At 43.6% G+C, this 144,179-nt stretch overlaps 3 protein-coding genes across 6 annotated transcripts; 2 read left to right on the top strand and 1 right to left on the bottom strand.

Moving 5' to 3' along the window:
- Positions 1–9,524: 9,524 nt before the first annotated feature.
- Positions 9,525–42,234, top strand: lypd6 (LY6/PLAUR domain containing 6; the record flags this gene model as incomplete). The annotated part of the gene is made up of 5 exons (XM_080019529.1): positions 9,525–9,663; positions 34,855–35,031; positions 38,961–39,059; positions 39,736–39,866; positions 42,067–42,234. Coding segments are annotated over exons 2-5 (516 nt in total), but the record flags the coding sequence as incomplete, so codon positions are not given.
- Positions 42,011–63,892, bottom strand: mmadhcb (metabolism of cobalamin associated Db). 4 transcript variants are annotated; one of them, XM_080019270.1, is made up of 8 exons: positions 63,662–63,849; positions 63,125–63,171; positions 62,771–62,915; positions 61,816–62,033; positions 58,359–58,467; positions 57,841–57,971; positions 56,925–57,011; positions 42,011–42,242 (listed from the first exon to the last, which is right to left on the bottom strand). In XM_080019270.1, exons 1-8 carry the CDS (start codon positions 63,750–63,752, stop codon positions 42,237–42,239), a joined length of 834 nt encoding a protein of 277 aa, XP_079875396.1. In that variant the 5' UTR covers positions 63,753–63,849; the 3' UTR covers positions 42,011–42,236. The 4 variants fall into 4 exon arrangements, with proteins under 4 accessions (XP_079875396.1, XP_079875395.1, XP_079875393.1 ...); XM_080019269.1 differs by lacking the exons at positions 42,011–42,242; positions 63,662–63,849 and adding exons at positions 55,681–56,465; positions 63,858–63,892; XM_080019267.1 differs by lacking the exon at positions 42,011–42,242 and adding an exon at positions 55,681–56,465.
- Positions 63,893–99,139: 35,247 nt separating this feature from the next.
- LOC307244467 (rho-related GTP-binding protein RhoE-like) lies at positions 99,140–108,527 on the top strand. The gene is made up of 5 exons (XM_080019640.1): positions 99,140–99,596; positions 99,958–100,045; positions 105,133–105,242; positions 105,782–105,907; positions 106,540–108,527. The coding sequence occupies exons 1-5, from the start codon at positions 99,492–99,494 to the stop codon at positions 106,780–106,782; spliced, it is 672 nt and encodes a 223-aa protein (XP_079875766.1). The 5' UTR covers positions 99,140–99,491; the 3' UTR covers positions 106,783–108,527.
- The last annotated feature ends 35,652 nt before the right edge of the window (positions 108,528–144,179 follow it).

The raw sequence follows: 144,179 nt of genomic DNA on the forward strand, positions 1-144,179 counted from the left end.
TAGACAGATAGATAGATAGATAGATAGATAGATAGATAGATAGACAGATAGACAGATAGATAGACAGATAGATAGATAGATAGATAGATAGATAGATAGATAGACAGATAGACAGATAGATAGACAGATAGATAGATAGATAGATAGATAGATAGATAGATAGATAGATAGATAGACAGATAGACAGATAGATAGACAGATAGATAGATAGATAGATAGATAGATAGATAGATAGATAGACAGATAGACAGATAGATAGATAGATAGATAGATAGATAGATAGATAGATAGATAGATAGACAGATAGACAGATAGATAGATAGATAGATAGATAGATAGATAGATAGATAGATAGATAGATAGATAGATAGACAGATAGATAGATAGACAGATAGATAGATAGATAGATAGACAGATAGATAGATAGATAGATAGATAGATAGATAGATAGATAGATAGATAAACTTTAAATTGAACAACAAGTAATGGTAATGAATGCTTCCATAAAGTGTGATTGTTTTTGATACTTATAAAAAGCAAAAGAAAACAATCTTCTTGTTCAGGACTATTCATCGGACACTTGTTTTTTGTTTGAGGTTGAAACAAAAATTGCTGAAAAAGTGAAGACAGACACCCAACCTTAGCGAACGTTAACTGACTGAGATTACAAAAACATTAAAAAAAAAAACAGGACACGTGAACTCAACTCATATTCCGTCTGAAGCGCCGTAGGCACCACATCCCACCTCCAACACCACCGGTCTCGTCTGTCAGCACTTCAGAGGCCGAGAGCGTTGGGCTAAATGCAGCCCTCTGTATCTGAGACACTGAAAGATATACATTTGTTACGTGTTGCTTCGCTCGCTTTCATCTGTCCATCATTTCAAAAGCGAAAAAATTTGGAATTCAGTGCGGCTGACACGAAATGGAGCGAGGCGTGTCTCATTGATTAAAACAAAAGGGCAATCCAATCTGGTAACTCTTAAAAAAAACAGCCTCAGAAAGCCAGGAGGACATGAAGGGTGCGTTTGGAGAGGTTCTTTCATGTCTTGATGAGCTCCCCAGACTTCTGCCACACTTCTGGAGAAGGGACGACATCAAAAGCAACGGAGGCCAAACGGATCCCATCCAGTCTGTGGAGTGGTAGGAGCCACCTGTCCGGTGAACGGGATCAGAGCTGGGGGTCGTGCCCAACCCCTTTGGTCTTCATGGTGGGGGGGGGCGACAGCTCTGTGGCCCAAGCTGGAACCGTCAAAGACCTGTTGGGGGTCACAGCAGGAGAGAAAGTCGGACAAACGAGGGGAAAAGCAACCGAATGGGCATTTTGTCTTGTTGTTTGAGGTGAAGCCCGCTAAATTACGAATGCAAAAGGGTAAAGGTTAGGGTTAGGTAAAAAAAAAAAAATAAATCTCTTCTCTTTGTTGTCACAAGCTCCGGTATTTACCATTGCTTTATGCAATCACACATGCGTATTGCCAGACCGACTGAGAAAGGGACAAGACAGAAGGGTGGAAGGATTCAGTCTGGGTGAAAATAATCCTGCTGGAGGGTGCGCTTTGTCCATCAGCGACCGTGCTCCTCGCCCTATCATTTGGGTTTCATTCATTTCGTTCATGATACGGGGGGGGGGGGGGGGGGCTTCCTCAGCACCATCTGCATGGCGGCCTCGAGGAACGGTTTCGCAACCCCTCTCCGCGTCCTTCAACACTCCCGCTCTCCCATTATTCATTAATCGATTTGTCTGTGGAGATGAAGAAAGCCTTCCCTCTTCTGCTCCGTCCAGAGCTCAGCATCAGAAGTTGAAGGAGGAGAAAAGGCTCTTTGAAGTCGCGGCCTCTCCTCGACTTTTTTTACACCGCCGTGTCCACCACTCCAGAAAATCCGTTAGTGTTTCATTCGTCCACGCCAGCTGCTACGGTAGCTAATTTCCTTGGCCAATGGACCAAATTTGTGGAGGCGAAGAAGCTATAAAGTCCCATCAGGACTTCCCCCCCGCTACCCATCCATGCCGACCGCCGACCCAGAGGAGAGGGCCCTTCCCTCGGAAGCGCCTCAGAGAACATGACCCCTCTCTGCTGGATCTCTCGCCGGATCTCCTTCCATCCCGGGCCTGTGATGAAAGGAGGCACCCGATGACGGATCCAGACAGCATGTTCTCACACCTGGCTGGGGGAGGACAGCGGGCCAGAACTGTAAAACCTGATCAAACATGCCAGGCCCCATGGGAACGACTGATCTCTGGCACCAACGGACCGTCGGACGACGTGATAGCCGAATGCTCCCAAAACAACATTTTTTCATACGAGCATGTGTTCTGGTGGAGTCATGTGTTCCAGTGGATTGCTTGTATGCACTTAAATCAATTTTAATAAGTACAGTGCAGTACTACTACTTGGTATACTGTATATATGCATGCAAACTTGCACTATTCCCTATTTTTGTCAGAATGTGAATTGTGGAGGTTTATTGTTTATTAAAACATTTCTTTGGTTTATTGTAAATTGCCAGATTGTTTTTGTTTATTGTTCATTTTAGAATTATTAATTATACTACTCTTAAAACTTAAACTATTAATTCTTCAAACGTATTAAAAAGTATTTTCCCACATTATTAAGAAAATAATTAAAATAGCTAGAGCTCAAAAAAAAGTTGGAAAATATGAGTTCAGGACCAAATTCCCACATCTATGAGCCCATTATCCATCCAATGGGATTTCTAGGATAAACGACTGAAGCACATTGAGAATGTGCATATAAAATAAAATGTACTGAGATTTCTGCGTGAATGTTGTAATATTACAACAGACCACCAAGAGTAAATATGTTTTTCGAGAGAGACCTGATGGAAAAAAGAAAACGATGGACATACGTTTGGATAATGGAGCACCATGTCTGCTCTCTCTCAGGCAGCACTTCCTCAGGTGGAGGAGGAGGACGAGCTTAAGTGTCCCCCAGCGCTGTGGAGAATAATGGCTGAAACCACCTACACGGAGGACTTCCAGAGAATGCATCATAGATCCTGTCTTTAGGTGGAGGTCCGGAGATCTTGAGGAGCGTTGATGTCCTGAATGGGCCTCTGTCTGCGGCTGGGTCCACCTCACTGTCCCCTTTGTCTCCCGTGATGGACAGGCTGGAGGCTGATAAAGCCAAATCGCCATGGTAACCGAGAGTATGCGGCGGCTGGGCTCCCTCCAGGAGTCTTCTTCTCCGGCTATATTACTTTACCGTATGCACTCACACACAAAAAAAGAATAAATGAATGCGTCCCTTGTGACCCGACGGAGCGGAGGAAGAAGAAGATGCGTGGACGGAGTGATGCTCTTATCAGCCCTGATAGAAAGACAAAATGAGAAGAAACCTCAAAGTGTCTACAGATACTCTATGTTCATGGATCACGACCTTCTCTGAATCTGCTGGTTTTACACGCAGGTCACTGATCCCACAACGAGGACGAGCCAAAGTGTAAAACAAAACACACACTCAAAAAATTATTTGAGTACTGCATTTTTGGCCTTTTCTCCCAAACAACTATTCAGTGGTGGGAGAAGTACTCAGATCTTTCACTTCTGTAAAATGTACAAACCTGGCAAAAAATGCAAAGTGAAAGCATCGTATTGCAATGTCTACCCAAGTTGTTGCGCATACTTAAAAGTACTTAAAGTATTGAGAAAAAAAGTACTTGTCGTATCCAGTGCCCTCATATAACTGAGCCTATAATACGGCATTAAGTGCCTACTGTACCTGTTTTCTGTCGATGAGTGCTCATGCATATCCTGATTACAATCTACAAAAATATTAGGGCAGTCAAACGATGAAAATAATGAATTGCGATGTATCGCATCAATTTGTGGAGTTAACCCGGATTAATCTCAATTTTTGAAATTTGCTCAAATCTGACCCGAAAGACAAATAAATCTATTTAAAAAGCAGTGCAGTGGGTTATAGCCAAACTATTATTTGATAATTGAAAATAGAAAGACAAAATATTGATTAAAAGTATTTTTACTATTACAAATAAAAGTACTTGCCAGTACAGAGCCTGTAATACAGATGAGTCCTTGTGTAGATCCCGATGACAATTTACAAAATAAATTGTATAGGTGGTGTCACATTAATATAGAAATATATACAAATCTAAAATGAAATCCAGATTTTAAAAAACTCATGCAATAGAGTAAGCAATATAGATATTTACATTGAAATGCAATGGAGTAAAAGTCAAAAGTCTCCTAAACTGAATATACTTAAGTAAGTACAGATAGTTAGAAATAGAAAAATGTACTTAAGTACATAACTGAGTACTTGCATTTTTTTACTTTCTACCTCTACAGCAATCATATCCAATAAAAAATAAATCATAAATTATTTACAGGTATTTTGATGCAATTGACACATTTAGCAGTTCACAGCCTCTCCAAAAACAAATCCCTCACTCTTTACCCCCCCCCCCTTCTCTTTCTCTCTTTTTTTATCTTCCAAAGTGAAGTAATCCTTATCTCGGGGGCCAGGCCCTTGTAACATCCTCTGCTCCACGATTAAATGCTACCAGATCCCCCCATTGCCGGCCAGTTTGTAATTATGGGAAATGGCTGCTTTTAGATCCCAGCTTCAACTGGAATCTTCTCAGGCTTTAAATCTGGACAGGGATCCAGTGATCTGCCTAACTACTGGTAGATTCTGTTTATATATACAGTATGTCTATATATACATATACTGTACATATTTGAAATGTATCCAGTTTTTCTCCCAGTGTTATGAAACAGGAGGATTTATTTTTCCAGGAGGGTAGTGAGGTGCTTTTAAGTCAGGAATGCTTTGGGGATGTTATTAAAACTTATGGACTCCCTCACATGATTAAGGAATGCTATTTCTCTTTTCTTTTCTCCGCTGAGGCAGAGGCTTTAGTTCGATGTTAAAAGTCTAATGTATACATGTATACATGTTCCATGTATATATATATATATATATATAAATTCCATCCAAACTACAACCTTGCGACCTGGTACCGCTGGTTCGGGCCCCCTAATCTACACAATTTAACATGCAGTAGCTCACATGCTAAATAGTGAGCCCAATGTGGGCAAGTGACTGTTAGTCTACAGTTAGTACAAGTTACAGTATTGTGGCAGTACTAATAAAAAGTGTCATACAGTAATAACAGTAGTGAAACGGTGGCATGCAGTAAAAAGAGTAGTGAAAACGTGGCATACAGCAATAATAGTAGTGAAAAAGAGGCATACAGCAATAATAGTAGTGAAAAACTGGCATACAGTAATAACAGCGCATCAAAATGTGGCATACAGTAATAACAGTAGTGGAAAAGTGACATACAGCAGTAACAGTAGTGAAAAAAGTTATATACAACTATAATAGTCGTGAAAGAACGTGCCATATAGTATCAACAATAATGAAAAAGTGCCATACAGAAATAACAGCCGTGAAAGAAAGTTCCATACAGTTATTACAGTAGTGGAAAAAGTTGCATACAGTAATAACAGTAGTGGAAAAAGTTGCATACAGTAATAACAGTAGTGAAAAAAAAGTGCCATACTGTACAATAATAACAGTAGTGAACAAGTGACATACAGTAATAACAGTAGTGAAAAAAGTGCCATACTGTACAATAATAACAGTAGTGAACAAGTGACATACAGTAATAACAGTAGTGAAAGGGTGGAATACAATAATAACAGTAATGTAAAAAGTGGCATACTTACTGTTTGTGACATAATAACAGCACTTAAAAGTGGTACAGTGATAGAGTTAATAGAGAAATAATGCAATGAGAGTAATAATGTGTGACGTGTACAATACAATTTCATGCCCATATATCAATCTTTATTAATCCAATTAAATTCAATTTAACTCAACTTATCTTTTTTGGTGTTCCAGCCCTGATGCCCCCCATGCCTGAATGTTTGGGGGTGTCACTTTGAATTTAATCTATTACAGTGGTACCTCGACTGCATCTACTTACGACTAATCCAAGATACGAGTAGCGATAGTCACAAAAATCTGTATCGACTTGCGACCGACTGCTCCAAGATACGAGCGTGGAAATGTGCAGTTGGCCGCGTTGGCGGCCAGTCAGCAGTCAGTCAGCAGTCAGTCAGCAGTCAGTCAGCAGCCAGTCAGCAGTCAGTCAGCAGTCAGTCAGCAGTCAGTCAGCAGCCAGTCAGCAGTCAGTCAGCAGTCAGTCAGCAGTCAGTTAGCAGTCAGTCAGCAGCCAGTCAGCAGTCAGTCAGCAGTCAGTCAGTGGGCGACCTACATCGTGTGTGCACGTAGTTCGTGGCTTATCTATATTTTTTTCATTTTTACTGTGTTTGTGCTGTGTATTTTGTTTATTTTCACCCTTCATGATGAGTCCTAAGAAGAAGGATGATGGAAAAAGAAAAAGGCAATGATTCCCATTGAAACTAAGAAGGAAATCATAGAAAAATATGAGCGTGGTGTATATGGGAAAGATTGCTTCGACATGCGACTGTTTTAACATACGACCGTTCTTATAGAACGCATTACAGTCGTAAGTCGAGGTACCACTGTACTGTAAATAGTGGAGGTTTAAATCATGCAAATCGACAATGAATAGAAAAAAGAAGCCTCAGTATATATAAAAAAACATGCATTATTAAAGTAACATGTGCATTTCTAATACTTTCCCTCTTCCTCCAGCATTGTTCTGCAGTTCTTTATGCTGCAGACTAGGTTGGATGTAGATAGATACAATCCCTAAAATCCTCCCCTGCTCTTATAGGCTTGATGCAGCCATCTATCTATCAGCGCTCCCACAAAATAGCACGTTTCCTGAATGAAACACTACATCCCCTGCACACAAATCAAAGTGGAGAACTCAGACGTGGGAGCATTCTTCCCTGAAGTGCATATGAGGCTCAGTGTTTTATGTGGCCCTGATTTATTTATTCATCCTCCCTTTAATACCACTAAAGGATGCTGTTTAAACACAAATTAACAGCCATGAAGTCATTCCTGCACTATGTCAACGGTGCTAAGTGACCCTTTGATCCTCCTTTTTTAAGCCCTGCTAATTCTATTCTATTCTATTGCACTCTACTATACTACTATTCTAGTCTATTTAATAGCTGTTCAATTCTATTATTTTATTGTCTATTTTGTTATGATGTTTTCTATTCCAGTCTATTCTATTCGATTACTATCCTATTATATTTTATAGCTATTCTATTTAAATCTATTCTATATTATAATTCTATTCTATTCTATTCTATTCTTCTTTTTTTTTTAACCGTGCTGTCAGCATGCTGGGCATCCAACACAGATTATTTGTTTGTTTATTTGTTACTTTTTTTTCATTCTTTAATAATCAAGAGCTGCTGCAATAACTCTGTCCTGTGGACGACCTGTGGGATGACAAGAACACAGTTTTTGTCACACTGAACAGCCACCAATCCTCCTCTTTGGAGAACTATTTGACCATGTTTGGGTCTATAAACAACTGATCACTACTTAAAGAGGGGGAGAATCACCACGGGTGAGACAAATAAACATAGAACCAAACAACATTTACATTTACATTTACATTTAGTCATTTAGCAGACGCTTTTATTAACATCAACAACAACAACATGTACATGGAAATACATAAACATCAGATGACAACATGTATTGAAAAAACAGAGTTAATTAAGTCCAGGAAAACTGGAACAGCAATTGGGCACGTGGCCTCTTCCTGTCATAGTTATGGCAGTAAATGAGGGAGGAAAGGAGAGGAATGTAACCAGGAGGGTGCTGGAGTTTGTTCAGCGCAGGTGCTGGTGGTCTGTGTGTTCCTGTGATGAGACTGCCTGTGTGTGTGTGTGTGTGTGTGTGTGTGTGTGTGTGTGTGTGTGTGTGTGTGTGTGTGTGTGTGTGTGTGTGTGTGTGTGTGTGTGTGTGTGTGTGTCCACTGGTGAGTGTACGGGACTTGTCCCAATTGCTTCTGGAGTATAAGGTCGGTATAATATTGTAGCACCTCCAAGCAGCGGAAAAAGCCCGTAGCTACCCCTGAGTCCTGCAGCCGTACAGACACCCCACAGCTACAGGAAAGCCCCGAGCACCCTGCGCTGCACTCACAGGAGAGCCCCCAGCCCCCAGAGAAGCCGGAAACTCGCGGAGCAACACCCACGCCCGGCCCAGAGGAGCTGAACCCAGTTGAAGAGAGCGCGAGGAGACCCTGCACCCCTGATGCGCACAAATACTGTACAACCCACCGCCATGTGTAGGCACAAGAGCCAGGCATGGACAGTAGGCCCAGAGCCAGGTCCCGTGCCGACAGATCGGCACCCCGCCCGAACAGCCCGCATGGGGTACCCCCACGTCAAACCCGCGGCCCACACAAGGGCGAGGCCCACCCCGCCACAGCCGACTGGACGCCCTATCCAGTTGAGAGCCCTGAGCGCCAACCACGTAGCCGAGTGTGCTCCGGATGTCGGATGGATGTCGACTTTTTCATTCCATTAATTTCCTATTCCATTCTATTCTATTAAATGAAAACATTCTATATATTTTTATTATTTTCTATTCTATTCTATTCTATTCTATTCTATTCTATTCTATCCCATTATATTCTATTAAATGAATACATTCTATATATTGTATTAATTGTATTCTACTCTATTCTGTTAAGCAACAAACCAATACACAAGCTGCAAAGGGTAAACACTGAATACACACTCAAACAATACACAACACAAGTTTTGAATGAACAGTGCTGTTACCAGCTGGGGGCGTAAGACCAGAGCTCCAAAGTGATAATGTTCTCCAAATATATAGACGATTTAAATACAAAAATATAGTATATAATATCAGTAATAACATTATAATATAATGTAATATAATAGACATAATAAAACGTTATTATATAATAGAAAAACGAATAATATAATATAAAATAAAATGAAATATAAAAAGATATATAAGATCTATATACAGTTTATAGAAAATAAAAACACACATAATAAAAATATTTGATAAAACATAATACAATATCAGTCACAATATGATGAAATGAATGTAATTTAATAGATATAATAGCATAATAAAATGTAATATATAAAAGAAAAAAGTATATACAACAGAAAATGAAAGAACAATATAGAAAATATAATATGATATAATACAATATCAGTAATAAAATTATATATATAATGGACATAATAATATAATAAAAAGTAATCATATAATAGGACATTTAGGGGAATACATAGATATCAATAAATAAAAAATATAATTATTAAATAAAATAATATCAAAGCGTTTTACTTACTGGGTATTAATCCGTGTTTGCACAACAAACGACACCCCCATGGCAGGGGTCCCAGCCCCGCAGCTCCCCCCACGCACCGAGGTGTTCCGCGCACCGCAGCCTATGGGGACCGCCCCGGCGCGCCGTGCACACGCCCACCGCCCCCTCTGATAGGACCCGAGCCGCGATTCATCCTCCAGCCGTCAACTCCCGAATCCATTTCCAAGACGCTCCAAAGAGTGTTACAACCACAACACCGACGGGTCCGTAACGCCACCCACCTCCGAAACAACACAGCCCCACGGACTCAGGATCCGACGCGTGTTTTCCCACCAGTGGACTTATTCCCACAGTTTGGAGCCCTGGAAGTGTCAGAGCTGAAGGAATTCACAGCCGCCCTCCCAAGTAAGTGCGTTTAATTCAGTACAGACACAGGATCAATAGGCGACCGAACGGGTGATTGTGCGGTGGTGAACATGCAAAAAAAAAATTGTATTATTTGCAAAGGTTATGGGTTTGATATTTCATTTGATCACAGGGGAGCGTCCTGGAAAAATAAAAGAAGCGATCCGCAATTGAATACTGTGTGGCGCGCACCTTTCCCCCCCTCTGGATTTTTCGAAAACGCTGCTGTTGATGACCCACTTTGACCCCTCATACCCCCCGTGACATAATTATTATTCCGCAAAATAACATTTCAGATTTGCAGAAAAATAATTGCGGATTCTGCCCAGGATTTTCTCTTCTTTTTTTTTTTTAAGGTTATAAAGCAGCCAAATATTTCGATTTTAATTGAACGCATCTTTAATCGTTTGCCATCAATAAATCAGAGCACCCAGACAAAGGGGACTTTTTCTGTCACTGGAATTGGATCATACTTTGCCAAATATCTTCACTCCCCCCCCCCCCCATTTGCCCATGTAGAGGTTGTTCTTTTTTTATATCATTATATATTGCCCAAAAATGTGCTGGAATCCAGGAGAGCCGGCAAGTGTTGGTGTACATTTGGATCCCACCCCATGTCAAAGCCTCTGCTGGCTGCTAAGTACACCCCTCACTATGCCATGCATGCAGGTTCAATTTCACACATTTGGACAGTGTTCCAGGGCCCTGAGCTCCAGTGGAAGGAGAACATTGTCTGGTGGCTCCGGGTATGACCGTGAGGAGCAGGTGCATCATTCGTTCCCCAAAACACATGTTTGATTTTATGCATGAAAACAAGATGTTTTTTTCGGGGATGGGTGCAGCCATAACTAGCACCCCCCCCCCCCCCCCCCCCCCCCCCCCCCCCACCACCACCACCACTACCATCGGGCGGGCTTTGTTTAGGGGTGGCACGCCATCGCTATGTGGATTTTAGTACATTTGATTTTGGGAGTGTTTTTTATTTGTCAGGAGATTGGTGAGTCACGCCACGTGTGCTGGGCTTGTGCCTTGGAAGCCCTCTTGTCGCTTAAGACCTTTTGGTGCCCATTCATGACCAGAACCCATGGTACCAGATGATGTGGTGCCCTGAGCCCTGATGGGGAGACCAGTGGGTATCTCCAACCGATTTGGAGACAAAACCCAGGAACAGTAGGACACAGCATGCTGATGGCTTTCAGGGAGTGTGTGTGTGTGTGTGTGTGTGTGTGTGTGTGTGTGTGTGTGTGTGTGTGTGTGTGTGTGTGTGTGTGTGTGTGTGTGTGTGTGTGTGTGTGTGTGTGTGCGCGTGCGGTTTTGGGGTGTGTGCGCGATAAGATGAAGACACAGATGGAGTAAGGATGCGAAGGAGGCCTCACAGTACCACGGCAGGAAAACAATCCCCGCGGCAGCTGACCTCACTTCTGAACCGCCCTGCATTCATCTGAATGGATGAATGAGTGGCTTTAATTTGCTGTGAAGCCCATCTGTAGTCTGGCTAATATTGATAATCAGATAGCGAGCTGGCCATTGTGTGTGCCCCCCACCCCCCAGCCCCATCAGCATAACAATGCTGGATGAAAAATGATTGCGTGGAGATTATGAAAAAGAAGAATGGAGTTTGTTTCTTCTGGACCACGAACTATGCCGATGTCTGTGGGCAGGGCTCGGCTCGGCTGTTGCCCACACGTGTCAGAAAACACGCAAGGGGAACTGGTTCTCCTGCATGGAGATCATGGGGTCGGCGGAGTGGGGCGGGGTCATAGGGAGGAGTGTAGATTGGCCATTTTGCTCCCAATTCTTCCCCAGGCATAGAGTGGGGAGAGCTGGGGTGTGCCCATCGGATTGTGAATTGATTTTGCAAAATACTTTCCAAAATGCTCTCCGTTGTGGGAAATAATTTCATTATGAATGCAATGTCAATAAAAATCATTACATGAGTATAACCTCTAAGTAAGAATTTAGCCATTTGTTTTTATCATGTTTGGTATAATCCAAGACATAATGGTATCATAGAAAATAATAAATTAGAATAGAAAAGTTTAAGCCATGGGAAAATGCTGGGTGTGAAAACATAATGATAACCAGGAAAGGTGGTTAAGGAGGGGTGGACAAGACGTTTTGCTCAGAAAAGAAACACTATTGTATTTTAAGAAATGGAAGAAACAAGATGAAAAGATAAGAACAGCACTTGGTTAGAAGTCAGTGGTCTAAAGAAAACATGTGGAGTAATGGTTATGTTATCATAGGGTGGAGCAGTAGCTTAAGCTCCACCACAGGAGGAGTTAGAATTAAGCATAAAAGAGTGTTCTCGCTGATTCTGTTGCTCAATGGACCAGCTCGGTTTATGTGTATTCTGATTATTATTACACTAAACCTATATCATATTGAACTCTACTCGACTTGCTTGAATTATTTAATTGAAGTTGATTAAGCAGTGTGCCGGGGAACTGGACAACATCTGACCCAGGTGAAGTTTTTCAGCCACATTAAATTGGCGAGCCAGCCAGGAGAGGCTCGAGGGTCTGGGGCTTGGACGAAATGGCTGTAGCTCAAGGCAACGCTGGCCTCAAAACAAAGTTAAGCAGAGGCTTTTCTTCTCTGCAATTTCTGCAAATGCTTTCCTCAAGGTTTGAAGTTGCCAAATGACAGTCTCGGCACACTCTCTCTAGCAGATGTGTTTTGGTACTGTGGAGAAGACACGCACGTCCAGGACACACTGGAACCCGATTGTTTAGGAATATGTGATATTGTTATCGCTTGTCTGCTAGTTATAAATTATGATCACGAGTAGTTTGATGGTGATTGTACTCCCTGAGCAGGTTGTTAGGTCAAAAAGAGCGACTTGGGAAAAGGATCCCAATGCAAACATAACAAAAGCACTAAATAAATTAAGAGACTTGAGGGAGCAACATGTAAGGAACACGCAGGGAGAAACAGAACAGCCATCATGGTGGGATTGGCTACTTTCCATGACATGGAAGGCAGCGTTGATCAGGGTAGGGACAATCATAGGAGTGGTCTTTGTGCTGTTAATGCTTATGACATGTGTAATCCCAATGGTCCATGTCAATGATCAGACAAATGGTAGCTACCCTAGCATGACAGCAAGGCTGCCCCCTGAAAGTCGACGAGTCAAACCATCAGTCCGAAACCCTTCAGTTGACTGAGATTCTTCAAGTCAAGCAGTGTTTTTTTTTAAATTTAATTTTTGGTCAGTCTGTGTGCATTACAATTACAGGATAAAACTGGTAGAAACTTGCAAAATGCACAGGGATACGATTTCAATGAGGAATTATAAATCAGAGGAATCATAAATCCATTTTTATATGTGTGAATCGTCCGCACCCGGACATGGACGTGAACGCGGCTCTTCCGTGCGCCCCGCTGGCGGACAGCCGTGCCCCGTTCCTCCGAATAAAACAACTGAATGAAAACAGTGTGTTTTAAGTTGTTTTATTTGAAGGAACAAGGACGGGGCACGGAGGGACGGGGCAAGAGTGGGGTGGGGAGTAGGGATGGGTATCGTTTAGATTTTAACGGTACTACTACTGTTACCGATAATGCTTATCAATCAGGTACTTTAATGGTTAGCTTATCGGTTATTTTCGCGCAATCCGCGCCCTTGTCTCCTCCTGCGAGTGTGAGAGCCAGGCAGAGGGAGCCAGCCCCGCCCCTCTCACTCATATCTCCATATCTCCGGAGATCTCTTTCAAATATTGGCAGGGGTTTTAGAAGAGACTGAGCCTCGGCCTCCATTCTCCAAGTTGGTGAAGGATCACCCATCTTTGCTTTCGAAAGAGTTCGAGCGTTACTTCCCAAAAACAAAAGACCCGCGAACTGGGAAGGAATGGATTCGCGATCCATTTGTGAACGCAGCAGGTGAATCGAGCATGCCCGTGCTGGAAGAAGATCAACTGCTAGAGATCGCAAATGATGGCGGATTTAAAAGTATGTTTGAGACAATAACTCTGTCGACATTCTGGATCAAAATCAAAGCAGAATATCCTGAGATCGCCACAAAGGCACTGAAAACCCTGCTTCCATTTGCAACATCATATCTTTGTGAAGCAGGGTTTTCTGCAGTGACGGCAACCAAAACTAAACTACGGAGCAAACTGGACATTTGGAACACACTTCAGGTGTCATTGTCTCCCGTTACCCCGAGATGGGACTGTCTCGTTGCAGAGAAACAAGCCCAGAGCTCCCACTGATTCAGCGTTATGGAGAGTTGTAAATTGTTTGGACTTTATATTATACGATTTGCTTTAGATGATCCCGGTGACATCGATTTGTTCTTGAGAATTTTTGACCTGGTAGTTTAACGATCAATCACATTTTGTTTAAAATGTTTCACATTTTATGCCTGGAAGAGGTGTGTTTTTCCTCTTTTGGACGAGCGGAAGCTGGAGTCTGATGTGTGTTTTCCAAGACTTGAAATGAATAACAAGACTAAACTTGAATGTTTAATGTTTTTTTGATCGCAATAAATTATTATTGTTATACAGACAATACGTATCTTGTTGTTTTTAATGCCGTTTGGCGTATATTTCTGTCACACCTTGATAGCCGGTCCGCGAAAATATTGTCTGACGTAGTACCGGTCCGTGGCGTAAAAAAGGTTGGGGACCGCTGGGCAATGACGTAATATGGACAAGTGCACCAATAACTCTGCAAGACAAGGTGGAACGCTTCCCATTTTGGGAAGCATAAGAAGAGCATGTGCCACAACGAAAAGGATGTCCAACAATGAACTACCCTGTCACTCGGTCCAGCACTGCAGTTGCCTGGTATTCTGAGGACCAGTAGGTGACAGGATGTATATAAATATATCTATGTGCATGTACATATACATATACACGGCCACGGCCACTATGGACATCAGGAACTGACCCCTTCCTGAACACAGACACATACTGTATATTAATTCCTTCACATAGTATACAAATTCTCACTCTGCGGTGGAGGTTATTGGTACGAGAGCTGAACACGCAGCAACTCAGGTTCTCCTCTGTCTAGGGGCTGAGATACACACGCCTCATTCACCGACACCATATTCACACATCATCACATTCACTCACATACAATCCCCACGCACACTAATATTACTATGACCAATACACTCTTAAATTGACGTGTTATTTGTGTAATCACTACGTTAATAATCAAAAAGAACCGAAGCTGGATCCATTATATGCTATATATATATATATATATATATATATATATATATATATATATATATATATATATATATGTATAAAATGTGATGTCATGTATTTGCTTTCTCAAAGATTATGTGAGCACAAAAACAGAATTCAGCAATAATAAAAACTTTGAGATATTCGATTCTATATGTGTCAGTTTCGCCTGCCATGCGCCACCCAAGTGGCGTATTCAGGGACCGAGACACAGACGAAGGGATAGAAAACACACAAGTTTATTGTGCGGAGGGGGTTTAATAGAACAAGCTAATGGACACGTCATGACAGGGGCTCCTCTCCTGAGTGTGTGTGGGGATGGGGGTTTTACCTGTTGCTCATTTGACCAACCAACAAGGAACAGGTATACAGCCACTCTGTTCCTGGGTCCCCAATTACCTAGAACCAGATCAGGTGTGGCTGCTCAAACCACACCGTCCCCACGCCACAGTATACTAAGTCTAGAGAGATTTACACTCAACAAGCTAAGGGGTTTGCTCTCAAGACTTAGTAAGGGAGTGAGGTACAACTTAGCTTTTATTAACTCTCACACCCATATTCAGATATCACGAAGGTGCCGGGGAGAAGAGGTTTACCAGGTTGTACACCCATGATGATGGACCTCACTCTGGATGAAAGCCATCATTTTTCTGGTCGGACAGGTCATCTAATGACTTGGGACATGTTGCCCATAAGTGTGACTGACTCCACCATCACACAGGGAGAAGGTGTGTCTTTAAGTGTGACTTTTAAGTCACAAAGCGGGGAAATAATTTCATTATGAATGCAATGTCAATAAAAATTCTTACATGAGTGTAAGAGTTATTTAAGGTTTTTATTTTGTATCATGTTTGGTATAATCTAAGACATAATGGTATCACAGAAAATAATATGATAGAATAGTTTAAGCCAATGGGAGAATGCTGGGTGTGAAAACATAATGATAACCAGGAAAGGTGGTTAAGGAGGGGCGGACAAGATGTTAAGAAAGGAAACACCATTGTACTTTAAGAAATGGAAGCAAACACGATGAGGAGATAACAACAGCACTTGGTCAGAAAACAGTGGTGTATAGAAAACATGTTGAGTAATGGTTCTGTAATCATAGGGTGGAGCAGTAGCTTAAACTCCACCATAGAATGAGTGAGAATAAAGCATAAAAGAGTGTTCCCTCTCATTCTGTTTCGGTTGCTCCATGGGCCAGCTCGGTTTATGTGTATTATGATTATTATTTCAGAAAACCTATATCATACTAAACTCTACTCGACTTGTTTGAATTACTTCATTGAAGTTAAACAAGCAGTGTGGCGGAGAACTGATCAACATCAGGCCCAGGCAAAGGTTTTCACCCTACCCGCAGCGTGATGGAAGGCGTGAAGTAGCCGCGGCGGAAGTGAGGAATGGCCTGTCGCCCGCACTCTGTTGGCGCTCATTAGCCAGAGACATTTCCCCAAGACGTTGGCTCTCTTGATGGAAAGTGGGTCCCGGCAGCTGTGGCTGGGCGATGCGGTGCTTTGCTGTTAAAAAAACGCACCCGCAGCACAAAGTCACACCTGCAGCTCTGCAAATCCAAAAAGTGACATGTGAGAGGTTAGAGGGAGAAAGGCATAGGGGCCATTATCCCCCCCTCTCCCAGTCGCTGTAGTTCGACAGGAGGGGTGGTAACACGCTGGGTGTGGGGTTTCAGATGCGATGCCTCTGATGTCGCGGCACCTGTCCGTCGATGCCTCCCTGCTTTAGTTTGACAGATGGACTGTGAGGACGGACACGCCTGTCCTCACACCGTACATTTGACAAATGAGTCCCAAAGCATGGGCCCCCCTGGGTTTGGAGCTGGATACGAGTCAGACAGGGGGACTCGGCTTGCTGTTACCGCTAAACTTCTCGTCGTCAAATCCTCGGACTTATCTGAAGAACATACTGTAAGAACATATGTTTGACTAATCTGGAAAAGTATAATTGGCGGGGAAGAAAGAGCAAGCTATAGAGTAGTGATAGTGCAGATTGTTGTTTTAATCCCTATCTCTTCCTGACACACACACAGAAGGAAGCAAACACATTTTGGCACAGACACATACACACCCACGCTGACTGGTCCGGGGACATGAAGGTGTGTGTTCTCGTGCACATAGACATGTGTGTGTGTGGATGCACGCAAGTACACACACACACACACACACACACACACACACACACACACACACGCAAACACACTCAGAAAAGCACACACGTCCCCTGTGTAAATGTCTGTCCTCTTGGTTTCTGGACAAGATACTGCAAAGCAGACCAGGTCTCGCGGTCTGCTATCGGTGCCACAGATAAAAGGGCTTTTTCCAAAAAGAGCAAAATGAACCGTTTCTTGGACGTTCCTGAGTTTCCACCCATCGGTTCAAGTTCTCCTCGTACTTGACAGGATTTTTTTTTCCTCACCAAGGTTTAATGTGGGTCATCTGTGTGTCTGGCCTCCCAAACCCCTTTCTGTTGCTCTTTAAGGTCTAAGTCAAAAAACCCCCATGTTTTTTTTTTTGTTTTTTTTATAGGGAGCCTTGGAAGCCCCCACAGCTGCCCCCTCCCAGGGCCGTGCTCACAAATCACTGTCGCGCCCTTGTCATCGCCGCCCTGTTAAAGTGGAACCGTGGCACTGCCGAGGGTCGGCGTTGGTGGGCGAGTGAGCTGGGGTGACTTCAAAACCGGCCCTGACCGGTTTTCTAAAACCCTGGGTCTGAGGAACCCGTTCTGTAGAGCCTGAAGAGTAGGGTGGAACAAAAAAAGAAAATCCTGTTTATATGAGTATACTGTATTAAATTTGGGGGGTATTTTGAAAAAGATATTTTATGCTGTTTTTCATTGTAAGCGCTGTCCCTTAATAAGATTGATATGATTGATCGCTAGATAGATAGATAGATTGATTGATAGATAGATAGATAGATAGATAGATAGATAGATGAGAACCTAAACCTAAGCATTATTTAAAAAAATGCCAATATAGGATCATCTGAAAAATAACAACAATATAGAAAATATGAAGATTCACAATAAATGAACAAGAATAAAAAATAAAATATAGCAATAAACCAGAAAAAAAAGAACATAAAAAACAATAATGGCTAATAATTGCAGTCATTTACATAGCATCAGGCAAACATACTGATATTCTGATATGGCCTAAAATATCACAAAGTATCAGATCTGAAATATGAGGAGGGAGTTGGTCTCGTACATATTACTTTAACACGTAGTTCAATGAAGGTGATGAACTCCAGTCAGATTTTTGTTTCAGCAGGAGATTTTGAATTCATGGGGAGGAGGCAACGTCATCGACATACTGTACATCGATATCATGTCATCTTCCCTGGGATTATGCTGATAATAAATTCCTCCATGTGGACTGTATTGGGTACGGAGAAGACTGAGCAAAAAAAATTGCACAGTATAATGACAAAAGCAGACAAAAACAAAAAGAAAAAGAAGTATCCTATTTATTGCATATTGAGTCCTGCAACGGAGACTTGCTCGAGAAATGGACCGAGGAGAACCTTGTCAATGGGATCAGGGCCACAGGCTGACACTGCTGCAGTATCTGTGCCATAGTTGTTTTAACCCCCCTGCCTCACCCCCTCACCCCCTCACCCCCAGGGGACTGTGTGTGTCACATCAGCCATAAATGAACCTAATCATAACGATGGAGATGTGGCCCTTAGAATGTGATGGAACATGGGGGCACATTCATGGCAACGGGTTAAATGGATAGTGCAGTAGTGTGTGTGTGTGTGTGTGTGTGTGTGTGTGTGTGTGTGTGTGTGTGTGTGTGTGTGTGTGTGTGTGTGTGTCTGCGCGTGTGTGTCTGTGTGTCTGCGCGTGCGTGCTCCATCACTCTATCCGCCCCCGGGGCTGACATACTTCTAATGCCTCCTATGTGAATTATTCAGTAAAGTTTGTGCAAGCTTAGACGCATGGGTGACTTCCAGCAGGGCCCTTTGCGTGCGGTCACTGCACCGATGGTTCCACCGCTGAGCTGTGGAAATCTGAAAGATCTGCTCGCCCACCATAACGAAAAGGCAGCATTTGAATGGGCGGTGGGGGTGGGAGTGGCGCTGGTTTTCGAGGAATGTGTTTTTGAGGAAATGAGTTGGGCTGAAACCATCTATGCCGCATTAGTTGTGATGGACTGTATAAGCTCCACCTCTGATGTTCATCCCGCTTATTTACTGAACGCTTGTATACTCCATGTGCATCACTGCATCTCCCTCGCATCCCGGTGTGAGCCTTCTGTCACCTCGCTGCGCCCCGGCGAGTCGGTGCTAAATGGATAATTTGCATAATCTGCAGAACCAGCAAAAATGGCATATTCCAAATATTCAACTGATTTAAATGTTTCTCATTCATGTTGATGTTAGATCATGGTTTCATTTTTTTTTCGTGATGGGAGTTCATTTGTGATTCTAGCCTAATCCATCTCTGCACCCCCCTGTTTTGCACATGCATGTGTTGTGTTCGTGACCTACAAATATAGATCAAAGCCAAAATATTTCTTTTTTTTTTTTGTAAATAAAATAAAAGGACAAAAGTAATACTTTTGGGACTCCTTTGAACGGAATTTTTCTTTTCTATTTTTTGGGGGGGTACATTTATATTCAGTATTTAAATAAAGTATATCTATTCAAAAATTCCAAAATATGAGTGATATAAGATAAAGGTCTGTAGACTACTAAAAGCAATCACTACTACCGCAACTACTTAGGTACAGAAACTAACAAGCTGTGGAAGAATCCATTTCGTTTCACTGCAAGGGATGAGGGGGGTCCATTTGTATTTTATTTGTTTAAATAGGATTCAAAACTCAAGAGGTTTATTTGTCACATACATATACTGCATACATTCATACATATATGCAGTGAAATGTCTTCGCAACGCACCCGGAGATAATGCACAATAGTTACTAAACCGAACATAATAGATAACCTTATTACTACCTAACTAAACTAACTGAAACTAACTGATTCCCAAAAGGTAATGCAGTTAGTGAATAGAATAATATAAATAATATAAAATAAAATAAAGGGATGGGCATTTTCACTCTTTTGATGACCGAGAAGAATTTCAGTCGATAAGTCGACTAGCCGTGACGACTAGCCGGTCACCCCCCCCCATACATACTGTATACATAGACCATTAACTGCACGTAACTACTAGGGATGCACTGGTACATGGAATGTTATCGAACCGTTCGGTTCGGTAAGCCCCCTGTGGTTCAATACGCACACGTGAACCACGATAATATTACGATAATAATCAATCAGCAACACCTCACCTTATGTCGTCGCTGCGCCGTAGCAGACGGGCAGATGTTGTTAATAATCCATGCAGTGAGTGATTTCCACCACGTTCCGCCGTGCTTGTTTTCACTCGCTTCTGTTCTTTGTTTGTACTTTGCCCCTCAGTTAAATACTTCCGAAGTTGCAAATGACTCAGCGTCACAGTAGTGGAACAAAACGAGCTCTCTACTTTTTCTCGATAAAATAACGCCGCACTTCGCTCCGTCTCTCCGCCGTCATTCCCTCATACAAGCACCTTCTTCTGTGTGCTACACTTATTAGAGTCAGGGCGGAAAAAGTTGTGTTAAAAAAAACCCCAAAAAACCCCATCAATAATTGACGGAAAAAATCAATCGTCAATGTTGCTGCCCGAGTCGACTAATCCATTAGTCGACTAATCATGTCTATCTATATTACACAATACAATAATCCCTTCTTATAAGATGAAGGGTTTTTGTATTTATTTTGCATCATTTAAAGGGCGCGCTACTTCATTTATTTTAGTCCGCTGTTTAATAATATTTTAAGTGAAATCATTTTGTTTTATGTGTTTGGCTCAGCCCTCTTGTTTCAAATTTTTAGTTTGGATTCACCCCAATATATGTTCCTTCCTGTGTCATCTGGGCAGAGTGTGCTTGGTGTATTCGGTTGTTGTTATTTTAAACCCTGTTTAAGTTCTGTTGACCCCATTTTATGAGTTATTTCGCAAATGTTGCCCCCGCACAAATACTTTTTCAACCCATCCTAATTTGTACACATTTTGCGTTAAAATCAATAAAATCTTTGCACATTTCACCGGCCATTTCTATGTCGTATGGCCTGGCAACATGCACGGTAACACAGGCGGTACCACCCTGTTACGAGCAAGCCACCGCGGCAACACCTGCACCCGATGAATCACAGTATGTTCCAGCGATCACTCTTGCGTTGAAGAAGAATTTGGGTGCGCCGGGTAACACGGTAGTGTTAGTATGCAGCCGAGGCCCTCGCCTCGTTGGCCCTCTTAGCGCACGAGGGCGCGGAGCTCCCGCTACAAGCCTCTCCTGGTTCTTCCCGTTTGATCCCCTTTGAAGTGCGGCACTTCTACTCCTCGTCTCCGATTGGATCGGCTCGCTATGAATAATTCATGTCCCGTAGTAGCAGAAGCAGTAGCAACGAGGCGGTTTCCTATTGGGCGAGGAGGACGTTCAATTTTCCCCAATTAAAAGAGGTTATCGTTCATTTCCTCCCATCACATTAATACAGTCCTAAAACTGGATTTAAGGCTATATTAACCCAAGTCTTAACTGTTGTGCCCTCAACTTTCATGTAATTGCATAATTTCATATATTTTCTTTGTTTAATTGAACTGCCCTAAAGCTCTGCGTTTCCTGCAAATCGATCTGCCCATTTTTGCTCCAGCTTTACACGTCCATAGTCTTCAAATTGATGCAGACCCTGACTTTGAAGCTCAGACTTTTTACGGGGGTTGAATGCTTTAAGCTTCGTAAAGCGCGTCTAATTTTATTTTTTTTCGTGGACTTGGGTTTTGAGAAGAAAGAAAAAAATTGATCCTCAAACCTCTCGAATTCCTGAAGGGAAATGAGCTCTGGGAGGTTAAGCCCCTTAAAACACTGCGAAGAAAGGTCTGCTGTAACTACAGAGGTTTTTTTTTTTTTGGGGGGGTTTTTTTTGAAAGACCGCACGGAGACAACCTGTTTTTGTGTGGCCAAATCAGAGATAAAGAAACCTCATACGTGACGGGGAAAATGGGCGACAAAGGAGGCCATACAGGGTCAGATTAGCATCAAATAACCAATCACGGATCCACCGGCATCAGAAATAAACAAGATCAGAGACAAGCCAGCCGGGGAAAAACTCCTCCTCGACCTCGTTCTTTCAAATCTGCACTTGTACCTCTTGGTAAGACCCGCTAAGACCCTTTGAAGGAAAGGAAAACCCCAAATTTGGCATGAGGCATCGCTTGTCACAATAGCCTTTTGCATCTCAAAACAAACTGCCTGAATCGCTATTTCCTCTTGGACAAACTAACAGCACCTCGGACATAAATAACGCCGGGTTTTGGCAAAGACTCTCACTTGTCAGAGCCCCGTGGCCTGATATAGTTTTTGGCCGAAGACAGATGGTTCTGTCGCTGCGTTAGTTTATACAAACTGTCTTCTCTGCATAATGTATTCTCCTGTGTTGCAGCGAGCCGAAGATGGACTCCCATAACGGGCTTCCCCTCCGTCATCTCAATGCTCTCTGCGTCAACTGTGGATATCTTCGTATTCACCCGGTCAAACCCAATTAAGCCCCTTTCTAAATCACCCGTCTGTGGCCTGTGCGCTGGGGCCGTCGCGAGGGGTCGAGGGGAAGGATTGGGTCACCTTCAAAGGGCGTAGACAAGAGGGAAGGTTTCTGGACCCTCCGGATTCCTCTTGAGCCTTTTTTTTTTTTTCCTGGGGTGTGTAAGGGTCCTGGCCACGGCTGCACCACGATCGTTCTACCCACCCACCCCTATAGCCGCTGTGAACCCCCCGCAGCTGTCACTAGGACGCCTTATCCCCTCTCTGATCTCCTCATAGCACAGCCCGCCCCCACCCTCACCCCGACGAGGCCCTCCGTCGGGAACCTCACACGTACCCAGACGACCCCTCCGAGGGGGTTTCGCCGTGCGCCCGTGTTTTCTCAGGCAGGGTTTTCGCGAGCCCCGAGTTTTCCGAGGCCCGTCGGCCAAAAAAGCGGCGTACCTCACCGCGGGGCGTGGCGGCGGGCCACGCGGAGCGTCCGTATGGCGCTGTGGAGAATTAGGAATGAACTGAAGGGGAGAAGGATTTGAGGACGGGAGGGTGAAAACGGAGCGTAGAGGGATCGGTTCAATTCAGATGTTGAGTGTGCGGACAGGAGGGGACGATGGTGAGGTTCGCGCACTGCCATCCGCTTGACAGCGAAGAGTGGATGTTAAATGTTAAATGTCAAATGCGTGTCGAATAAATCCTCATAAGGATATTCTCTGCTATTTCGGCTGACCATAGCTCTCAAATATAAGGGTTTGTACCATGCCTCAAAGCTTGTCTTTGAAATCTCATCCGATTAAATTCAAATGTGATTCTTGGCACACGTAGAGGTTATTAACCTCACCCCGTACTGTATGTCTATTGTGGCAACCCATCATTCAACGAAACATTAAATACAGTCTGTCTGATTTGTCAGGTACGTAAGTGATCAAAAAAACATAAAACTCAAAAAAAATCACAATCCACAGAGAAATTTGGACAAAAATCACCCCCGTCATTAAAGTGTTTAATATCCTCAGAATGTGTTTGATGATGTTGTGACATCAAATGGGATGGGAGGGGTTGAACGTTATTCATAGATGCACGGCGGACATGTTTTAGCTGGATAATTGTCTGGAATGGTAACTCCCACCGTAATTGTGTTAAAACAATTTGTGGGACAAATACATTTCCATTTTGCGGCACATTTTATCACAACACATTATTCTCATGTTGCCACCCACATTTCCGCGAAATCCCAGCCGTCTGCGACGTTTGTAGCTGTATCCCGGTCATTTATCATCGTCTCCTTGTACTGTGCGCTTTCGTTTTGGTTGTAGGCTTTTCTTGGTATTTTGAGCCAAATTGGAGCTAATGGCTCTCAGTCCTTAAACATTCCAGTGTCTGCTTTAGATTCCCGCGGCCGACACCTTGATCAGGATCGTTCCTATGTTTTGGCGTCTGCTCCCCGGTCCGTCCCATGTGTGCCGGGATCTATACAGTTAATCCATCAGATCTTCCCGTACGCCAAGCGGTTGAGACAAGGCTTAAAACAGATTATACAGCTGGTTTAAGGACCCGCTTCAAAAGAGGAACAAAAAATGTCTGGATTATTGAGCGTGAGCATGTAGGTTTTCAATCAGCCCCTCTTGGCCTCCGATACAGATCCTGACTGCCCCCCCCCCCCTCCCCTTGGCTGGAAAACCAAAGCAGACTACCGGCGGCTGACGTTTTTCCGAACCTGCATTTCGCGCGGCGGGAGGAGGAGGGGATGCTTGGTGAAAGTTGCAAGTTCCATTGTCCCACGCCGTTCCGCCGCTTTTCAGGCTCAATGAAGAGGCTGGAGTTTCTTGGCCGCGGTTGTCAAACCTGCGTAATCAACTTTAGTTTGTTCTTTTTTTCTCCGGAATCCCCGCCAACCCCCCCCCCCCCCCCCCCCAGAGAAGATGCTAATTGGATTTGTTCGGGGCCAATAGGTCCCCGTACTGTATGGATTTGGGGAGCTTTTCCTTTTTCCGGGCCGGGTGAGTTGGCCAAGTAATCTCACCGGAGAGGAAAAGCATATTACAGTTATTACAGTCCTTGTTTAAGGAGGGGATTCGCTCGGCCAGATTAACCCCGAGCCGCCCCGAAACGAGACCCTGGCTGTGAAACGACTGGGGGAGAGGCCCGCGGCGAGCAGGGCGAGAGGGGAATCGGGCGCCGTCCCGGTCCCTACGTCATCGCCTCCAACCGCCATCCCCACTCCCCGTCTCCCGTCCACCGCCTTGCCGCCCAACCTGGTCAGACCAGTTCCTGTATTTACAAGACAGGTGATTTACACCCACCCACAAGAAGGGGGGGGGGGCTTCTTCAAGTGGGAGGAACCATTATTCGCGGGTTACTGCGCAGCCCGGAATATCACCTTACCGGGCCCGCGGATCCGTTTTCCCCAGCTGGCGACCTTCCGTAGAGAGGAACTCCCCAGGCTTTTTGACTCCAGCTCCAACGTACAGTATACGCTCAGGACCCGTCTCGTCTCAGGTTTTGTTTATTCGATTGGGAATCTAGCGTCGTCTTCACTTCCATTGCATGTTTGTTCTTCATAAGTTCATTTTTCTCAAATACAGTATGTTTTTCGAGTGTAACCAAGTCGCCCTTAATCTTATCTTGCAAAACTCAAGACCAATTCAGGCTGTGGTGGGGCTATTTGTGTAAGTGGTCAACGATGGCTGTACTGTAAATTGGTAGTTATTCGTCCCCAGGAGGGTAAAGTGAAGGGAAGGGAACAATACTAATGAGTTCCCCGAGTGTGAGAGTCAATGGAGTGCTCTCAGATGGAGGCGGTTTGGAAGATGAATGGCTCTCATTTTAGAACCACCTCCACTTTCCTTTACTGACGCAGTGTCACCGTTCACCTGGGGCCAATGGGAAGTACTTTTCTTCATTACTACCCACAACATGACACCACTCTCTCCACACACACACACACACACACACACACACACACATACACACACACACACACACACACACACACACACACACAAACACGCACACACGCACATACGCACACACACAGACATGTTGTAATTTAGACTAAACACTCCCAGATGCCTTCCGTTTCCTGGACGCTTCCATTTACTCTCAAGTAAACCTTGTAAAACAGTAGAAGAGAACACTGCTTCATTTGTCGACATATAAATAAAAATAGATAGATAGATAGATAGATCCATACTGTAGATACTTTATTTATCCCTGGAGGGAAATGGCACTGTCACAGCAGTTCACACTAAAACAATAAGCAATTAAAATGTGAATATAATGGCAATATGCAATAAACCATAACAAAAAAGATAAGAAAATAGGTTAAATCAAAAGTCAATACACCATAAACCTAGCAATTAATTTAGAGATGGAATAGAACAATTTGGCAATATACAATAAACCTAAAACAATGAAATGTACATTAAAATGTAGCTACAGCAGCAATATGCAGGGTCCACGGTAGTCGGCCCTCAAAGTTAAATCTTCAATGGACGAGTGTGCTTTGGTGTGTTGTGACTGCAGGAGTCCATTCATTCCAGCCTGGTTACGGTGTAATTCTATGATCGGGCGGTGTTGACGGCTGTGGGTGCGTCTCCTACATCCCAACTAACGGCAGTTCTCATTCTGAAGTAGGGCTGCATTATTACGGCTAAAATGATAATCACAATTATTTTAGTCAATTTTGTGATCATGATTATTTATCACGATTACTCATCTATTTTGGGGTAAATTATTTTTGGCACCTTGTAAATCAAAAGAAAACTGCCTTCCCAATAATATTGTGTTTTATGAACCTATTCTTGTTCTTCTTAAGGATAAATATAAATTACATCCAAACATACTGACATTTGTGGGTTCGTTGGATCCATGACGTTCATCAAAGTCCTACCCTCTCAAGAATACTCTCTTGTTGACCAATCACTACACTATCAATGCAAATTGATTGAAATGCTATCATGTGACCTGCGCGAGCCGTCATATGCGCGCGCATTGCGCCGATGATAAAAAAGAAAATACAGTTTTTCACTAAATGATTCCACAACTTTGGACCAATCTGGATCAAACTTGGACGACAGCATGTCAGGACCGCCCCGAATACACATTTTATTCATCCTATCTGAGAGTGCGGCGGATCCATGTGATCCAAAAATTACTGACGTCAGTGTTTCATTAACAAAAACAATAGGGCTCCGGCCTAAGGTTTGCTAGGGCTGGACCCCTAACCAACCTCAGTATCAACAATTCACATTCAATAGGAAATTGTGCATATACAGTATATATACATTTGCAAATATATATTATATATGTATAAAATCTGTACAGACACAGTGTGTACCAGGTCTAAAACAAAATAAATGGTAACAGCAATATAATATGTAGAGTATTGCAAAATGTTTTTAAAGTCCCTGTAGGGTGATTTCAGTGATTTGTTTCTAAACTCATTATACATGTTAGAAAGTAATTGCTGAAAACATGTGAAAAGACTGTGAATGATGTAGTACTGAATTGTGGAGTTACACCATTAAACTGTTTATCACCTGTTTTTTAGGGTGCGGATCTTTTGTGCATTTGGATTTGTATATGTATGTTTTGTTTTAGTGGTATTTGACACTTGAGAGAGGCTGCACCTCTCCCACGTTTGGCCGTGGTTTCAGCGTCTTCAGCGGACATGCCCCCAGCGTCTCAGAATGGAGAGAACTGCCTCTTTTTTTTTCTCTACAATTTTGAAACATAATTATATATACTTGACGATTTCTTTTTATCATTCTAATTCGGCTGGGTGGTTAAAAACACAATTTCCTGTGGTGTGAAAAACTCTGAACACATTTATTGTTGCTTTATAGGGGCTTTCACATCCCTATGTCTGACTCAGGGCAAACTATTATCAAATAAATTATTCATTGAATATAGATATACAGTAGATAAGTAGAGCAATGAGAAAGTTAAATATGATCTCCCAGGGGGGCTTAAGGTCCTTGTCCCTGATTAAATACATTTGTCTACTCCTTCTAATTTGACGCCAGCAGTCCCTTAAACCCCATCAGGATACTGGACAAAACAGGTCACCCCCAAAGCTACTGAAAGTCGATGAATGATGAGGATTTGATGACGGCAAATCCTCATGCAGCAGTTCAGGTTGTAGGCATGGCAGCGCTTGATGTGCAGTGGATTGGGGAATATATCCAAAACAGCTTCTAAGTCATGGATGAAGTGTATTCTCCAATGTATGACGGGGGGAAAACAAAAGCTTTATCCTGCGTTGCCTGGTGTTTGTTGTTTTGGTGTTATTCCTCTAATTGTTGCTGAGTTACCTTCCTTCTCAACTTCTAGGCTTGTTTTGCTTTGCTTAGGTGAGATGATTTTGGTCACATGCTCTTGATAGTTTACTTTTTAACATTAACCAAAGTAAAGGATGCGAGTAAATCAACAAAGGGGAAACTTTCCACTTTCCACAAATGATCTGTTCAAATGTGGCTACTCCTAGAATACTTAAAGTTCCTCATCAGCTTTTTCCCCGTGTCTTCCAATGGGGGGAAAACCGATTTCTCTTTGAATGAAGCTGCCTGCAGGGTCGTGCTGTTCGGCCTCGGCGCAGTAACACTCCTCACTCAGTTGGATGTTTGATAATGTACTTTATTTCATGTAGGTTTGTTTCTTTAATGTAATATTGCTACTTTTCTTTTTGTTGCATCGGGGTTTCTGCACATACAAGCGAGAGCTGATATCCATGACAACAAATCACTAACATTCCTTGGCCAACCAGAGGTCAATGCTACATCTATCCATTGGGCTCCCAGCCCAAAGGTTAAACCTGTAAGTTCTGCAAAATAAAAAACCCAATTACATCACTGTCAGAATTTATAGACATCCCAGAGATATCAATGTATACAAGCTTCCCGAATTATTATTACTGGTAACAATAACTATAAGCATCGTCTGATGGTAGGGTGATTTTTTTTTCTTGCAAAAAACCTGCAGGTGTAATGTAGCTGACCTTCTTGTTTGGACGTCATTTATATACAGGTACTCCTCACTTAATGACCGAGTTCCGTTCCTACAACCAGGTCGTTGAGCAAATTGGTCGATAAGAGAGGACCCGTATTATTTCACGGTAAAGGGGCGTGGCCATTGCAAATGCAAGTGTAGTGAATACTGACAGACTGGGGAATGAGACTGAGACTGAGAACGGTGAAGAGATGAGATGCTTGACGCCAAGACGCCACCAACACGACCAACTGGTCAGAGAGCTGGTTGTAAGTCCGAACGGTCGTTAAACAGGTAGGTCTTTAGGTGAGGAGTATCTGTATAGCGTTAAGAAGACTGAATTCATGTGAACAAAGTCCTTTAATTCAAAGATTTGTAAATTTAAGTATTAGTATTTATAGGTTTGTAAAATGCACTATTATTGTGAAGGCAGTTTTCTGTTGATTTACAAAGTGCAATAAAACAATTCTGTTCCCCCAAATGGCTGAATAATCGTGATGAATTATCGTGATCACAATATTGAGTAAAATATTTGTGATTATCATTTTAGTCATAATCATGCAGCCCAACTTCAGAATGATAACCGCCATTAGTTTGGACGTAGGAGACCGACCCACAGCCGCCAACACCGCCCGATCATAGAATTACACTGTAACCAGGGAAGAACAAACGAACTCCTGCAGCACACACTGGAACAAAGAGCCAAAGCACACTCATCCATTGAACTTTAACGAAGGACAGACTACCCTGGACCCTTCGTATTGCTGCCTGCAGATATATTTATCCATTGTTATTGTTAAAGATAAGATATCATGCCAGGGCTGTCATGATAATAAAAATGTAGTTGGCAGATTAATATCATACAAATCATTTTGATTCAGAATTAAATAAAAAAATTAAATTATTTGATGCCATTTTCATAGTACAATCTTATGATCGTCTAATACCCATTTATTGGGATTGGATCATAAAAATCAAATCAAATCAGTTAATTTCCCCCAACCCCACTGATGAAATCAAATTCACATTTAACTTGTAGCAACATTTCTAACATTCAGTTAGCATTCTGTTGTTCTGGAAACGTAGAATAGCAGTATCTGACGATGATGATCAGGCCCTTATGTAATAATTGAGACAGGTCTATGGAAGAAGATGTTGTAGATTCGCTGCATATATGTATGGAAGTATGTATATGTATGTGACGAATAAACCTCTTGAATATTGATTAGAGTTGTTCATTTCAAGTACAGCTCAGGATGACTTTAGCTCTTTTCCGTTTCTTAAGGTAAAGTGAGCAAAGCGGAGCGGCTTCTTATCGTCGGGTTGAGTAAAACCCTCTCTGGACTTTCGGACACCTGCAGCGTTGTAACCAAACCCCCGTGTCTACATCAATGGGATGACTGTTTGCGTCTTCCAATTTTCTGGTCTTAAAAAAAAAAATAAAAAAAAAATAGCCATTCTTTTACCATTCTCCTGATTAAAGAAAAGAGGCGGTGGCAAAGGTTACACGGCTATCTGCGACTTATCAGTTTCTCATGACTTATTTAGTGAGTTTGGCTTTTGTACAGTGAAGCGTGCAGAATTTGGAGGGGGGCTCAACTAATCGGGTGAATCTAGCTCAGGGGTATAATGCTTGTTTTCTGCACTGTCCACAATCCAAGTCAACCTTTAATTAAAGGACATGTAGATAAGCGATGGGGGGCGGAGAGAGGTTTTGGCGGATTTCAGCCTGGCATTGTATACAAACTAGTGATGAATAAGTTTGTCTCTTTTTGGAGATGCGGCTCTCCGCGAGTGACTCTGTAAAAAGATTCCAGTCATTGCGACGGCTCCCGGCTCTTTCTGAGAGTGCCAGTCCCAGTGAGCCTGTGCCTGGCTGCGGTAACCCAGTCGCGAAAGAACGACTATTGCGGCGGATTGCCTCGAAACTCCGGATTTGGTCACTTTGAACGAATGGCTTGCGAGCTTTGCATCATGAACACGAAGACTGCATCTATTTACATGATTTCATATCTGCAGGCACTCGGATGCACGGCCCTCAGATGAAAGCTGCTTGTTATTTAAGGCCTATTATCATACTGTAGCACAACAAGAAATTCAAAGAAAAGAATAATCACTTTGCAGCACATTAATTCCACAAAAGTCCCCACAGAGTACGAAGTTGTAATAAATTATTCCATACATCTCACTTTTCTGCAAGCTTTCGTTTTATTTAGACCTGAGGCAAACGGTGAAAGGCAAGAAGAAATGGGTCAGGAATCCTCCCCCTGGTTGATACGTACACCTCTTAGGCTCTGAATGCATCTCAGACCTTTAGTAGTGATAAGGATCTCGCTGACGAAACCCAATGCAGTGCTGCGTGGCTGCGGAGTGGCCCCAGTGCATTGTGCAGCGGGTCAAAAGGTAGCGTGTTACAAGAGGCCCGTGACTCGGCAGCCCCGCTGATATGTCGTTTCTTATGGTCGGATGTAGGTGTCGCCTTTCCTTTACATTGTGCTCCTCGACCAAGAAGATGCAGAACACGGCAGAATTCCTCCCCCGGGGGGCTCAATGCAGTCCTATCTGATTTTATCTCTAATTAATATCAATATTTACCTCCCTCTCCCTTTAGGAATAACGTCACTGTAATTCTTATATGTTTGTTGTTGGGCCAAGTACATTTTCATATACAAGGAATTTGTCTTGGCAAAGATTGGTGCATTGATGTACAAACAATTGGCATAAAACAAGCTTAACAGTCTGGAAAAAAAACATACATAATAAATACCCAAAAATAGCAAAAAATACAAAGAAAATAGCCCAAAAAAAATGATATAGCCAAATAAACAAAGAACAGAACAGAACATACAAATGCAATGCTATACACAGGATAAGGTTAACAGGCAGTATGGGGCTAAGTGGCAGTATGGTTGCTAGTATGGTTGTGGGTCTAAAATATAAATATTACAGTCCAACGATGCCAGATTTTCGGTTCTGGTGACTTTTCCCGATTTTGGAGAGTCCTAGCCCACCGATTACCGATATATTGACAGATATTTTGTCAAAAAGTGCAAAATTTGCATTTTGTTAAAGTTTCTAAATTTGAGAACATTTAACTTATAAGCATACAAAAAAATAAACACACAAAAAACTTTGATAGATTAAAAAAAATTTAAAAGATTATATTAAATATATTTTATTTTCCAGTGAACGCATCATCACTTCCGAAATGAATTTAGTTTTCTGAGTTTCCCATGAATGCAGCATCGATTCCTGCTTGGAAAGCACTGTCTAACAACAAACATGTATGGATTTATAATGCCTAGTCAGACTTCTGACTTCTTATTTTGGTGAGTATCTTAAAAGTAGTGTAAAATAGACAAGTACAGGATAAATAATCAATGTTTTTTTTATACATATTTAAAAATCAGGACACATCGGCTGCATAACTACCGATCCCATTTTGTTAAAAATGTCAAATAATGGCCAATATATCAGCCAAAGCGATATATATCGGTCGGGCTCTAATAAATATAGATTGATACACTGTATGTGAAGAATACATATCCATACAATAATACGGGCATGGAAAACAGTGCATAACTAGGTATAAATTATATCTAAACTATTACAATGTCCTCAATGTTATTAATATTATAACAATATTACAATATATTGCACAGTTATTGTAGAGGCTGTTTGAGTGAGTGTGTGTGTGTGTGTGTGTGTGTGTGTGTGTGTGTGTGTGTGTGTGTGTGTGTGTGTGTGTGCGTGTGTGTGTGTGTGTGTGTGTGTGTGTGTGTGTGTGTGTGTGTGTGTGTGTGTGTGAGTGTGTGTGTTTGTGTGTTTGTGTGTTTGTGTGTGTCTGTTGGGGTGTTGTTCCGTGTCCAGAAACCCATTCATTCTTGAACCGTGACGAAAGTGTAGAAGTGTAGTCATCATGTTGAGGTGAAAGACGTAACCTAAAGTGATCGACTTCCACTCTTCTTTTTCCGCTCGGTAGCAGCGGTTTAGAGCCAAAGGAGCGAGAGCGTGAACGTGATATAAAGGATTTCCCTTTGAGGTTTAATAAAGTTTTTTCTTTAATCTTATCTTATCTTATATCTAACCCCTGTTAGGTTGAAAATCAGAAAGCACCTCGGCCGTGAAGATAATTTGTTTAGACCTCTCACTGGTTTTGGCCCTTATTGCCTTGTAAGCCCTTGTTGCCTCAGGGTTTGTAAACAGCATTAATCCACTTAGGGGTTTGATTTTTTTTGTGTGGCAGTACTGTTTGCAGGCAATGGAAGGATAACAAGAAGTGAGAGTCTTAATTGTTCCGATTCCTTTGTGAATTAATGGGATTTACAGTAATTCTCGTCAACCGCACAGGGAGGGAGATTCTAATTGTCCTTAACATCACTACTGGCTGCCCAAAGATCTTGCACTGCAGTGTTTCCCACAGGGTCTGAAATATACTTGGGGCTGCGACACAACATAATTTCCTGCTGTCTCACGACCCGATACAAACTTTCTAACCGGAGAGCCGTGTCCGCGTCTTCTAACGTAATACCAGAGAACCAGTCCACTAGTTAATCGATCACAGACAGCGTCATTCTCTCGGACGGATAAAAAATTAAAAATAAAAATTGCTAGAATGGGTCGCCAAATATACTTTGGCGGCCATTAATATACCTGGGCGTCCGCCCCAAGTAAAGTCTACTATGTGTGGGGACACACTGCAGTCTATGAATCCCAACTTTTGGTTCTCTGAAATTCAATAGCTAATCCTAAAATTACCCGGTAAACCGCAAGGGCAAACGCGCCTGTAATCCCAATAACTATCTGTTTGATTCTAATACGCGGGTGTCAGGTTCTGCCGGCAAGAAACTGAACTAAGTGTGAACCTCAGTGGAATGTTGAGGCTCCGCGGATCTCCGTGCGAGCCTCTTTTCCCCGCCGGTGCAGATTTCGGCGCGGGACCTCGCCGCATCTCGCTGTGTTGGAGCACAGGGCGACAATAGCTCGAGTCAAGTGCGGGTGACAAATGGGGCGAACGGCGCTCATTTTTCTCAAAATTGTCAAAGTTGTCCCTTGTCCTTGAGACAGGCCCTTCTGTGTACCCTTGTCAGAGCCCGCTGACGAAACGGACCAATGTTCTCATCAGGTTTGGCGGGGGGGGGGGGAGCACAATTAAACCCTCGGCCCTGACCGGCTTACCCGCGGGGTGATGGACGAGACTCGTCTCAGTCAGCGTTCCCGATCCCAGTTTCTGGCCCCTCCGGGATAGAGGCCCCAGTCTTTACAGCGGACCGTGCCAGGGCGGCTATAGCAGCTTGAAAAGGGGGGCTGTCACTCCATTCTCCTGTTTTCTGGTGTGAAACAAGCGTAGAGAACTCGGCCTTTGACAAGTCGAGAAGTCGAAATGTTCTTAGGATACCTGCGCTGAACAGCGAGATTGATCTTGGAAATTGTGGGAAATCTCTCAAGTTGTCTCATCCGGATTCAGCGGCCGGCGTGTTTTGTCCAGAAGTTGCACAAGTTTACTCGATCTTCTCAGGGTCATTTCATGGGAGAGGTTTGGTCGGGCCTCTAACCCTTTTGCTTCTGTAAATCTTATGCCTATGACATCAGGTTTCTATGAAAGAACAGAGCTCCACTCAAGCAAGCCAAAGGTCATATACCTCATGTTAATACCAGTATTCAAACCGTCCTGTTTTTGTTAGAGCCTCGCTAAGGTATTTCTGGCTTTGTTGTGTGGCATTTGGTCCCTTGGTGACGCATCCTTCCACTTCCGTGCACGTCGCACGTCAGCGGGTGAAGGACCAGGATTTGATTTTGCCGGCGCCTTCGTCAGTGATGCTTGTCCTGTGTCATTGCACGGGGAGAGAGCTGGGGTGGGGGGGGGAGGAAAGGTCGAGTGACGCATTGCCGTCCGGGTGACGCAACTCCAGCGATACGAAATTGATATAATTTGGGGGAGCGCTCGACCTTGGGGATAATTGTGAAACCGATGAACGGAGCTCCATTCCTATTTCTTGAGTGACTGCCATTTGGGAGGTTTCCAAACGTTGGCCCTCGACAAAGACACAGAACTGGAACCGGAAAAACACCCCTAGTCGCCGTCCTAATGGAATTGGGCACCTGGAGCCTTGCTCTGTGAATCATTGGATTATGGGATATTTGAAAGGGTTTCCCTTGTGAATGGGATTTTATCAAAATAGTTGTAAAAATAAGGAAAAATTATAAGAACAACAGGGAATTAGAATTGGAATACAATGCATTGAGTTTGAGCTAACATGACCATCCACATTCATCTCAGTCATACACACGTTTGTGTCGTACTTTTTCAATGAAATTTGCCGCATTTGTCCTGTTTTCCGCCTGCCCTTAAACACTCTGTCTTTTTCTTTTTTTCTATCTGTCCCCTTCCTCTCTTGCACTCAACAGGCATTTAGTTGTGCCCGGCTCATCAGAAACCTGCATGTGTGAAAAGACACAAGCCAGCAATGGAACCCTGGCCGGCCGTGGCCTGGGTCCTACTGCTGACCGCCATCTCTGATCTGTGGAGGACCAGCCAATCGAGGGACTTCACCGAACAAGACATCATCTACCTCTATCCCTCCAGTGAGTGTTGGGCATAACCTCTGGCAAAGAGGAATCAAACTCATAAAACGACGCTAACACCAATGCCTTTTTCTGCAGACCGTCCTTTAACGACACCCTTATCCAAAAGAAAGTCATCGCTTGAAGGAGTTCTGGAAAGATCAACAAGACACGAACTTGAGGGTGTTAACACATTGGGAAATTATTTGGACAATTCCCCCCTGCCACAGATGAGAACAGACTGTAAAATAAATCACTGTTTGTGGGTCAATTTCGGTCTCCTCATCTACATAGCTTCCTGCCTCCGGGTGCTAAACTAAAAGCCCATGGTTAAAGAAATTCCAAAAAAGGGAAAAAGTAACACCCCTACATCAAATAACTTTGGTGAATTCAATGAATCATACAAGAAGGGCCCTGCAGATCAACTTAAATGCTTCATGGAATTAGGAACACAACACAACTTTAAGCATCGGTCACAATGGAGACGTGCCAGAAACGCAGTCCGTGTTGAGTTTTGCGGTAGACGTCTACTTTGAAGAAGCACGGTTCTTGCTAAATGATTAGGCTTAGCTTTGCTTGCTCACAATCAACATGCGTCCGCCCTCCTGAAAGTCTACGATGAAAGCTCCGTGGTCACACTGCCTCAGTCAGCTGGAGTTGTTAATCCTGGTGTCTGGTCACTGGGAAGGCGTAAAAGCAAAGCCAGACTAGATTCCTTCCAGCCCATCAGACCCTTGTTGAAAACCGCCATTAGACAGACGCTATTATTACAGGACACCGGTAATGAGCCCCATTGAAAAGTCGACCGATCTCTGTCGTCTGTCTCTGTTTCTCACACGCTCTCACATGCTTGTGACGCCATCGCATAGCGCCCTACTACAGCGTTAATAACTCGGACGACGGACACTACATTTCTGACCAATCAGAAGGGCCGGGGGAGGTCCCGCTGAACGGCCAGACAGAGCCACAGCTGGTGCAGCGACTGTCCTATCCTCTCTATTTCACCCCATCGCACAGACACACACACACACACACACACACACACACACACTCTGTTCCCTGAAGCGTGAGTCTTTGAAGTGGTGGTATGTGGTCATGTGAATTCATGCCCAGCGAGTCATTACGGTTAACCTCACCCATGTTCTTTTGCCTTCTGCTGCCTTTTGTCTCGTATACACATCAGCTTAATCCTGAAGTATTTAAAGTCCGAGTCAAAAAAGATTCCATTACAACAAGTTAAACGTCCATAGCAATTCACTTGCTTCGAGGCCTTTCCTTCCCATTTCATCAATGAACAGTGGCCGATTGTCCTTCTCCCTGGATTTCCTCACAAGCGAAAGTAGTAGCGCGATGATCGTCAAACCCCAGCTGAGGGCTAATTGATTGTTGTCCCTTGGCTGTCCCTTCTGACTCGGACGGAATGTTCCAGCAGGCGACCGCCGCTAATTGGGACCACAGAATCCATTAGATCATGTTCCAGGGGAATGGCAGGTTTCCATGCAATTGTGTCTCTTTCACCTAATCCGGTTCTCTCAGTCAGCACGAAACTTCCCGTTTTTGTTTTTTCATAGTTTATTGCTTTGCGGCTGACTTGTTTGGTACGTTTCCTATCATTTTGGTTGTTTTTGTTGTGTCAACTTTGCTGCTACAGTAAGTAGACACTATAGGTCCCCATAAACCAACTGTACACTGAGCCCAGAGGAAGACTAAATATCTCATTTGGTTCCTGGGATGAAATATTTGGAGGAGCTCCACTTTGACTAAGAGATAGAACTTCTGCAAAGTTATAGACAAAATAATGTCATCTTACTGTTTCTCTGTGAAGGTGTTTATAAGGTATTATATTGTTGTCCCATGCCTATGCCTGAAATAAAGGTCAAATAAAATAAATAAAAGTACCACAAATAATAACCTAGTGTGGCGGGCCACGGGGTGTGGTCAAGCCACCGCTGCAGACAGGCGGTGCAGGCTCCCCATAGCTGCTGGGGATCAACGGAGGGGCTCCGCTGATTGGTCCGATACTAGACCAGGGAGTAATTTAGGTTCTGTTTTTCCCCACGGCAGAGGAGGTGCATGGTTTGGAGACACACAATCAGCGCAGCAGACCGTCCAAGATACGGCGGCAGCGCGCACAAGCACAGACGCTCCGGACTCTCCCCCTGTTTGCCAGCGAGCTTTTGATTTTGCCTTTGGCCCACGAGCAACCTTTTTGTTTGAACAATAATAAACACACGCCAACCAGCGCTGTTTTGCCTTCGCCTGCTTCCCCTCGCTCATTCCCTGACCCTGGGCCAGAACACACCTCTACACCTAGTATTCCAAAGTATATATTAAAATAAGGCCTCAAATGCCTGAAAATTCAATAAAAAAGACTTACACTGTATGTTGTTTGTGCATCGACAAACGTCAGTTCACTGTTATTCCTGAAAAGCTCTTGACGGAGATACAAGTGGCGTGTAAACCCTTCCAGATGAAGTGACCGAAAACGACACGGCTCTGACCGGGAAGCGCGCATGTACAGTCAGAGGTCCGACACAGTGTCCTCCGTGGAGCCGTCAGAAAATCACTTAAGATCTTTCATCAAACATGGGCGGAATTCTCGGTGTCGGGTTTGGCTCGCCAGGGTCCCCTAGGACGGATCCATAGCGGCCCGGGGGCCCCTTCTCGTCCCATCAGGAATGCATGACTTATTAGCGTTTGCACATACCATGTGTTTGCCTGTATGTCAGCTTTGTTTGTGTTCACCTCAGAAGGCTTGTCCAGGTTTGCTTAGTTTGTGCGTTGGTGTTTTTCTGAGTCTGTGTTTGTTGCCTTTAGGGTTGTCAGCATGCTCCTACATAGACACCTTCCAGGCTTCCCACCCCGGTTTGGCCACGTGGGGGTTTTTCATTTGCCTACGGTGTCATTCATTCGTGAACTTTTGTACGAACTGTAGTGTTTGTGTAGCGAGCTGCTAGCCAGGAAATCCTGGGAGGTTGAATGGAAGGGGTCGGTCTCTGGGCAAGGCCAGATCACGCTGATCAGCAGGCTTTGTGGCGCTGAATGAAGTTTGCTCCCAACCCACGGCCCCGCAGCTGTCACAAAGAGTAGGCTGTGTGGAGGAGGGGGCCAATCAGATTAATGCAGTGGTGCAAAATTGGAAAGGCTAACACCGTCGAACCCGTTTGATCGCGACAGATGGCCGCCTGGGACATTTTCCGTCGTCTCCGGGGACCCCACGCAAGGGAGAAGGCCGGGGTGCAACCGCAGTTGGCAGCTGAATTAGCAAGAGGTTATAAATGACAAAGCGTGGCCGTCCATAATAATGGGAATGTATGTACGACAACTGTACAAAGATGGCCTTTCCCATTTGCAGACATTGACTTCAAAGCCGCCTGCTACTCGCATGGTCAGCCGTTACAGGCATAAAGCTTTACTCACAAGAAACCTTATTTAGAAGTGTATAAGGGCGAACAAAACAGTAAAGCAGTCGACACCTTCTCCAGTTCTAACTGCCTGCAAAGAGAATGCCAGGACAATGCCTTTGGTCCTCGGGGTGGACCCGAGGACCAATTTTTTCATTTTTTCATTTTGAAGTTCAATCTCATTTTAAGGAGACTGATGTAGACTATGGGAGCTTTTCCGAGAGAGGAAGAACATTACTCATACTCCTGAGATCGGAACCAGCAATTTACCAAGTAGTCACCAGACCACCTTTACCTTTTTCGGCCCCCACTTTCTCCACAGGCTTTGGTATATTAGTTGTACTACACCTAAAATAAGTCAATAAGCTGTATATACCATTCACTTTGTGAGGCCTGCTACTTTGCAATCACTTTGTGAAAGAGGTTTGAATCGATCGATAATCCAGATTTAATTTCATGCAGATTGTAAATTGTTTTCGCCAACATTCCGTGCACAATATTAATTTGGTTTGTGGTATTTATATATTTTTATTTTTTTTCCGCTAGCCACTCCATTTCCAGGGGGATTTAAGTGTTTCACCTGCGAAGACGCGTCAGACAACTACCAGTGCAACCGCTGGGCGCCGGACCTGTACTGCCCACGAGGTAAAGCTTAAGAGAAATCCGTCCCAGACTCTACAGTATATCATTTGAAATTAAGCCATAAGCCTTCATTTATTGTATTCCCTATTTTTCCACTTCCTCACCTCCTAAAATGTAATTTCAAGGTTTTCAGAATCTGACTCTTGTAAATGAACTCACTGTTTGTTCTTCAGAGGCCCCGTTTACCTGCGGATTATTGTACATATTTCACCCGCCGCGGACATGTTTAACCCATAAATAGTTCTATCTGATAAAGAAGCGAGCTCTCCTTGACCACTAACGGGGTCGATTTATAGTTTTTTCAAGTATTTCTTGGCCCGGCTTGTAAAAAGCGAAAACATTCTTAGTTTGGGAAGAAACACTCCCATAGATCAAGATCGACAGCTCTGACGGAAAACCCCGCGGTATACGCTGTGTAAGGCGGTGCGCTTTGCATTTCCCCCGGGTTTCAGCGGGTTTCGCGGCATGACAAAACTGACACTCAAGGTCAGGAACCAGCAATGTGCTTTGGATTTTAGAAAGGGTAACAGCTCAGTTCCCCGCAGGTCCTCCGGAGTTGAAGTTAAGCTTTTACTAGCGTTCGCGAGGGAACGACATTCTATCATCAGCCGATCGTGACAGCCGCTGTAGTTGTTTGTGAATATTTGAACGTCTGGATATCCACCCCTTTTCCCCGCAGAGGCCCGATTCTGCTACACCCAACACAAGATGGACATGGAGGGGGCCAGCGTCACGGTCACAAAGCGTTGCGTCGCCCTGGAGGACTGTCTGTACACTGGCTGCACGGGGACGGATCATGAAGGAAACAAGGTGAGGGCGGATGTCTGAGGGGGGGGGGTGGGCACCGTCGCTGAAAAGACCAGCACTGGCCCAGAGGTTGGAGGTTTAAACATGACTTATTCCAGTGGTCATTCAAGACCAAGTCGTCCAAATAAGCGTTCTGACATGTTTATGCTCCACCCATGTGCTTAGCCAGCTGACTTGAAATATTACAGTTCCACGTTTGGTTTGTGCTCATTGGCACAGGGGGGGGGGGTTATTGGGCACATTTTTGACCCTGGAAGATCTTGCTCCTTCCTGGGTTGTAAAAAACGTCTTTTTCAAATTTGTCAAGACCCTTATTTTGCCTTGCAATGGCTGTGTTGTTTTACTGGCCCATAAATAATGTGGTTTTCTTAGTGATGGGTATTCCATGCGATATGGCTCAGTGGCGTCCTCGTCTTGAGATAATTTACGACATTTACTAGACTTCTAAGTAGCATCTGGCAAATAAAAGAACAAAAGATGTTTGTGTTAGGTCGCCCGTCAGGCCTCTGGACGTAGGTCGAGCTGTTTCTCGCCTCTCGGCTTTTAGATCATATATTTTTTTTTTTGAAAGACAAACAACACTCCAGGGAAAGCCTTGAGGTGACCGTGCCGAATTACAGCCGTGGCCTAAATTCACTTGGAGTTCAACTGATGCTTGGGAATTTCCGTCCAGTTTGATTCCGCTTGGAGAAAGTTGGAACAGAAAATTGCGTAGTTTCTCCAAAAAAGACGACGCAAAACTGGGGCCAAAAGGAAGGCAGGTGTCTAACTGCAACTACCTAAATGGGAGGTTTCTAAAGACAACAAAGGGGGGGAGCTTGGTGTAATCGAAAAGAGGATTTCTAAGTATTAGTACCTGTTAGTATTAGTATATTCTTTAAATTTCACAAAAAAATGAAGCCTCCTGGTCGCGTAGGACAACATCAAGATGAGTTGTTCCGCCAGAAATCCACCGACAATTGGTCCCTTAAATAAAATAAATACATTTACAGGTGGCGGGGAACCTTACCAGCATGCTCGTACAAAATCAAAGCCAAGCACGGCTACGGCTTAGCAGCGGAGAGCTAGAAAACATGTTTTAAGGTGGAAAATCCACCGGGGTCTCAGTCAGCACCACTTAAACGGGCTGTTAAGGTAATCCTGAGATCATCCAAAGTGCTCGCTGCAGATAAGATGAATGCTGGGGTCTCTCTCTCTCTCTCTCTCTCTCTAATCCCCTCTGAGAGATGCGTGTGTCTTCACTTTGGGGAGGAAATTGGGAATGTGGAACACAGAAAAAGGGGGCGGCCTGAGAGGCAGCTATTCAGAGGGCCCCGAAGACACAAAATTGTCTCACGAAAACAGCGAAGAAACGCAAAGAAACGCCTTTGTTCGCGGCCTCGGAACTTGGCGTCCTTCTACATGTTGGACTTGGCGTCTGCGTGTTTTTCCACACATTGTTACACAAAGATTTTCCCACGACATGTTTACTTATCGTTGGGCAGGATCTCACATACCATATGGCACAGTCCATTTCCAGTGGAGATTCTTATTTTATTTCATTATATTTTACCTATGATCTATCTGCACATTACTACACCTTCCAAAAATAAATAACTACACGGATTATTAGCTTTTTTTTTTTTTTTTCTTTTGGTTTATTTTTTATTGGGGTCCAGCCCAAACAGCGGGAGTGTTGTGTATTAGTACGTTAGTTATCGTTTATTTCCATTTTTTGGCTTGTTTTCACATTGGTGCAATTGCTACGACTAACCTGGCTGGCAGCTACTGTATATTTACTTTTATTATTGTTATATTTAATAGTAGTAGTAATAGTATAATTACATATATATATATATATACACAAGCAAAGCCCAATGCATTTACAGAGTAGAATACTAAAATAATTAAAAGAATGAAAGAAATTAAAAACAGGGTGAGAATAAGCTTTTCTCAGCGAATTATTTCCTTATTTCATTGGATTGGATTTTACTCAGGTCACCCCATGGCACCAAAAACGCACAAAATAAAATCAAATAATCCTGCGTGACTAACTATTCTTACCTGCATTGTCGTTCTTCCTAATTACTGTTCCTTTCTCATCCACTTCCTAGAATCATCCAGACACACACACACAGACATCCACCATGTGTATCGTACACTGTTGGTTTATTTATTTTTTTCCTTCATTTTTCCCCCTTTCTCGTTCCCCCCCTCCGTCCAGGTCTGCACGGCGTGCTGCGAGGGCAACATCTGCAACCTGCCGCTGCCCTGGAACGAGACGGAGGCGGTGTTCGCCACCACCTCGCCCCTCAGTGGCTCCGTGGGCACCTCCGAGAACCCCGCCGTGATGACGACCCTCAGCCTCCTCATCCTCACCATCCTCATCCCGGGCTACGCCTAAGAACAAAGGAGAGGAAAGAAAGGGGGGGAAGCAGAAGTCTGAGTTTCCACAAAAAAAAAAAAAAAAAGGGATTTGGGGGAAATAGGACGATCCCTTTTTTTAAAGGAGGCTAATGGAGGGAAGGAGCACTTAGCACACAAAATAAAAACCCCACTGGAAGGATGGCCGCTGATCTCGATCTTGAAGGATAAAAAAGAAAAACATTGTAAAACACGACTGTGTAGTTTTACTTCTCTCCCTGTGGGGTTTAAAGAGAAATTTGTCAGTTTTCGAAAAGAAAAGAAGTGACGAGCGTCGCCCCCTACAGGCCAGCGTAGGGACCTGTGCCGGTTTTCGGTTTTAAATGTTTCCGAGTTGAGGTTAAACGACTTGAGTTGTTACGATATTTCCATATCCCTGTGCTTGTTTCAACACGTGTACTGTAAATATGCATAGTATTTATTTTTATATCAGCCATTTTTTTTGATAGAAGTGTGTGTGTGTGTGTGTGTGTGTGTGTGTGCGTGCGTGCGTGCGTGCGTGCGTGCGTGCGTGCGTGCGTGCGTGTGTGTGTGTGCACGTGTGCGTGCGTGCATGTGTGAGAACGTGTGAAACGTTCATTTTCGTTTACAGCATGTACCTGTATGTTTGAAAAGAAAGGTAAAAAGTTGCGGAAGGGATTTCAAGTAGCAAGGTCGTACCCATTTTTCCCAGATAGATAACTAAATTAAACAAATTAAACTAACAATGAACAATGAAATTGCTTATCACTGACTTTGCAATTTTTAAATTTCATTAAAAAATTAATAAAAATGTAATATATACACTGCGATGATCGACAGTTACGTATAATTTATTCTGATTTATCTTGTTATTTAGCGATTAACCCCTAGCAGCGAAGATCAATCTAGTCGTAGAGACGTCGAATCTGTACTTTTCCACTTTTGAGTGGAAGTGGAGGTCTGTCTTGCGTGGAAAAGGTGTTAAAACCACTGAGCTTTTTTTGTTAAAAAAGAAATAAAATTCCACGGAAGAAAAATATACTTATGAGTTTCCATACCATGAGTACCACCCCACCCTAAATCTGGGGGGGGGGTCCTTAGTGTTGTTTTTTGCGATGATTTATGGATTTGTAATTCATATGAAAAACCCAGCGTTTTCCTGCTCCGGTGCTGGGGCTTCTGGGTCGTATTTGTCTTTCGACGTTTTTTATTTTCTTTTTTTTTTTTCCCTCGTCCGTCAGTCATTCTTTTTGGCAGCAAAAAGCGCCGTGTCGGCAAAACTCAGTGTTATTGTTCTCAGTGCTTCACAACACACCTTTAGTCCCTCTCTCGCTCTCTTTCTCACAGTTTTCCCCCCTCTCTCTCGTGTCTGTGCCATATCGCTTTTTTCTGGATACTTTTTTATAAATATTTTTCAGACAGTGTACAAAGATGTCTCTTTCTCTCTCTTTTCTTATTGTTCAAGGGCTTTTTTTAATTCAGGAAATAAATACATCTAAAATCAAAAAATAAATCAACTTTTTCAGACTTTTTCTACTATAAACCCGCCCGAGAGCGAAAACATCCTTTTTTCCCACACGTGGCCTGAAACTTTTTATGTCGCATGGAATTTTTTTAAACTGAAAAACACTTTTTTTCCAGACAGTTGCATGCCAGTTTTTTGTTTTTTTTTGTGCCAAGTTGTGTACGTGTAGATTTTTTTTCTTTTGGTCGATATCTGCCACTTCTATGTATATATTTGTGAAAATAGATGTGAAAATACGTTGAACCCGCCTATTAAAAAAAAAAAAGGCCTACACGTTTGTGTTTATGTTATTTTATTACTTAAAATGGAGAGGGAAATATAACAAGTAGGTGTAGCTGAGTTATTTATGTCATTATTATCATCATTATCTGTTTGTTTACCAGTTGGGGGGGGGTTTCTTTTTTTTTTCCAGGGTCTGTGGAATTTCCAGGTACCCAGCAGTGGCAATAAATCTGCCATTTTGAACCAGCTGACCTTTGGGTATTAGATGTAAAAAACAAAAAAAGGAGAAAATGTGTGTGTGTATATGTATGTGTATATATATATATATATATATATATATATATATATATATATATATATATATATATATATATTCTGTTTACATAACCTAATGAATCAATATATGGAAGTATAGCCCATACTGTATATTTTGCAATAGATTCCAATATGTCATGTCATACAAGAATAAACTACAAAATAAAATGAAAATACTTCACCAATCACCTATTTAGCTTTTATTCAGATATATATTTGAATAAATGACCCATTTATATATATATATATATATATATACAGTATATCATCTTTTTAAAACATATAGAGATGACAATAATGTGTCATCACTTGATATCAATGCTAAATATAGTGGTGGTTGGTAGATTGTTTCACCATTGAAAATGCGTGAATTTAAATGAGAGAGCCGCTAAATCAGTGAGAAGAAGACGATGGGACAAGAAAAGGAATCGTTTCAGAGAAGCTGGAACCCGGCAGACCTCTGTGGTGGGGATGGGTTAGGACCCCGCCTTCCATTGCAGCCGTCACAGGTTCAAGTGATCAAGATCAAGGTTCAAGATTTTTTTCCATCCAAGCTGCCATTATTCAGTAAATCAGACGACCAGAGGGAACAACACCACTCGGTAAGACTCTGGCGGAAAGAGATAAGTCGCTGTCGGTGGTCTAGCGGGTTCGACGCCGAGAGAGCTTTTTGAAAGGCAGCACCTCAAAGGTTTGTTTAAAAGTGCCCGGAGACCAGGGCTGAGTTTGAAGGAGGCCTTGGAGGCGTGATGGTTCAGGCGCTGCCGTCACAGGTTCAACTCTTGATTCTTCAGAACGGAGGTTGAATCAGATGATTGAAGATGACCACACTCAGTGAGACTCACTGGCTTAAAGAAATAATCTTCGGATGCTGAGGACTTCAGGTTAAAAAAAAAAAGAAATCCACACAAATCTGCGCGCAAGGCTCCAGGAAATTGCCTGACGTTGCCATATGGAAAGACCGCCGGTGGGTGCGATGTGGAAACCCGACTCCAGCCGATGTGTGTCCAGGGGTCAGGGGTTAACACCGACCCCCTTTGTTCATTCTGTGTCGCATATGGACACCATGGCCAAAACCCAAGTTTGGCCCCGCGTTTCGATTTCACGATAGGCACCGGTGTCGGCTGTGGCGTTGGGGCTTAATCTGGAAATAACCCCGATGTGTAGAGGAGAGAAGAAAGAAGCAGCCCCCTCACCTTCTCTGTTTACCTTCTCGTCTTTCCAGGAGAGCCCAAGCGCCTGCGGCTTTCTCAGGCTTTCGACCCCCGAAGTGTCATTTCTAATCCGTTTTCCAAGGGAGGGGATTAGCGTCCCTCAAAAACCCTAGGACTTTGATGGTGTTTGTCCAAAGTTGTCCTCTTGCTGCTCCGTGAGCGGCCCAGAGCCACATGCCGCCTGCAATGGGACTTTTGTGGACTTTTGTCGATGACTTTTTACTCCTGCTTTAGACTTTTCAAATTGAATGGGGGAGGGGAGGGGGTAAAGGTGCTCGTGTACAATATGACAATAACCGCGCTCTAGAACAGTGCTTCCCAACATGTTTTCTTCCCCGGCACACTTTTTACGCAGAAATAACCCCACTCCACTACGCCACCATCCTGTTAACCACTGAAAACATCAGAAACATGGGCAACCGTGCTTATAATAATTATAGCCTACTCATAGCGAGACTGAAAACATCACGTCAAAAGAGTGAATCTTCGACTCACAAATCGAAAACGATTACTGAGGACTAAATTAAAGTCCAAGTCTAAAAAAAGGCATATTGAATGTGGTTTACTCTTTGCATTCCACCAAAATACATCATACATTTTTGACTCTTAAGACTCTGGCTCTCTGTTCGGGAAGTTCTTCAGACCTTCCCCCCCAAATGGACAAAGAGTCGGAAAATGGAACGACTTGTTTGACTGAGTGACTTGTCAAGAACCGAATCACAAAAAAAAGAGTGAAACCCTTCATCAACAGTCCTCACTCTCAGAGGGACACTTGTTGGGTGGGAGCTGGTATTCTGTCTGGAACTGATGAATTAGATGAATTAGTGTAGCCTTGCAATTTGGATCTTGCACCACAAGAGCTCATTTCCATTCTTCATTTTTCTTTTAAATGGAATTACACCCCGACCACAACCCATTCCAGTGAAATAATACCTCTGTGACTTTCACAGAGGTATTATTTTCTACGGACGAGCGTCCTATCAAGGGCCATAGCACGATACAGGTCTTTTTTTACTGTAATCCAGGGTTCAAAATAATGACTTCTATTGTAGGGGTGCACGGTGGTATATCCTGTTCGGTGCGGCCATGCTGCGATTTTAATTACACTGGCCGCAGACAGCGAGCGTGGCAATGGAAGCAACGGAGATCCCCGCCCCCTTCCCACACACACACCGCTGCCACCCCTTCTCTCTCTCTCTCTCTCTCATGGCTTAACCAGAAGAATTTCAATACAACACAATTTCCTTTGGCCATTTGAAACAGTGATACAATTAAGCCATGGCACCTGGAGAGCCCGCCGCAAGGATAAAGCGGAGAGCACCAACCATGACAGAGGTTTATGGTTCAGCGGTGATTCATGGGGGAAGCTGACAGGAAAGTGTGGCGGGAGGGGCGGGTTGAGGTGGGGTGCAGGGAAGGTAGAGGGGAAGCTGGGTATTGGTGTAACACACACACACACACACACACACCCACCCACCCACCCACCCACACAGACACACACACACACACACAGACAGCGCGGGCACCCTGTTGACTGGTTGAGTCAGCTGACTTCCCCCAACCCCACCTCCGCTATCTCTGAGGAATGTCAGAGGAAAGGGATTAGTGAAGGATCAGGGGCTCCGGCCAGGTGAGATTACATGGACCGGTGAGTGTGTGAGCTGATATGAACAAATCTAACATGCATATGCGTACGGGTGTGTGTGTTGGTGTGTGTTTGGGCCTGAATGCACCTATTGAATTCAGGCTGCATTTCATATGCTCATCTAACTATAATGGAAGGAATCTCTGTATGTATGTATGTATGTATGTATGTATGTATGTATGTATGTATGTACAGTATGTCCTTCGATTATCTCGACAACAATATTGCTGGGGACCTAAAAAACGTGCAGTGTCGAATGTGGTGCAATCTCGACACACGTAATATTAATAAACTTTCAATAAATAGCGAACAGCGAGTTTATCCAAAAGTGCAACTTGGGTGGGTTTTTTTTTTCCAGTGATAAGAGTGTATTTCCCCGGTGTTTTCCACCGCGACTTTCACGAAGAGGCATGTTTTGAACGGGCACTACACTAGTTCACTGAAAATGGCCAAAAGGTCCTTTCAGCGTTGTTAACTCACAACCCCTTCACTCGTTTCTAAAATTGGTGTTGTTGGTATAAAACTTAAACCCGCATCCTAACAAGTTTAGGATACATGCAACAGCAAGCCCCTCAGAGAAGAGCTCAGTCGTTCCCCCCCTAATACCGCCCTGAGCAGGAATTGTTTACATGCTTACATGCTTCAGTAGCTACTGGTCCCAACCTTGTTTAAGGGGAGCCGCTCTTTGACCCTCTGTAGACAAGATCTGCATGCACCTCCATCAAAGGTCAAGGGTCCTCAAGGGCCAATCAGGGTCACAAGAGGATAATGTCTTGAGAGAGTCTTCAATGCACGGGCTACACAGCGGTAGAACAATGCATTTTGGTACCGAGCCCTCACAACCGATTTTGCCAAGAATAGCTTTGGAATACGGGCCAGAAGTTCACGCTTTTCACCTTCGAGGAAAAGCTACAAGCCTGGCGGTACCTAACACGGCTGGCTAAGTGACCTCAAATCTAAAAATGGCCCATCCATCAGCGACATGGCGAGGGACAGTAGAGGACAATTAACGCTGATGTTGGAGACGGATGCCGTGAGACCATGTGGCCCTTTCACAGAGGGGGTCAAGTCCATCTATAAATGAAGCTGGCATTGTGGGAACGGGGCTCAAGGAGGCTGGGGGTAGGCTCGGCCTGGGCACTACAGAGGAAACACGGCGAATGGCGGTGATCTAAGTGTGAAGGTTTCCCAGCGATAGTAAGGAAATGAGCTGTGGCGTTCTAGAAATATTTATGGAAGCCGTCTCTGTGTTGTGAACTGATTCAGGAAGTGAAACCTCTTTAGGGAGCCAATATTAGAGCAATAGTGACAGATAAACTACGTTCTCTTGGTGCTTCACAGTGGATGACTAATGCTTACAGCAGCACATCCTTTGTCACTGCAGAAGGCGGTGAGTGTTAAATTGGCAAACAAAAGTGGAAGAAAGTGTTGGGCTCCTCTGGTCATTTAAAGGTGGTGACCAAATTGCTCCAAATTTTCATTCAGAATGTAACATTGGGGTCAATTCTGGCTCGAGAAATAGGCCGAAAGCATCACCAAGTTCTCAAAGTGGACACAGGATGAATCAAGTGGACATCTTATAAAATATATCTTATTTTATTGGGTCTGAGCGCACCGTTTTTTTGGTTAAAATGATTTCAACACACAAGCTGGGAGTTCCAGCTCGGGGTTGCCACGTTGCCACGACGTCAGTGCCGTTATCCTGGTGAACTCGGATTCAGCTCTGAAATTCCAACTTAAATGGCAACTTAATCCCACCCTCCCACCAACACATATTTTTTCCACTTTAAGCACCGAGCATCACACATCACGACGGCAAACGTGCTCCCAAATACATTTTAAATAAACGTATATGTGGACATCGATGGTTTGCAGACTGATCAGTAGTTTTTCCATTGTAAAGTGCCGTGAAAAAGTATTTGCCCCATTCCTATAGGCTATTTACCCTCGTCCCCTTCCTCTATTGGATTCAAGTCCTGACTGGAACCCAAAAGAGATGCTGTGGCAGGACCTGAAACTAGCGGTTCATGATGGAAAACCTACTGATTTGTCTGAATTAAAGCGGTTCTGCAATTGGGAAATTGGGCTTGGTTTGGTTGCAGTTATTGCCGCTTAAGATGGTGCAACCAGTTATTAAGTTTAAGGAGGGAATTACTTTTTCACATTGGCAATATGGGCTTCATAAGTTTTTTCATTAGAATAATAAAGAATTGTGTTTATTCAGGTTCCCTTAGTCTAATATTACAATTTGTTCAATGATCTGAAACCGTTCAGTGTGGCATATACAGTATGCAATGACAGAGGTAATCAGGAAGGGGGAAAATACTTTTTCACGGCACTGTAGCCAATATGTACTAAATATTTATTGTGAATTTACCGCTGCCCATCCAGCTATACCCTGACGTTATGAACAGTCTGGTCTCTTCAGTGACTTGCTTCCCCTGGACCGGTCCGCCGGTCGCCTTTAGCCCCTTCTGGCCGCGGCGCAGGTTGTGTGGCTCATTACAAATCCCGGGGCTAATCTGGGTCTTAATTGAATGAAATTCCTGGTGTGAAGGGCTAATAGGATTACCAGACGCAGGGATGATGAATGAACGGGGCGCCCGGCGCAGTCGACCCCCGGGATTACAGCGGCCACATTGTGTCTGAAGTTTAAAGGGGGAGTAACGTGGACTTGGATGAAAAAAACAAACTCCAAAGCTGCTGTTTGTTTAATGTACTGGCTTCAATGGAACAGACATATTATACAGATGTTTATTTTGCTTTTGCATTGACGGAAATGAGTTCAAGGTCGTTTTAATACGAGCCATAGGGTGTTTATTATTTTTCTGTGTGGGCCTATTCCATTCTTACATTTTAATATTTTCAATATTTCAAACAACTGGTGTGGAAGTCCTGAAGTGTGGAAGTGCATGCAGCAGAAATAGCTGAACAGTATTCGGTACAAAACCCCCCATCCATTTGCACAAACCACAGTCCACTATTAAAAGTTAGTCATTTTGTGGAATTTCTTCAATTCAGTTTTGTTGACGGGCCCTGTCATTTTATCGCAGTGCCTTTACAAATGATTCATGCTTGTTTAAACGCACCTTCACATTGCGGCGCACGGTGTTTCATTTTTAGGTTGTGGACAACCTAAAAATGACGGGTGGTTGCGGTGTTGTCTACATTTATGGGAAAAAAAAAAATCATTCAGGTTTGTCCTAATAACTATTTACACCTTTTCACATACATGAGGAATTTGACTCTGGTGTTTAGTTACTCTCAGTATGTACAGAATGTACTGTAAAAAAAATTATAGAAGTAAAAAAAAATAAAGGCAATAAAAATGTAAAACATATTTACATAAAACACAAGGTATGAGTTGAATAAACAGTATTTACAATGTTTGCAACAATGGACCCTCGTTGCAGTCGTCCCGCAGTAGTAGGCTCTAAATGCTTGACAAAACAAAATTGACAAAAATTGTTTTAGGTTTCGACTATGTCCATGGGGGTATATTTTCTATATTTTTGTCTCTTAGAAAATGGGAAATCCGTGAAGGTATCAATGACTTTTGAATGCATGCATTTCGCTATTCAGCTCATTTTCCTGTGATAAATACATTTTTTGGGGGGGATCCTTGACAGGAATATCCTCAGGAGTCAAATGCGTTAATTATTCATCCTTTAATGCAAATTAACAACTCTGACCCAGATATCGACCCTGATCAAAAATTGATGACCCCTTTTGCAGAACTAGTACTACACTACTACCCCTCACTGAATGTACAACAGTGTGTGTGTGTGTGTGTGTGTGTGTGCGCGTGCGTGCGTGCATGCATGCGTGTGTGTGTGTTACCAGGGGTTGCCAGTTCAGGTCATATCAGCAGAACCAGACCCAGTTCCCCCTTCCTCTCTCTCCTTTCCCATGTTTCCAAGATAGTGACTCCCTGAGTTAGAGCGGAGGAAATGATAACAATCCCACCCTCATCGGCCGCTCCCCTCCTCCAATTCATCTCCTTGACAGGAAGCGTCGACCAAAACACCGGCGATAATGTCCACCCGCCCTCCGACTGTACCTTCCACGCGGTGATTTGCTGGCGATAGAGGGGGTTAGGTCAACACAGGGGGGACAATAGTAGTGAGGCGTAAGGAAAACATCAAAAGACTCGTCATTATTCTGCTAAAGAGCTTCAAAAAGGAATGCACAGGCAAAGGAAGGAAGACCTGGCGCTGGATTGACGTTCCAGAAGGGCGACCCCTCTCAAAGGCCGACAATATCTGTGAAAACCAGGAATAAACGAAACTTTTTTTTAAACTTTATAGAAATTATTCAGATGAACCAGGTTCTTGAGCAGAGATCACCATGTCCTACTACAACGTGGTACAGCAGTACTGCTCCGGAAGGACACTTTAAATGTACTTGGATTTTTATGTCAACATACCTTGAACATGGCATTATGAAACATGCATCACCCATTTTTTTGTTTGCCTCATTGACTCATACGTTATGTACAGTGAGTGCAGTCGTACGTGATGTTAGAAAATATTGGCGTTTCAATGTGAGTCCACCTAACCCTAACGCGACAGGAATATTCAATCTAAATCCAAAATTAGGCTACACAAATATAACATATATCAAAAAGATAAATATAATTCACTTTATTTATGAGTGATTGTATTTATTTTCTAAATGTATAAATAGTAGGAAATACTGTATATAATAAACAGACAAAACAAATATCACATTTTGCTTAGGGACAATTCCTCCAAGAATCCCTAGATGCTCAAGGATCCCTGTTTGGGAAACCCTGTAATAGCGTTCAGAAAATGTGAACTCACCAAAAATCTCAAGTCATCAATCTCAAAATCTCAATTGTTCAAACTTTCCATTTTATTTTCAAAAGATTTAGGGGATAGGGGGGCGGGGGTCTTTAACATGCAAATATACTATGACGTCACATAAAAAACAAACACACGTGTTGGGGGCTATAGTGACAGAGCCTGCAGGTAGACGATAGCTGTGAAAATAAATAGAAAATAAATATTCCAAGAAAAAAATGTGGTTGCAAATTTTTTGAAACATATTGCAGTTTTGTTGAAATCGCAGATTGAGATATTTAACTTTCAACAAATAAAATAAAATACACAAAACCTTATTCTCCACAAGGATACAAAACTTTATTTAAAACTTGTGATACTATGGTAAAGAGGTCTACCCTATATCACTCATATTGAATGGACAACAAAAATATATAAAACTTTACTGTAAATCATATTTAAAAAAAAAAAAGAGGAAAATTAATAAATAAAGAAAAATGCTTAAGAATTATTTCTGGGGGATGTCAAATCAATAAATATAATTAAATTCGATCATGCCACAACATTCATTATGCAGACACTACAGAGACATGGGGCGTCAGCTCATTGCTGTTTACCTCACATGGCACACTCTGTCAAAGCTGCCGTTGAGCGACATAACATCCACAGTAACAATACTAATAATACTAATACTACTACTACTACTAATAATAATAATAATAATAAATAATAATAATAATAATAATAATAATAATAATAAATAATAATAATAATAATAATAATATTATTAATAATAATAATAATAATAATAATAAAAGTGTGAGCCGTTTTAATGTTTTATCATTGGCCATCTGTTGAGTTCAGCGAGCGCTGCATATTTTCTTAAACCAATTCCTTTCTTTTCGTTTTCTATATTCAAGCACATTCAGAACATCTATATTTGAGGACAGTTGACTATTTATCCCTTTTTCCTTGTTCTGGGTGTATTGGTGGCTCCAACAGGGAATGCGACGCTGACGTCCCGTCGCCGGAGCAAGGCGCCGTCAGTGCGGGATCTCTGGCTGAACGTCGCTCCGCATTTCAGAATCAAAACACGGTCTGGAAGTCTCGTTAGCTGAATAACTGAAACGTCCACCCTTCTTTTTTCTCCCGTCCTTTCTCCATTTTGATGTATTTCAGCTATTTCTCTACGCAACTGAATGGAAGTGATCCTCCAAAAATGGAGCCCAGAGTCCATAGTAACCCATAGCAACCGTCAAACTTAGCGTTCCCTATCCTAACGCATCATTGGTATATTGACATATTATGACGTACCAATCAATACAAATAAATCCATCCATCCCATTTGGGAATCTTTATTCATCACAAGGAATTTCTCCTGGGGCAGGTGCCATTGTAGATAGACATTTAAATACTCGAACAAGAATAAAATAAAATGAATTTAAAATATATATTTGTGATAAAACAACCATCCAATATTAATATCATGATTATCTTAAATATGTTTGAGCATAACATTTAAATTTGGAATGAAGACATTTATTTTGGGTTCAAAGGCCGACCCTCAAAACTAAAACTTTCACATTTCATGGAATTTCATAAGATGTGCTGCATTTTAAATTTCCCACATCGGTGTCACTTAGACAGCAGAGACGGTGAAGGTTGTATTCATACATTAACTTCCAAATGAACAACTCCAAATATAAAAGAACCGATCGTTCTCGAGAGACTACACAGATGTTTTCCAGTGACTGTACTGTATGAACGCAACAGGGGCAACAACGGAAAAATCCGGGACGAGGCCAATTAGAGCCAATCTGTGGCCGCGTCAATCAGCGGTGGCCATCGCGTGACCTTGGATACCCGTTGGTGGGAGGGGGGTCGGCCATGATCCCTCCAACACGCCAGCCTCTCCCAGTTCCAGACAGACCGTGCGACGGCAGGCTGTTGTCTGGAGGCCACTGTCACACGCACGCACCCCATTTCATACGACCCCCACCCCCCCGCGCGTCCTCCCGTGCACCCCCAATCTGTGGGGTCAAAATGGTATGGCCACAACCCTCCATCCCGGGTCCCCACACATGCCACCAGATCGCGTGCCCCACACCACCGGGAGGAATTTCCCCAGCCGTCGGGGGGAGTCCGGCAGACGCCGTGACTGTTCCCTGACCCCCTTCCTGTGCTACGCCGAGCTCCATGGCATTCTTCACATTTTAGCTTTTGGGCTCCACTTGTTGCCACCAGGACTCATACGGGGCCCAAAGGGGGACGCTTGTTGATTCATTTTACCATATCTTCAAACTTTGCTCAGAATTAAAAATCAACTGTGAATGACTCAACCAGCCCTAATCAACTGGTTGAAGACCCGTCACAACCGCTGGACCCAGTTCTTCCTGGACCTCATTGTCCTTCAGCCCTACACTAATTAGGGGGTCAGGAGCCGTGGGCCAACAGAGTTGGGAACCCGCTGTGAAGCAGGATGTTTCTTCCTTCTAGAGCACCACTTGTTATAGCAAGGCCCTCAAGGTCCTTGGAGCGCCGATGGTCGAATTATTTGTGTGTTTGTTTTAAAGGACGGCGTACATCCTGTTCCTGGTTAACGACCGAATATATATAGAGACGCGGTGCTTTAAAATTCTTTCCGGGAAGACACTTCAGCCGCAATGCCGCGTTAAGTGCCGTCTTTATGCTCGGGCTGAGTGGATCCGGACAAGGGCATCCCCGCTCCGTTTACCTGATTCCAAGGACAGTTCAAGCTTATGAAATTCGAGTCTTGAACGTGCAAACCCAAGGACTACACACATGAAGTACATACAGTATATGAAATGCTTGTCTTTAATAAATGTAATTGATTTGACAATCCATAATATCTATAGATATATCTTTATATATACACACACACACACCTTTAACTATTTATATCTCTCACCCAGCTTAGTATAGCAGTGATAATAGGCATCACTATGTCACTGGTTTATCAAGTGGACTGGCTGTACTATAGAATGGGACACGCAGCCACATTATCTTTTCATGTTTCGGGGCGAGGGGCCATCAACAATCTGTAGCCGCGATTAATTATGGATCGTTTGACAAAGCAGCCTTAACGACATTATGCAGCAAATAGCCAAGGCGTCAGTCTGACGAAGACAGTCATTAGATTCCATCTGCTGCTAATGCATGCTAATAGAACCCTCGAGACCCCCGCCCCCACCGCCCCAGGGAACAATGTTGGACGGAGTCGAAGGATGGGGATGGCAGATAAGAGGGGACATTGACACAAAACAGTGTTTGTGCTCAACAATAGCCTGAACAACACTTTTCTTTCCCAAAACCTATTGTAATTACTTATTTGCGTTTTTCGTCCTATTCCAGCAATGATTGGTATTCCATTTGAACCTTGACTTGACGGGTGAGAAAAAACAAATTAAAGAGTTTTCGGCGACATTACACCCTAAAGCAGAGGTTCCAAACCAGCGGCATCTCCGCTCCGCTGCTCCGACTGCAGTGGACAGCTCCGCAGTGCAATTCTTTTCCTCCAAACAAAGCAAATAAAAACAGTGTATTTATATTGTAGATCTATTTAATTTACTCCGTTCTAAATTGAATTAAATAAAAACAACCCGGTGCAAAACGTAGAGACTCAGTCTTTCTCTTAGCCCCCCACCCCCCTGGGACCCCCTGCCTTAAAGAATACTCATTCTCCTCAGAAGAAACCAACACTGCACCAGTACACGGTGATCCATGACGCCTTTATTGCGTTTCCCCTCAGGGAGGGAAAAAAGGTAGTTGCAAGAATAGTCATATTTTCAAAATAAACTATGTACATCCTTTTGTTTGATACACGACCCGTCCCGCCCCCAAGACACAACTGGTGATTACCGTCGGACAAGTTGCACAGTAAAATGACTAAAACTAGATGCTGCCTATTGTTGGCTGGGTGTGTGAAGGCAACGTAGAAAGGAAGGTAGAGCCGTGTCTTCAAATCAACACTGATAGCAGACCAAGTCACACGGAAGAGCTTTCACAAGTTGTGGTCAGTTCTGTAAATAAATATCAAATCAATATTTAACTGCTGAATCTGCATTTTAACGAGGGAAGCGGATTCAGGCAGTCATTGTTCAAACACATATTTTGAATTTGGGATTTTTGAGATTGGGTTTTTGAATTTCATAAGTGTTAATAGTAGGTCATACTTCAATATATATTCAAGGTCAAGTTCAAGAGATTATTTGTCATATTTACCGAGGTCCCTAAATCATTTTGGAACAGACAATAAATAACGTTGTCCACGTGGAACTAGTTAAAAAAAAAAAAACTGTCTCAGTCGCCCTGCAGCCGCTTCATGATGGGGCTGCTGGGCGGAGCGTTGGTGAACACCGATCCCACGAAGACGTGCGAGCCCCACAGCGCGTGGCGGATCACCTTGCAGCAGCCCAGGTCCTCGATCTGGAAGCCCAGGTGGCGGTACCGCTCGTCCGTCTCGAACAGCGCGTTGTTGGTGTACGAGCCGAAGAACTGGAGGTGGGGTTGGTAATTAATTGGGATTTGGGTGCCGCATATACATCCATGAAAGACTTCCAACGTCATCCAGTGACCTCACCAGAGAAGGATTAAAAATAATAATAATAAAAAGCTGAGGAACAACAAGCTTGTTTTTCCAAAAGCAATGTTCTTAATGTGGCCAAAACCGTCTTATTTTGTTGAGGGGGCAAGGGGTTCCAAGTGCAGAAAGAGGGCAGCGGTCTCTATTCTCTATTAAATTAGATAAGGATCTTCACAGGAGAGGAGAGATAAGACTGTGGTGACTTTATCAAAGACCTTTAATAAGACCCCTGGCGCTATGGGAAATCTAGGACGTCTTCCATGCTTAACAACTGTGTTGAATGGACATTGTGTCTGATGGAATGTCATAGGACAACTCAGTAAATAACTTATTCTACTATGTCGGCTCTCTGTCAAGAACTGGCGTCTTACCGCGAGGCCCGACGAGGGGTCGATGAAGTCCGCCCAGAAGCCTTGGGTCCTCAGGGCGTAACAGATCTCTTTGGCGCCGGCGATGAACTACACCAACAGAGGAAAGAGCCAAATTAACCTGCCGCACATGCCGACTTTGTGTTGGCGCCTTTCAATTTGTGTCGGCGCAAAATAGATTATAAAGCGATTACTCCGTGAAGACCGTGCCCCAGAACGGAGGCGCGGTTTGATGTAAACGAGCGGAGTCAGTTATTCTGGGTTCGTTATTCACCAGAGGGTGAGTAACGGACTGCATCGCACCCAGGCACGCACAAGACGCTCGCACACCAACTCCGCGGCACCCGGTGTAACAAGGCGTACAAGCGTTTAATTGACCAACTGAAAGAAAGGCGGGTGGGTCAGAAAATAAAAGGGCAAACAAAAAAAACAAAGTGTTGCAGATGACATTTTAACACTTGGTGTTGCATTTTCCAGAATTTTACTATATTTGAGAAAGGTCACTCAGGCTTAAAAGGGACAATGTTCTCAATGATGTGAAGTTGGAGAAATGTGAACAAATAGTGGCGCTGCAAGGTCCAAAAATTCTAATTTGTGACTCCACTAACGTACAATCGGCGTGACGCTGGTTTGATATTGTCGTGTCACCGTGATCATCTATTCTCAAGTTTTTAATTTAGTTGTATAATAACCTGTGAACAAAATGATTTAGCATTTTGTTTTCTTACCAAACATTTACACATAAAACACTAAGATAATAAATTGTAATTCAACTTTCAAGTAGGTTGGCAAGGGCTTTGCAAAGGCATATAGAGATTAAAACAATGAAACCAGAACCAGGAAAAAACATTTTTCAAATATATAAGACTGGTGACTTGATCAACAATCCTAAATAGGAACCTTTATAAAACCAACTTGCCTTGTTTAGCGCCTGCTCCCGCTCTTCATCCATCTCCTCGCACCACGACGTCATGTCATTTTGGGTCTTTTGCGTCACCGTGACAACCATCATACCACTTAGCGGCGCTTCAGGAAACATCGACTGGAAGTCTGTCGGTTTATAAGCACAGGGAAGAGATATCAAACTGTTTTTTAAGACCGCTGAGAAGTATCCTTTAAAGCCATTTGGGCTGATCAGAGAGGGGGCACTTTGTTGTGTTTGGGCTCCCTCTAGTGGACATCAGGTGGAAATATGATGACAGGAAGATACTTCAGTAAATAAATATGAATTCAATGTTTGTCACTGTACCTTAAAAAAGGTAATTAATGTACCATCTATTAAAATATCAGTGAAAAAATAAATTATAAGGGAGGGAAATCAATTGCAATCTCCTGTTGTCCATCAGATAAAATCTACAAGGCTAGAGTTGAGCATGTATTATTCCTCATTTTGTAGTTGCAACACTGGTATTTCTCAGAACAGGGTGGTGGCGGTACCTTTCCTCAGCAGCTCGGGGCAGGACTGTATGGCACACTCCACGCCAGAGTTATCGAAGTACTGCTCGGCACTGTTCACCAACTGCGGCACGGCAGAGCTCTCGTTCCCCTGATCAAACACAAGCACAGAGGAAAAACTAAATGGAGACAGTCTTCCCACAGTCAATACCAAGCCTCTGGCCAAGCCGGCTGAATAAATAGCAATTTAAAAAATCCACTTAATCAGCCAAAAACATCCCTTTATTGACTACTTGTTATTCATCGGGCATCAAAACATAGTTATCCTTTATTTTCCGATCAGACTTTGCAGGAAGGTAACTTCTACCTACAATGCCTTAAACTTCATGCAAAGTGAATTACAGTAGTGCCAAACCGCATGTTAATTAAAAAATGTTTACTATAATCAGGGTTCTGGAATTACAAAATTAAACTCACAGACTTTTATGCACTGTAAGCACTCATTTTCAAGGACTTCATGCGAAAAAAATATATAATCAATTTTTAATGTCTCCTTATTAATCAAAATATAATCTCAACAATATCAGAATCAGAATAGTCTTTATTGCCGAGTAAGTTTACACATACAAGGAATTTGACTTGGTGTTTCGGTGCATACAGGAAACAAATGTAAAATAGAATAATAGGAAAACAATCTGTAAATTTATAAGAATATGTAAAATAAGGCTCTTTTCTTTTTTAATAAAGAGCTGTACAGTTTGTGCAGGAATGTGCAAATGTTCAGCATATGAGGTATACCAGTATGTGCAATATGCACGGATAACAGTCCAGAAGAATGACGAGTGCGTTAATGTAACGCATTAGCATATCAATTCAATTCAAGGCGTACGGCTCTGTGTAGTGACTATGGGGGAGGGGGAGAGGGTCAGTTTCAGTGGGAGTCCCAGGCCTTGTTGGACCGCAGCCTCCTGCCAGAGGGGAGCGTTTCAAACAGTTTGTGTCCAAGGTGGGAGGGGTCAGCCACAATTGTACCTGCACACCTCAGGGTCCTGGAGGCGTACAGGTCCTGGAGAGTTGGCAGATTGCAGCCTTCTCACCTTCTCAGCAGAGCGAATGACACGCTGCAGTCTGTCCTTGGTGGTTGCAGCAGTGTACCAGATGGTGATGGAGGAGGTGAGAATGGACTCAATGATGGAGGTCTAGGAGCGCACCATCATCGTCCTGGGCAGGTTGAACTTCCTCAGCTGCCGCGGGAAGTACATCCTCTGCTGGGCTGTCTTGATGATGTTCAGCTCCCACTTGAGGTCATGGGAGATGATGGTTCCCAGAAAGCGGGAGGACTCCACAGAGACGACTGGAAGTCCACAACCATCTCCACTGTCTTCACAGCATTGAGCTCCAGGTTGTTCTGGCTACACCAGGCCACCAGATGGTCAAGCTCCCACCTGTAGGCGGACTCATCCCCACCAGAGTTGAGCCCAATGAGGGTGGTGTCGTCCGCAAATTTCAGGAGCTTGACAGACTGGTGGCTGGAGGTGCAGCTGTTGGTGGACAGGGAGAAGAGCAGAGGAGAAAGAATGCAGCCTTGAGGGGAACCGGTGCTGATGGTCCGGGAGTCAGAGAAGTGTTTTCCCAGCTTCACGTGCTTCCTGTCAGACACGAAGTCTGTGATCCACCTGCAGGTGGAGTAAGGCAGGCTCAGCTGGGAGAGCTTGTCTTGCAGAAGAGCCGGGATGATTGTGTTGAAAGCAGAGCTGAAAACCACAAACAGGATCGTGGCATAGGTTCCTGAAGAGTCCAGGTGCTGGAGGATGAAGTGGGGGGCCGAGTTTACTGCATCGTCTACAGACCTGTTGGCTCTGTAGGTGAACTGCAGGGGGTCCAGGAGAGGGTCTGTGATGGATTTGAGGTGGGACAGCACAAGGCTCTCAAAAAACTTCATCACCACAGAGGTCAGGGTGACGGGTCTGTAATAATTTAGTCCATGGCTTTTTTTGGACTGGGGTGATGGTGGAGGACATGAAGAAGGCTGGTACATGGCATGTCTCCAGTGAGGTATTGAAAATGTCAAAACGACGCCCACCAACACACCAAGGCAACATCTTGGATTTCACACACACACACACACACACACACGCTTGTTAGCACAAATAGCTAATCAGCCAATCACATGCCAGCAACTCATTGCATTAAGGCATGTAGACGTGGTGAGGATGACTTGCTGAAGTTCAAACCGAGCCTCAAAATGGGGAAGAAAGGGGATTTAAGTGACTTTGACCATGGTTGGTGCCAGATGGGCTGGTCTGAGTATTTCAGAAACTGCTGACCTACTGGGATTTTCACACACAACCATATCTAGGGTTTACTGAGAATAGTCCGAAAAAGAGAAAATATACAGTGACCGGCAGTTGTGTGGACGGAAATGCCTTGTTGATGTCAGAGGAGAATGGGCAGACTGGTTCGAGATGAAAGAAAGGCAACTCAAATAACCACTCGTTACAACCATGGTATGCAGAATACCATCTCTGAACGCACAACACATCAAACCTTGAAGCAGATGGGCTACAGCAGCAGAAGACCACACCAGGTGCCACTCCTGCCATCTGCGACATTCAGATGGTCTGGTCAGAATTTGGCATCCATCCATCCTGCCTTGTATTAACGGTTCAGGCTGTAGTGGTGTACTGGTGTGGGGGACATTTTCTTGGCAAACTTTGGGCCCCTTAGTACCAATTGAGCATGGTTTAAACGCCACAGCATACCTGAGTATTGTTGCTGACCACGTCCATCCCTTTGTTTTGATGTGCAGCCGACAAATCTGCAGCAACTGCGTGATGCTATCATGTCAATATGGACCAAAACCTCTGAGGAATGTTTCCAACACCTTGTTGTATCTATGCCATGAAGAATTAAGGCAGTTCTGAAGGCAAAAGGGCGTCCAACCCGGTACTAGCAAGGTGTACCTAATAAAGTGGCCGGTGAATGTGTGTGTGTGTGCGCGCACGTGTACATATTTATTTATATATATATATATATATATATATATATATATATATATATATATATATATATATATCTCCCCAATAAGTGAATTAGTCTCATTGTATCAGACAATGAGACTTATATAGTCAAATTTTCTATTATTTATATTAGTATATCTAATATCTACATATTCATATATCTATTATTAATCTTATTGTCATCTACTTTTATGACAATGAGATTAAGATTAAGTGTCTATGTCCAACCATGACGGATCAAAATCATAAAAACGATCCAGGAAAACTTTTATTTTGTTACAATTTCAATAGCATAACCAGGGAAACCCATTTTTTAATGGTTGCGTTTTTTTGTCAAGAACTTTAAGATATTCCAGTCACTACATTTCTAAATGACAAAATTCAAACACCTCAAGGACCTGGTTGAAAACACTGCCCACTAGACATTTACTCTTTGTTTTCAGGATATTTTTGATTGTCTTTGCTGGCATTACACTCACTTGAAACTCTCCGACAAACTGGGCCAGTATGAACTCATGCCTCTCGCTGCTGGAGGGCGCCGATAGCAGGTCGGGGACAGCTCTATGGGTGGAGGTCTTCCTCTGCTCCACCGTGCCTTCCAAGTGGCAGCCAAAGCCCACGTTGCCGGGGAGCTGAAAGCGCTGGTCCTGGGGACCGAATGGCCCCATGGACTCATCAGGCCACACTGTCCTGGGCCCTGAAAAATAAAATGTAAAAATGGCGTATGTCAAGTATCATGTTTAGTACATGCAGTCACACATCTGACTGGATGAGAAAGAGTCAGAGAAATAGCATATTGATCCACAATTATAGTTCTCTGGCCCTTCAGCTTGGAATGAGCTACAAAACTGCACAAGTTTGTATTTAAAAAAAGTTCAAAGCCATGTTTAATTGTTTCGACTTTATACTTTTCAAGAGTAAATATTGTTTTGTACTGTACTACCCAACCTCGTAAAATAATGGTTAAATAAGAACAAAGGGAATATACACAACAGGGTTCATTCTGCCATTACAAAATGAAACTCAAGGACTTTCAAGTTCTTTAAGCACCATTTTCTCTATTCTCAAGGACCTCGCATAAACCAAATAACACATTTTCAATGTGATCTTTATTACTTAGATATATTATCTATTATTATTAATAATAATCTCATTGTCATCTATTATTATAGGTGTCTATTTGAAACCATGTTGGATTCAATATACCTTTCCCTGGCATCATCTATGTTGTAAAAGCGATTCTGCAATTACATTACAATTTGAACAACAAAAACAGGGGGAATATGGATTTTTTTCAACAACCTTCTCAGCATTTCAACAGTTTAAGCACCTGAAAGAACTTAATTCAAATCGAAGAGAACAATATACATTGAACAAGCATGGCAGAATTACACACACACACACACACACACACACACCATCTGTGAGTTTTACCCATATCGGGAGGTGTGCTGGCTACATGGGGCTCATCAGAGCCGGAGGACCCAGCGGCGGAGAAGGCCCTTGCTCCAGTGATGCGACGTACCAGAACATGGAGCCCTGGCAGGTAGGTCACCAGCCTGGCTTTGCTGCCTAGCACCTGGGGAGCACAGGGACTAACTCAATCCAGTGGGAAAACCTAAGACCCGGCAATTCCGCTTATGGCTTATTATTTTACAATGTTATTTCAGACTGTGCTCGTGCATAGCTTTTTGGGCACATAGACCCAAATGCTCCAAGTCATTTCATAAATGGATACAATGCCCAATACAGCAATTTTGAAAAATTAAACAGTTGAAATGTACTCACACTGGCCATCCTGGTGGGCTTGCCTCGTTTGGTATCCACTTGTGATTCTGTAACAGCAGCAGACCCAACATTGAATCATCTTTGATGGATTCGATTTGAATAGAAATCATTTATTCATCCCTGGGGGGAAATTGCGGCGTCGCATACCAGGACACAGAACAAAAAAAACCAAACAAATAGCCAATCACGATAAAGTAAAGTAATAATAAAGACGTTGTTCTTATATTTACGAAATGAAAGCGTTCAAAGCAGAAAACGTTCGGCAATATACACTAAGCCAGCATACCTCTGTATGAGCAAATCGAGATGTAAAGCAGGAACTGATTTGGTCATAACGAGAAGCGCATGTACACAATGACGTAATAGTCATCCCAGTTCACTGACTTGGGTCACTCTTTGAGAGAACGGATAATTGAAATATGACATAGAATCCATCTCTGTCAGTTGTTGTGAAACATGCCCGCCAGGTGATGTCACGATCACGGCGCTGCTGTTGTAAAACAGCCCGATAAGCCTTTAGCAAGCGCTCTCACTTACCAGCTCGTCGGTTCCCAAATCGCTTAGTTAACGTTTGTATATTGGGTGACGACGCGGAACGTAGACTGAGTAAGTTGTATCGACACGACATTAATACCGCGGCTACAGCGAAATGCGACCACGGACGGAAATATCGACACAATTGTGACCGGAGTAGCTAGCACGGAGCTAGCACGGAGCTAGCTACTGCGATCACCTTGTAGCGCGCACACATGCGCATTTAGTGTTTACTGGTGCTCGGAAGGGTCAAAAATGTACGGAGCGCGCATTGTAGCCATGCTGCATTCCACTGAGCCGGAACTCGGAACGATCCGACCTCCTACTGGGAAAAGTTGCAAAGGGACGACCTTTTAAAGCGGATTTTCCAAGTCGGAATTTCGGGGGGTGAAAAAAAATCGCTCGGACCGGCGTGTACCGAGATGACGTCACAGAGATGACGGTAAAAACACCGTTGACGGTGAACAGAGTTCCCTTTACGTCTAAGTTCGATCCAAATTAAACTGTCGATTTATTGTGATGTAAACGTACGCGTTGTAGCTCATAAAATGCACGAGCTTGCCAAACAATTAGGCTGTTGGAAGCTGGACGCCCGCAATAAACGTTTAATGCGGGCGTCCAAGGTTTTCCCGGACCGAGGCAAGAAATAGAAACACATTTACCTCGGATGTGGAAATACCGACACGGAATTACCGAGCTCCGTGATGCAATGGAATGCAGCATTAGTGCTAACATGATTTGTGCCACTAGATGGCGGTATTATTCCACTATCGTTCAAGGCACCGGGATTCAACTTTGCTCTATAATTTAAAATACCTGCATGCTTTCCCAATGCCAAGTACCAACATAACAATAATAATAATAATAATAATAATATCATCATCATCATCACCATCATCATCATAATCATATATATATATATATTATTGATAATATAAAAAGAAGAAAGAAAAGAAGAAGAAGAAACAGTCTTTATTCATCACACAACACACCACACTACAACACATGCTTGCACACACACACACATGCACATGCTTTGATAGTGGCCGGTGAAAGGGATTCTCTGCTTTTGACCCATCCTGGCTTGTCCTTCCTCCGGGGGCACAGCCAGGAGCAGTGGGCAGCGTACGTGGACGCGCCCGGGGACCAGGTGATAAATGTCCATTGCTGGTCAGACGATGATGTGTGCATGTTTTTGGGGGGGGTCCTTACTGACGTGAGGGGGAGGAAACCCCATGTGAGCACGGGGAGAACATGCAAACTCCACACAGAAAGGCTCCTATTTGGGAGATAACCCGCCGGAGCACGGTGCCAACAAAGAGGGCAAAATGATAATATAATACCGAAAGAGGTCAAAGCTGGGACTCTTTGGTCAGATTTAACCCTCTGCCCGCCAATCTGATCCTCCGCAACAGTAGGGAATATGGTTTTGCATCAAAAAAGGACATATGACGCCATCTTCCTCCCACTTTAAGGAGTTATTATAAGGAGCACCAGCAGCAACCTAATTCTGGGAAATGTGGTTCAAGCTGACTTACAGGCTGCGTCTTCTGTCTACTAGTAAAGGTTACAAGACTAATTAGCTCTTTGCGGGTGAGCATCTACATCCATTTGGAGATGGAGGCAGCTTGGAGTTTATTCTTGGAGTCAGGACATTCAGTGTGTCGACCATTCGTTGGGTTGTTCTCCCACCAGATAACCGGATTTGAAAACGTTGAAAATATGTTCATTAGGCCTTTTTGGAATCTCCCCTGTTTGACTGTATGTAACCCGGCCGAGTTATATGTATCTCCAGCTAATTGGGAACCCTGCGCTGATCCTGCTCCACCTGAAGAGCGACTCGTGCAGGGTCAGAGGGCGACGGGAGATGCCGTCACCTCGCCAGGGACACGATTTCATTGTGCACGCAGACAGTGCTGCAGCCATTTTAACTTTGCATCTCGGAATGTGCAAAACAGCCAAACGTGGAGGTGCAGACTAGACACGGGGGCTGATGCCTGATGCTTGGTGGATAATCACGCAGGAGAGTAATTCAGTGGAGCTACTTGACATCCTGGCCATGCCTGAGTGAACTGTGGATGGGCGACCATTGTTATTAGTTGATCGACCGACCAAGTCTCACACTGTTGTTGTTGTTGTTGTTATCATTGCCTGTTGTTTTTACTAGTGCACGCCTGTTTAAAATGTAAGACTTTACAAGACATTTTAATGTCACAGTTTGACAAAATGTCAATGATTCAGACCTGTGTCCTGCATGCCCGTTCAAAATGGCACAGTGTAACAAAATGTAAGGACAACTTTGCAATAAAAACTAAGCACCAAATGTGAAAATATAGACATATTAGCACTTCAGGGGGATCAGTCGAGTCCAGGTTTTTTCAGTCAATGCTTTAGTCGTGTTCACGCGGACTGCCCGGCCCGCCAGGGTCTCCTTTCACGTGTGTGTGTGTGTGTGTGTGTGTGTGTGTGACGTTGGAAGTCACGCGCCCGGCGGTCGGCTCGCATCTCCAAGCGCGTCCTCTCGTGCATCTTATGCTTCACATATTGGATGATGATGTCACAAATCGCCCCTCTTAGCGGAATTGGATGATGATGTCACAAAGCGGCCCAGCTGCACAGAGCGGCTCGCTGTTTGCTGTTTATTGAAAGTTTATTAATATTACATGTGTCACGTGTCCAAATTGCATCAAATTCGACACTGCACGTCCTTGGGTCCCCAGTGATACACCCACCAAGTGTGAAGTAGATCGGATGAACGGTTGTTGAGGTTGTAATCGAAGGACATACACACATACACACATCTATCTATCCATCCATCCATCCATCCATCCATCTATCCATCCATCCATCTATCTATTTATCTGACGATAAGTACCGTAGTAGACAACCTTTTCCATCTTTGATTTTATTGCTCTTTATTGAAGATCATCATTAAAGCGTGTATAGCAGCGTTGGGAAAGCGGTTGGCTTCAGCGCAGCTCAACACAGTGATAAAAACAATACGCCCGTAAATTCCCAGCAATTAACTGGAAGTATTTCGCAAGAGGCGTAAAGCCGGTTGCCCCGCCAGATGTCTTGCAATCTGCTGGTCCACAAAGAAGTTTCGTAAATACAACATCTGTCAGAAACTCCATATACCTTTGTGCATACTTCATAATAATAATAATAATAATGAGATAGTTTTATCTCTTGCAGGTTGAAATGTAGGAGATAATTGTGATCGGCGTCAACATGCTTTGGAAGCAATTGAGCGTTAGTCAGAAAGGTTGGCTCCAAAGCAGTGTTTCAACACACGTCAATGACTCCAGGCCAGTAAGACATGGTCACATCAGATTTCCTTTTTTGATTTTTTTTCCAAATATTTGTTTATCTCTTTTTATATAAGCATCTTTTTTGCAACAATGCATGCCTGGAATAGTTTCACCCAAAGTAAGACACTCGTATAGATTTGTTTACCTTTTTTTTATCTTATTAATTCATTTATATATTTATCTGTTTGTTTATTTATTTATTTATTATTATTATTATTATTTTCTTTTTAATTATCATTATTTTTATTATTATTGTTATTTTTATTATTATTATTCTTATTCTTATTCTTATTATTATTATTATTTTTATTATTATTATTATTATTATTATATAGTTTTATATATCTTTTTATTGTCTCCTTTTTCTCGCCAAATATTAATTTGTAAAAGGAAGCTAGAAAATAATATTGCGCGTGTGTGGGTGGAGGATTAACAAACGTACCATGAAGTCTCTGACAAGCAAAATGTTCATAAAAGAGCAGTGTTTACGTCCCGAACAGAGCCCATAATTAGGAAAATCTCCTTCGCTCATCGCAGCCACAGCCTGCAGCCCGTACCTGTTGTGTTTTGTGGTGGGTTTTAATGGCTTGATTGAACTCTCTGAGCCAGTGCAAGGAAATGACTAACTGAGGAAGAGATTCATTGTAGGCCATGTCTCGTTGGAGTTGATGGATTTATTTCTATGGTTGAAACCATGTAAACGTCCTTTCCAGTATTTTCCATATTTGTATGGAGGGTATATCTCAAACAAAGGAGAGATTCTCAAATGAGCCGGACACCATGAGCAAGGTGGATTTTCCCAGCAGGTGACAGGGAATCCATGTCTCAACTAAAGCAATATACTATACTACATACTACTGGTGGTGTGTCACGTAAACCTCTTTCAGGTGATTTATTTTACTTATTTATCGTCCATCCAAATGGGATATGGATAACAACATATGTTATTATTCATAACATATGACCATACCAGATCAGACCAAACTTGACCAGACCGGACTGGTCAAGACCAGACCATACCAGACCAGACTAGAGCAGACAGAACCTAACCAGACCCTACCGCACCCAACCAAACCAGACCCGAGAGCACCGGACCAAACTAGACTAGAAAAGACCAGACCGAACCGACTTGACCAGACCTGACCTGATCTGACCTGGCTGCACCGGATCAAACTAGACCAGAAAAGACCAGAAAAGACAAGAAAAGACCAGACCAGACCGACTGGACCAGATGTTTTTCTCATTTCACTCAGCAGAAGCACCAGAAGGACGACAGAAGCACTGAAATAGGCTTTGTGTGTGAAGACTAAAGTGGAGATGAATGCCTGTGCGACATTTTCGGCGTGAGTGATTAATGGTGTCAGTGGGACATTTCTCTCTGGATGATTATATACCCGTCTCGTCATGGCCGCTGGTGTTGCCTGACGACTCTTTTAGGAGAGCTTCAGGTTGTTTGTTGGATTTCAATGGATTCCCTTAAAGCTATTTCTACCGCTGGTCACACGGAAGGATATTTAACATTTTTCCACCCCATACTGTACTTTTCTGTCTAACCGCGTAATGGTGGTTAACCATAACAACAAATGTTACCTGTAATGAATTAGGAAGTCCAATGAAATCTGAAAAAACAGCCCCAGTGCTTCATACCAGGATGTGTTATTGAGATTTTCCTCGTTTTTTGGGCCACAGCGAAATAAGACAGTACAGACAAATAAAAATAGAAATAAAAATAGACTATGATCGGTGACGGGGGCCACACGTTACAAGATCTTTCACCAGGAGGAATCCCTGTCGACTCTCCAAATGAAAGAAAAGTAGAACAGTAAAGTAAAACAGGCGTGTTGTGTGTTTTTGGCTGCTGCTCCGTGCACTCCCGTCTCCCCGTCTCTCCTCTACTCGCACATGTAGCAGTGGATTGGGGAGATGACTGTATTGAGCAATCATATTTACTGTAGTAATCCATCACATGAGAGGAAGTCTTCAAATTCACTTTCATCAGAGCCAATATTGCCTAATGCAGCCTTAAGGAGTCTTTTATTCCGCCCCCTTCTCAGTTTCATGTTGCCCTTGAGCAAGTACTGTATATACAGGTCAATGCGTCATATTTCATTACATAATATTACATTACATGACATCTTATTACATTACATTACATAATTTAGAATGTTAGACGCTTTGTCCACAGCGACTTCCAATAAGTACATATCTGACGGAAAACTCTTAGATTTACTTTAAAATGATCTTTTCTACAGTATTTTGCACTGTTTGAGTTTGGGCTCTATTACTCATCACTCCTGCCGAGATGTATGCAAACATACGTGCATAGTTACTACTTACTGACTTACTTACTGAACCAGATATATGGTGAGTGGTGAGCTGGAAAATCCCTGTTGGATAGAAGAGTGGAGCCCAACAGGTGGCTGCACGGGAGGTGGAGCAAAGCGGGCAGGAAAACAGTATCGGGCGCTTCAACACATGGCGGAAGGGCGCCGCTTTTTGGGTGAATGTCAACGGAAATGAGATGGATAACTCGCCAAAAGGTCTTGGCAGCCGATAGCATCTGGGTGTTATCGCCCTCAGACGGAGACTGCCGCACACCAGCCCGGGACATTATGCATCCAGGAATCTTTTGGGGATTAACCAATCAATATCCCGCGTCTGGATTTTATTCTCGACCCGATTAACGTGATGGATGGACAGAGAAGCCTGAATCAAAGCTAATTGCCGTCCTGACCTCCAGCCTGGTGCCCAGGAGGACATCTTGTTCATGGACGTAAGAGAGAGAGAGAGAGAGAGAGAGAGAGAGAGAGAGAGAGAAGGGGGGCGGCAACAGAACCAGAACAAAATGGAAACCCACAACGATAATCTTTCTGCTGGTTGCCTCAACACAATGTTTCACATTATTTCCCAGTGTAATTATTCAGATCACGTGTACCAGTGAGTGTCAGACGTCAGTTTTCTTGTGTGTTTCCACTAGGAATGAAGATGCTACTGACTTGAAATGCTTCAATGTGTTTTCTGTGAAGACGCTCCAATGCAATTTGTTAATTTCACAAAGCTAAAGACACGTACAAATATACATATTCTTTAGATTTTTAGATTATTTTGGTAGTCTCTAGCAAAACATGCACTGATACTACCATATTTGTCATCATGTCACAGATCATAAGTTCATAAAGCTGTGTTTCACAATAAATCGAATGGATTTGTCCTTGGAGCCAGAATGTGTTCTTTTCTCAGTCTCCATCGGCCATAGAATCATATTTTAACCTATAAAACAAGTTCTCTCCTGCATGTTTGTTTTCTGTGTGCGTATGTTGGAATGGCACATCAGAGAAGTAGTGAGGCTCCAGCAGCCATCCTGGAAGGCTTCATTGCATCATATGAAGCCTTCAGAGGATTCCTACACTGGCTAGATATAAAAAGAAATTTGTCCAAAATCCAGAGGTCACAAGGTCCACACAAGTATTTTGCACTGCCCCTCCTCACTTTGAATTTCACGTCTTATTTTATGCCTTTATTTACAGGCTTTGCCCAAATGCCATGCACTGTGGTCTGCAGTTTTCTTCTCCAGGATGCTGCCGTTGACCTTTTTCAATGCTGGTTTCGGAAGATATAAAAAAGAAAAGTGAAAAGTAAAACTTTTCTTTAAATAAGATGACTCAATCAACAAATTCTCTCCCTCCTTTGCTTTGGAGGAAAACCAGTCCCCAAATTGAAAGCATGACCCGAATGCAACCTCGCTCCCTCTTTAAGGTTGAACTGCCAACATCCGTTTCACGTTGTATGACTTGCAAGATTTATGGTGAAAGTGTATCATTTTCATTAGATATTACACGGTGGTGAACCCCTTTAAATGTAGAAACAGTATTTCCCCTCTCCTTTGCAATGTAATGTACTTTTTGAAATGACGTCAACGACTTTCTCTTGTGTATTCTAACTGTTCGGCCTTAGAATTAGGATCATAAGTCTAAACTAACAAAGCAGATTCATTCAACAATTTACCGACAACAATAGAAAAATCAAATCCAGACACAGTTGCATTTAAGAACATTAAGAAGAACATTAGAAAAGTAAGACCCGTGGAAACACAGTTTGTATTTTCTCTTTTTGTAGCCAATTGTTTACATAGTTAGTTACATGATATGTGCTTGAACTGAAGATTGTCACAATATTATTATTATAATATTATTATATTATTTATTGACAATATGACAACAGAAATCTCTGGAATTGGTCCGATAAACTCGCAATACTGTTGTTCTTTCCAAAGTCTAAATCCATCTGTAAATGCGATGGCTCTTGTTTATTATCGTGGATGCGATGAGGCTCGTGAGTTAAAGCAATTGGCTGTGACAGTACTAATTAGAGGCGTCGGAGTATGACACCCTGGTGTAAATGGAGCTCGTCGCCTCACTGGGGGGTCTGGCTGTGGGTGGGGGTGCCGTCTGCTGCCCTCTGTTCTGTATGCGCCTGGTGGCCTGGGATGTGCTGCGACCTGGTCGGGCTGCGGAGAGCGCCGCCGGGTGCCTTCCGGGGCCCCTGGGGGGACTGCTTGCCGTTGTGGGTGTGGGTTGGGGTGTGGGGGGGGCGGCTGTTGGCCTTTTGCTTCTGCGGCGCGGCTTCTCTGCGGCGGGCGCTCACGGTGCTGGGGGTGGCGGAGGGCCTGTATACCTGGCAGCCTGCCGGCATCGACATGGGGGGGGGGTATAATATCGAGGTGCCCCGCGCTGGGCACACGCTGCTACGTGTATGGGCACTTGGCACTCATGCCAGGCGGGGCGTCTCATCGGCTGTGGTGGGGCGGGCCTCCCCCTTGTGCGGGGCGTGGGTGGGCATGGGGGTCCTCGGGCAGGGTCTGGCCTGTGGCCTGGGTTCTGTGCCGGCGGCTACGTCTTGTGCCTGCACCCGGGGGTTGGTTGTATGTGTGCGCCCCTGGAGTGCGGGGTCTCCTCGTGCTCCGTGGGACTGGGTCATGCTCCTCGGGGCTGGGCATGGGGGTTGCTCCATGGCCCTCCGGCTTCTCTGGGGGCCCGGGGGTCTTCTGTGGCCGCAGGGCAGGGTACTCGGGGCTTTCCTGCAGCCGTAGGGTGTCCACGGGGCTGCGGCGTTCGGTGGGGCTTCGGGGCCCCTTCTGCTGCTTGGAGGCGCCGCGACATAATACCGACCTTCTACACAAATGCCAAAGGGGATAAGTCATGTACACTCACCGGTGGACATCTTACACACACACACACACACACACACACACACACACACACACACACACACACACACACACACACACACACACACACACACACACACACACACACACACACACACACACCATCACACCAGCCTCGAGTGCACCCCAGTACCCTCTGGTTACATTCCTCTCCTTTCCTCCATTTACTGTCGTAATTATGACAGGAACACGTGACCAGTTGTAGTTCCAGTTTTCCTGGACCTAATTCACTGTTTTTCAATACATGTTGTCGTCCAATGTTCATGTTTTTGTGTAAATGTTGTTTGTTTCTATGTTTATTTGTCTCACCGTGGTGATTCTCCCCCTCTTGGAGTAGTGATCAGTTGTTTATAGACCCAAACATGATGAATAGTTCTCCAAAGAGGGGGGTTGGTGGTGGCTCTCCATAACAAAAACTGTGCTCTTGTCATCCCACAGGTCGTCCACAGGACAGAGTTATTGCAGCAGTTCTTGATGATTTAAGAATTAATAAAGAGTTGCATTGCAGGTTGAGAACTTGAACTCCACTTGCAGACTCTGTCCTGAATGCAATGGCAAACAAATACTCTGTGTTGTATGGCCAGCATGCTGACAGCACAGGTTAAAAAAAAAAAAGAAGTAAATGGAGCACGTCTAGCGATGGGTGAAATGACAAAAAACAGTGTAGTTGAACCTCTTCAGCGTTACTCTGCAATCGGGTTTAAAAAGTATCATTGACCTTTAATGTTCTGCTGCTTTCCTTGTTGATTGTCGAGGCACGTGCCATGTGAAGTATTAAGTCGGAGAGGTATAACATTTAAGACCACGCATCGGAGGAGAATGCCACGAGGTTCATCCACCCATTTTTTCTTTCAGCCTGGTCCTGACCTCGCAGAAATACAGCAGAGTGAAACCAATTAACAATACGCCGCTATTAATAGACCACATCACATCTCATCGCATCTTGCAAAGGGCCGGTCTTTAAATAACTTTGGAGAACTGCGACAGGGCTCAAAGTTCTTCTCTCGGCTATCTCATCTTCCACCAGAGAACCTTCATACAGCATCACGTATACAATAATACAACATACAATACAGTACAACAATTTCCGCATGCCTCCCAGACACAAATGCCGGACGCAATCAGCGTAAGTCAAATTTATCTCAGCGCTATCAGATATAAGATTAGAATAGGCCGGCTGTTTCTATAAAAAGCCCAAGGAAACAATTAAAGGCCCAGCAGGAATCAGGAACCTCCAGGTTTCTATGTCCCTGTGATGTCCAGGCCGTTTGACTTGGAGGGAGAAGAGTCGTCCTATTTGTGGAGGGGAACGTACCCTTTCCCTTCTCACTCAAAACAGTGATGAGGAAGAGGATAAAAATAAAAATAGGGTGATTTGTTCGTGTCCAGCCCTCACCCCTCCTTTCAGGGGCTGCGTGCGCAGTCGTTCTCCATATTCCATACGCAGGACCCTCAGGCCGCTCGTCTTTCTGTCCGAACCCCGCGGCGCTGCCGTCTTCCATAGACCCATCTGTTCCACCCTCTCTCCCTCTCTCTCTCTCGCTCGCTCTCCTCCTCTCTACCCGTCTCTCTGGTGGCGTTCCAGCTGGTCCCTGTGTCAAACACTTCCCACGGCGTCCCCCCCGGTGTCTCCACCGATTGGGTCGGATCCGGGCCATGTTTTTAAAGATGTGATTGAATGTTGCAGCATGGTTGCCCCTGACTATCGCTGCTATTAATATCTTGAGATGTAGCATGATGATGCATTGGGAACACTTCTTTTTAATCATTGAACTTTTTCATCTAAATCCTTGTGTGTGCACTGTAAAAAATAGATGTATTTTTCACAGAATTACTTCTGTGAAAATACTTCTGAAATACTGCTTACATAAAATATACTTATTTTTTTTACAGATTTTATGACAGTGTATTCTCACTCTGTAAAATACATTTTTATAATGTTATTCACGACCTGAGGTGAAAAAAATTTAAATAAAATTGAATTTAAATTATATGGTTCTTAAAAGCAGAAAAAGGTGTAATGTTGTTGTATAAAACAACAACAGCAACAACAATAATTATAAATATAGCTGCAGGCAGCAATACGCAGGGTTCAGGGCAGTCGGTCCTTCGTTAAAGTTCAATGGACGATGTGCTTTAGCTCTCTGTTCCAGTGTGTTTTGTGACTGCAGGAGTTCATTTGTTCCGGCCTGGTTACAGTGTAATTCTATGATCGGGCGGTGTTTACAGCTGTGGGTGGGTCTCCTACGTCGCAAATGACTGCGGTTATCATTCTTATCTTATCTCATCTGGAAGAAAACCCCAAAACACATAAGAATGAAAATATTTCAAAACACATACACAGTAAATACATGTTTGTTGTATTATGTAATTGCTTATGGTTATTGTGACCAGTAGTAATAATTCAGGAAGTTTGTATACATTAATATCTCTGAAATGTCTAAATTCTGACAGTCCCCAGAAGCGAATATATTTATGACGTTCTGGACGTTGCACTTTGTAACTCTGTATGGTTAAGAGTATATATTTTATTAAAAGTTATAAAGTCTAATCGGGACTATATCTGTGTCATTGGACTGCAGTGCTATCACATGATCTGTGTACTCCATCAACTTGCACATGCGCGCTGTTGATCACAAACTCCATCCACAATACTGAGAGACGTCATTTCAGGGCGGTCCTGAAATCGTCTAAGTTTAATCCATACCAGTCCATTATTGCGGAATAATTTAGTTAAGAACCTGTATTTTTTATCAATTTATCTTCACAAGGGATGTGATTCCGTATTATAATTAGGGGTTGGACTCCTAATAATAATAATAATAATAATAATAATAAGAATAATAATAATAATAATTCTCCCTATTTAATTTGAAAGCTTCAAATGATGTACACAAAGTACTTTTGAACAAATGAAGACCATACATTCCAAAAAGTTTTTCTTCTAAACATTGGTTCCATTTCTTTGACAATCAGGATTCATACATTGAAAAATATGACTACACCACTTTCAGCGAAAGCCTCCCTTTTTAGGTTTCCAACAATGTAGGGCAGTGAGAGCCGCTGGCTTCCCTTGCCCTCCTGGATGTTAAGTCTACTGTCTCTTACCTGCACTTAGATAGAGCATGCACGATGCTTTAAGTAGAAAACAAACAAACAAACATAAGAATAGGTTTGCAAAAACTTTCAATATGGAAAGTTCAACCGAGTTCTTCCTCCGTCCTGACTCATTACTATAAGTGATATACAATTCGCCTATACAGTATATTGTACTTGATACTGATTGGTCAGCAGCGGAAATTGGTGGTCAGATATTTCTGGATAATGACTTTTCTGCCTGGATTTCCGTCCCTCATTTCACTCCGCCTACATGCTAATGCTAACACTAGCTAGTGAATCATTCGCTACATTGTTGTGTGTGTATGTGTGTGTTGTGTGCACTTTGTTGTGGACTTCATGGAAGCTCTTAAACTTGCCATATAGTCATACAGAACATACTTATAAAATCATTTAAAATCAATATTCCCACCCGAGTGGCGTTTTCAGGGCCCAGGACACAGAGACACAGGCAAATATGTTGCAAGCACACCGCTTTATTATAGTGAATGGAAAGATGTAACAAGCCGAGAGCAGATGCAACATTGTGTGGGGATGGGTGATTTACCTGTTGCTCGTTGATTGCCCTCACGAGCAACAGGCGTACAGCCACCCTGACACCTTGACCCCGAGACCCAAGACAGGTGTGGCTGCTTAAACCACACCACCCCCACACCACATTCGGTCTCAGTGTATTATTTTATTTAGTCAGCAGCTGTGCAATAAGCGTGGGGTGACCACATTTTGAAACCCCCAAACCGGGACCCTTAAGCATGTTCGACACTCTGAACACATGAACTTTTTGAACTTTTTTTGTTTAGTTCAATAATGTCACAAAGAGGCACGGGGACGTGTGGCGGACTCGCCTCTAAGAATCTGCCTATGGTCTTGGGAATAGCCTATCTGCCCGGACTCAGGACGCACAGCTTGAAACCAGGACAGTCTCGGACAAACCAGGATGTCTGGTCACTGTAAATGATCAGGATAAAGCGCAGCCAGCCATGCAAAATAACCTCCTTCAGAGTGGAGGGGGGCGTTATTTTGCCGATAACGACCCGCTGGCTGCACATTATCCCTGATGTAACATTTAGAATTGGAACGGTACTCCATCTGTTGACTAAGTTGGAAACAAGGCAAATGCCCTGCAGATCAACCAACACTAGATTGTGTGACACGAGCGTCAAATGTTTATTTAAGGTTTGCTGCTGCTTATCTTGTCCGTAAAGACGGTAGGTCTCAGTCGAGGACCTTGGCCCATTACCCCTGCTTGTTTTTTTGCTGCGGCGGAGCATCTGGTTAGGCTTTTCAGGAAAGGCATACTTACCAAATTCACTCTCGCCACAACGACAACAGCAGAAAACCACAAATGGGTGTAAGACTCACCCAACCCAGGCCAACCTAGAGCCAGACGGCACGCCAAGCCACGCCACACCCAGACAGAAAGAAGCCCCGTCTCGGGGCAAGGCATCCTGGACCGACAGCGGATTCGATTTAGCGGGGATGGATGGGGATGGCGACAACGCGACAACGCCGCAGAAACACGGCGTTATGTGCGATACGCATCAACATGTGGCAAAGTAGTCCGTGGCAGCCAAAGTGGTACGTGTCATGCAACGTTATTGTCTCTCATCTGATTGTGAGCTCTTTTCCATTGTCTCGGTTGACCCATAAACTCTGTTGTTCCCATATTCAAAGCTAAGTGTGCCCTGAGATCTTTTTCCTCGAGGCTTTGAATTCCATTACGACAGAGCGCCGATTACCGGCCAATGGCGCGCGTCGCTAAGGTAGCCAAAGGGGCTCTCAATCACACCAGCAGGCTACCAACGCTAAGAGCCACTGACTTGAGAACAAGGCTGCTTCTACAAAGGCTGCGCTGCTCGACTGTTGGTTGCCCCGGGGGGCAGGGTCGCGCTGCTCTTTTCCCCGGCTCACCGACGTGCTCCTCGGCGGGCGGCGGCCGTGTCGCCGGGTGCAGGAAACTGGCGACTGGGGGATCCAGCCAGCTCTCCAGCGAGCTAAACGCTAGCAGGTTCCCTTTCAGCCAGGGACTGTCACGTTCCATTACGCCCGACCGGTCGAGCACAACGTTTTCCACCCCAATTGACAGTGTGTAACTTGTGGGAGGGAGAGGTTTTGAGGCCACCAACTTTAGATAGATTTTTTTTTTTTTCTTTTTAAGGTAATGGGTTTTATAATTGACTCTTTCTGAGCCTTGGACTAGGGACACGGTTTGCACATGTTCTAGATTCATCATCTCTTCTTCCATTTTTCATGTAGGGCTTCACATTTTGAGGAATAACAGTGGATTCAGGAGCATGGCCGACATGTGTTTTTGCAAGATATGGGGACGACATTAAAGCGGAGCAGGAAGCTCAAAATTTCTCAATGATGTGAGTCAAAATAACTAATTAATTACAATGCACACACTTATAAGGCTAAAGGGGACATGGGTTGCCATGCTTACAGTATGAGCACAGAGTCACTATTGTGAAAAATACGTTCCATGTCGAAAGCAACATACAATGAATTACAGCGTTCAGTTCACTCTTAAACATGGGAATATCAGTCGTGTTCATTTATTAAAGTGGTAATCCATGAGATGATTTCCGGCAAGAAAGCAACGCTGAAACAAATGAATCGATCAGAAGATATTTTTGAGGAAGATATTGACTGTTATTCAGCGAAGATGTCGGTAAACCTGTTAAAAGAAAATAAAAGCTGTTGCGTTTTGTTTTTTTTTAACAGAACTCTGGGACTTTTAGTGTTAATGCGCCCAACACAGACAACCTCACGGATTACCACTTTAAAAAAATGACCGAAAAATGATTTGGAAGTAGGCTTCTAGTCAATATCTTCAAATAAAACATTAGAATAATAGGTCATTGTTTTCCTATTGTTGTGTTGTGTGCTCTGAACTCACCATGGAGCCTCCAAAACAACTTCTCCCCTTGTTTGTGTGGTCGTCAGCCTGGCGGGCGCCGCCCGAACATGACAGGCGCAGTGAGCTAATGAGCGCTGCCTGTTAGCGTCTCCCGAGCTGTCAGCGCCTCCACCTTTCACGACGGAGCAGCAACACCACTGTACATCCATCAAGTGTCACAGCCAGCGTGTCACTTCGTCTCGCAGGACGCCCGCGGCGGTCGCCCGAGTTGCCCCCAAAAAAATCACTGGGATGTTTTGGTAATGCTCACTCTATATTTCCCCCTCACGCCTCCGGAGCCACATAGTCGGCCTCAGCGGGCCCGGGGATTGGGCTTGTCGTGGCCTCGACCTTCAGGGGGTCAAAGTCACAGAAAGTCAGTCAGCGTCAAGCACGCTCGCTCCAGTGTTTAAGGTGTCGCAAGTGAAATAAAAGCAGCTGCATCAGCGGGCAGAAAGTTTTATCTATTTCGCCTGCTTCAACAACTTCAACTAGACCCCACCCCTCTTCAACCTACACATTTGTTTGTATTCCAATACATATGGTAGACGTATACTGTATATTTATGAAATATAACCTACAGTATATAATATAGTGTAAAAGTAATAACATGTGGCACCAGCTTTTGGCCAAATTGGCCACCATGCATCAGCTGTTGGTTGCCAAGACTGACAAAATGGTTGCCGAATTGTAATCATTTTATAACTGAGTGAAACTTGATCCTATATAATTATGATCCAAATTTCAATATTCAATATTTATTCACTCATTTTCCATGGCAGAAGTTTATTTATTTATTTATTTTTGCAAATGAACAGTGCAACAGTGTGGTTGCCCGGGGCAACTGGGCAACCATTATTGTGGATCCATGTCATATATAAGAGCAATGTTTCTCAAATGGGGGTAGAAAATATTGGTTATATATAATATAAAAAATAAAAAAACGCATACGACAGACATACAGTACATATTTTTTGTTAATTTCCTTTTTTATTCTCCCAATGCCAGTGAAGGGGGAACTCAGCTGAATAAAGATCTTAGAAAAGTTTGAAAACTACTTTATTTGAGTATAATAATACTATTTAGATATTAATAAAATATAAATGTAATTTTTATATTAAGATTTTTATAGGCTATGTTTTCTTATATTTCATTTTATTTATTTTTGATAATGAAACACTTCTTTTTTCAAATAATGATAATAAAACATAAAACATTTATTTTTATATAATATTGAGAAGAACAATTGGTTTTGTGCAGTAGAAATTCCGAGGCCCCCATCCTGCGGATGCATTCTGCTCTGTTTATTTGTGAACTGGTCAGTCTCAGATGTGTTGACACAGAGAGGAACATGTGATTCAACTTCCCACACAGGACCAGAAAAGAGCTGTTCACTTCAAGTGACTCAATGTGTATATTCTGGCGCAATGTTTATCGACCGCTATGCATTGCTGAGCTTGCCAGGTGTGCGGTGAAAACGTAATCCAGCTCTTGTGTTACCAGATAAAAATTGCAAGGCTGCACTAATCTTGTTCATCAGCTCCAGACGGAATACCAGATGTGTGTTCATCAGAACAGGTTTCACTCTGAAAGCCACTGAGGACTAGTCATAGCGATGAAAGGTTCGATTCTTTGTTCAGATTCGGTTCCTGACGAGCCGCTCAGTAAAAAGAGCCGTTCCAATTTTCCCACTCGGTTCATCTGAGCGGATCATTTCAGAATCATTTCATTCTATCAAAATTATTCATTTCGGTGGAATGCAAAGAGTAAATTACATTCAATATGAATTATGTCAAGGGCCGAGAAATGTTTTCCCTCCGACTTGGATTTAGTCCGTTAGTAATTATTTTCAGAGTGACTCCCAACTCCAGACTCATTTAAAAGATTTGTTCGGCATGAATGAATCGTTTGCGAGACTTGCATCAGTGTAGATTCACCAGTCAGCGGTTAACAGGAAAAAGGGTTTGGAAAGCATTGTCCTAGAGAAGGCCTCGACTCTGTATATTGTGTAAGAGTTCTGTGGAAACCACAGGGAGTGAGTCCTACTTCCTTCCTTCCTTCCTTCCTTTCCTTGAATACTTCCCTGCATTGACCTCGGAGGACAGGACGCCAAAAATCCTGAGTCACGCGGAGGTCGGAGGGGAAGAAGAAGAAGAAGACATCACCGCTTTATGATCCTCTCCCCTGGACCAGGTTCTCAAAGTCAAGTCTCAAATTTTTCCCGGAGGGGAGAAAGCAAAAACCCAACAACAACAGAACTATAACAGCACCACCCTGCGGGACTGTGAATCCCGTTGAACCCTCAAAAACTTGCCGTTAACTCTCCAGTCGCGATGGGAACGCACTCTGAGGCGGTTTAAATTTAGCAGCGTCTCCTCCCTTTCCTTCATCCGCCCCCCTCCACTCTGCATCCTCTCTTTGTGAAAAGAAAGGTTAACTGGAGAGGACGGCCCCCACGGAGATATTTACACGTTTTTCTCGAACAATTTTCAGTCTTACACATCTGTGCTGTGGGGATGGTGTGGTTTGAGCGGCCACACCTGTCCTGGGTCTAGGTTATTGGGGTCCAGGATCAGAGTGGCTGTATACCTGTTGTTCGTTGGTTGGTCGAACGAGCAACAGGTAAAACCCCCACCCCCACACACACTCAGGAGAGGAGCCTGTCCCTGAAAGGTCCCTGGGTGGCGTGTGGTAGGCAAAATGGCCACAATATCCAGAATTTATTTTTTATTAATGATAAGAAGGCACGGGCTGTGAAATGTACACACTCTGAGACACTCTGAAAAGATTGTGATCTTATACACAGGATGCTCGCTGCGTCCGGATGAGTTGATCTCGGTTCAGGAAGGGTTTTTCTAAAATGCCTGTGCATCTATATCAATATATACAGTATGTGTGTGTGTGTGTGTGTGTGTGTGTGTGTGTGTGTGTGTGTGTGTGTGCGTGTGTGTGTGTGCGTGCGTGTGTGCACGCTTATGGTGTTTTTAACAGTGTGTGTGGCAGCATCACATGGCCTACAAGGAGTCTAAACAGTGCGGGTATGTCAAATATTGCTGTGGAAAGAGGCCAAGAGATACATTTTTATGTCCCTAAATGACAGTTTTTATGTCATCTTTGACAGTAAAAGTTTGATTCTATTTATTTCATTTGATCAATTGATTTCACTTAGTTTCCATGAGTTTAAATCTTATTTTGTGGAGTGCTTGTTTGCAGTAGTTTTTATTTATATTTAATATGATATATGGCTCCATGCTATACAGTATTTTACAATATATATGGGAATATATTTGTTTCAAGAATATGTTACCAATGATAATGATTATGCATCATCTATTTATATTTTACTCAGTTAAAAGGAATTTATTTGTTTATGTATTTATCTTAACTCGGTTATATTTTAAATACATAAATATATTACTAGATACAAAAAATAAATGATTATATTGCTCCCAATTCACAAACAGTGTACATAATGGGGATATTCTGCTATATTTTGCTTATACAGTATTCGACACATACAAAATAGATAGCAAGTACTTAAATGACATAATTAATGATATTTTTCAATCCATACTGACATACTTATTTCCAAATTTTGATATCAGTGTTGAAAATATATAAAATATTCCATAAGAATTGACACAAATGATGAACATATATAATATAAAATAAAATGATTTATACAAATATATATATATATATATATATATATATATATATATATATATATATATAAACTGTTTATATAACACAATTTTATTTATATACTGAATATAAAATCTCCTGTTTTCAAAACAGGGATCACCGAGCAGCTTTGAATGGTTGTTGGTCTGAAGTCACCGTGTTTACTTGTGTATTTTAAATTTTAGGGGGTAATGTGAAAGGACCAAAACATCCCTGAAAAGAACGGTCCTCTTCAGCAGAGTATGAAATTGTTTGTTGTGTGCGATCGTTGCTTGATAGCGCCGCAGTGTTCCCATCGATTCGGGCCTTTTATCTTTTTGAGATAAGACGGCGTCTGTAGGGGGAACGGGGCCGACGTGGATTAAATCCACTTGATCCTGGAACAAAGAAAAGTTATTTACAGATCGCTGCGGCGCCGAGGGACATATACTGTACACACCAGCAAAGTGATCAGGGAGTTGTACTTGAAATTGTGTCGCACGACACAAACCTCTGGACAGAAATAGTGATGCAAGACTCGCAAAACGACTTGTTCGTCGCAAACAAATCTTCAAAATGACTCAGGAGTCTGGAGTCACTCCGCCCAAACGAGCCATTCATTCGCGAATTGGGAACTACAGCCAGGCACGCAGGCATTTTGGTAAAATTGGACAAATCCTTCAACCGAGCCACTCGTAAAAAGAGCCAAATCCCCACTAAGATCTAACATCGCTGCTTTGAAAAGGGTGAAATTTAATTTCAGCTCATCGCCATTCAAGCGGTTAGTCTCGCAAACAATAAAAGCAGTCGTGAAAGCTTTTTTTTAATCGATTGTGAAGGCCCCCTCCACCCTCCCACCCCCCATCCACCCGACGTGACTCCTGTTAACATAGTTTCATAGTGAGAAATTAGAAATATGTGACTAAGAAATGTTCCCTTCCGCCCTCCCGTTTCCAGAGAACGTAATCCACCTTGACCGGCCTCTCCCTAACAAGGAGTAGAACACACACCCATTTGTTTCTGCCAAATCCGGTTTGTGTGTGTGTGAACCCCATCGCAGGAAAAGCCGTTTCCATTCCCTTACCTCCTGTATCCAAGGGGCCAAATCAACAGTAAACATTTACGAGCATCGAAACTGACTATTGCAACTGTTAGGTTGGCGTAGCCCGTCGCTTCAAAACTCTGCTGTTAGTCAAGCTTCCATATCAATTCAAGGAAACAGCGGGTTCTTATGTCATTGTCAATAACTATTCCCCGATGGACTATACAGTACAGTATACTTCCAGCTCTCGTTTTGAGCTCAGAATAAGCCCAGACACGAGTCCCCTCGAACCGGTTTGGTCTGCAGCAGACGAGTGAAAACAAGTGGATTGTTCTCGGAAAAAAAAAAAAAAGAAAAAAAAAAACCCCACGTTATTCACCACCCTGGCTCCAACCGAATCACACAAAGACTCAGATGCATCTACCCACACAGGGCGGGGGGAAAAAAGAGAAAGACGAAGAGAATATAATAAAGTTCTAATAGGAGGGACGCTTTTGGCGAGCGCTCCTCCTTCACCCTTTATGCTTCTGCTTTCGGCTGACAGGCAACACGACGTCAAACAAAGAAACAATAATTGGGTTTCCGTCTCCGAGCCTTTGAGATCCAGCAGCTTCAACTGTCTCCAAACAAAGGTTACCGCTTTCTTTCTGCCCAAATGGGGTGGTGTCCTTGGCTATTCTTTGGTTCCACAGAAGACTTTTTGCCTAAATGAATGGGGAGGATCCAATCAGACGTTCCAACGGACAAAGGCATGTCCGACACTTTCCCCTCGCCGGAACGCTTTCTCTGAAAATATTCCACCAACCACATCCCTTAGAGAGAAAAAAAGACGCTCTTCATATTCTTTCCACAAAGTGACAGGCGTCTCCGCGGGGATCAGCGAGCGAGAGCTGTCGCTCAGTCTCTGGGGCTGAGAAGATGAGCTTCTGGTCAACGGTTCTCCGCGGTGTGACGGTGGCTTGGCACTGTTTCCGCCTTTCTCCGTCCAGACCTTTAATAATGGGCAAAGCTGCGTGAAAACAGCTTCATATTTCATGTGGTTGGAATAATACTAAGGCAGCTGAGTGTGGTCAATATGCCTTTTTTTCAGATTTGTCACTGTTGAAAACAAGTGAAAACTTTTGGATATACTGTACTATACTACTATATTTATCTATCTATCTATCTATCTATCTATCTATCTATCTATCTATCTATCTATCTATCTATCTATCTATCTATCTATCTATCTATCTGTCTGTCTGTCTGTCTGTCTGTCTGTCTGTCTGTCTGTCTGTCTGTCTGTCGCAAGTCAGATTAGATGCTCCAACCAGCACGATCTGTGACTAGTAAAGGAGACTAATTCCAGACCAAGTGTGAGAAACTATGACGCTGGACTTCAGAGAACTTTATTCATGGAATCATCCGGGTTTTGGGTAAAAATGTGGTCGCTGGCAAGTAAGCCCATGGTCTTGAATACATGTATCAGCTGAAGACACATGGGGTCACCACATCCTGTAAACACATTTATTTTATAGCCAACCAGTTAACACACCTCCTCCTCCCTCAATGGAAATGTCTGCTTACTCCAGGGCTTCTAAATTAAGGGGAAACTGCTTTATTGGTCCCGAATGCTGACCGTGCCCAAAATGGCAGAAACAGCTCCAGAAAACGGTTTTACATCCAATCGTCTTCACTGGGGCATCTATTAAACATAATGCCTACGAGCCTCAATGTAATATATATGCAAATATGTCGAGCCATGGCTGCCATTTTCTTTTTTTTTTTCTTTACAGACAAACATTATCCCTCTGAGACGGGATGTGGAGCTAATCATTTGACATTGACGGCGAGCGCAGTTAGCTGACATTTCATCCTTAAAGGTGCCCTCGCATCCACTTAAATGATACTGTCGCATCTGCAAATGTTAATTCATTCATCAGGTGTCTTGTCCCCCCGAGAGGAGGGAAGGACGGAGGAGCTCATTTCTCCTTCGAGCGGGCAGTCGCCCGTCGAACCGTCCGCTTTCCGCCAGCGAGGTTGGCGTCACATCAGCACGTGAAAACCCCTTCGCTCAAAAACACTTTTTAATCTGCAGTGTGGAAGTAGAAATGCCAAGAGGGACGTCAATTACGCCATTCCCAAGTTATTCGGTGTGTGTTCGATAACGTGTCTTTCCAGTATTTGCAGAGGCTTCCTGTCTGGTCAGGGGTTTGCATTTTGCAGTTTGTTTTGCATACAAATATGGAGGATCCCGGATGAAAATGGGAAGTGCCAACGGGAAAAAAAAAAAAAGTCCAAACTCCTCCTATTTTGAGGTTCTGTACAAACCGTCAACAATCAAAAAAAGGAGAAATATTAGAAAATTTGAAAGATTTGAGAGATTTTGAAAACGCCAGGTTTGATCGTTTTTAGGTTTCACCTCTGGTTTGGTTATACTGTGTGCCACAATGAATACTCTGGACGACGCCTATTCAACTGGTGGCGATGCAGAGAGAGCAAGTGAATCTTCAGCTCACAAAATAGAAATAATGACTGAGGACGGAGGGAATTTTGCCAAATTCATATTGAATGTGACTGAATTTACTCTTTGCATTCCACCAAAATACATAATTTTGACAATTAAATATGACCATATACAGCCAAAAATACACTGGTAGGAATGACATTGTGTTTTATTCATAATGTGCACATTTTGGTTCAGCCTCCAACAACTCTAATCAATGCCACGTCTATGTGTATAAATTGAACGCCTTCTCCACATTCGATTTAATCTACCTTTTTAACACTACTCTCTACTGTTTGACATGCTGTGATACTAATCCAGCCTTGCACTTGGATAATATCACCTTACTTGGTATTCTCAGCCGGCTTGCTTTTTGGCCCCAAAAAACGAGACAAGTCTGTGTCTGGTGGACCTTGTGCTAATTGCGTGGAGGACGGAGAGGAAAGACGTGAAGATCGTGTCGTGGTGGCGTGGATGATTCAGAATTAATGGTGTTTGCTCCCCGCCAGCGGAACCGCTGTATTATGGAGGAAGAACAGGTCGGCGGGGTTTGGGTCAGAGAGGCTCCTGGAGAATCACTCACACGCGCACACGCGCACACCCACACACACACACACACACACACACACACACACACACACACACACACACATACACACACACACACAGGAACACACACACCACCAGCACCAGCAACCAACCCATAATAATATGAACCTGGATATAAACAGTACACCCAAAATGTAAAAGAAATTAAATAAAATTGTCAAGATGCAAACCCCCCCCAATTAAAGAAATAGGCAAAAAATGGCAAGTTACAATAAACCTGAAAAAAATCACAATAAACATTAATCCTCTGTATCGACAATTCAAAATGGAAAGTGGTACACTGTGGTACGAGTACACACACAAACACGTTGTGTGCAAATCCACACGTACACACTTGCATTTATATATTTTTTACAAAGTAAATGCGTGTGTGTGTGTGTGTGTGTGTGTGTGTGCATAGGTATATGTCTGTAAATATGTATGACTGTGTGTTTACTGTATGTGCGTGTGTCTAGGTGAGTGTGTGTGTAGAATATAGCTGCCCTGCGGGAGGCCATGGCATTTCACACACCAATAGAATAAGGGAGTAGGGGTATGTGTGTGTGTGTGTGTGTGGGGGGGGGGGGGGGGGGGGGGGGGTGGATCAGAATGGGCATAAGTGTCACCTTAGTGAGGTCATGCTCTCAATGCACGGGTTCCGCCGCATGGCGAGAAAAACTAGCGAGGGAGGGAACAAAAAGAGGATGGCACAGGTATAGATGGATTCCTTAAAGCCGCACTGAGACGGAGACGCAGGTAATTCCAATGAAGAAATTAGAGCTGGAATGCAGAAATGTTTTATTTACCGTGTGTTATCTGGCACACATTTCACTTCCATACCAAGAACAAGGAAGTCGATTTTCCACGGCACGTAGGACACTTCCACTTCATACGGAAGGCGTTTTGGAAAGATTCCACTGGTGTCGGACCACGTGCATTAGGACGTTTTTTTCCCATTTATATTAGGTTGTTATGATAATACCACACGCTCCTCCTCTTTTTGTGAAACAAGATTTAAATTAGACTTTCACATTCACCCCTCGCTTATTTTGTACTCTCTGACCACCATGCAAGTCAGGGCCTCCTCTCAGGCTCTATTCAAAGACACAAGTGCAAATGTTACATAAAGAGGCTTCTCGAGCATGAAAGTGTGAAGCGTGAGGGGGAGCGGGGGCCCGTGGACGCTGGCGGTGATTGAAACGCCCCGACTTCAAAGGCCCTTCAGCGCTCTGGGTTTTTCTGTATTGTTTGCTGGAAAGACTAAAAAAAAAAAAGGCAAATAGAGTGAAGAATGACAAAGCGTGAGAGAGTGTGTGAGAGATTGTTTTCTTTGCAGTTATTCTTCGTTGAATTCCCCTTATAGCCGATATTACCGACATTGCGTTTTCAGATTCGGTGTGAAGCCACCGAAAGAGTTTAGCAGAGAGGCTCAAACAAAAGTGACGCATCACATTAAATAAAAATAAAATACATTTTCAGTTATACTATTTCGACACGACACACAGATTCCCCTTGGCCCCTCGGGTGGTATAGCGCTGGACGTGGTGGTGATTCTTTGGAGTTACTACTATTAATCCACCAGGCTCGGTTGTCAGTATATGGATAAGAGTATGAGACAAAGGCACAGCAGGAGAGCTGTGATGAGCAAGAAGAAAAAAAATCAAAGTATACGTACCAAACAGAATATTTGATTCCCTCCCTCACTCCGCTACTCCACTCTGCTAGCATTTGAAAAACAAAAAGAGGCGTTCATTTGGACTTCAAATGCACACATAGGCATTCTCTAAGGCTCTGTCTCTCTCTCGCTCTCTCTTACTATACCTGTCCAGAAAACAACTCCCACGTCTTCAAATGACTACAGCCGCAGGGACGATGGACGGCACAAAAAGATGGATGGGTGGAGGGATGGATGGATGGAGGGATGAATGAGGGGATGGATGGAGGGATGGGCAGATGGATGGATAGATGGATGGATGGAGGGATGGGTGTATGGAGGGATGAATGAGGGGATGGATGGAGGGATAGAGGGATGGAGGGAAGGGCAGATGGATGGATGGGCGGATGGATGGATGGATGGATGGAGGGATGGGTGTATGGAGGCATGAATTAGGGGATGGATGGAGGGATAGAGGGATGGAGGAATGGGCAGAAGGATGGATGGGCGGTTGGGCGGATGGATGAATGGATGGATGGAGGGATGGGCGGATGGCTTATGGATAGATGGATGGAGGTTGGGTGGAGGTGGGTGGTGTTGGGGTGGTGGCGTGAATCTCAGCCCTCCATCCGTCTGGTGCCCAAGCAGCTGCTTGTAGAGACATTAATAGCATCTCCCTCCCTCACTCCCTCCCTCGCTTCCTCCCTGTCATCCCGTCATCCTCGGTGGTGGTGGTGGCGGCGGTTTTCCCCCCGGCGGGAGGGAAGTGTTCGTTTCCGACACAACGCTGTCACCGTGACGACGGCTTAATTAAAGTGGTGGATGTGTTGTGTGAAAGGGTGGGTGGGTGGGAGAAACTCACTATATTGACTGAACTCTCTCTCCATAGATTGAAACGTACTTTATTCATTTCATACATAATCGCATTGTGCTTTGATTTTGCCCACATATTTTACCCTCCTTCCTCATGTTGAGGATAGATTACATTCAGTATCTATATACGTTATACTGTTTATGGTATTTCCATTAAATTCAACATCCAGGCCGTTGAAAATTGACTGTTTCCTGTTTCCTTGGTGATATCATTTCCGTATCTTTACATTTCTCAAGATAACTTTTCTCTTTGAAAAAGAAAAAAAGCTTTGGTTCAGACTCATCCTGCCCCTTTTTTCTAACCCTCTGAAAAACGACCCTTTGTTGAGCATCTGACGGCGTGATGGTCAGATGACTCCATGATGCCTACGTGACTTTCCTCTGGCCGCTGTTTTTCCAGGATTTCTAACCACCAATTGGTTTGTTTATAGTGACTTCCCCCTGGGTTGAGGAGCTGACGAAGCGATGGGACAAATAACCCCACCGCTATCGATTGGGGAGGCAGGGAGAACGCCTGGACATGTCAAGAGGCAAGATGGACAATGTCACATGGGAAAAGGTTTAGGGATTTTGATTTTTTTTTTTCCCCTTTCAAAAGGAAAATGAAAATGAAAATTGATTGCCGCCAAGGTGAAACGGTGTAAGAGATTGAGGTTAAGCATATCAGACATGCATATATCTTGAGCCCTTACTGTGCTGCGTGTAGGGTAAATTGGGATTTGGGAGGTTGTAATACGGTGGTCTGGATGGTCTTTTACCCCATTCTGGGTTTCGGAAATATAAAACTAAAGATTTGAATTGATCATGAACGCGTCAATGGCCACAATGGGTTAGCCAATCTTAGATATTGAATCCTCAAAGACTGCTTGGCAAAGGATTCCAAATGGGAAAAGAAAGCTAAATGCCAACTTTGTATAAAATCATTGGACATCTTGTGGGCGAGGCAGCAATTGTGAGCTATCTGGAAGGAAAAAAGCGCTTTTCAATTTGTCGTCTTGTCTCCTCTGGACCCAGTATCACCGGCTTTTGCCCAAACCCAACTTGAGGCAACGAATGATCACAAGTAATGACGTTATTGATTTGTATGCCATTTAAAAAAATGGCAGCTGAACATAAAAATTGACATCTATGCCAATTCTGACTCTTTAATCATTTTTTTTTGTTAACCGCCCCCACGCGTCAATCTTTGTATCTACAGAACAGAATCTACAGTTTTGCAAATTACGGCTAACTTTACTACAGTACAGTGCAACGTTTGGAAATCCAAGGTTTTTTCCAAGGAGTTTCAAGGTAATTTCATGGGAGTCTGAATATTTCAGTGAGTTTGGGCCCTTCCGGAAGGCCCCATATCGAATATTATGGCAACGTCGACTCGGGAACCCCTTTAATATTTCATCTACGTACAGGTGAGGCTGCACACACATATAGACTCATTCATATAGGCAGAGGTAAATTCACACACACACACAAACACACACACACACACGCACACACGCACACACACATACACACACACACACACACACACACACACACACACACACACACACACACACACACACACACACACACACAGTGAATGATCAGGTAGTGTTTGTTCCTCAAAGATTCTCTTTGGACTCTTTGTGAAGGTAGGGTCACACCGCTGGTAAACATTCGCTGCAAAGCCACAGGCTGCAATGCATTTTAAACATCCAGCTGCAGGTTGCAGAGCTACATTCAGCGGCAAGCTCACGGCCTCATGGCGACAAGGAAAGTTGAGCCGACTCCAACTTTACAGTATGCAAATGAGCAGCGCCGGGAGCAGGGCGACACTATTTGAATTTAAAAAAATACATACAGCACCATCAATGTATATAATATATATTAAATGTGGAAAGGGAGGGAGGTTTGAAAGGTCTGACGCGCCCACAACAGCCAGTCGATTTTGAGCCGACACAGCAACAAATGCCAGGGGCACAGAGACCTGGCGACGAGACGGGAGCGGCTTCACGCTGCAGCCCCGTCGCCGGCGGTGGGACTGTACCTTAAGGGAGGGGCGTCAAGCCTAAAAATAGTTCCAGCTGCAATGAACTTGACCGTCAAATCCTTGCCACAACAAGCTGCACCACCGAACACTCAGAACTATAACTTAATCCCTTTCAAAATTGTATTACATTTCATGACCGTCTATGCATCATTGTGTTTTATGGAAGGCGCGCTCTAGGAGTAATAGTGAATTTGGGTGTTGGCTCATAATGGTTGCTCAGTCGGCAACAACTCCTCGTCTTTAAGTTGAGAGTTGTGCTGAATAGAGCTGTAACAAGGAGACAGTCACTTAATCTATTTCCACGGCTCATTGTGGAGAACACATTTTCCCCTCAATAGGTAATTGGCGCTTTGGGAAATAGGGGGACATAACCGCTATTACACCCAGAGCCAAGTTCTTAATCCCTGGACAGACCCCTGGCCGGCCAATCGAGTTTTTATTGTTTCCTTCGTTGGGAAAGGAGAGGTAGTAGATCAAGCTAATGAGTGTGTCCTCTCCTCGTCCGTGCTCTGGCTTGTAGTGGAAAAAAATCGATTGCGAGTCTCTTTTGTGAGAGTCTCGCCCTCGCTCATGTTTTTTCATATTTAATGTTTACTTGAAAGATTCAAAGCTTTTCTCTTCCAATAAGTTTTACTGTTTGTATCAAGGAGAGAAAGCGAGTGCTGGGGACGAGGTTCTTACCATCTGAGGTCATCCGGTCACTAATAGTCCGACAGACAGACAGACAGTTGCTGACTACAGTAGACAGACAGACAGACAGACAGACAGACAGACAGACAGACAGACAGACAGACAGACAGACAGACACAGATAGATAGATAGATAGATAGATAGATAGATAGATAGATAGACAGGCAGACAGATAGATAGATAGATAGATAGATAGATAGATAGATAGATAGATAGATAGATAGATAGATAGATAGATAGATAGATAGACAGGCAGACAGATAGATAGACAGATAGATAGATAGATAGATAGATAGATAGATAGATAGATAGATAGATAGATAGATAGATAGATAAATAGACAGACAGACAGACAGACAGACAGATACACAGATAGATAGATAGATAGATAGATAGATAGATAGATAGACAGGCAGACAGATAGATAGATAGATAGATAGATAGATAGATAGATAGATAGATAGATAGACAGATAGATAAATAGACAGACAGACAGACAGACAGACAGATACACAGATACACAGATAGATACACAGATACACAGATAGATAGATAGATAGATAGATAGATAGATAGATAGATAGATAGATAGATAGATAGATAGATACACAGATACACAGATAGATAGATAGATAGATAGATAGATAGATAGATAGACAGATAGATAGATAGATAGATAGATAGATAGATAGATAGATAGATAGACAGAGAGGCAGACAGATAGATAGGTAGATAGACAGACAGACGGACGGACGGACAGACGGACGGACAGACAGACAGATAGAAAGATAGATGTAAAAATGTACATTTGTGATTAGAAAAAATCCCAAGAAATAATAATAATAACAATAGACAAAACAAAAAGAAAAATAAATATATATAAAATACACATGCTGATGCTGACTGAATACATGTTTTTCTGAGCGAGAAATATGATTTCACATCACGTTGGTGTGACTACCTGTCCTGCTCCCGACACAATACATTAGTCAAATGACTGCTTTTATTTGTTATGTTGCACTGTTGTGACATGTGATTTGGGCACATAGATCATGATTAATTCATATTTGGAGCTGAATCATGGTAAGTCTGAAACAGGGATGAACATGAGCAATTCAGAGCTGTCACTTTGACTGGATTTGACTCACTCCTCATTAAAGGTACTAGCTCTTTCGAGTACTACATTAAAGGATCTCTGAAAATGGTCGAGAGAGGAATAAAGGGCACGTGCACCAATACTCAGTTGTCAAGGAAGATCAAGGGCTATCCGACAGCATTCTGCAAATATCCCTCAAAATAGAGCTGGCGGGATTTAAAGAGCCTTCCAGTGTAAAAATAATGGTTAGAGCTGTCCACTGAGGAAAGTGATAGAGATAGAAATTGATACACAGGAAGCAAGCAACAGATTTAGATGGAGTGTTGGTGATTAAAATGGATGCATATGGTCAGAAGTGTTGGGTTGGTAAAGTGATAAGTGACACCAAAAAATGGGACGGACATTTTTCAAGGTAATAATGGAATGATAAGTGGAGGCAAAGCAGGTCATATCTGATTTAGGGGCAAGGCTCGCTAAATTAATATATTCCACGTGACTCTGAATAAACCTCAGGCTTCCACGTCATGTGGTGATGTAAACATTTCTCTAGTGTTAGAGGGACACGAGTGAAGCCCTGATTGATGCTTCAAGGCATGATGTTTGTATTTTCCTCGACTGTTGAGGTTTTATATGCATGTTTTTGAATGCATGTGTGGTTGTCCAGGTATTTGCAATTACACTTGGTCTATCATCTTAATACGTTTGTTTATGTTTGTTGATAACTAACTACCTCACTATAGTTTAAAGGTGCTGTGGCTGAGTCTCAATTGATGTTAAATAATCCCATTTCCTCACATACCTGCTACTGTCTGAGTGAATCCATGGCTTTTTGGGGCAGCATAAGCAAGGCATTTTCTGTGGTGTGGTTCATGTTTGTGCATGTGGTGAGTCTTATCCAATGTGTCTTTGTTCTTGGGTGTTCCTCCTAGCTGTGTTGGTTTGGGACAAGTCCTATTCTTTGGTGAGGAAAGGTATTTCCAAAAAGTCTGCATGTTGTCCTCAGCCTCCGGTGAAAGATATTCTATCTAACCTTGTAACTTTTTCATTGTTCAGGTTTTGAGCCAAGCTCTCCCTCTGCAAGTGGTTACGACACGCCCTCTCTGCCAGCAGATTCTGGCTTCTACCAAACACCATTAAAAAGCTGGCCTCCCCAAAAAACGCTGATGCTCCAGTGGCATACCAACTTGTAATGCAGAGAGAACCCAAGAACCCATCTACCACGGTGCTGGTGCTGCGTCAGGCATTTGGGAGCTTCTAGTGCTACTATGATGGAGCCTCGATTTGCCTTGCTCCAGGTAACCTTGAGTTTCCCTTAACCCCTGAATGGCATGGCATGTTCTCTGGTGATAGGGAACTGTTACAGGTGCCTCTGCTAGAACAAGTAATGTAAGACTGCCTCTTCCTCTCCCTGGTCCCCATGAGATATGTCCCATTTCGAGAGCACCGCTGAGCATGGTACTTACGAGTCAGAAACCGAGGAACAAGGCCACCAGCCTCCTCCTCCTGGCGTCTGTGCTGTAGCAGAAGCCCCAGCGAGCCCAAGTCAATCTGGCGCCACCATGTCCAGAAACTGGCTTTGTTATTCTTATGACATGTTCCTCACTAGCTAGTGCCCTGTAGGCACCATTACTCACTCCTGCAGCAGCTTGGAACAGGGCAGCGATCACTGGAAATCTCTCACTATGACAAATTTGACGCTCCCTTAAGCGTTGGTGCAGAACAGCAGGACCAGACCCTTCCCAGTGACATCAGAGCTTCCAGAAGCCCAGCCAGTACAACATGATGCACAAAGCTCTATAGGTGCTGGAGATGACTTTGCCCAAGGTGGTGCTGGTTCTCGGTCCAGCCCCTCTGGGGGTTACATGCAGCCAACTCAGATGGTAGAAAGGTTTCCTACAAGCAGCTATGCTACATATGAGAACACAGAAATGATACTTTCATAATGCATTCTTGAGATGATGGTGTCCTAATCAGTATCCTATTGTCTTTCATGTGACCCTATGCTGGAAAGGTTAAATAAAGCGACACTTTTCTTTAACTCGTTGCCTTGTGTTCACAATGGAACTGACTCATAGCCGCATATTGAATCTAACACAATGAGTTAATGACAAACGGGATAAGGCTACTGTCACAATTATAACCAATTATTCACTTTTTCATCTTCAGCACTGACTGTGAAATCACCGGAGGGGTCAGGAGGTGACAAGTTGTGCCTAGGCAGTCTTACTGTGCCCACACCATTCTTAACTTGGTGTGATGAAGATGTGCTCTGACAGCTTGGTGGAAATCAGCGTTGGTTGCCGACCGGAAATGTCATTTTTCATCCCTCATTCAGTATTTCTGGGCTACTAGAACATAGTAATAGAACATTCTCCTGCCCCTTCCTCACTAGGCCTTGTGTGTTATAATGAAAGGCATGCTGGTAGTGTGTCAAAATATCCGGAAGATTAACTGGGGAGAATGTTCTGAAATTGTATCAACATCCCTACTTTTGGTCGAAATGGAAAACAATGAGCTGCAAAGACTCATATCATTCACTCTGGGCTTTAAAAAACCATGTGAGTCAAGTGACTCATTTGTATGTTGCATCCAAAGCTGATGTAGAGACATGACTGAAGGTTTTTGACGGGCGGGGTGTTGAAAATAAATGGTCCAGCGCATATAGCTTGAATAAATTGTCCTTAAAGCCAGTTAATTTTGTTGGACGGCATCGCTGACACAAGCAGGTGCTATGAAGTCAAAAAGAACATTCATGCAGTAGTAAATTTTGTATATCAGCTATTCTGTGGTCAGTTTTTCAAGTGGGGTATTGCATGTATGTGCAATACAGACCTCCTAGGGTTTTACAAACATTGCTACCTCCCTAGAGTGCGGCAAAATGTATGTGACAATGGTCAAATGTTTCCTGCTGCACGGAGTGCAAACTTGTAGACAGCAAAATGCAATGCCAAATTAGTTTTACCACATGGGATTTGAGTTGGCCGTGAATGTAGAAGCCAAGCATCTTAACTCAGTGGAGCCAAACTGCCATTACCTCGTCTGTATTTATTCCTTCTCACTGATGCCTGTGGTGGAAAATAAACACTGCATTGTACAAATCAGCCCACTGATTGGATGTAATTGGTTCTGCCAAGGGCGACTGCTTCCCCCCATTGCTGTGACCACCGGGCGACAGAGAGAGCTCCTTTTAGCGTCCTTTCCGAGCACAGGTTAAAGAGGAGATCAGTCTCGGTATTAATTTCTTTGTGTATGAAGTAGGAATGTGTCAGCGCTACCCTTTTGTTTGGCCTCTGCGAGGAGCCTGTTTTGGGTGGGCCCCTACAGAAAGGGCTTTGCAGCACCATCCAGATATCACACAGGGAACAAAGATGAGGCGATAGACCCAAGCGTGTCTGGTGGGACTGTGCATGTCCCCCTCCCTCCCCCCATTCCTGTTCACCAGAAAAAATCCAAGCAGCCAGCATTCTTCTATCGGAAGAAAAGTCTTACCACAAAAAGCAAGCCCAGGCCCCCATTCCGATTTGACATTCCTTTTGCTGCTGTGGTTTTGTTATTGTACTCTGGCTAGGCTTACATTGGGCGCAGGTCGGCTGCAGCAGTAGAGGGTGGGAATAATTCCTGGTGCCAGTGTGTTATCAAAGCCACATGTGTTCATGCGTTTGCAAGTGGCCTCGCCCACTGTCAGACGCACAGTTCCAAATACAAAACACAAGGCGTCTATCCATTGGAAAAACTCCATTAAGAACAAAACCCCTAAGGGACTGTCTGCGGGGCGAGACCGGAGACTCAGTGGAAATGCCACTAACATTGCATCACCTTGTAAATGCACTGACACCAGTTATTCAGAACCCTTATGGTGCGGCCAAACCATAAGGCCTAATGCGCCAATGTCCAAATGACGCATGCCTTTCAATGTTCTTCAACAAGAGATGGAATTTCTATGGAGAAGAAAAACTTTGAAAACAGCAACCTTATAAAATAACAACCTGGTTTTACATTTTCCACACACATACACATTGAGTTTGACAAAGCAAAACAAGGAGTGATGCAAGTTTGTTATGCCTTTGGTTTTTTTTTCACATTTTCCAGCTTTCCAGTTGCGCCACTCCACGGATGTCATTGGTCGGTCTTGAAAATGCACGAGACTTGGTTCTCTTTTGTGGTGCATACAAGAGAGTCATTGGCTCGTGGGATGTAAACACTGGGTGACTGCTGTCTCAGCTCAAGCTCAGCCATTCAGCAGCTCCCCCTTAAGTGTTGCAGCAATGAACAGAGTGTCAAGTATTTGTTTGGATAGAGGTGTCTACAATCGGAGTGCCGTTACAACCATAGAGAATGAGATTTTAGCAGCTTACAAGTGATATAATATGGGCAGATGTCGCCCAATATAGAAACGTGGATCTTGGATCCCAACGAAACAGCTGAGCTTCAGCTTGTTCGTTAAGAACAACATTCCCTTAACATATGAACGAAGGGCTGAGGGTTCATAGAGGATTATCTATGATTAAAATCAAGACAGAACCAAAACAGTTATTAACCGAGTTTAGATTAAAGGTTCTGAACTCGAAGAACATCAAGCATATAGCCATGATATATGGATTTTTGCATTAAAGATGTGGGTCCTCCCTCATCACTTATCATCAGTCCAAAGTACTGACTGAAGTTACACTTACAGCAGAGCCCAACACTATTCATCAATGACCACTCAAATCCGAGCGGTGTAACTTTGGCAGAGCTCCTCCGCTCCAGTTTGTTTCCACCGGGTGCACTATTAAACTCAAAAGCTCCAGGCTTTTCTTTATACTGTACCCCCCGTCTGCTCTATCACAATTAGAGTCATTCATCAATCATAAATCATTGTGCTCCGGCATTTAATGTTTTATCCCCGAGTGATTGTTTTATACCCGAGATTGCAGCCTGAGTGATATCTTCGAGGTCGGGGATGACAAAGCACCTTGTGTCACGCGGTTGCCGTGCACTCAACAAAACGGGGCCTGACCACACAATGCCGTGTCTGGAGGGAGAAAGAAACAGTAATCTGAAAGTGCTGATTCTCGGCTCACTGTATCAAATAGGCAGACCCGAAGCAATGAAAAGATGAACGTGTGAGTCAATGTCCGAAATTCTTCTTTACTGGCAATTCGACCAATACAATACAATAAAATCCATTTCAAACAGCTGTGGCAGTCGGACAGAGCAACTCTCAAAATTAACTCCATTAAAATTTGAATTCAGGCATTGATTACATTTGCTTTTGTATGTAGCACACATCTGAGAAGAGTTGGGAGACAGAGAGAGACGAGGAGCAGTTTCGATAGTTGGGAACGCGACCCGATCCCTTCTAATTTTCCTGTGTGCACGCTGTGATATTCTTTTGTTATTGAGGCGCTGAGGCTTTGGGGTGAAGAGCGCGCGAGAGAGAGAGACAGAGGGAGAGAGAGAGCGAGAGAGAGAGAGAGAGAGAGAGAGAGAGAGAAATAAATAGTGAGGGAGAAGGAGGGGGGAGGCACCAGAGGCTGTGGAACTAGAGAAGAGCAAGCCAAAGAATTGTTGCCCAAGAAAGGCTGTTTGTTGTCTTATTTTGTGGGCCGTGTCCTTGAAGGGGAAAAGGGCGATCGTGGCCCAATGTGTTCCCATTGTGTGTTTGCATTGCGTGTTTGAGTGTTTGAAACATTTGAAAGCAAAAAAACAGTCTTTCTCTTTCAGGTAATTGGATGAAATGGTACTACCTTACGGGATTTAGACCCTCGCACACATCTTGGCACACTGAACCACTGTGCTGCAACCCAACTGGAACTCACACTCATCCAGCAGTGTATTCCTACAAAGTGCATACTGTACACTATTTACAGTACATGTATTTACCCTTTGTAGTTTATTATTTTACACTTTGTAGTTAATGGCTACGGTACGCTTCTGACGTGCCACAAATGAGATTTATGACCTTCCACAGATATTTCCAGGCTGGTTTGGATTCCTCTCACGTCCAGATTTGTAACTCAAAATTCCTCCCCATTGGATTTTCTGCTTTTAATATGGCGGCACACTGTGCCGAGTTCCCATCTCAGCGGGGGCACGTGGCTCCTGCTGTTCCACCTTTTTCAAGGTTATCGAAAAACGCTCATGAATAAGAGGGTTTAAAGGGAATTAAAACAAAATAAAAAAAAGAAGTCATGGTAAGAATATAGGACTCTTTATTCTATTCGGTTCTACTATTCGTTTGTCCTATTCTTTTCTGTGCTATAGTATGTTGTACTATTCTGTTCTATTGAAAATAAGTTATGAAATTATGGAAGGCATATACCACTCTAACTTATTATTGTATTCTATTCAATTTTTTTCTGTTCTATTCTATTCTATTCTATCCTATGATATTCTACTATTATGTTCTATTCTGTTCTGTTCTGTTCTCATTTTCTGTTTTTATTCTGTTCAGTTCTTGTTCTTTTCTATTCTATTTTATGCTATTCTATTCTACCATTCTGTTCTATTCGGTTATGTTATACCACGTTATATCATATCATGTTATGTTCTACTATGCTGTTCTGTTCTATTATGGGTTTTTTTTCTGCTATATTATTCTATTCTATTCTATTCAATTATTCTTTGCGCATTGTATGTTATTATCGCTATGCTATGTTGTTTCTATCTATTCTGTGTCTGTTATACCTTTTATACCTTGAACTTCAGTCAAGTTTCCATTCCTCCCCAGGTAGCAGGGTCCTCTATCAGAGGAGGCTGGAACGCCCTCTGACTGGAGTAGGACTTCCTCCAACTCCTCCAACTCGGCTCGGGGGAAGCGTCTCGTCCGCCTCCTCTGCTGGACCCGCACAGGAGGGAGATGCGTGACTTTGAGAGGACGGCGATCCGCTTTCCCCTCTGGGAGATTTGAGATTTTATCTTGCGTTTTTTTTTTTTTAACACCGCGTTGCTTTTTAAAAACAATATAAAGTTCCATCCTCGACGGGACGGCAGTCGCCGCGGAGATCTTGTTGGAGCCGATGAGATTTCTCCGCCTCATTAGATGGGATCTGCTTGAGAGCCGCGCTAACCGCGACCCGACCGCGACCGGGATTTTTGGGGGAATTTTTGTAAGCTCATTTTTTAAACATATATTTAAATAAAAAGGACCGTGGGAAATACACACCAGAAAAACAGTATGGATCCAACTCCGAGCGTCAAATGCAAAATCGTGGTCGTTGGAGACAGTCAGTGTGGGAAAACCGCCTTATTGAATGTTTTCGCAAAAGATACTTTCCCACAGGTAAGGCTTTATTTGGAAGTACTTCTTATTCACTGTTAATGGTTTGATCGATTAGTGGAGTCCGCGCAGATAGGATTTACACTGCGCGATGTGTCGATAATAATGCCGGCGCCGCGATAGGCTGGATGTCGTCTGGGATTTTGTTGATCGCGATTTCGATAGTCGTTAAATCTGTGTTGAAGGCTGGATTACCGTCGCGTAATGACATTTTATGAACTTCGTAGACTGTTCCACCTGTTCTAACCGATGATCAGTGATTGTTACCCCACCCCCCCCACCCCCCAAGTAGTTCTTACCTAATCGCCAATAAATAATATCGGCAACTTAACGTTATTATCGTCAATATTATTTCCCCCCCCAGGGTTACATTCCCACGGTGTTTGAGAACTACACGGCTGACTTCGAGATTGACATGCAGAGAGTGGAGCTTCGTCTGTGGGACACCTCAGGTAAGACATGACATGGACATAATGTCAATATCGCGATATGAGACGAGATCTCTTCTGGGGCTTTTGGTTGTCGTGGTACTGCAGTATAGTTAAAAGTTAAGAAACACAATTTTCTGAGCTTCATAGACCACCATAACATCTGCGTTACTGCGTTACGGCTGTTTCTCCAATAGCCCTTCTTATAAAAGTAAGTGTATAGAATGATGATCTGCTATTCGACAAAAGTGCAAAGCTGGTGTGTGTGTGTGTGTGTGTGTGTGTGTGTGTGTGTGTGGGAGGGGGGTACAAAGCGAATATGTGGCGGGGATAGGCCCCTCTCCCCATGTAATGGATGTTACGCCCAGCCAAGTTCAAGTGAAAGTGTCTGACGCTGTCTGTCTGGAATGTAGGCGAAGCAACGGGTCTGGCAAAGTTATGGCAATAAATCAGCCCCATAGCCCACGATGGCCAACAACTGAGGATGTGTACTAGTAACAGGGGACACAGCCTAGTGTTTTCCACGGTGGATATTCAGAGAATTAGGTAGTGTAACTTAATGTAGTACTGTGCGTCCTCTGGTCAACGGATACAGACATCCATTCTTAGATCTTTTGGCCTGTCCCCTCAGATCACTTGTTTAAACAAAAAAAAAAACCTCAACAGATATCTTTGGGGAACACCGGCTGCCCCCTGGGTCTGGAGGTAATTACCTCCTGCAGCCGGGCTGGGAGATTGGGCCGTGGCCGCTGTGCTGGGCGAGTGGGTGGGCAGCGGTGAGGACGCCTGATGTGTGAACAGCAGGGTTTGGGGTCGGGGGTGGGGTGGGGTGGCTTGACGGCGGGCCGTGGCAGTTATTTAGGCTGCCCCTCTGACCTCCAGCTGATTGGGGGCTCCCTCGAGGTTTGTCCAGGACGTGGCTCGGTGATTGCGCCAAAAATCAGGAAAGGGCCGGACTCAACACACACACACACGCACGCAGACACACACACACACACACACGCAGGCACACACACACACACACACAGGAATTTGCACCCCCCCCCCCGCATACACACACTAATACACACACTACGGCTGGCCCCCATTTAACACATTCCAGGATGTCTCACTGTTGCCATAACACGATGATGTGATAACTTTGAATTGTTTTGATAACCTTGAATCGTGAGTCACTCCTGGGATGAAGGTGTCAGGTGTTATTTTGGTTCCATTCTACTGTGGATTTTAAGAATGCGTCAGGTTCCTATTATCCAAGAATATCCTCCACACTTTTTTAAACCCTTTCTCACCAAACAAAATTTAATGAAACATCTCCAGGCATATTCCTTCTGCCTTGGTCCGGGTGTAGTAAACTGAAGATAAATTGCAATACCAAACAGTGCCCTTAATAGCAGGTGGGCACCATGACACAACAGCCAAACCGCAAATGGTAGGTGTCTGGCTCTTACGCCACTGCATTGCTGATGATTGCTGCAGGACCTTTTTTTTGGAGAACAGACAGGACAAATGGCACCTGGGAATAGCAATGGGACCAATTTCACTGGAAAGGTCACCACGGATCCATACCGTGCACTTCATTGGTGCATAAAACTGCAACAACGGAAAATGTCAGTGGTCTGGGATTTACTAACCCACGCCCTGTGCGAAAGGTCTCGGTGGAAGTTTTGTCTTACAGGGTGCAAAAAAGGGGTCATGCAAAACAGATGGACCCAAGGTTGCAGCTTGTACACAATGGCGCTCTCAGTGATGTGACTCACGACGTGAGTTGGTCTTTGTTGTTGAAGATTTGCGCAAGTCTGACTAGATAAAAAAAATATCCCTCGACATGTTTTGATCTTCAGACAAGGCACACTACACCATTGAGCTACGCCAGGCCTTCTACAGTATTAACGGCTGAGGATTGGGGAAGATGGGAAAAGTAGATGGACCGTCGAGAACAGCATTGATCCACAAAACCAGTTGGCAAATACGGCGGGAAGAGCGTTCATTGGGGCTAGTTTGTAGTGTTGACGATCCCGGAGCGTTTGTTGGTTCGCCTTTCAAATGTTTACTGCCCCCAACGGTCAGTTATATCTTGATAAATTTCCCATGGAAAAGCCCTCGTACCGTGGAGGGTCACACAATCCGCCACAGAAATGCACTGACATTTAAACGATACTGTGGTGAGGGCTACGAAAATAAGGGCCTCTGCTCTGTTTGTTTAACATGAGTAACCTGAATCACCAGACACAAAAATATTTCATCCCTGTTTACATCTGCCGATGGGGATTTGGTCGTGAAAAAATGTGGAGGGCGGGGGTTTCTTCTTGCCACACATGTCGGGAACCCTTGCAGGTCCAAGGGGCCCCCTTGTGTTGATCTGTCCCGTGAGAATTTCCAACTGCGTTTAATTTGTACTGAGGTAAATTAGATTGAAAATTGAAAGAGACTGATGGTGTCACTGGCACTCTTGCCCCCACGCTGGCGCAGATGGGCGGGGGATGAAAGCCATCTGGTTTCCATTTTGGTATCAAAACATCTAGGGGTTTGGGCGGGTTATAAAGTCACTTTGAAAAGTAATAGATCAGTCTCTTGAGTGATTGTTATGACTTTTTTGGTAATGCCATGAAATAGCATACTTTCCTCCGCATTCTTCTGAATTCAATGGAGCGATTCAGTCCGCTTGGATATTCTATACGCTTTTGTGTCCAACGGAAAAAGCCCTTTGGCACGGAGCCCCGTTGAAATGACACAGCCCTCGCTTCAGAAATAACTCTCTGTTTTTCCCTGCTTCAGAGGTTGTGTGAAATTAGAGAAAGCATAACTGTTCTAACTGAAAGTATAACTGGGGTCTCCTATGGCGGAGTCACATCTAGATTAGGTCAGGAATCACGGCCACAAGGGGAATTGGAACCCAAATGTAGGAACCCATTATTTAGAAGATCATGCGACTGTGTTGAAGCTTCGTCTTCCATCTCCACATTCCTCACTGCGGCTCTCCGACAGCCCCGTCAACCCATAACTCTTCCGCACCCGTTTTGAATTACATGACATTAGGCCACACCTCACGGAGGAACTCGGAGACCACCTGAGCCTGGGAAACCAAATAATCCTCCCTCGAATTCCTTACAGTGGGGACAAAAAGGGAGGCTTCCGGACAGGTTTCTCTTCCTGGGTTCAGAGGCAATGTGATCTGGTGGGATTCAGGATCTGAGCGATTCCAGCGGTCCCCGGGGGACATCGCCACATTCCTGTGGAACCCAAGAAGCTCCCCGTCGACGGGTCCGAAGGAGCCCGGAGAGGGAACTCGGATCACAAAGCTTATCATTTGTGTCGCCAGTGAAATAAAATTCTGGACCCTGCATACTGTGTAGGAGAAGGAAAAAATACAGCTGTGTTTTTTGTGCTTTTGGGTGGAATTTACAGCGCTGTAATCTGAGCCACGCCGGCAAATAACAAAGTCATTGTGTCAGCCTGCTGCATTGTTAGCTGGAAAAGGGGAAGGGGTGTTTTCCTTCGCTGGCCGCGCACTGGGACTAGCCCGGTTCACATTGTTGAGTGGAGACGCAGTGACATGACTCAGCTCCCACATATAGGCCTAATCAGCACATCTGGTCAGCCCTGAAGTTATGTTTCTCACAGCAATATTTTCATGGGCGATGTGTTTTGATGATGGATGATGATGGATTATGAAGAAGACCATGTGGGCTAATTACAGAGGGAGGCAGTTTGCCATTAAGCCTTTTCCTTTTTCTTATTCAATGGATTAAATTTAGTGGCATAATTGTACGGGAGAGCCCACTATTAGCTTCTTTCTAAAGCCCCTTTCCCACATGGAAGGAAAACCGTAAATCCACTGCCAATATTCCGTATTCCCGAAATGTGGGAACAGGAGCCGGTGTCAATGTTCCGTAAAAGTCGTATTGTGAATCTCCCCATTCTCTCTCTCTGTATCATTTCCGGGAAAATGTCGGTACGGCTGTGAATGGAAGCTTGTGTGTATGAAAGCAGTAACATTGCCAGCACAAGCACGTAAAGTAGGGATGGAGCCGAATTAAAAAATCGGCAAAACACAAATAATGTTTTTTTACAAATATTTATTTTGACAAATATTTGAAAAAATATTTGTTTTGGGGAAGAAGAAAAAAACATTAGGAAAAGTGACGAGTCCGATCGGAACCGTGGATCTCGGCTGCAAAGACGAGAAACTGAAACACGTCCAGTCTCTCCGGAGAAATGTCTTTGTAGTCTTAAATGTTATTCTTGTTCTTCTAAAAAATGCCACTCAGACCCTAGACGTGTCTTTTACACATCGGCACAAGCAACTTTTGTTCTCGGCGGCTGCACAGCGAAGGAACGTTCCTTCTCAGAGGGTAGGGCAGGTTGAAAATGATCACACTGATTTAATAACTTTGGGTTAGGGTTATTGTGTCCGTGGACAGGGGCTTTGTCCCCGCTTTGTCAGCGGGGACAAAGCCCCGGGGAGGGGCGGGGGGACGGGAAGCGAAGCGCTGGTCTCTGAGAGGAAGAAAAACGTGAAAAAAAACGACAGGAAAAAGAAACCAAACCGTCTCAGATTCTACGTCCGTTGCCGACAGATTGTCCAAACGATCGCATCTACACTGGACATGACGTACTAACCCTAACCCATTACGTACTTGATCCATAATAGCCATCTAATGTGGGAACAGACTCCATATGGAACTTCTCCAAAAAGGACGCCAATGTGTGAATGACAACCTACCGCCTTTGCCCGATATTTTTTATCCAGCAATGTTACGGATTCCATGTGGGAAAGGGGCTTAATATTGTTGCTGAAACTAGAAAAGTCTTTCCGGAGATACTGTGTCTCCAAATCTGGACAGGAATGAGTCCAATTTGTCAATTTGTCCAATGACATGTTTTACAGAGTTGTGAAGCTGATTTAACTCTCCACTCTTAGGATGGTGCTTTTGAATTGATTGTGTTGCGGTGGTCCATCATACGAACAGGCACATGACTCACTTGGAAAAGAAGCTTAGGAGCGAGTCCTTTCTACCCTGAATGACCGCTGTAACACCTATCACCAGCATTCGTGGTATTTGCCCTGTTTCGGGTTTCACATGACTTGTTTTATGACCTTTTTTAAGGTTCCCCCTATTACGACAACGTGCGACCCCTCTCCTACCCCGACGCAGATGCGGTCCTCATCTGCTTCGACATCAGCAGGCCGGAGACCCTCGACAGCGTACTGAAGAAGGTGGGTGGTCCTCATTTAAATTACGACTTCCCTGAAATGTCCCATCTGCTGAGGGTGATTTGAGGGTAATGCTCAGCCATTCCTTCAACTCTCTTTTGAAAAAGGGTCTTAAGGGAAAGAGAAATGAGTGGTAGCCATCCCACATTGTACCACTGAGAGAGGGGAAGCGGATGGGGGATGGGGCTGGTGAAGGAGGTGTGGAGGAGGAGGGTGGTAATGTTCTTGATCCTCTCGACACTTGTGTGAGGTCGGGAGGTAGTGCGGCCATGTTCCCAGGAGAACTAATGAATGTTGTCTGCCCTTTGACCCGTGAAGTGGGACTGGACTGTGTTGTGTGCCAAACTAGGAGGAGCGTGGTCCCCCCACACACACACACATGCATGCACGTGCGCGCACGCACGCACACACACAGGCCCACACATACACATACACACACACACACACACACACACACACACACACACACACACACACACACACACACACACACACACACACACACACTTCCTCATGAAATGTGTTTATTATGGTCCTTCCAGTGGAGGGGAGAGATCCAAGAATTCTGCCCCAACACCAAGATGCTGCTGGTGGGATGCAAGTCGGACCTCAGGACGGACCTCTTCACCAAGTCCCACAGCAGGCAGACGCCGGTGTCATATGATCAGGTGGGTGAGGGTACATTCTGGATTAGGTCCAGTATTCAGAATTTATTTGAGTGTATTCCACCATATATATTCCACCATACTATGGTGGAATATTTTTTGTTAATTAGGTCAATCTAATCTAATGGGATTACCAATACCAAAAATATGCAATCTAACTGAAATGATTCTGGAACAGTAAGTACTTTAGGGTTTCATGCAGTAGTAGCAGGGAGAGTAAGTCTAGGGCTGTTTTTGGCGACAGCTAAGAGGATGGTTTATTGACAGGGGTATATAAATTTAACATTGAGGCTTATTAATGTACCATCATCGTACAGTAACCGTATACTTTCATGATATGAAAATAGATATATACAATATAGATAGAATAGACAAGGTTTCCATCCTGTGTGAACTAGATACAAGATGTGTTATGGTGCAATGTTCCAGAATAGGGCGTTTTCCTTAAGGCTGGATGGACCTTGAATTCCCAATGAAAATGTAAAAGTTAGTTTAGTAAGACGAGTGGCGGATCTTTTTTCATTCCTGGTATGATCAGATCAAACAAATATGCGGAGCAACTGTTCTTACACTGGGGTCAGGGTACCCCGCCCCACCCCAGCGTAAGATCAACCTTCATGTCTTTCCCGTCTCAGGGCTCCAACGTGGCCAAGCAGCTGAGCGCCCCCTACATCGAGTGTTCCTCCCTGCAGTCGGAGAACAGCGTCCGAGACATCTTCCACGTGGCCACGCTGGCCTGCGTCAGGAAGAACAACAAGAACGTCAAGCGCAGCAAGTCGTCCCGGGCCACCAAGAGAATCTCCCACAGTCGGGGCGACCGGCCCAAGGTTGCAACGGACTACCAGCAGACCAAAGCCAAGACCTGCGTCGTCATGTGAAGGGGAACGGGGAATGACATTGATGATTCCGGTCGAGAAAGCCAACGCGCCGGAGAGTTTTGCACAATTGGTGCCGACAATTGGTTTTTATTCCACCCAAGCACCAAACTGAAGACTGACTCTATGGAGATGTCTTTGGATAGAGAATCACAGGGTTGTGTGCTGTGTTTAATACCTGTAGAAAATGAAGTAGGGATTCCTTCGGCAGACTTATTGGACTGATTTCTTGCTAGCTTACTGCATTAACTTGGATTTACAAGCCTGCGCGCAGCATCGGAGCAAAAATTATGCCAAGCAAACTTGATAGGGACATTAGCCATACCCAGTCGAATGCCCAATGGAATAGAAAGTGCAAAGGCACTTATTGAAATCACTGTTTCCCATAGGAATCCTGGAAGTGATTTTTCCTCTCTTTTGTTTAACTCAACTGCTTCATTTTCTGAAGCCTTAAAAGGTACCGATTTCCTGTTGTTTCTGTTTTCCTATGGATACATTTCAGAACCAAAGTGTACAGTGAACACGTTGCATGGGGTGTGGGAGGTTAGGCTGCACAGTTGAGCAGCGTCCAACTACGCAACTGACGCCGTCACTCCTATGTGTTTGAACGTTTAACCTGGCCCTGCATGCCATACGTTATTCTCGTTTACATTTTGTCATTAACCTATGCCTGAAGTTATTTTGTTCATATGAAGTTTATCTTGGGAGGTGTGTGTGTGTGGAAGGGGGGAGGGCATAAAAACTGTGATGAAACGGTTGATTTCAGATGTGTCTTGTTTATAAATCCATAAGCTCACCCACTGAGGCTGTTGTTTTTCTATGTCCCAATCTTTCCCACGTAACCTTGGCCGGTTTGCTGTAGAGGTTGTATGGTGGTGGGGAGGGGGCATTTGAAGCTCTATTTAGACCCTTATCTGGGTTTCCAGTGAAGAGCCGATCCGATAGGATCTTCCCCTCTGGTTAGCGGGACAAAACAATAATGGAAACCAATGCAGCTCCCATCAGCCCGTCCACGCCATCCCGGTTTAATGGTGGTGTGAGCACGCTGAGCTCCCCGTCCCCCATCAGCAGGCACTCTCTGGTCACATGACGCGCTCTGAGTGAACCCTAACACTCCCCCGGCAGACCGCACCACACAGATCCATCTGCTTCTATAACCTGTAAATTGGCCCCCGAAGTGACAGGTATGAAAATTCCCAGCAGTGGGCTGTGAATCTACACGAAGCGATTATTATTAGAGGGTGGTGAGCGCTTATTCTGGTGTGCCACAGAGCGCCGTGTCGGTCCCCCTCTGTTTTGTTTGTTAAGACTTAGATGGACGTGCTGTCTTATAAAAGGTTGGATCATCAGTATAGAGTGATGGTTTCTGCTGACAAAAAGGAAATAAAGAAATTGGCGCATGAACTGCATGGATAGAGAAGCCATTATGTTAATGCTGCCAAGTAGAGCAGAGATGCGCAGTATTTGGAGGTCATAACGGCATCTGTAGCCTTGCTCTTTTCACACACAATATACGTCTGCGCTGTCGCATCAGGATTTTAGTCTGGAGAGCCGGAGCGGCAGATGAGCCTAGTGATCTGTGTCATTTGAGTGCGTTATGTAAATTATTCAGGTTTTTCTTTTTAAACGAACGTTAGACTCCCTTCGCTTCCCATCGCAGCGCAGGCATATCGGTTGGGTTTGCCGTAGTGTTTATGGGTCTCTGTGTAATCACCTGCTCATCAAGCCGTAATAAAAGGTGTAGGGAACCACGGCCCTGTGATATTGAGAGGCTTGCGTAATGGCGTGCGAATGGCAGTGTCATTAGAATGTACGGGTGATTTGGATGGTGAGTGCATTTCTTTTATTTTCTCTTCTTCTTAGTGTTACACCCACGGTGACTAGAGAAAGGTCATTGGTCAGCTACCACCATTTAGCAACCACCACTATTTATTTATACGCCTAACATTCTAAATCAGTCTCAAAACCATGCATTTGGTATGAACTCCAAAGCTCCGGTCGTTTATCCCGTTTGGGGACCGGAACCGAGTGGTTTCTTCTGAGATTAAGGAAATCACAATATGTCATAAAATCCACATAAATGTCAATGTGGCTCCCCAAACATATTGTGCAAATTCACCACATTAGTGACGGTACTTGAAGTACAGAATTTATGCGAACACCAAATTGCTGTCTTTATAAAACGCTTTAATGATTACGCTCAAAGTGCCAGCTTGCAATTTCACACCACACTGCCTGAGCCGTTAGGATGCCAGCGCATTATCCTGACCCGACGATTAAAAAGAATATTGTCTCAGAAAATAAAATCCTCAATTTTTTCTTTCAATTTATTTGTTACGTAAATGTATTCCGTTTATTATGGACTGAAAACCTCACCGCGGAACCGGCCATAATGTGTTTTTAATGGGACAGAGAGAAAAAGAGAGTGGGATAGAAGTGACTTGGGACTTTCTTTTTTCCCCCCGGGCAGGAACCCACACAAATATGCCCCCCGGAAAAGTTGAATACGGGACCACCTGTCACCCTCTTACCACGTCGGGCGACAGATGTCCACACACAGGATTGCATTTGGTAAAGATTTGCTCCATCAGCATAATGACATGAAAAGAGAGTGGGGAGAGGCCGGCGCACTCCCTCAAATTCTTCCCACAGAGAAATGGGAATGGATTGTGACAAAAGAGAGCTCTCTGCTGAATTGTCCTTGGCGGCATGAATGAGGAGGGAAATATTCAGTTTGGGCTGAGGACATAATCCCTAGTGGGCACGCCCAGATTTCTCAACACTACCACTGTGTGAGTGTGAGAGGAAGGGGATATTTATATAAACCCGAATATAAGCACGTTGAGATCTGCCTCTCATACAAGTGAGAGGACTGAAAACAGCCTTATTTAACAACAAATATCCAGAATGTGCGATGGCATTCAGGTCGCAGTTTGAGTGATTTCGTTTTAATTTTAACAGGCACTAGAGCTCCTTTTTTGCCACATAAACCCATCAAGTGGCGACTAGAAATCATCCTTTCTGGATCAGCTCCTCTTGGAGTCGTTACGCTGCACCCTCAGGCCAAAAATACAAGCTCAGAGCCTTTTTCAACACAAACCTTTCCACCCCACTCAACACCTCCCTGATGATTATGAAGCGGCAATGCGCAGGGAGCTAATCTTATTTAAGTTCCACTTTCCACGGAGGGAAGGGATGAAGGAAGGAAGGAAGCGATATTGTCCTCATCGCTCATCGCTCTGCCTCGGTCCCCTTTTTCTGTTTCTTTTCCTCCGCTGACCTCCTTTGCAATCCCCCCGGGACTCGTGGTGGTGCAGGCCGGGGCTAAATTTGTTCGGAGTGCTCCCTTCCTCTTTGAAGGAGACAGGGGTGTAATGGTACACACACACACACACAAACACACACAGGCGCACACACACACGCGCGCGCACACACACACACACACACACTGATCACAATACAATATATAATATACATATAATACACAATACAATACAGTCAACTGTACAGTACTGTACAGTACAGAACAATTATCAATTATTATAACATATACTGTAAAGGTACATTGGTGCGAGCAAGCTTGTTGAACCCTTTCAAGTTTTTGCATTTCTGCATGAATTTAACCTTAAAATATGCTTTAATCTACAAAATGCTTCCAGTAATAGTCCAAAAATAGATCAAGAGAACCCAGTTAAACAAAAAACATAAAAAAAACATTATACTCTTTAATCTATTTTATCCCAAAATTATCCCACATCAAATGATAAAGTCGCACAGACTCCTCACTTAGGCACAATGCACCATGAAAAAGTATTTTTGTGTTAATTGTCTAATTGGGTTCTCTTTTTCTATTTTTTGGACTTTTGGATGAAGATCTGATGGAGATGTATGCAGAAAGTCAGAAAACTGTGACTCAGACTCAGATTCAGACTTCAGTTAAGACTAATATCAGTTCAAAAGGTCCGATTTATCTTCATAATGTCGTTCTGCTCGTCTGCTTGGAAGTTGAAAGCCTAGTCTAGTATTCCATAAAAAGTTATGCAAATAGTAAATGAGCAGAACTTTCAAAAGCACATTGTGTTGGTCTTCCAAAATTTCACAATCGCCGATCCATCGGCAGGATGCATTATGTCATGGTAACAGCTCCAGGTGGAAAAACATGTTACGTAACCGCCGTAACGTTCTGCAACAACATGAAAAATATGAATCTTGTTAAAAGAACAGGTTTACATGCAAATGGAATGAAACCAGGTGCGAGCGCTGAAAGTGACACTCGCATGTCTCGGAGCCACGGCGGCGTCTTTGTGTTTGTTCAGCGTCTTTACCAGCGTGAAGGTGAGGGTGTTACTGAACTGTCAGAGAACAGGATGAGACGGTGAACGCCCTCTGTTACATACATCGTGTTCCTTTAGGCAGACAGACAGACAGACAGACAGATAGATAGATAAATAGATAGATAGATAGATAGATAGATAGATAGATAGATAGAGAGGCATGTTGAGACTACTCTCTGATGTAAGTGCTGGAGGTACGTAAGTTCAGGTAAGTTTCATTTAAGGGGATTTAAATGTATATTTAATACAACACAGTCAATGAATTCTATTATATAATTATAGAACCCAGTATCGCGATCGTGGCGCCTCCCCTTGCGGCTGCCTGCGCGAGCACCTTGTGTCGATTACGCACATTTTGGTATTAAGCTTTTAGAGCTTAATGTGCGTAATCACCGGCTGTCATGACATTTCACTGCATATATGTATGACCGTATGTATATGTATGTGACAAATAATCTCTTGAACTTGAACTTGAACTAGATAGATAGATAGATAGATAGATAGATAGATAGATAGATAGATAGATAGATAGATAGATAGATAGATAGATAGATAGATAGATAGATAGATAGATAGATAGATAGATAGATAGATAGATAGATAGATAGATAGATAGATAGATAGATAGATAGATGGATAGATGAACGGACAGACGGAGGGACAGACAGACAGACAGACAGACAGACAGACAGACAGACAGACAGACAGACAGATAGATATTACAGACAAACTGTAACATCTTTACTGGTGTTACCTTTTGACAAGTTATTTGGCCTCAACAAAGATGAGCTTGAATGCTCCTCTTCTCAGCTGGTGACGTGCAGAAAACAACATCTTTCTGGTAAAACGCTCGGTTTGCCTGCACTCCTCCTCTGGGGGACGAGAGATCCCAACCTCCGCCACATCACATCACATCACATCACATCGCATCACATCACATCACATCGCATCACATCACATCGCGTCGCATAGGCAACGGTGAATAACATAGAACGACCGGGGTTTGTTTTGTTAAGCGTGGAAATAAGAAAACAAGTGGAAAAACAACACAGTGCACTCCTCTTTTGTGGAGATGCAGCGGAGGTCGTGAAAATACCTTTGTGAGCATAACAGTGATTTTATTTTTTTTTAAGACTTAACTCATCGCTCACACTCGTATAGGAAGCGGTCACCTAATTCACCTCCTCCTTTATTTATTGACAGAATACCACAGATATCGATCCCCTTTGTTTTAGCACAGCGCTGGGCGAGTTAGTCTTCTGCGAACACAGAACGATGGCCAGTACAGTGTGTAGGGTTAGGGTTAACCTAAGCCTAACTCTATACAGATATACCCTATATACCCTATACCCCTCCAATCTGACGAAAAGCCAAACCATGACCACCACGAAAAATCAGTTTCCATGAGCCTCGATCTAATTATCAGAAATGGAATCCCGGTAAAAGCATTCTGAGAGGAAATGAGCAATATGAGATTGAGATTAATATTGATATTGAGATGTATGAGGTGTTGCTTTCTAACAATGTGATCTGATGAACATGCCCTAACCGTGTCCCCGTTTGGTTATTTTTGTTGTACGTCTGATTGAATTCTCCTTTATTTTTTGTCCTTATTTTTTATTTCCCCATTTCACCATCTCATGTCAAAGTCCTAACGATCGTATAACGGAGCGGTGCAGCTGACGCCGTGTAATTTTTTTTTCTCATTCTTTTGTTTTTAGGTAGATTTTTGCCGTTTTTCCCCCTTCTCGCTAACTTGACGACTTTGACGTCCTTCCCCGGCGAAGACCCAGATATGTCAGATTAGAGTGATCCGCCGAAAGAGAAAAGGCCGCTTTCTTTTTTTTTTCTCCTGACAACTGCGGACGGCATTAGAAGTCATGCGTGGTAAACTGGGCATTTCCTCCTTTGTATTTTTGCTGTGAAGAACCGGCCTGTCACCTCACGTCAACGCGTAGAGGATGGAACCCTCTCTTGTTTCACTGCGATCACATTCCTCAACAGTGTTTGATGTGTTGATGGGGCGTATGTGTGCATACTGGCGTGTGCAGGGAAAAAGGTGACACAGACCCGGAAAATGTATTTCAAAATGTTTATTTGTTGAAACATCACAGATGGAAAATGACCATCTTGTAGTGGCTTCCTAATGAGTGATGAAAGGTTTGATCCTTTTTCTGGATTCGGTTCTGGACCTGGTGAAAAGGAGTCGTTCAATCTTCAATTTTCTGACTTTTCGTTCCTTTGATTCGATTGTAGTTGAAGGATCATTTCATTCTGTCAAAATGATTTTTTAGGCAGAAGAATGCAAACTGGATCATTTAAAATCGTCTAGTCTAAGTGCATAGTGTCAGTCGCAAAAATGATTTACTTCCGTCAGTTATTTTTTATTTTGATGGAATGTGTAAATGAAAATCAGTCACATTCTATATTAATTATGCTAAATGCTTTGGACTTTTTTTTGCCTTGGACTGTAATTTAGTCCTCAGTGTTTACTTTAGCAGTGAGTAGTAAAAAGATATGTTCGCAAGTCTCGCATCACTATTAGTAATGCCGTTAATAAGTCATTTGAATCTAACATTGCCATGAATATTGTGAAAAAGACAGCTCTGCCAAAAATTCTGATGAATCAGAATTGCCATTTTGATTAATCAATCGTGTCTGAAATGCTCCTTCAAACTCCTCTCAGCGGTAGAACGATGAAACTCATTAGACGCTGGTGAGTCGTTTGAAATTTGTTTTTCATGAAGCGCTCCATATTTCTCAGGCCAATCAAGTTGTCTTAAAGCTACTGGCGATACATGAGAGTGGTCAGAAATTTGTGGTAAGAAGTACATCTTGAATTTCTATTGGCATTGAAATTGACCTTAACAAGCCCAAATGGATGATAAATGATGCGTGTTATGTATTTAAAATGTCAGGAAGGGTTAAAAACTGTTTTCTATGAAACTCAATTGTTACAGACACCCACGCCTGCTGACATCATAATAGTGTAGGCTGTAAAACAATAGAACTGCAATCGCTCTCTCGTTGCACATAAATTATTGATTTATTGGTTTATTGCTTAACAATCACAGGCATTCCACACTTCGCTCAGAGGAATGACCTTTCCATGTTTCCGTACAAATCACTAAATACTGATGTGATCAGTCACCATGGGAATAAAGTGTTCTAAGTCCCTTGCACGCCATTTTCTGGAGGTCACCAGTTAAATCTAACTCACACAGTCACCGTAATGGATTCATTAAACCGGGGATTAGACACTGACAAAGACTATTGATGCATTAATCCCACGATGCACACAGGTCCTCCTTCCTGCAACACAGCAGCATGCATTATAGATTAGAAATGCATGGCCACGCACAGGTGATAACAAGGCCACAGTGGCAATCCTCGCTTCCTAGCAATAGCTCTGTGAAGAATTTCCATCTTAAATCTCCAGGTTAAATGTGTGCCTTCCACTTAGTTAGCATAGAACAGCGGCTCTCAACTTGAGGTTCCGGGGACCCCCCCAGGGGTCCTTCAGGAGGGTCCAGCAAAATGATTGCTAGTTAAACTTCACCATTACTTCATTTACAAGACGTCAGACGAGAGACGATGAGGGAATGTACAATAATGACTGTTGGGATCGTGATTTCACTCTTTCCTTCACTATAGTTAAGACTCGTGTCTCACGTCACACTAGTGTGCTGGGAAAATTGTTCTTAATTAAAAACAAATAAAGAATGGAAATTAGCTCTTGTGTTGCATGATCAATCTTTCAAGGCTGCACTAATTCATCAGTTCCAGGCAGAATAGCAGCTCCAGCAGAACAAGTTTCACTCCCAAAGTGACGACTATTCATAATGATGAAAGCTTTGACTCCTTTTTTGAAATTCGGTTCCTGACGAGTCACTCAATATAAACAGTCTTTTTCTGACTCTTTGTTGATTCAAGTGAAAGAACGGAAGGGCTTTCTGAACGATGAACGAGAGCCAGAAGGGTCCTCTCGGCTCTAGGTTGTGAATGGAATTCTCACAAGATTCATTTAATTCTGTCAAAATTATTTATTATGGTGAAAAGCAAGAAGTACAGTAAATCGGTCACATTCAAAATGAATGCCTGGGCCCTTTTTGACTCTGATTTTAGTTGAATCCTCACTAGTTATTTTTATTTTTGTAAGTCGGCCCGCTCACCCACTCTTTTGCCGGAGTGATTCCTGAATCATTTGGAGGATTTGTTCGCTACAAACAAACCGTTGGTGAGTCTCGCCTCGCTATGAGTAAGCCATGATAATATGCGCAGTCCTACATGTTTGAATGAGAATCGCTGGCGTCGAACATCCTACCTGTTGTAATGCATACAAGAGTAATCCGCATATTATTTGATCATCAGGATACGCAACACATTCTTCTCTGCGTTTAGGAATTTATTTCGGGCGTTTTCCGCGTTTTGTGTCCGACTCGCCGACACGGGGCGGAGTGACAATGAGAGCGTGGAAATAAACGTCCCTTTGCATGATCTACCATGCGTGCGCCAATAGGTCGGACCGCTCGGGTGTGAAGTTCTAGGCGAACGTGAGGCTGTGACATTTTCCAACCGTCCATAAATGTTTAATGGCTTTGCGGCGCTACCATTCCGGCGCCCCCCACGGCAATAAATCATTTTGATGGTGAGCCGAAATTAAAAATTGACCTGAAGGGTCTCAACGAAAGGTTTGCCGGGAAACTGTGTAGAGTACAGCAGGAGCCAAAACAATGACTGTGATAGTCTTGAAAGATTAAAATGCCAAAGAATAAGATTGTTAGTTTAACAAATGTGACCACAAAAAGACAATTTTCTGACGCTCTGCAAATACAATAAGTAATATTTTGAACATATTTGCTGAGTTCATCCTCTCTACACTTCCTTAAATGGGTCATTCCACAGAAACAGTGGAATATGGGTGACACAAATCTGCTGGAATGTATTCCTTCTTACAGAATTCAAACTTCTTTAATAGCACTAACTAACTTCTAAACTTGATGAATCCAAAAGTAGAGCTGAATGTGTTTTTATGCATTTCATTAAAGAATTCATGCGTCATTTCTTTGTCATATAAACAACATTAAATGTTTATAAAAATATAATTTTTCATTACAACCTGAATATTTTGCTCAAGCCAGAGTAGTGGAATGGTAAGACCAAGAAAAATATTTGCTTATTTACATTTTGTTATAAGATTGCATATGTTTAACAAATATTGTACGAATTAATTTGATTTGCACCATTTCTTTCTGTCAAACCAACAGCAATTGAAGAATATTCAAACTAAAAGTGTTTGATACTCTAAAATATCAAGTAATAATTACAGGGTGTTGGTCGGTCGGCGCGGGACCTAACGATTACATCACCGTTCAACAAACAAAATATTGCTAGAACGTTAAAAAAAAATGACATCTGAAATATCACATCAATGAAAATACATGCAGCAACACCAGTCACGCAATACAACACCCATGACTTCACACAAGACATTCTTCACTTGGCTTTGCTTGCTTCACACGCCACATCTTCCCCTGCGCTCTCCCTCCACGTAGATCTCCTACGTTCTTCCTCTTTTGGGCCAGGAATATCATTGACATAAGCCTGACACCGTTTTGCCAAGGCCTCTGCACTACATGTAGGGTCTGCATCTCTGGGCTGCCTGTACACAGTAATCTTTGCTTTTCAGCGGCACTCCATTTTGCCATATCTGTCGAAGGGGAAGGTACAATTAGTAGGATAACAACAATAACGGACAATAATTAAAACTTCTGAATCTTTTTTTCTTCTCCTAATGTCTTTTTGCTGTTTTTATGTGGCTCATTTGCACAGGAACATCACTAGTGGTACTGGTGTCACCAGGAAGAGGAGCAACACCAGTGACGACAGGTGAAGATTTGGAGACAAAACTACAATTTTAGCAAAATGGCTGCCACGTGTCAGACCTCATGTCTATAGTCACATTAAAAATCATTTAACTATTCCATGTAATCAATTTTTATGTTAAAATGTTAAAAATGAAATAAGTAACACAAACGACGGACTTAAAAGCTTCGCGTAAAATAAAAAAAAAAATCATGACGTAAGACATCTGACTTACAATATTATTTTTGATTGCACTGAACACCCATGGCGTCATTTTTGGTGACCGATATTTATTTGATATTATTAATAATGATTTGCTATTTTCTTAAATGGGTTAGGGTTAGGGTTAGGGTTTGGGTTAGGGGGAATGAGATTTGATCCATAAAATTTCTAAAGTAAAACATTGAACATTAGATAAATAAACTTTGTTTTATCATTTGCAGGTACGGTCTTTACTAATTGAAGATATATCATTATTTCATATATCATATTATCATGTGATTATGAGGCCATCTAAAAGGATTTTGGGGTCTGGAAAAGTAACTGTCCCAAATACACACGTGATTTTAGCCCCACATGAATCCTCTCACGCTGCCGCTCCTTGTCGTTACAGTATAATGTACTTTTCATACAGGGGACATCGGGCTGTGTCGAAAACGTGATTTATGGTCCTGCAGAGAACAATAAGAGCGCCGTCGGAAGGAACGCGCTGGAAATCATCAAATGACCAGGGAGCCCACAGTTACATCAATGTCTTGACTTGTCAGGTGACGACAGCAAATAACAAACAGCGCACGATGTTTAGCATGTTTCAGAATGGCAACCTCAACACAGCCTTAAAAATCCCACACATAACACACACGACAATCAAGTTCAATATTGTAGCGACCCGAGGGGGTGGGGCGTGGCCTTTTGTTGTGTTCAACGCAAAGAGCGAGGACCCGTGTTATTTGAATGTAAGGGGCCGTGGCGATTGCGACAATAGCGTAGTGAATACTGACAGACTGTGGGAAGGAGGCTGAGACGGAGAACGATGATGAGATGAGATTTATATAGTGTATCCATCCCAAAAAGTTCAGCTAAGGTAAGTTTCATTTAGAATGAGTTAAATGTATATTTAATATAACACAGACAGTTATTACTATTATATAATTATAGAACCGAGAATCGCGATTGTGGTGCCGCCCCTTGCAACCGCCTGCGCGAGCACCTTGTGTCAATTATGCACATTTAGAATTTCTACTATTTTTAGAGCTTATTGTGCGTAATGTGCGTAATGCATATGGTGTCATGACATTCACTGCATATACAGTATGTATGACCGTATGTATATGTATGTGACAAATAAATCTGTTGAATCTTGAATCTTGAATCTTGAATCTTGAATGGATTATGGGTCTGGAGATGTTATGGGGTTCCGTTGTGCTTATTATGTGTTTTCAGTCGTTCGGGATGTTCTTTGGTGTTGGGCGGTGGGGGTTGACCTGGACTGCGTTGACTGCTGTTGCTGACTAGGACAGGACCGGGACGTGGAGTGATGTCACTGGTTGCGGCCTCGGGGATTCTGATATTGTGTTGTCTGTCTGTAAAAAGAAATGGAAGCTTTCCCTGCTGGTCGTGCGGTGTATGGGAAGCAGGCGGCGGCTCTCAAAGAACGCTCTGTCTCGACTGATTCAATTCGTTCCACGGCGTAAGCTCGCCACAATATTTTCTAAAGATGAAATACAGAAGTGTGTGTATAGATAGACAGATACAGACTGTCAATAGATAGATAGATATAGAGAGAGAAATGAAAAAAAATGCAAATATGCTGTATAAAAAAAACCCCCAAATTAACATACATGACTGTAACATAAGTCATGTATTTTCTCTAACTTCCTTTGTCATTACATTAAAAAAAAGGAAACAGGTGGGGTATTAGTTGGATCATAAATAACCCTCCACTACCCTGATAATCCTACAATTTTGACCATGAACCAACACTAAAGAGGGCGTGGCAAGCTCCAAACCGCCCTGTATTTGTAGTGAAATGACCACTGAATAGAGAATTTGCTTGAACTCTGACCTCAAATCTTTCCGTGTTGCCCAGTGGTTTCTATTTACCCTAAAGTTATTAAAACAGGTTTGACTCAATCTGAGTAAATACAGTATTAATGTGTAAATCCAAATGGGTTTTTCCTTTTTTTTGTGAATATTCATCCATATGGACAGTTTACCATGGTTTACCAAATTCACTTGCTCAATTCACTTGCTCAATTCACTTGCTCAATTGCTGCCTTTGACTTCTTGCGTGTGGCGCACGTCAATGGACACAGCATATAGAGGAACACATGCATAACGGCTGTTTCTTACCGACAAGTGCCATTGGTGGAATAAACATAAAATATGTGTTTTTTATTCACAAAATAATCTCTCAGATTACCACTATGAAGTGAAACCGCCTCCACTGATACCATTGCTGCGAGCCGCAGTACTTCTGGGGGCATTTTCTAAGGTCCAAATGCACATGGAGACAATGTGTGTTACCCTCCATTATCCAAACAGAGAGCATGTGTGTTGTGCCGTCCGGCAGGATTTATCTCCATCACCTGGGGGGCTCTTATCTGCATGGCCTCCTCAGTGTCTGACCGGAAGAGGAGGCACATTCCCAATGGTGCATTATTAGCTAATTAGCCTGCCAGGGTGCTTGCTGTGAAACACTGCCAGGCATCCTCCAGGTCATTACATTGATTTCAAGGAGAGATGCAAGATATATATTTCTCTCTGCCAGTCCCAAAGCTGACCAGAGTTCTGAGGGGCTCCTGGGAAATTAGCAGGGGCTGTCTGTATCCTGTAGGGGAGCGCACGGCGCCTCAGAAAGTGCTGGTGCGAATTCTGAAATATTAATGTGAGTTTTTCTTGCCCCCGAAGATTCTTTGTGTCTGCGATTTGTGAGCTATTTATAGCCTCTGGAAAGGAAAGTGAAATTAAATGAAATAAAATAACTATCGAGCAGGGCTGTTATATTCCTTTTTAAATGGAAACATGCATGCGCAAAGTGGGCAGCATTGGTTTATGGTGAATCCCATGGTGGGATGAGAGGGAATATGAACATTCACTCACAAAGTTATCATTTCTCTCTGGGCGAAATCAAACGGCGTGCCGCGGCACGTGAGAGGGCGGGCGGCAGCGAAGCTATTTCCAAACCATGTGATGTCCGTCCAAAACACAAGTCTAACTTCCTCCTGGTTGGGAAATAGAAAAAAGACCTATTTCCTTTGCTTTAATGTGCTTGCCTACTTTCTGTCAAAATCTCTTCCGCTCTCCTCTTTTTTTTCATTTGGGTAAAGCATTTATGCACTCTCCTAAGATTCTACTGAAATAATTATAAACATTGGCTCGGCTTTGAGTTCAAATGGCTACAGGCAGCTTCCAACAGGCACCCTATCATCTCCTGCTAGGAAGGTACCTTAGGCCTGACCTGCATAACATGGTTTTCACTGCTGGCTCAGTGGAATTTGGACAGCGCCGCCCTGTACAGTACTGGGGTGGACCCCCATCATCCCCCTACCCACCGTGGATCCCAGTTCGAGACCCTTTAGGTCTATTGCAGCTGCAAGCCTTCTCATTATCTCACTCTGGGTCTGGGTAATCCAGGCCATTTCTCCCCCAGTCAGCCGAACACCTCTCTGCGCTTCCACTCATTGCGCTTGGTCTTCTTGGCTTAACCTTTAAATTGAAATTCACTACAAACGACTGTTGATTATCATTGCACTTTGACATCGGCATCATTTTGGAGAGGTAGGATATAAGGGATTAAGGGCGCAAACTGAATGTAATGTCACTATTATTATCTATAATGGCTGGTTTCTCATTATTCAAAATGTAATATTGAATCTATTTCAAGACATTTCCCCAACCCAAACTGATTCCAAGTAATTCAATAAGGTAAAATTGGGTAAATTAGGCAGTATACTTCAAATCAAGACAGAAATTGATGAAAAAGAATGACTGATGAGCACTGTCGTCCGTATACTCAATGCAAAGTGTATTCACAATGGACTGTGATGCAACCAAACCATGTGATATTTCGGTCAGTTGTGGACAGAGGTTGGTAAACTGTCAGAGAACTCATGAAATGATCAAGAGTTGCACACACCATGTTATGAGAACTCAAAACAAAACTTGTTTTTAGTTCAAAACTTCTTGTTCACCTCTTGTCCCCAACACTTCTTTTCACCTGAAAAGTTTGGTCTCTCCATGAGTATGTTTCTGCCTTTACCATTTTTGAATACTGTGAATAGTGAGTGTCATTTTCTTTCTCTCACATCTTTAAAGATATCTCGGTGTCTGTCTGATCATTTGCAAAAGTTGAATTAAGTAAAGTTAAGGTCATGAAAGTCAGGAACAGCTGGGTCACGGGAGAATAGACGTAAAGTTTTTTGACCCTGTTCTTCCGCGAGCACAAAATCTGAATTCAGTGCCAGAACCGCTCAGAACTTGCACTCATTTCCTGTAGGAAACTATTGTGCCCAGTGATGCAGGATCTCTGTGGAATGAAAGCTTTCCGAGAAACTTTCTGAGGGGCCACTCATTTAATAGTGTTTCATTTGTAGCTTCACACACTATTTTGAAGTTTTTGAATTTGATTCCTTGTTGTGCAAGAAACCCATTCACTTTATATTCGAACTCTCATGTGTATAGATTTGAAAGACTAATGCAATTACATAATGCTGAATTTATGATTTATGAATTTCATACATTTTGTCTTTAAAGTCTCTAATCTCTATTATTGTCTATTTTTTCCAGATTTTTAAGTCTGATATAATCTTTTGAGAATGTTTTCTCTATTTCTATTGCACAAATCTCTTAACCATTGACTTCCCTCCGTCTATTGAACTGAAAATATCTCATTGTGGTAGTCCATTCACACGCCCCGAAAGAATGTAGGCGTAATCCCACTTCCAGCCCCAAGACAATGATGCCTCTCCTTCTCCCTGAGAGATTCCCCCAGAGCTCGTATCCTTCATTAAGCAGCCGCTATGCAGAATATCGGGCATCAGCGTTGATACATGCCTCGGCTGCTGCATCGTATGATACGCATAGCATGAAACCTTTATTATGGTAAATCTGTCCGTTCCTCCGAGTCGGGGGGATCACGGAAGTATGGATGGGAGAGGATCTACGTTTCCCCACTTCAAATGGAAATCTGCCGTGTCCTGGGCAGCGGCGAGGTGGGCCCGTAGGCAAGATGGATTTCATTTGTGATCACAGTGAGGGGCCAGGCCGGGACACAGCTGCTTCCAGGAAGAGCCTTTGGGCTAAATGAGAGGCTTCAGGGCAGGTGCCAATCAGTCAGTCAGTTGGCCAGTCAGTGGTACTTATGGTTACCAAAACGCCCCTTCACTCTCGCACCACCAATACTTCAAATTGAGTAGTAACATGTACTGCGGCAGGTAGAGAAACAAGACATTTGCAAACAATGACCATGTGTTATTGACCTATCAGATCCCCTTGACTTTGCTAACACCATCACTGATTTGCTTATTTAAGTTAAGGAAACAATTCTACGGCCAACCAAGGTACTGCATGGTTTGGGGACAGTCTTTGTCTTCATCTGTGTGGTTTCGCATACAACCAGAACTCCTGCATTCTGCCATCAAAGAGGCAAAGGAAATCGCAACAAGCTACAGCTTTGATGTCATTGAGGAAGCGACAATAGCACGTCGGCAGACCCTAAGCTCTCGCTGAGTTGACTGACTTTCTCTAAATAGAGTACCTGCACCTGCTGGGACAGGGCGAGTTTAAAAAAGCTGTTATACGCTGCGAGACCTCCTGTGTGCCCAAGCCAAAGTCTTTAGAGTTGAGAGTGTGTTCACGCTCACATATTGGCTCGTGATGGCGTTGGCGTGCCTCGCCACTTCTCACAGGGATATACAAAAGGTAACCAGCTGCCGACGTGCTCTCTGACGACCCATTCATCCTCTCGTTTGGAGAGATGTTCCTAAAATAGAGAAACAACATAGAGAGACAGAGCTCAGAGCTTGCGGGGGGGGGGGGGGGGGGGGGTGACAGTAGGAGTGCACCGTTAACCACTGCTGAGTTGGGTTTCTCATTTCACTGAGGGATTTCTTCCCTGGGACAGGGAGGCCGGGGTCTGGGCCGCATGCCTTCCAGATGGACCCCCAGCTAACTGGGTTAGGCCTGCTATTCTGGGACGCACATTCATTCTTATTGCATGTGCTCCAAAAAAGCCCCACAGCCTCATGGCAACCAGGGCGGTGTGTGTCGCTCCGGCTGTTGCCAACAGAGGGCTATCTGTTCCACCTTCTGCGGCTCCTGTGCGACGGCCAAAAGACACTGCTGTCCAGATAGTTGAGCTCATCAATTATTCATGACGTGTGTAAGTGAATATGAATACACCAGCCTTTTCTGTCCTGGTCTCGAAACACAGTCCTGTAGGCTGTGGCCAGGTCAATTAAGGGTTCAAATAAGACCGTCCATGTCAATATCACTTCATATTGCCTCAGTTTTGCTTCAATGGCACGTTGCGTGGTCTTTCTTGGGAATGGTTGCAGTACTTTTTGTCACCGCCAGGGGCATCAAGTTAATTCGTGACCATGGCGTGAAGAAATGTGCTGTGCTTTGAGAATAAGGCTGTGTTTCCCACTCCCCCGGCAACGGATAAAGGCTCTTACTTTACAGAGAAATCCCTCCACTGGACAAATCTCTTCGGAGAGATTCATTCTTAGGGATAGAGAATCTCCTATGAAAATCTCTTGAGATCTTATCGCAAGAGATCTCGGTTGACCCCGAAGCAGATAAGGACAGCTGCAGATTGGCAGGTATTTCAGGGGGGAGATAAAGTGGTTCTCACTCTCCGCCTCCGTGAAACTGCGGGGCTGTTCCTATTTACCCTGCTACTGACAAACGGCCGTTTGGGTTGCAAACATGATACATTGCATTCCACCGCAGGTGGGAAGACTGTAAACAATACCCGAGGCCGATTCTGCCCACACTGAAAAGGCAGTATTGTCTGACTGTCGACCATCCATCTTTGGGTTGCATGAGAAGAGGATCTGAGGACCATGCAGCTTTATTGAAATGTTTACCATCTTACCTTTCATTGATCATTATGGTTGTATTCCACATATCGCTCATCCTGTGATTCTAAGCCTGATGTTGAGTTAGTGTCATAGTGTTTTCCTGCCTTTGTGTGGAGCAAGTCCAAGGTGGGGTGCTGGCGGTTTTGGGAGTAGTTGAGGTGAGACTGTTTTGTTTGCACTGCTTGCGCCCATTTAGTATTCCAGACAAAAGGCCTCCTCCTCATGGAGCCATTTGCCCTTCAACACCTTCCCCCGCTTCCCCACGAAGACCCCGATCCTCCCTCTCCTGCAGCGGAGGCAAAATTGTAGTAATCACTAAAGTGAAAGAAAGAAAGAAAGAAAGAAAGAAAGAAAGAAAGAAAAATATCACTTGATTGCGTCACGTTTTTATAGATCGGAGAGCAAAACATGTTGACCGAAGCATGGTGTTTACACGATTTTGCAAGCAAAAGCAAATTCCTGTTTTCGTGTACCGAGACAGAACGAGAGGGAGCAAGAGATTGAGTTACTGCAGAGAGTGAAAGAAACTGCTGTGGAAAGTGAATAAGTGAAGGAAGAAAGAAAGAAAGAAAGAAGCGAGTAAACCTAACGGGTCATTGCGACAGAGGGCAAGTGTTGTCACAGGTCACTTCCACAGCACAGACGCTGCGGTGGAGATCATTCCAGTAAAATGAGGGCTATTTGTTTGGACGGTGGATTAGCCCTGACATTGCTGGCGGCAGGACGCCAGGGACCACATACGGAACGCTGTCATAATAATATACCGTACGGGAGAACCTATGGACACTCAGAAACAAACTGCATTAGTTGCATCTCAACATTACTGGCACAGAAAAGGAAAGCATTGAACACAAAATGCTTTATACTGCTCATCTGAGTCAATGGGAACAAGGGGGTTGTTCAGGACAAACAGGGGGTTCTGTATAGCGTGGGCGTACGCACACTTACTGAGACCCCACCTACAGCATGCATTTCAAACACATCTACGCGCATAGAGCGCAAGACATAAATGAGCATTAACTCTGAAGAATGTTTCCTGCATGATGTCACCATGCCACACCACGTGGAGAAATACAATGGTCTCTTTCTGTACTGGCGGTACACACTGCAAGACAAGCTCCACCGCCACCTTGATGCTATATACACGATGTTCCACTGCTGGACACACACACACACACACACACACACACACACACACACACACACACACACTTACACACAGACAAATATTCCGATGGGGGTCGGTCCAGTCCAGATTGAACTACCCCCCCTCTAACTTTTGAGGTGAAATCTGTGCGGGATCTTGCATCATCGCTTATCTAAGATTTTGTGGTTGTTGTTGTTGATCCATCGGGTGATATCGCCCGGCCGTGGGCCTAGTCGCTGTTTACACATCGAAAATCTAAGGTGCCACCAGTACCCCCCTGGTCCCCGGCCCCCATTTTAGCCTACACAGTGGTGTAGCAGAAGTCATTTGCAGTGTGTTTATAAACATCAGCAGCCTTTTATGTGTGTGTGTGCAAATAAATCATAAATACCCATCCTGTCTGCGTCTGTTTGAGTGTGTGTGTGTGTGTGTGTGTGTGTGTGTGTGTGTGTGTGTGTGTGTGTGTGTGTGTGTGTGTGTGTGTGTGTGTGTGTGTGTGTGTGTGTGTGAATAATCACCCCGGATTTCTGTCTTCCAGGATAAAATTGGATGCACACAGCAACCCCCCCAATCTACTCCCTTTCCTTTTACACACACTCACACACACACACACACACACACACACACACACACACACACACACACTCCGTTGACACTGGGTCGTCATGGAATATCACACATTCGCATCTCTATTTTGGCTCGCTGTAGCGGAGCATTATGGGGGCGTCGCCTTTCTCACTGTGCCGGTAATAGACAAAAGCCCCCACTGCAGAGTCAGTGAGCAATGTGTGTGTGTGTGTGTGTGTGTGTATCTGTGTTTGTGTGCGTGTGTGTGTGTGTGTGTGTGCGCGTGCATGCACGTGTGCGAGCATGCGTGTGTGTGTGTGTGTGTGTGCGTATCAGGGCTGTTTTGTCTCACTAGGCAGCTCTGCCTGAATAAACATCTCTCTAGGATAGCTAGATGGGTGGGATGTGTTGTGATTATTGCTGAGGATGCTGTTTTTTATTCTTTTCCTCTTCCAAGTAATAACATTATTTTTTTTACATTATGCCTACAGTTTAAGATGCCGGATTGCTGACCCAGAGAACCGTCAGATTTCATTTTTATTTTGTGGTCATTTTCAGTATTTCGTTAGCTATTTATTTTATGTTTTTTTTCCCCACTATGAGCGGTACCATATTTACTGCTCTGTCTTGTTTTTAAATTTTCTTTCTTGCTATTTTCCTCTTTCTTACTTCTATTTCTATTTTCTATTTATGATTTCTTACTTTCTTACAATTTAGTATATTACTTATTTACAAAGAAAGATGTAATTGGACAAATTTGCTTAAATTAGCTTTGAATCTAACCTTGGCTTGGAATGTATAGGTGTGGAACTTTTCCTTTCTTTTTATTTTAAGTAGTCCTCTATTTGATTAGAGAACCGCTTTTTATATTGTACTTTATAGATTTAATTTCATGTCCTTTCATTTTTTTAATATATTTTTATCTTATTTATTAATTCATTTTGCAGATTTGCTTTTTTTTTGGATTATTTTAAAATAATTATTATTTTAAAATGTTTATTTAAAATTGCTTTACCTATTGTTTCTAAAAATACAAATAATTTGTAAAAAAAATTAACATTTTGCACCATTTCCCGATTATTTCCATTCAAAAAAATGAAAGAACAATCTAAATCTATTCAGCCAATACCGTCGCTTAAGATTTAACGCCACATTGTCCCAGCTTGTTGTTGTTGTTGGCACGGTAACGGTTATTTAGGACGCTGCAGAACGGTGCTGCGAGTCGGATCCATAGGTCCATATTGACTAACCTGAGGGGACACTTTGTGAGGGTCAAACAGTCACAGGCTCTGCAATCTATCCCGGTCACCTGTCTCTATCCCAGTCACCACTTATCAATGGCTGCTGTTTACATTGGCGCTGCGCAATCAGCTATCAATAAGAAGTTTCCTGCCCGTTCATTTCCACCAACGAAAACAAAATGATTCGAAGGGTAATCCTCCACTAAATGGAAAATGGGTGATAGGTAAGTACCCCACTTAATAGAAGTAATACATCATTTTAAATCCTGAACTTAAGTGTTTCCATACTGCATATATTGTTAATACGATTTACTTTACTCCAAACAAGACAGTGTAAAAAAATAAATTCCACTATCTAGACACACATGAACAAGGTCTAGATAGTTATTTGTACAACCTTATTACGACTACTGCTACTTGTTGATGCAAGACTTGCAAACGATTCGTTTGTGGCGAACAAAAACTTTTAAATGACTCAGGAGTCGGGCGTCACTCTGGCAAAGGAGTCGGTTGTTTCGTCCGCTTTGGTCGCCACTCGGTGACTGCAGCCAGCCACACAGGCATTCATGCAGACTCCAACCTCAATTTGTGAAAAAGAAAAGAGCAATGTGCCCAAACACAGTCTTTGGGTTTCGATTCAGCGAGTGGGTGAGCGGGAGAGTCTTCAATATGCAAACTGACAATAATTACTGAGGACCACATTAATGGGGGGAAAAAAAATGCATTTTTCATAATTAATGTTGAATGTGACTGATTTACACTTTGCATTCCAATCTTAATATATCATTTTGACAGAAGTCATTTGTCTTGTTTGTGATACACAAAAACTGAAGCTAAAACATCTGCACTGTGCATTCTTTCACATAAATCAATTAAATCAAGTTAAATGTCGTCCCCCCCCCCCCCCTCCCCCCCCAAGACTTCAGTGTCCAACAGAGCTGAACCAACTCAAAGGAAACAAGCGAATAAGAGACGGAAAAGTCGGCGAAAGTCGACCTCGACTCTTTTTACCGAGTGACTCGTCAGGAAACGAATCTGCAAAAAGAGTCCAAAAAGAACCTCTCATGACTGCTGCTAATACAACCATCACTGAAATATCACTGAAATTCTTCCGAGAGTGAGAGGAGGCGGCGGCCATAAAAGTTCTGGGATATCGAATGTCTCGAAAACCGGTAGTTTTACCACTAGTAATTATATGGTCCGTTGTTTTTTGCAGCCTTTTTCTATGATCTTTTCTTTCTTCCTTGGAATTCCGGTGAAATTGACAATAAACCTTGTGTCAGAGTGCGTTCTCTGTACCGGTGCCTTAGCGGCAGCAGGGGTGATGGAGGGTGAGAGATGAATGAAGTAGAGGATAAGAGCACACCCATCCCCACCCCCACCCCCAACCCCCGCCCCCCGCCGGCTCAAACATCCGGGAAGGGAGGGTGAGGGGGGGTCTCAGACCTCAAGGCTGTTTCCCGTCATCGGCGGATCTCAAAGGTCTTCTCTCGCAGCCCGCTTGCCCCATTGGCCGACAGAGCCCCCTCGTTCACAGCTGTCAATATGATTTTGTCAACGTGGAGGGACGGGACAGAAGATTATTCAAATCGCACGCCGCTGGGCTTGGGTGGAGTCCCGCGCAAAGGAAGGGAAAGAGAAAATACTCCAGTCCCACACATTTGAGCCGCACCCGGGATGTCGTTGGCTTCAATGAGGCAGCTGACTCCTTTTAAACCCTCGCCCTAACTCTCTCTTTCTTCCCGGGTTCTCCAGTCCCGAAATCCAATGGGACGGACAACCAACTCGCAGCTGCATTTATCCCAACAAAGGGAACAACGGAGCTCCATTTAAATACAATGCCCCCCCCCCCCCCCGGTTTACAGTGAGCCGCACATCCACGCATCACTTTACACGAGGCCAATGGAGCAGAGCCTCCCTGCGTGAGAGGCGGGGGGATGAAAAATATTTTACTGGCAAAGAGCCGGGTGATCAACGCCGTTGTGTGTTCTGAGCCTCATCATTTCATCACGTTACCAGCATTCTGGGGGAGGGGGAGAGGGGAGCTTAATCAGATTAGGGGGTTAGCTGCCAATAAAAAAAATAAAAAACGGAGAATCCATAATTCCATCAGGGCACGTTATCTGGCAGGGCGGCACAGAGACCACTCAGACGGTTTGGTTCTTAATCTGCCGAAATGTTGTTTAATGGAAAAATCAATGGGGACGGCGGACCCCCCCCCCACCATTTTACACACACACACACACACACACACACACACACACACACACACACGCACACACACACATGCACACACATGCACAGCAACGCCGTCCCCCGCGCCGGGGTGACATTTGCATTGTCAACCAGGCTCCGCCCCGTCTCTGCCGAAAAAAGCCCAGGAGAATCAAAAGATGGCGCTTCAACAAATTGATCAGAGTCTAGAGAGAGACGCCGTTTGACTGTTCGACTTTATAGCTAGGTGTCTATGTTAGCACTGAGGAGGAACTAGCTTCTTATACGCCGCCCCATAAAAAATTCTATCCATCCATCCGTCAGTCCAGCGGTGGAGCCGTATCGCTCGCTACTCCGCGCAGGATTCACAGCGCCAGCTTCAAGTAGTCGCTGCAGCGGCAGAATCTACTCAAACCGGGATAAGAACATGTAATAATGGCCGCTCTAACTCTATGAAACGCTGTAGCGAGGATCAATAACACGAGGTTAACACGGCTCTCTGGCTGTCAAAAAACCAAGTAGCAATTAACCAACATGAGGGATGCTACTCCATTAGCCTAGCGTCAGACGAGAGCCTCTTGGGGCTCTCGTGCCCATGCTGTCCCCCACTTCCCCGACTGTTGGTTTGTTTTCACAGCATTAGCTTCGGGGTCGCGCGGTGACCTCGTCTGGATCGAGGGCAACTCCGTCCGTCGGAGCCCAATATCACCACGTCGGGTTTTCATCTTTTTTTCTTTTTTCCTTAGATGGAAACTCTCCATTCGTCCTCGGTCCACACCACATGCAGACTGATCAAACAGATTGGATTCACGTGACGCCGACAGGAGGAAGGGACGCTGCCCTCAGACAGGTGATCTGACTGGGACAATATTAGGATTTACCTTTGTTTACTTTCATTATCTCTGACAAACACAGCCTGATCAGCCGCACGTCTGCCCCTTCATCTCCCTGCAAACAACCCATTAAAGGACCATACAAGCGTAAAATCAAGTTTTAGCCCATTTTTCCGAGCAATCAAACATATTTGATCATTTTCATGCTGAGAGCTCAAACTATTTTATTTTTTCTAATATTGTCTCTATTTTCGTGATTTTGAAAAAAATCCAAATGATATGGGTAAGGCAATGGCACTTGTGTCTACGTAATACAAACACAAATACAAAATGAAAGGGGACCTACTATGCTTCTTCTTAGTTAAAGTGAGATCCCCAACATTATTTATTTTTATTTTTTTTTTGCTGTAAATACCACTCAGATTATGCATTCTAGCCATTCTAACATGCCTCTATACCATCCTGTTCCAGGAAGCTCTGTCTAAGTTGGAGGAGCCACCCTCCTGAGGCCCCGGGTTCTGTGAGCCAATGGCGTTTGAGCATGGCTTCCGGGTTTCTAATATTTACTCCGTAACTTTCACTGATTTCACCTCCTCGGCCCACCAAAATCTGTTAAATAAGCAAAAAATAAGCAATTAAGTTGTGTAATCTTCACTCACATTAGATCTACAAGGCCTCGTTTGAAAGGTTGTCCCGACTTTCGTTGTCGTGCCTCAAGCTTGCGGGAGACACGGAGACACCGCGACTCTCGGGGATCTTTTGTTTCATGGAAACATCGAAAAATAAAATGAAATTTATAAATATGTTTGCACATCTAGGATTAAAAACCACAATGTTTCATTGGTTTTGTTTGGAAAAACGCACAGCGGATGGCACAGCGCAGCCTACATTCTATGCACCGCATACTATTTTTTTTGAGAAGGAAACACACAGCAGAAGTATGTTTTTAATACTTACATTTCCCTCATCTGCGGTTTCTTCACTGTCAGTTGGTATTAACTCCTCCGTCTTTGTTTGTTGAGTTACTCCAATTAGAATGAGGCCCTCGATGATGTGGATCAGGGCACTGACGGGGGGGTTCAGGTCAGTGGCTCTAGAGGCTTCGTCTAGTAATCAGAAGATTGCCGGTTCGATTCCCAGCTCGTCCTGGTAGTATACTGATGTGTCCTTGAGCAAGACACTTAACCCCCTGACTTCTCCCCTAGCGCCGCTACATGGCAGCCCACTGCTCCTAGATACGTCAGTTACTAGGATGGTAAAATGCAGAGAAATGCCTTTGGATGCCTCAGTGCTTGTACTCTGTGCAATGACAATTAGTTGAAACTAATCTAATCTAAAGCTGAACAGCTCGTTTTAGGACATGTTTTCTGAAATAGACAGCTTACAGCAAACTGACTGGGTTTTTATTTCACAGTTTGTGTGTTCGTAGACCCATCAGAGACCAAAATGTATGTGCACACAAAAGTAAAAAATTATGTTTTTGCATAATAGGTCCCCTTGGCACATCATATCATTGGAATTCTGTAAAACCTGAAAATAGAGACAATATAAAAAAATCTTAAAAATGTGAGCTAGCATCAGGAAAATGATCAGGGGCAATGTAAAATGTGTGCGCTGTAACGAGTAAATGGGCTAAAACCGGACTTTGGTCCAAAAGCGGTATTGTTGGGGTGGTCTGATTCTTTCCACTCCAGCTCTTAGTCCATGGACCGTTTCCCTCCCGCCGTCATATCTGACCGTTATCTCCGGCAATGCCCTTCCTTCCTGTGTCCTGAGTGGGAGTGAGCTGTGCATCGTCCCCTGTGTTCCCTGTGTCCCCACTGTCACAAAGACCCCCACTGTCTGAGGGCTTGTTCTCCTCTGGCCCCGCGTCATCAATCTTTGTCCGCTGTGTGACCGCACTGTACTGGTTTGGTCGTACCCGCACGCCTATTATGGGATGTATTGTACAGTGCATAAATAGCAGCTTCCACGCACACACACACACACAGAAACATACAGTAGTCACACATAATACATATATATTTACAATTAAGGAAACACTGATTGATGTATCACGACCCCAGAGACAAAAAGTAATTACACTCAAAAAGTTTGTAAAGAAATATTTGCAGTGTTTGAAAATGGGAGCCCATCCAAACCCCCCCCCCCCCCATCCCCCGTCTTAAGAATTCTGCAGCAGCTACAGTAAATTGCAGACGGTGCTTCATTTTGTTTCTTAAGGGGGGAAAAAAAATGAAAAAAAGAAAAAAAAAAGTCTTAGAATTTCATAAATACCATGGCTATTAATGGTGCTAAAAACTCAGCATTTCTCCATCTACCTTAATTAGGTCAACTGGATGGAAAGCAGTATTAGAATTTACAGATTACTGCCATGCCAGAACGGTGATATGGAGTGAAAATTCTGTATTATCAATACAAAGCAGGACGTTAGTTGAAGTATGTAGTGTAAAGACTTCTTAGACATTTAACATTTCTAGGAAGATGTTTTTTTTAAATCCTTGAAAATTTGCATTTTGGTTGTTGTGGTACTGACCTGACGGAAAGAAAAAGACTGATATATACAATATGAGACACACGCAATAACTGAGAGATATGTTGTAATAGCATTGTAATAACTTAGCAATTACATTGTCAAAAGTTAGTAAAAACATTGTCATAACTTAGAAATAACATTGTATTAACTTAATAATAACACTATAACAATTCACTAATAACATTTAAATAAATTAGACTTACTGAGCGATTGTTATTCATGACCATATCATTGTACATGTATATATATTTATTCATCTGTTCAGAATTATCCCAATTATATATTTATACCCACATCCCATATATTATATATTTATCACCCACACAAGCATCAATAATGCCACTAAGCCCATGCTGTTGCCTTTTAATTGGGTCTATCCATATTGCATAATGCACACATTTTATATATTCCGTACATGTATAAAAACTGATGACGCCCCGAACGGTGGCAACTACTTCCTCAGCCTCTTCCTTATTTCTTATTTCCACGGCAGGACATGCTTGTCTAGCTCTCGATCTTTGGTCCGAGTCAGTTGGCCTTGTATTGGGGACAGCACCCGCCAGCGTCGACGGGTCAACCAGTCACACTGACTGAAGGACGTAAACAGAGCATTGTTATTTATTTATTTGTTTGTGGTTTTTTTCCCGACCCAGCCACCGGGGCTGACGCAGGGTGAATGTGGCAAACACCCGGCAATCTGAGTGACATTTCCACGCTCTGTGGCTGACAAGCCGCGATGCCCCGCGCTCTGTCAAGGGCGAGCGCACGACAGACGCTGCAGAGTCACAGGAGCTCAGCTCAACCTGTTCGCCCCGAGTGTGTGAATGTGTTTGTGTAATGATTGTGTGTGTGCCAGTGATGAAATGTTCGACCCTTAATTTTTAGATTTGGTTCCTGATGAGTCACTCTGCAAAAACATTTGTTCGATTTTTTTTTGACCGTTTGTTGACTTCCAGCAAACAATAATATAACAGTCTCAACAGTCGGTTCAGCTCGGTTGGATTCTCGCAACAAAAAAAAACATTTCATTCTGTCAAAATGATCTGGGTCTTAGTTCATCTTGTTATAAGCGTTTTTTTTGACAGCGGCTCGTATCCAATTTTAATGTTGCATTACTGTCCTCTTGCCTCAAACTTTAATTCAGTCCTCAGTAATTTTTTTCAGTTCGTTGGTTGAAGATTCACGTGCTTGCCCCCCTCTTTTGCCGAAGTGACTCCTGACGCCCGACTTATTTGAAAGATTTTAATAGTTGGATAAGAAAAAATCGTTTGTTAGTCTGTTTGTGTTGGTTTCATTCATGTACACCGATCAGCTACAACATTAAAACCGCCAAAACAGCTCTGACCCGTCGAGGCATGGACCCCACAAGACCTCTGAAGGTGTCCTGTGGTATCTGGCACCAAGACGTTAGCAGCAGATCCTTTAAGTCCTGTAAGTTGTGAGGTGGGGCCCCCATGTATCAGGCTTGTTGTCCAGTACATCACACGGATGCCCTGATCGGATTGAGATCTGGGGAATTTGGAGACCAAGTCAACACCATTAACTATTTGTTATGTTCCTCAAAACCATTCCTAAACATTTTTTGCAGTGTGGCAAGTAAAAGAGCCCACTTCCCATGGGAATACCATTGCCATGAAGGGGTCTACTTGGTGTGCAACAATGTTTAGGTAGGTGGTACATGTCAAAGTCACAATGTCAAACATCCACATGAATGCCAGGACCCAAGGTTTCCCAGCAGAACATTGCCCAGAGCATCACACTGCCCCCATAGTGCATCCTGGTGCCATTTCTTCCCCAGGTGGACGGCGCAAACGCACCCAGCCATCCACATGATGTAAAAATGTGATTCATCAGACCAGGCCTCCTTCTTCCATTGCTCCAAGGTCCAGTTCTGACGCTCATGTGCTCATTGTAGGCGCTTTCGGCGGTCGACAGGGGCCAGCGTGGGCACTCAAGCAAGCTGTGATGCATTGTGTGTTCTGAAACCTTTCTATCATAGCAGCCCTCTCTTTTTCAGCAATGTGTGCTACAGTTGCTCTTCTGTAGGATTAGACTAGACGGGCAAGCCTTCCCTCCCCACACACATCAATGAGCCTTGGATGTCCATGACCCTGTCGCTGGTTCACCAGTCGTCCTTCCTTGGACCTCTTTTGGTGGGTACTACCCACTGCATAGCGGTAACTCCCCACAAGACCAGCCGTTTTGGAGATGCTATGACCCAGTCGTCTGGCCATCACAATTTGGTCCTTGTCAAAGTGGCTCAGATCCTTACGCTTGTCCATTTTTCCTGCTTTAACACATCAACTTCAAGAACTGACTGTTCACTTGCTGCCTAATATATCCCACCTCTTGACAGGTGCCATTGGAACAATATGATCAATGTTATTCACCTCCTCTGTCAGTGGTTTTAATGTTGTGGCTGGTCGGTGAATATTTTTGGGTGTATTCTTTGTTTGTTTTAGCAAGAGTAGATTGAAGGTTGGAAGCTGTTCAGCGGTTTGGGGAGGTGGATCATTATGCCGGTCTGAGGAGGGGGGAGTCGCTGTCACCGTTAAAAGAAAATGTAAATGGCCTCTCTCTGAGTGAGTCCGTGGCTGTCGCCAGCTGTGCTGTCACCGAGCCAAGCAAATTTAGGAGAAGGCAGGCAGGGGATTTGAGATTTGGGAACAGACAGCAAAGACTGAGTAGAGAAGGTGAACTCAGGGAGGCTGGTTAAAGATGGCTAACAACATGACGCCACTTAACCTATAACCCAACGTTTGCTGTGTAATAATAAGGGCTGTGAAATGATTTGATTCTTTAATCGCAACATCTCTGTAATTAATTCTGAGGTTTATTGTTGAAATGATGTGATGAAAGTTCATAAAAAAAAATGTTACTGTGTTTATCTCCTGCAAAACATATATATATCCCCCCTCAAAATATTCCGGAATAAAAAACAAACGTACAAAACCAGGTTAATTAGACTAAAAATAGTCCAAGCAAGGCAATTTATTTGTACAGTGCATTTCATATACAAGGGCAATTCAAAGTGTTTTACATAAAAGCAAAAAAGAATAAAGGCATAGAAATAGGCTGAAAACAACAAAAAAGCACATTTAAAAACTGGTCTACGCTTGTCAGGGCAATGAATCAGAAAAAAACACAATTATTTGCAGTGTGGCACAGACAGGCAAAGGTTGCTAAGGGGAGTTACAGCAAAGTGCTCGAACTCACTGCCCTCCCCATGACAACAATATTGACAACAAATACATTTGAGAACGATCTGTCTCCATGAATCACTCCTTTTGGTGGTCTCTGAGCACTTCTATAAGGCTCAGGGTGCAATTGAACGAGAACTGAGTTGCCTCTTACAGTCCTCAAACACTCAAATCTGATAGGTCACCAGCCGCAATCTGTAGAATAACATACATACAGACATCTTTTCGTCTGTTATTTCTGAATAACGACCGATGTTACAGTAAAAATGACGTGCGTCCGTCGTATCACGCAGCTTTAGATACGTCATTTCAAATCAATATATTGTCTTAATGTATTGTTTTTTTCAGTACAGTAAGTCACCATGGTGTTATTTTGCGATAGTGACCGCCTCTCTGTACATTACCCCTGATAACTTCGAAGAGTGGTTACAAAAACGTAACCATTTGCTTTGAAATCCTAAATGCTGGTTATTACTATTGGTGAGTGAACCTCGGGTTGAAACCTCATGTTAAACGCGCAAATCACGTCCAATCTGACACTAAAGTTGTCGTTTCAACGGGAAGCCGCGACGGCAGCTCGTTTCCATCAAAGACGCTCAAGCGCGGGAAAGAGTTAGATCGCCCGATCGGGTTTCCCCCGACAATCCAATTTCGCCGTGATATACGGCCCACGGTAACCCCACCGCCCCCGTCCCCATTAAAACACTGTGTTAGCCCGCCGCACAAGGCTAACTCCGAAACACGAAACACCTGCGCGGAAAACCAAGAACATTAAAGTGTCATTAGAGAGTCATAGAGCGCCACACTTTCCCACAGAGCGACATCAAACGCGGCGGGTTGAGCCCGGGTCAGCGGCGTTTCGGCGGCGTTTTAAACGAGAGGGTCCCGCTGCCGTGCCTGTTCCTTATCCAACGCCCAGCCAACACCAGGTTCCAATCAGCACCGAGACCTAGATCTGAGCCTGCGACATGACCGAAAAATCAGGCGGTCCAAAGTAGACGGAAGAGAATAAGCCGTATGCGGCCGATGTTGGGATCAGATAGTCCTGATTAAAGGAGGAAGTTCAAACACACTGTGAGTTCTTAATTATGTTCAAGGCTACAAATTTCAGCATAGCAAAGTCTTTTGTGGGCAGCATACGGTATGTTTTCCACAGGTCATTACTGAAATAAGAACTAAATGATGTTATTATGTTTGTATAACCTACATACAGACATCTTTTGTTCCATTCGGTTAAATTCTCTGGTCTATGAAATATTCTGGCATTTGAATAGGAATGGGATCTGTCTTTTTTTTTTTTCAAAATGGGCACACGGACTCGTAGACATATTAAATAGCAACCCCAAAAAAATACCCAACAGACTAACATGCATATTCATGACGTCGTTGATATGCATGTTACCAGGAGCAATTAGTTCTCATTTGGATCATACCGGGCTTTTTTTTTCCCCCCCATCTAATTCCCTGTGTTTTGAATGAGAAACTCTCAGAGCTCGGGGCGTAACGCTCCCTGTATCCATGCCAGACCGCCTCAAATTAGGGTTTGCAACATACATTTTTAATGATAAAATCCTGGAGGTGATCTGCCAGGTAGCTTGGACAGTGATAGGAAAATGGAAACATCAACTCGGCAGATGGCAAACACCTGCTATCACACAGCCAGTTTGGTAATGGCTTTCAATCCGGCATATGGGACCAGAGGAATACAAATTGACTGAGTCGGTCCTGGTTCCAATGTGTGTGTGTGTGTGTGTGTGTGTGTGTGTGTGTGTGTGTGTGTGTGTGTGTGTGTGTGTGTGTGTGTGTGTGTGTGTGTGTGTGTGTGTGTGTGTGTGTGTGTGTGTGTGTGTGTGTTTCTGTGTGTGCGTGTTTCTGCCCGGCGATCTCACATGGTCTGGTCCTGCGGTGTGGGAGGGAAACCATGCCGCTGTCATTAACGACTCTCGAACACGCGCCACCACAATATGGCACCCAATTTACGTGCTCGCCCACTGAAAGAATTAACATTTCTAAATGCTGCGGTTTCAGTTTCCAAAGATTAAAGCGTAGCCGTTTAAAAATGCCAACTCCCCCTCACGCGTAATCTGATCACTCTCCTTCGGAGCCATATTGGAGTGGTAGCATTTGGCCTGAGATCTACGGCCCACCATAGTAAGTCCAGCGCAGAATACATTTGCATTTAGATGTGACTCTTCTGGAATAGAAATGCCATAGACGACTGTTTGTTGGACAGTTTAACTCAACATGATACACTGCGTCAGCAGTTACGACGTCGCCCCCTTTTACTTTGAGGAGAACCATTGGTGACAACAGAATCAAATCCGATCTCCAGGTTTCATTTGGGAAATAAAAGAAGACAAATGCTCTTTCCAGAGGCCACTGAACTAAGCACGTTGTCTATAAGCCGCCGCATTATCCTGAGAAAAGCTGTGTAATATTAGTGAAAATTGGCCGTTACGCTCAGTCACACTTCCCCTGCGTCTCGTGTTATCGTGGGTTGTTTTTTTTACGATATCAATGACTCATTGCTCTGAGCCGGATTCAGCACACACCGTGTCGTATTTAGCGCGTAAAACAAGGTGTGAAACTGCTGGTGCTCGATTTCCATCTCCCATATCACAACTGCCCCAACTATTAGTAGAGTATTAGAATGGAGGATCTGCAGAGGCATCAACAAATAAGTTGCGAATGCTGCTCGAAACAGCACAATAAAGTAGTCCACTCCATGTGCCATTACCCAGGGTTTACTTTTGACAACGAGCCTTTTTTGGGGGAATGTTTTAAACGGCACACCGTGGCTAGTGCCCCATTTATAAATAATCACTGTATGACTTTGTGGCTATAGTGAGACAGAGCAGGCCCAAGAGGGTTATAGAATTGTGGGCACTGGCTGACCTTTAACCTGCTTCTTATAACCCCATAGACACATGGGGGACAAAATGTCAGAACTGCTGGCTACTGCCTATATAGCCATAGTTGGCTGTTTGGTCTTCCAGGTCTGAGAGTCATTTTCAACACAGCGGTGGTCCGGTTTTAATTTATGTGTTTATCTTTCCGTTGTCAACAAACCATTGTTTTCTCAGAGTCAGCCTTTAAAAAGACCTACCATGTTATGGATGTGGATCCATTGTGAGTGTAGTCGAGTCGAGTCACCCAAGAGCTAAGCCCATTGACACATTTATTAATATACCTTCTCAGATAAACACAGCTGCTGCAGTCCAAACACACCAACACGCATGGCGCTCCAGACATGCAGGCTATGTGCTAGTCCTACTGCCAGACCTGGCAACCAAGACATGCCGGCTATGTCGTAGTCCTACTGCTAGTACTCCAGACAGACCGGGCAAAAAGACAAATCTGGCAACCCTGACATGCAGGCTATTGGCTAGTGACACTGCTAGCCCTCCAGACAACCCTGGCAACCCACACATGCAGGCTATTTGATAGTCCCACTACTAGTCCTCCTGGTGACTATCGATTGTTTCGGTTCTCCCTTTGGAGAGCAGTGTTTTGGCAGTCTCATTCATTTTGATGTGGGTGTATGTATCGGATTGGCTCATTACCATTTGGGCCACACAAGGTGATAAGAGAGGGACTTGAAACATGTTTAATACGCCATAAAATGCCGGCGCACGAGACAATTTCACTGCTTTAATGGCACCTATCACAGCATGCGGCATCATTACCACCATTGTGCATCTGCACAGCGACCCTTGAAAAATGTGCTGGCAGGGAAATTCAGGTTTTATTTTTTTTTTCAGAACGGCTGAAAGTGGTGGTGCGTTCTGGGGCGAATCAAAGAGCGCACACTTCCAGGCGTTAATCGTTTCCTTGTGTTTTGGCAACACCCGCACATTCCTCCTTTAACTGTCACGGTGCGAGAATTAATGCTGTACACAGCAAGCAAGCCCTTGCGGGCAGCAGGATCGAATGTAAGGGAAATTATGCAAATTCCAGAACAAAAATACGGCGGTGTTACGTTCAAAACAAGCTTTGACTTAGTAAACAGCAATGGAGGTGCAAGAAATGCCTTCCATGGCCTTTGTGAAAAGGCCATGGAAGGCAAGACCCAATATGACCCAAGACCCAATATGTCAGGCTTCAAACGTAAACAGGGGAAACTGGATGAGGAACGTATGTACGTGTAGAACATTTTGGACACGAGTCGGGGCATGTTCCCCCGGCGGCTGCAGACGACCCAGTCGAGTGGCTTTCTCTCACCGCGTTACATCACCGGCTTTAACCCTTGGCCCCTGGCGCAAGCGGCCAAAGGTGCGTGAGCCATTTGTGACTCTACTTGGAATATTCTTCCGCAAAGAAGAAGTCCACAGAGATAAATAAACCTCGTAATGAAGAAGATTAACCCTCGCCAGCTGAACAAACTGGCCTCATGCCTGTTTCATGATAAAAGTGACAATTATGTCACGCGTACAAACATGAACTCTGTGTCAACTACGGCCTTGATTTTCCCCAACATGCAATTAATGCCTCAGCAAGGAACTAGATTACTTTCCGGATCGGATAAATTGAGGTCAATGAGGAATGTGATAATAGCACCCAGCACACGACGCGGAAATGGAATCTTTCACTATCTAGGTTTCCGAGGAAACGCCCAAAGTATTGCAGAAAAGGATTACATTTGAGCAATGGGCTGAATAAACACTGAAAAATTAGGATGTTCCGGCTCCGGTTCGCTCAGCTCTTGTACACTCAGCTCCCTCTCTGTCTGCTGCCACCACGGCGAAGACACACTCACAATGCACGGCACAACGCCCCTGAATACAAGATTGAATAAGTCAAAGCCCCAGAAAAGAGCCTCAGATATAATATTCATGACGCCGCCCGTCTGGAGTAGGTTCGTCGACAACAGGTTGTGAAGCCTCGGGTGCAGCTTGAAGCGCGACTCTCCTCTTCTCAGGAACGACTGACTGGGTTCCGCCGGCGACAGCCGAGGCTTCGCCCGAGAGCTTTCGGCTTCCCTTTGACAAGCTTTTGAGCCTCTGAAGGCTGGAAGATGAGGTTTTTTTTCTTTTTTTCCTTTCTGATGTTTCCCTTCGCTGGGATTCCGGGACCACAATTAGCAAATTGTTTGTAGAAATAATTTACAGATCGCAACTTGGGCACAGGTATCAGAAAAATAACATTTTGCGCACTTTTCCCTGCGACTGCAACAAGAGAGCTGTAAGAGACAGACAATTGAATTGTCTATTTGGAAAGTGTAATGTATGCCCAAAGGCGCAGCAAAAACACAATTGTCGAAAATGTGAAAATGTGAAAATGGGGACGAGGCAAAGTGCGACGGAGGAGAAACTATTCCATATTTGGGTTTGAAATGTGGCGCTCCATATGAATGTTCTGAGCGCTGCTTTTTGAACTCCAATGCGCTTTTGATAGTAATATATCGGTAAGAAAAACAAAATGTCTCAGTGAATATTAAACATCTGCAATGTATTCCCAGGGCCACCCCAAAGATCTGTCCAAGAAATGTTTCAGAGCGTCAGGCGTCCTGAGATTTATTCAATGTAAAAAGCACTTAGGAGACCGTCCCAAAATGGAGAAATTAGGTGTACTGTAAATTCTACCAGTGCATTAAGCGCTAATGGAAATCCAAAATTTTACAAAAGGATGGAAGCCTTTTTGTTCAAACGGTCCAAATGGTAATATAGAGCACTTACGGTACAAAGTTAACACACTGTATGCATGCCATTGAATAAGTTATTTCTATGTATCCTACTTCATCTGGTAGCTGCCCTACCTAGAAACATAAGAGCCTTTGGCTTGTATACAACATCATTATAAAGCAATAAAGATCAGAAACGGTTTTTAACAGCGAGTGTAGCTGCGTGACCTAGATCTATAAGCACATGTTTAAGTAAATTGCACCCGATTAAAACATTAGAAAAATGGACCTGCCAGTAGTGCATGCACTCTGGCTTTGGTTCTTGTCAGCCTATGAAAGGAAAAAAATCAAAAATAAAAATTAAAAATGGAGTTAATGCTCATCTGGCTTGATGAAGATTTGAAGGAAGGAGGAAGGCAGACTAGGAAACAAGCATGTGACTGCAAGACATACATTGCTTTTCGTCTGAAATGACGGGAGATTGATGAGGCCTTTGGGGAGGACTGAGGTATGTCCTGCCTCCCCCAGTCTAGTCAGGTTAGAAAATTGGAAAATGAATACGGTAAAGGGAAATCATTCCACGACACCTTGACAATGTCTCAAGAGCTATATATGTATACTGTATATACTGTGTATATATATATATATATATATATATATATATATATATATATATATATATATATATATTCTCTCTCTCTATATATACCATATATACACTGATAAGCCACAACATTTAAACCACCACTAATAACCACTAATATTGTGTGGTCTCCCTCATGCCTCCAAAACAGTTCTGACCTGTCGAGGCATGGACTCCACAAGACCTCTGAAGGTGTCCTGTGGTATCTGGCACCAAGACGTTAGCAGCAGATCCTTGAAGTCCTGTAAGTTATGAGGTGGGGCCCCCATGGATCAGGCTTGTTGTTCCAGCACATCCCACAGATGCTTAATAAGATCAGTCCCATCCACATGATGTCGAAGAAAACATGATTCATGAGACCAGGCCACCTTCTTCTATTGCTCCATGGTCCAGTTCTGACGCTCAGGTGCCCAGTGTAGGAGCTTACAGCGTCGGAAAGTGGTCAGCATGGGCACCCTTTCTATCATAGCAGCATTAACTTTTTTTTCCGCAATTTGTGCTACAGTTGCTCAATCAGCCTTGGGCGCCCATTTCCTGTACATGTAAAGCACATATGAAATAGTGGAATTCAACTGGAAAAAAAATAAGGAAAAAAAACCTCATTGTACAGTACTTATATTTAATTATTGTTAAAAGCAATATGTCTGGCAGCAGCCTGTGTTCATTTGGTCGTCACAATGTGGATCTCACACAGAAAAGCTTTTATCCTAATTGTGAGTGGAGATTAATTTGATAATGCTTTATTGTTTGTTTTGATCACGCTGTGCCATTCGCCATAACAGTCAACGCAATATTCACATCATTTATACATTTAATTGAACCAACAAAACTACAGAAGAAAAGAATGAAGCTTTATCAGGCAAATATTTCAACTTTTATGGAGCAAAAACAACTCACCCAAAGCTGGGATGTTAGCAACTAGCGAACGTTTCATTCATAGCAACCAATCCCAATCCCCCACAAAATATAGCCAAAAAATGTATCACTAAGCAACATTCACGTAAGAGCGCACAAATTCTGCCGGGAACCAATTGGCAATCCAGTAAAAGAGCATCCCACCACGAACAATGAGACCCCCTATCATCTCCAAACAGTCCAATCAGTTTCATCTCAAGGCATCAGTGACAAATTCTGGCTGCCCTGTGCTCTTGTAGTGGTTTGTTTTTTCCGCTACCATGGAGGTTTGTGAGTGCCCCTGTGGCTATGTGTCCATTCAGTTGTACAGACCCATTGATTGAACAGATAAACAGGCGCTTGGTAATGGAATTTGGTGCCTTGGGCACGTGTGCATATTCTTCCACTCTCCTTGAGCTCCCATTCGGGGAAAGAGAACTATCTGGATGGGTCCCTCCAAAAAAAGAAAGACACATACTGTGGAAGGAACTATGTTTAAAATGGAATTCCTGGCTGATTTCTGTCAATGGTACATCAGTTTACAACACCACTGGCAAAATCTGACAGACCAAGTCTACAAGAGGCAAGGACATGAAAAAATGATCCTCCAACCCCAACCCCCAGGAGCACGCTTTCAGTGCAGATGGCTTTACAAAAGAGGAAACGACAATAGAGAACCTACGGTTTACAGGATTGTTGTTTTATGATTAGCACTGTACAAAAAGGATAATTACCTTCTCAAGACATTTGACATTTTTTGCAACACATTCCATTTTTTCTTTTTAAACCTGTACTGTAAACCAGCATGCTGGGCATACAACACAGAGTATTTGTTTGCCATTGCATCTAGGACAGAATTAGTCAGCAAGTGGAGTTCACCTTCTCAACCTGCAATGCAGCTCTTTACCCATTCTTTATCTATCAAGAACTGCTGCAATAACTCTGGCCTGTGGACGACCTGTGGGATGACAAGAACACAGCTTTTTTTGTCATACAAGACCGCCATCACAACCTATTCCAATGGAGGGCAGACGCTTTTGGTCAGATATGACTGATGATGTTATTATTTATGGGGTGTGGTGAACTACATTTGGTCTCTACTGCTGTCATCACAGAGAAAACCCTTGAGATACACGATGACGCTTGAAACATTTCTGCTCTCGATTCTCAGTGGACCGCATTATTGATTTTGCGCTATATTTGATGTGCTAATTTAGCCTT

Source organism: Zeus faber (genome assembly GCF_960531495.2).
Source record: "Zeus faber genome assembly, chromosome: 18".
Classification (NCBI taxonomy): domain Eukaryota; kingdom Metazoa; phylum Chordata; class Actinopteri; order Zeiformes; family Zeidae; genus Zeus; species Zeus faber.

Coding starts and splice junctions, on each gene's coding strand:
- mmadhcb (XM_080019267.1), bottom strand. CDS start 63,752: ATGTCGTGTCGATACAACTTACTCAGTCTACGTTCCGCGTCGTCACCC. Junction 57,972..58,358: donor CCCCGAGCTGCTGAGGAAAG/GTACCGCCACCA, acceptor ATAAACCGACAG/ACTTCCAGTCGATGTTTCCT. Junction 56,466..56,924: donor ACCCCTCGTCGGGCCTCGCG/GTAAGACGCCAG, acceptor CCCCACCTCCAG/TTCTTCGGCTCGTACACCAA.
- LOC307244467 (XM_080019640.1), top strand. CDS start 99,492: ATGGATCCAACTCCGAGCGTCAAATGCAAAATCGTGGTCGTTGGAGAC. Junction 100,046..105,132: donor TCGTCTGTGGGACACCTCAG/GTAAGACATGAC, acceptor ACCTTTTTTAAG/GTTCCCCCTATTACGACAAC. Junction 105,243..105,781: donor TCGACAGCGTACTGAAGAAG/GTGGGTGGTCCT, acceptor TGGTCCTTCCAG/TGGAGGGGAGAGATCCAAGA.